At 41.5% G+C, this 112,988-nt stretch overlaps 8 protein-coding genes, 1 long non-coding RNA gene and 3 pseudogenes across 13 annotated transcripts; 6 read left to right on the top strand and 6 right to left on the bottom strand.

Moving 5' to 3' along the window:
* Nucleotides 1-267: 267 nt before the first annotated feature.
* Nucleotides 268-12,769, top strand: saga (S-antigen; retina and pineal gland (arrestin) a). The gene is made up of 16 exons (XM_084912253.1): nucleotides 268-451; nucleotides 2,876-2,958; nucleotides 4,854-4,914; nucleotides 5,309-5,353; nucleotides 5,647-5,846; nucleotides 6,404-6,463; nucleotides 6,548-6,615; nucleotides 6,719-6,854; nucleotides 7,059-7,143; nucleotides 7,251-7,323; nucleotides 7,805-7,942; nucleotides 8,025-8,102; nucleotides 8,483-8,497; nucleotides 8,668-8,720; nucleotides 9,282-9,291; nucleotides 11,807-12,769. The coding sequence occupies exons 2-16, from the start codon at nucleotides 2,911-2,913 to the stop codon at nucleotides 11,931-11,933; spliced, it is 1,197 nt and encodes a 398-aa protein (XP_084768379.1). The 5' UTR covers nucleotides 268-451; nucleotides 2,876-2,910; the 3' UTR covers nucleotides 11,934-12,769.
* Nucleotides 12,770-14,859: 2,090 nt separating this feature from the next.
* LOC146368570 (uncharacterized) lies at nucleotides 14,860-19,936 on the bottom strand. The gene is made up of 5 exons (XM_084912221.1): nucleotides 19,822-19,936; nucleotides 18,156-18,627; nucleotides 17,672-17,752; nucleotides 17,119-17,199; nucleotides 14,860-16,751 (listed from the first exon to the last, which is right to left on the bottom strand). Exons 1-5 carry the CDS (start codon nucleotides 19,843-19,845, stop codon nucleotides 15,838-15,840), a joined length of 1,572 nt encoding a protein of 523 aa, XP_084768347.1. The 5' UTR covers nucleotides 19,846-19,936; the 3' UTR covers nucleotides 14,860-15,837.
* Nucleotides 19,937-24,403: 4,467 nt separating this feature from the next.
* Nucleotides 24,404-31,140, top strand: proca (protein C (inactivator of coagulation factors Va and VIIIa), a). Of its 2 annotated transcripts, none has more exons than XM_084912245.1 (10): nucleotides 24,404-24,517; nucleotides 24,752-24,815; nucleotides 24,896-24,979; nucleotides 26,057-26,214; nucleotides 26,425-26,449; nucleotides 26,824-26,934; nucleotides 27,300-27,440; nucleotides 28,318-28,433; nucleotides 28,797-28,914; nucleotides 30,461-31,140. In XM_084912245.1, the coding sequence occupies exons 3-10, from the start codon at nucleotides 24,910-24,912 to the stop codon at nucleotides 31,048-31,050; spliced, it is 1,329 nt and encodes a 442-aa protein (XP_084768371.1). In that variant the 5' UTR covers nucleotides 24,404-24,517; nucleotides 24,752-24,815; nucleotides 24,896-24,909; the 3' UTR covers nucleotides 31,051-31,140. The 2 variants fall into 2 exon arrangements, with proteins under 2 accessions (XP_084768371.1, XP_084768372.1); XM_084912246.1 differs by having other exon boundaries at nucleotides 24,448-24,517; nucleotides 24,780-24,815.
* Nucleotides 31,141-34,957: 3,817 nt separating this feature from the next.
* Nucleotides 34,958-39,681, bottom strand: dusp28 (dual specificity phosphatase 28). Of its 2 annotated transcripts, none has more exons than XM_084912341.1 (3): nucleotides 38,859-39,681; nucleotides 37,508-37,927; nucleotides 34,958-35,993 (listed from the first exon to the last, which is right to left on the bottom strand). In XM_084912341.1, the coding sequence occupies exons 2-3, from the start codon at nucleotides 37,850-37,852 to the stop codon at nucleotides 35,892-35,894; spliced, it is 447 nt and encodes a 148-aa protein (XP_084768467.1). In that variant the 5' UTR covers nucleotides 37,853-37,927; nucleotides 38,859-39,681; the 3' UTR covers nucleotides 34,958-35,891. The 2 variants fall into 2 exon arrangements, with proteins under 2 accessions (XP_084768467.1, XP_084768466.1); XM_084912340.1 differs by having other exon boundaries at nucleotides 38,917-39,680.
* Nucleotides 39,682-40,385: 704 nt separating this feature from the next.
* LOC146368573 (uncharacterized) lies at nucleotides 40,386-43,490 on the top strand (annotated as a pseudogene). The gene is made up of 2 exons (XR_014797579.1): nucleotides 40,386-40,645; nucleotides 41,711-43,490. The product of XR_014797579.1 is annotated as an uncharacterized LOC146368573 (transcript).
* Nucleotides 43,491-45,384: 1,894 nt separating this feature from the next.
* Nucleotides 45,385-50,284, bottom strand: LOC146368574 (uncharacterized). The gene is made up of 2 exons (XM_084912267.1): nucleotides 50,062-50,284; nucleotides 45,385-47,712 (listed from the first exon to the last, which is right to left on the bottom strand). The coding sequence occupies exons 1-2, from the start codon at nucleotides 50,189-50,191 to the stop codon at nucleotides 46,709-46,711; spliced, it is 1,134 nt and encodes a 377-aa protein (XP_084768393.1). The 5' UTR covers nucleotides 50,192-50,284; the 3' UTR covers nucleotides 45,385-46,708.
* Nucleotides 50,285-51,242: 958 nt separating this feature from the next.
* Nucleotides 51,243-59,399, bottom strand: LOC146368575 (uncharacterized; annotated as a pseudogene). Its single transcript, XR_014797574.1, has 2 exons — nucleotides 58,990-59,399; nucleotides 51,243-56,669 (listed from the first exon to the last, which is right to left on the bottom strand). The product of XR_014797574.1 is annotated as an uncharacterized LOC146368575 (transcript).
* Nucleotides 59,400-61,071: 1,672 nt separating this feature from the next.
* vcpip1 (valosin containing protein (p97)/p47 complex interacting protein 1) lies at nucleotides 61,072-76,875 on the bottom strand. The gene is made up of 3 exons (XM_084912160.1): nucleotides 73,905-76,875; nucleotides 69,227-69,313; nucleotides 61,072-67,699 (listed from the first exon to the last, which is right to left on the bottom strand). The coding sequence occupies exons 1-3, from the start codon at nucleotides 76,552-76,554 to the stop codon at nucleotides 66,909-66,911; spliced, it is 3,528 nt and encodes a 1,175-aa protein (XP_084768286.1). The 5' UTR covers nucleotides 76,555-76,875; the 3' UTR covers nucleotides 61,072-66,908.
* Nucleotides 76,876-80,001: 3,126 nt separating this feature from the next.
* LOC146368577 (uncharacterized) lies at nucleotides 80,002-83,563 on the top strand. The gene is made up of 3 exons (XR_014797590.1): nucleotides 80,002-80,887; nucleotides 80,980-82,911; nucleotides 83,004-83,563. It is a non-coding gene; the product is annotated as an uncharacterized LOC146368577 (long non-coding RNA).
* A 345-nt stretch (nucleotides 83,564-83,908) lies between these two features.
* Nucleotides 83,909-93,857, top strand: LOC146368578 (uncharacterized). Its single transcript, XM_084913568.1, has 5 exons — nucleotides 83,909-84,104; nucleotides 84,197-84,532; nucleotides 90,579-90,719; nucleotides 92,568-92,873; nucleotides 92,974-93,857. The coding sequence occupies exons 1-5, from the start codon at nucleotides 84,062-84,064 to the stop codon at nucleotides 93,147-93,149; spliced, it is 1,002 nt and encodes a 333-aa protein (XP_084769694.1). The 5' UTR covers nucleotides 83,909-84,061; the 3' UTR covers nucleotides 93,150-93,857.
* Nucleotides 87,433-90,296, top strand: LOC146368579 (protocadherin-18 pseudogene; annotated as a pseudogene).
* Nucleotides 93,858-97,074: 3,217 nt separating the features above from the next.
* LOC146368580 (uncharacterized) lies at nucleotides 97,075-98,606 on the bottom strand. The gene is made up of 3 exons (XM_084912327.1): nucleotides 98,045-98,606; nucleotides 97,838-97,912; nucleotides 97,075-97,478 (listed from the first exon to the last, which is right to left on the bottom strand). Exons 1-3 carry the CDS (start codon nucleotides 98,394-98,396, stop codon nucleotides 97,330-97,332), a joined length of 576 nt encoding a protein of 191 aa, XP_084768453.1. The 5' UTR covers nucleotides 98,397-98,606; the 3' UTR covers nucleotides 97,075-97,329.
* Between the last annotated feature and the right edge of the window lie 14,382 nt (nucleotides 98,607-112,988).

Genomic DNA, 112,988 nt, shown 5'->3' on the forward strand with positions numbered 1-112,988 from the left:
CGCTGCATGAACTGAACTGCATAAATACATTTGCCCTGACAGAAATAATTCAGCACCTTAAATGTGTAAACCTGATGAAAGCTGAATGGGTTAAAAGAGATAACGTGAGGTAAAACACAGGCTGAAAGCACGTTTTGTTCCCTGCACCTCCTCACTCTGTCACGTCTGTCGGTCTAATCCAGCCTCGTTGTGCTGACTGAGGATAACCAGCTTCAATCCTCTCAGTCAGCTCATTCACTGAAGTCTGTCTCTGTCTGTCTGTCCATCTGTCTGCGCGTGGAGGTTTGTAGGTGAAGAAAGTGGGAGGGAGGTCCTGAGGGCTGGTCAAAGTTCACCGCTGGGTCACCTGATTGGCTGAGAGAAGCTGTGAAGGACAGCAGGCATTTACATATAGAGCCTCGGGGACAGACTCCTGTCTCTGATCCAGCCTCGGCACACCTGCGCACCACAGGTGAGTCCTCTGACACATCCAAGGTGTTCCTGTTTTTATATTTACATTTGTAGATCCTGGAGGGTCTTTCAGATTAAACCTGTCGAGGTACCTGTCAGTACAAAAGGAACTGTTATTAAACTGAGCTGCTAAAGTTTCCTCCAGGAACCCTGAAAAGGAGCAAAAGCCTGTGACTCCAACAAAGACAGAGAGAGAGAGACAGAGAGAGCTCTGAAATGACCACAGAAACTTTAAAGACCAAACCAAAACAACAAAAAGTGACACTTTATTTAATATCCTCAAAATTTCCCCCTGTGGGACTAATAAAGGTATCTTATCTATCTTATCTTAAAACAAAATAATTCTTCTGCCTCTGTTTTATTATTCAGTTTCAAACTAAAATAGACACAATTATCTTCAAAGTTCAGGATCAAAGGTTTCATGTTCAAGCTTAGAAATAAATGTGAAAATATTAAAATACATAATTAAAACTCACTTTATCTGATTATTTGTTTGTCACTTGGTTTTTTGTCACTTAATTTAAGACAAAGACTTAAATTAAAAAAATTTTTTCCCTGAGTTTAAAAACTAAATGTTTATTCTTCATATTGTAGGATAAATAAAACTAAAATTAAATAAAACTAACTGGGCTACACATGTGACATGTTTTATTTCTAAGCAAAAAATGATTTCTGGGACTTCAGACACATTTATGACTGAGCTTAAGAAACTACAGATTTCTCAAATTGTGGATTTTTTTTTTTTTTTGTTGATTAGTTTTGATGTCATGAGAAATTATTTTGCATTAAAAAATCATCTTATTTCAGTCAGATTTTGGAATACAAATGAGTAGCACTGACACGTGCTCTTTATTCAGTTGTTGCTATTATTGGAAGTACGAAGTTTCTTTGTGGATGCAGACTTCCTCACGTTGTCCCAAAGCGATTTTGAAGATGTTAGCAGGTGTAGCTTTCACTGAGACGAGGTCACAGACTTCTGAGAAGGTTTTAACAGGATTAACTGAGTTAAGTCTGATCAAACCTCTCGGTTATCTCAGGGTAATTAAATCAGCAAGGAGGAATCGTTTATCCGTGTGAATGGACAAACAAACAAAGAAATAGATAAATAACACATCGTTAGTGAAAATGTGTCTTTTTGTACATATAATTCCATCCATCCAACCATCCATCCATCCAACCACCCGTCCATCCGTCCATCCATCCAACCATCCATCCATCCATCCGTCCATCCAACCACCCGTCCATCCGTCCATCCATCCAACCATCCATCCATCCATCCATCCATCCATCCAACCATCCATCCAGCCATCCATCCACCCGTCCATCCGTCCATCCATCCAACCATCCATCCATCCATCCGTCCATCCAACCACCCGTCCATCCGTCCATCCATCCAACCATCCATCCATCCATCCATCCATCCATCCATCCATCCATCCATCCGTCCATCCAACCATCCATCCAGCCATCCATCCACCCGTCCATCCGTCCATCCATCCAACCATCCATCCATCCATCCGTCCATCCAACCACCCGTCCATCCGTCCATCCATCCAACCATCCATCCATCCATCCATCCATCCATCCATCCATCCATCCATCCATCCAACCATCCATCCAGCCATCCATCCACCCGTCCATCCGTCCATCCATCCATCCATCCATCCATCCATCCGTCCATCCAACCACCCGTCCATCCGTCCATCCATCCAACCATCCATCCATCCGTCCATCCATCCATCCATCCATCCATCCGTCCATCCATCCAACCATCCATCCGTCCATCCGTCCGTCCATCCGTCCGTCCATCCGTCCATCCGTCCGTCCATCTGTCCATCCGTCCAACCATCCGTCCATCCGTCCATCCATCCATCCTCTTCCGCTTTCAGTTCAGGGTGATAGGTGGGGTACACCCTGGTGTCTATCGCAGGGCTTGTATAAGAATAAATATGTACCTGAATGAACTTACAGTCCACACGTACATTGTGACAAACTGACTCATATTTCTCCCTGATTAACTTCCTGTTTTCTTCATCTTTGGTGTCCAAATCTCTCTCCTGGTTACTTTGAATCATCAGCAAAACACGTTTCTAGCAGTGTCACAGGAACTACTGACTACTTCTATTTTCAATTAGTGAAAATGTTTCTCACTGGCGATTTTTATGGAAACTGGCTTTTTTTTAGTGAAAGATATAACCGAGGTGTGTTTGTAGCTCACACGTGGAGGACAAAGACAATATTTGGTTGGCAAGAAAAGGTTTTAATCCTCAGTCCAGATTTTTAGTTCACCATCAACTTGACATTTTGTTATTTTGTTGAGTAAATCAAGAATTAGACAGAATTTATTTTCAAACATTCTGAGTTTTTAGACGTTGCTGTGATGTCGCAGGCTTTGTCAGTCAAGTTATTCCTTTCTTTCTGTCAGGCACCGCGGACCAGCCTCCTTCAGTCTGAACCAAGATGAGCCCCAAAAATGTGATTTTCAAGAAGGTTTGCAAGGACAAGTCGGTGAGCTGACAAATCCTGGTTGAGTTTTCTCAGTAAAATTAGAACCGTGAGTGTTTTCCCGAAAGGTTTTTCCAGACTGAAAGGAGCTGACAGTCATTTTTATTCATGACTGTCAGCTGAAATGTTGTCATACAACTAAACTGCATTCTCTGATATTTATCAATGAAAAGCTTCATTTTCAAGGCTTCTTCTTTTCTTTTTCTTCTGCTTCTTCCTCGTCCTTTTCTTTTCAACTCTGTACATCTACACTTTTGTTTTTGTTTTAGCCACATGACAAAGAGACACATTTACAGAAGCCAGAATCGTCTCATACGCTTGTTTTTGCCATTATAGAATTTCTGTTAAGAGATTTTTAATTTGGGAATTCCAAACAGGTGGAGGTGAACCTGAATCATTTAAAGGTTGCCTTGTTGCCTCTCTGTGAGATCTATCATCAAAGGTTCTCTGAGCCTTAAACCTGTCTGAATGTGTCGTATTGTCAGTGTTAGGCTCGTCACCGGTGACGACCTCAGAGCAGTAATCCAAACCACGATGTTGCAATAAGCCCAACCCTAATAGCTGAGATTGTTAAATCTAACAAAGCAAACAGTTAAAACAAAACTTCAAATGTATAAATAGTAACAAGTCTCAGCTTTGAGGTGAGCGATGGAAGTGGCAAGCAAAGAATTCTTTTTATTGGCTGAAGCCTGGAACCAATCATCAGCAACAAAAGACAAGTGATGTCATTTGTTGTGATTGTCACGGCTTTATGGTTAAATTGTGGCACAGGCCTAAATCTAACTGCCACAGTGGCATTCTACCACCAGCAGTAATATCCTGTGTAATCACACTACACTGACCAGCACAACGAGGATGTCCCAGTGAAGAAACAGGCTGTGGTTGGAGTGTAAATATAACTCTTCTGTATATAGAAGACATCATTTCCGACGCCCTTCTCTCTCCAGCGCTTCAATGAAAGTAACTTTAATTCTGTGAAGCAGCTCAGCTCACTGATCCTCTGAAGGTCGACACGACAACGTGAGCTGATTTATGATGGCTTTATTGCAGCGAGGGCTTCGCTCTGCTGCTGAGTGCTCTGTTTATCGAGCACATGTCTCACCTCAGTACAGTCTGTGCTGAGCTATAACATGAGGCCTTCTCCCACAGGCTGGGAACACCTGGATAACAAAAACATCATGCCTGTCGGAAATGCTAACGCTCAGGTGTGACACTGCTGGAGAGCGCTTTGTCTTTTATGAATTATTAGAAAAGATATGAATCTGAATAAATAATAACAAACAATGAATTATTCATTATATGTAAACTTCATATTTACCAAAATGCTTCCATCGCTTTAGCTTTTGCAGTTTGTCTGTTTCACATCAGTCTGAATATTATTGAGTTTTTAATGTAAACATGTTTTTCTAAATTTTTTTCATTATTTTAATTTTTTAAAACAATATTCTTGTTCAGTTATTCTAAATAAACAACAACAAAACACCAGAAATAATGAATATGTCATCAGCTGGTCAGTCTCATCACACAGTTTCTGCTGAAAGGCTGAATTCACTTTAGAATTATCAGCTGAAAGTTTCTTGACTGATATGTTTCCTCTGACCTCACCTCTAACTTCTTTCGAGTGTGTGGGAGTCCCTCCAACCAGCCCACGTGTACTTTCTGCATTCGTTTGTTCTTCAGGAGGATCAGATATCAGACCTGTTGTGATGCTGACTCGGATTTATTAGTTGAGCTATGTCCCACCTGAGCTGCAGGTGTCTGGACTCAGATCACGGTCATTGTAAACCTCGGTCATTAAGGAAATTGGAGCAGACAAACTGGACAAACTGAGGTGTGTTTAGCATCAGCGGGTGATGCTTCCTGGATGTGGTGTTTCAAGTCTTTCTTTCCTCCTTCAGGTTGGAGTCTACATGGGGAAAAGAGACTTTGTGGACCGTGTTGATTCTGTGGAACCACTGGGTGAGTCTGTTGGTTAAATGGGGGAAAAACCTCAACATTGCCTGTGATGTAGCGCGGACCCCAGCACTGATGGTGCACAGCCTTTGGCTTGTTTGGGGGTTTTTTTTCAGTTGAATTTTCTGTGTAATTTACTGAACTCAAAGTTGAGAATAGAAACATGACAGCTGGACTTCTGGTAAATCAAACTAATAATCAAAGTAAATAACCAGCACAAATTAAAATAAATGGCATTTATAATGTCCAGCTATATTAGCATATGAATTGAGACTTTATTGCATCGATTTATGTGTTTACGTTGCTGTTTAAATATTTTGATCATTCTTTTGCATGAAAGCGTAAATTTGTTTTATTGAAAATCTAATTTTTACCACTTTACTGTTTTTATTACCACTAGATGGCGTCATCCTCGTTGACCCGGAGGCCCTGCAGGGGAGGAAAGGTCTGTACAAAATACCAGAGCTCATTTTATTGGACAGTTTCTTTTGCAAATATGTCCATGGCCACAGCCACACTGGATTAAAAGAGTTACATTTAGATTCATTATTTTAGCTACAGTTTCCTGATACTCAGCCTGACGGGTCTTTGAAAAGTTGCTTCTCGTTGTTTTTTGGTTAAATATGAAAATAACGAAATTGCTGCCTACCTGACTGTTTGAACTCGGATTCAAAGAGATTCCAGTCATATAAATATAAAGGAGATTTTTGAACTGAGTTTATCTCTTCTGCCCTCTAGTGTTCGTCACGCTGTCGTGCACCTTCCGCTACGGCAGAGATGACATGGATGTGATAGGAATCGCCTTCCGCAGGGAGCTGTACCTGGCCACCCGGCAGGTGTACCCGCCCCTGCAGGACCGCGAGAAGGGTATCCACACCAGAGTCCAGGCCAAGCTCCTGCGCAAGCTGGGAAACAACTCATACCCGTTCTTCTTCGAGGTGACACTTCAGCGGCACTGCACTTCAAATAGAAATAAACTGAAAACAGCCAAAGTCCTGAGTTTAAATCTGCTGAAGTAAGCAGGGAAAAGTACTCAGAGATGGATGAGATGAAGACAAAAAAAATCACTTTAAGCACACAGTGCAACACGGACAGGAACTACAGCCTTAGGAGAAAATCAGATAGACATTCAGGTGCATGCATGTTGGGTTAAAGTCATGTTTTTGTCAAATCTCAGGTGTGTGGTGAGATTTTGTGGCAGAAAGAATAAGAATAACTGAGACAGCTCGACGTTCTGCTACCTGAGCTGGTCTGAAAGTTAAGGCCCAGTGTGGTGACATCATCACTGTAACCGTTAAGGACAAGTGACTGGTTCATGGATCACAGACAGGCGTTAACATGCTGGCACATAAGAGGAAATGAATGGTTCTGTCTCAGTCTCCATACAGTCCATATGTTTGTAGAACAAGCTGTTTGTGAAGGAGCTTTATTTCACTTTATTTGATCTGAGAACTGTCTGCATTCAGTGGATGACGTTTGTTTTTCTTCTTTGCAGTTCCCCGATAACCTGCCGTGCTCAGTGGCCCTCCAGCCAGCACCCAGTGATGTCGGAAAGGTAAGATTCAAACTCATGAGTCAGCAGTGATGACACGAATGCCTCACAGGCTGGTGAAGCATTCTCGTCTCTCCTCTTCTGCAGCAATGTGCTGTGGAGTTTGAGATTAAGGCGTTCAGCGCTGAGAGCCAGGACGCCAAAGTACGCAAACGGTGAGTGTCAGCGGGTCTGATCGGACGGTAGGAGCCGGGAACACAGCTGGAAGTGAACAATATTAGTCTAATGTGGATGATTTTGTCCTCTTTGGTACAACAGGAGCACAGTGAAGCTGATGCTCAGGAAGGTGCAGTACGCTCCGGAGGGCGAGGGGATAGCGCCCTCTGTCGAGACCACCAGGGACTTTGTCATGTCGGACAAACCGCTGCACGTCAAGGCCAGTTTGGACAAAGAGGTGGGTCCAAAGTCTGAAGCTTCAGCTGATCAGATACTTCATAGCTTTGGCGTGTTTTTATCTGCTACTCGAACATGAAGGGTTTGGCAGGTTTTCATTGTTGGTTTCTGTGACTTTTTTTCCCTTTTCAACTAGTTTTTGATCAGTTTCAGGGAATAATCCTGACACATGCTCACGTCCTCCGACCCTGTGTCCTGTTTTCAGATTTACTATCACGGTGAGTCCATCAAAGTTCACGTTAGCGTCACAAACAACTCCAGCAAGAACATCAAGAACATCATCCTCTCCGGTAAACGCGACACTTAAGAGCTCATTTTATTTCGCAGAGGTTCATGTGGAAACACATAAGAGTTGATGTCTTAAATATCATGTCTTTTTGTGTCTTGTCTTTCCCAGTTGACCAGATTGCCAACGTGGTTTTGTACTCCAATGACAGCTATGTCAAATGCGTGGATATCGAGGATTCTGGGTAAAAGTCAGGACACACTGAACTCATCATCTTACCTGTATCGTGCAGTTTATCTTTTTCTCCCAAAAAGAAAAACTGACTTCCACACGAGCAGGTTAATCATTAGATATTGAAATATTATTTTTATCCTTTTATCCTTTTTAGGATCTCTAAATTTGAACAAAGTGAACAGAAAATACAGACGCTTCCTTTAATTGTTTGATCTGAACCATTGCCATCCACTTTTAATCAGAATCGATTCGAATCAACAAGGATCAAATTGTTTATTGCGCTTTTCATCATTTCAATTCAATTCAGTTGCTTTTCATCATATTGTTAGACACCTTCAGGTTCATTGTACCTTATAGTTCTGATCTTTTAACGTAAATTAACAGGACTTCTCAGAATTTTGTAAAAAATGTAACATTAAATTTTGCTGATATTTTAACTTTTTGATTATTTTGTGTGTTTCCTTTAAAGCTTATCTGTTCTTTCTTGTCAGGGACTCGGTGACTCCTGGAGCGACGCTGCAGAAAGTCTACACGATGCTGCCTCTGCTGGCCAACAACAGGGAGAGGAGGGGCATCGCTCTGGATGGCAAACTGAAGCATGAAGACACCAACCTGGCCTCCTCGAGCATGTGAGCAGTCAGTCAGCTCCAAACGTTGATGCTCAGTTAGAATTTAAAAAAAAGAAGCTTTCAATCGTTTTTTCCGTTTCAGTGTCAAAGACGGCGTGCTGAAGGAGGTTCTGGGGATCATGGTCTCGTACAGAGTCATGGTGAAGCTCATCGTTGGAGGGTCAGTCTCTCCTCTTCGTGTGTTTGAAATGTGGCTTCATTTCTTTTAGTATCCTGAAAAATCTTTTGCATTTCTTTCTGAGGATGAGATAAAAAGCAGGCAGATGATGAGCGGGCAGGGCCAGTGTTGCTCTCATCGTCTATTTGCTTTGATTTTCTTTGATTCGTTGTGGTGCTCACTGCTGCTTAAGAGCTCCAATTTTCTTCATGTTACTCTCATACACCTGAGCCAACCTGTGACCCGAGTATCCTAAAAATGTGCGTAGAGGAATGAAAAGCACTGAAACTGAATGTACTCGTGTTCAAACGTCCTGTCCTTGTTGTCACTGCATGTAAACGTGTTTCTACTTGTTCTGATCTTTGTCTCCAACACGCTCACAGGATGATGGGGTCGAGGTGAGTTCATGTGTCCTTGTTTTCACTGATAGTTACTACAATGTTCAGTTTCTAGGATCAGCAATATTGCTCAACATGAGCTGAAGACACTCAGCAAACTGCTGCAGGATGAATCAGACATTAAATGATGGAACTGAGACAGAAATGTTTGTTCTGGTTTTACTCTGCAGCGAGGTCGGTCTGGAAGTTCCCTTCAAACTGATGCATGCCAAACCAGATGCAGGTAAAACTGCAAATGTCCTCATGTTTACAGCAGCTGTGCACATCTGTACCACTGCAGGTTCTTTACTTCAAAAGTCAAACCAGATTATTATATAGACAATATTATATCAGTATAACACATATGCTTATATACAGTTTTATATATGTATTAAAAGAAATTAAGTTGCAAAAAAAAAACAGTTAAAGAAATGTAAAATTTTCCAGAGTGAGTAACTCAGCATGAAAGGAAAAGATTTCCTGAATCCTCAGTGGTTCTCAAAGTGGGAGTTAACGCCCTCTGTTGGGTCTTAAAAGAACTGCAGTTTATTTTCATAGTAAACCGATTTTAAGTGAAAACAGATCAAATAAATTAGTCAAGTCTTAAATGTCAACATTAAAGATTTGACTAAGGTGGCTATCAGATAACAAAGGGTTTAAATTTAAGGTTTGGTTGGGCCAGAGAAGATCTGAAATTGGTCCGTGTGAAGTTTAGGAGAGACGCTCTGAGAAAACAAAGTTGTGTTCATTTTGTAGAAATTTGTTCAAACTTCTTTGTTTGTTTTTTCTTTATTGCTGCCATCAGTGAAGGAGAGGTAAATATGCCAAATAATTTCTGTTTATCTGGTCTTGTGTAACTTTGAAACATATTTTCCATCGACACAGCACTGGTGCGTATTCCACAACATGTCGATAGCTCTGCTGGAAACACTTGCATGAATACCTACTGCAAGAATATTAACAACTGAAAAATAATTAAATTAAATAAAAAAAGAATACAAACAATGATTTTATCCCCATGGAAGACACCCTGAATTGTTCTAGTGATTATGCGCCGTGTTGGTTGGAAGAGACTGAAGCAGTGAACATGATCGAGTCAGAGGCAGCAGATTAGCTGAGGATGAACATCGTCGTGTTTATTGTGCCCGATGTTGCTTTTGTTCCTTTTATCCAGGGGCAGGATTGAGTTTCACGATCTTTATCTCTTCATCAGCATTTTTAAGGGCTTCCTCTCTGCCAGCTCCTGTCCTCATCAGCAGTATCAGCTTCCCTTTGTTTGTTCTTCAGTGTTCAGTGTCTTTGTGTCCTCTTTCCTCCGCAGTGTGAGAAATGGCTGAGAGGTCAATCCAGTCTTTTTATTTCCATTTTTTCCTTCACATCAGTCGATCAGATTACCAGAGTTACAGAGCAGATTAAAACCGAAGAAAAGTCCAGCTAAGAAAAAGTCCATCCGATTAGAAACAAAAATGGAAAATAATGAGGACTCCTAGTCGAAGACAGCTAACTGAACATCCTCTCTGAGAGAATCTTTTCAATCTCATAATGAGGCAGTCACGTCATTTAAGACAAACGGGGCCTCGTTTATCTTCGGTCACGTGATGTTCCGAAGCACGATACGGGCCTCGACACAGGCTTCGTTTGGACACGCACCTTTGCTTGACAACGACTTCGGGGCTTCAGTGTCAGACGTAACATCACGCTTTGAAACAAAAAGCTAACACAGCTTGTTGGAAGCTCTGTGTGGCCTCCCTGACACGTTTTCTGATTTATTCATGTGAAGAAACTGAAAATACCACCTTAAAGCTCTGTCAGGATGGCAGTAATCTAATACTTTTTACAGTATGTGGTTGGAGACGGACAAAAAACGCCAAACAAACACTAAAAAGTATTTTGTTTTACTGTTAATGTAAAAAAAAAGGTTTATGGTTTTTAAGTTTCCTCCATTGTCACAGCAAACCAGTGATAAAATGTGGACAAGTTTAAAACTGAAAACAAGATGAAAGTTAGAAAGTTGTACCCACCGAAACTGCCAGACACGCCCTTCACGTTCACGTTCTCCAAGCTTTTTAACTTTTTTCCTGAAATAATTTCTAATTCTTCTGATTCCCTCAGTGCTGAAGAGATGAAGAACCAGGAAAAAATGACTTACTGCTAAAAACCATCTCTTTCTCCTTTTTAGGATGAATCTCAGCATGTTTCATTATTGTGGATGAATGGGTCACAGCGTAAAGTGGGAGAAAAATCTCCTTCACACAGTCTAGTATATGTGACTAGATGGTAAAGACAGTAAAGGTTTACTAAGAGTCGTGCTGATGTGGTCTGAGGTCAGACACATCTGGGCTGCGTCAGTTCAGTTGCAGTACTAGCAGATGTTGTGTGGGCTGTTTGTGGGTCAGATGCCACCTCAAACCTGACATATAGCAATTGTGAGGTGGACCTGGGCTCCATCGGTTAACACAAGGCCAAAAGTGACAAAGAAGAAACGTGAAATACATCAAAGTGTTGCTCTGTGGATGCTCAGCTGAAGTCTTAGGCTACGTTCACACTGCAGGCAATTTTTTTGACCCTATGTGACCCATATCCCATCATGGTGTGACAGTGTGAACGGCACAAATCCGATATTTTCAAATCCTATCTGGGTCACTTTCGTATGTGGTACTGAATCCGATACATATCTGATGTTTTAGAAAGCGACTGCTGTTTGATGGTCATGTTGCATTAAATCCGTCTTTTACGTCACTGACACAAGACAAAAGCTAATTATCAGCCCCGGAGAAGACAAACGAGAAAGCATGGCAGCGTGTTTGCTTGTTCCGACTCCGTGTCCATATATTCCTCTGCACGGAGGCAGCAGCCACTGCTCCAAACACGGCCATTGTTAAAGCACAGGCGCTCTGTTTTTCTGTGTCCTTCTTTCTCTAATGAATCTGTCAAAATTCTGTCGGTTACGATTGTGCAGAAATTGACAAACTGCTGCAACAACACCTACTAACTCTGTAGCCGGTATTTTTACTTCTGTAAACAGAGCGCATTGAGTATGATGTCTTCTTTTGCGTATGCGGGCCGCTTTGAGGGCCGTGAACCGTTCACACTAGAGTGCGTTTGTTGTCACATTTTATTTGTAGTGTAATAAACCAGACAAAAAAATTGGATTTAATCAAAAAATCGGAATTGAGCATCAGGACCTGCAGCGTGAACGTAGACTGTAGTTTGTGCTGTCTCGTTTCCCAGCTGTCCCCATCCTGCTCTGTGTCCCTGCATGTGATAACTGTAGGGCTGATGTGCTGCTTTAAACACTAACTTTCTCTGAAACGCTGCTGCTGTCTGTAGTGAGCAGGAGGAGGAGATTGTGTTCGAGGAATTCAAGCGCTCCTACCTGAAGGGGATCATCGGCGATGATGACGACGAGGAAGGCAACGTTTCGGGGGGTGACGACATGGCGCCCAAAGAGAAATAGAGGAGAGAGAGCGAAAGATGGTGAAACAAAGAATGCTGGGAGTTTGAGTTTGTGCTAGAAAAAGATTTAAAGGAGCATACCTGTGGTTGTGCATGTTTAACCGTCAGGTGTATTTTACATCACTGCAGGATGTTTTCATCCATCCATCTCTATTTAATCTTCTGCTCGGTCTCCTTCAGCTCCTGAGGAAACAAATATCTGTTTAGGTTCCAGATTTTGTACTTTTGTTCATCAGGGCGTAGCTGAAAAAACAAACCGGTGACCTAAAGCGAGATAAATGCTGCACAAACCTGCAGTGGTGCAGAATCACTTTGAGTTATTACCTTTGTAACTGCTTGTAAACACGTGGTTTCAGCCAGATTCAGAAATAAATAAATCCAACGTCTAAACCAATAGTCAGAGTTTTTAGACACCAGTGGACTTCAGATGTTAACATCAGATCTGAGGACAGAATAAAGACTTGGTGACAAATAATTTGAAGCTAGCATCCTGTTAAAATGCAGAACCACAGAAATGATCCTTATATTAAAAGTAAAAAAAAAATCCCTTTAACATTATTTAAAGGTTTGTTGTGTAGTGCTTTTGTTTTTTGGCTCCACTCTTCATGTTCAGATTTAAAGTCATTTATGTGTCTTTTGAAAACTGCTGCAGACAGTTTCTGTTTTAATGAGGCTGAAACTGATTATAAAGGTGTTTCTGACTTTGACTGATGAGTTCAAATTTACTGTAGAGACACTGATGTAGAAGGATCAATTCAATCTGGCCCTCAAACGAGACGTGTTTGTGCGACAGTGCACTTTTAAATCTGACAATAAAGCGAATTTATTCATTTCTTTGCTTCTTTGCTCATTTTCTGGTTTAAAGTTCTGAATGACTGAAATGTGGGCGGGGCAGGAGCCGACGGCTGGATCCAGCTGTTGTATTACTGAGTCTTTATCTTACAATATAAAGTGCCGTGAGGCGACTGTTGTTGTGATTTGGTGCGATAAATAATAAAACTAAATTGAATGAAATGTTAAATAGATGAAGGATGTGGAAAATATGGATTCAGTCTCAGTCTTTCTCACAACTGTACAATAAATATTAAACCTGTTAATTTGTTAGTGTATTTAATCAATGTGTATTTACCTTCATATTAATTTAGCTCAATTATTCAGCTTTTGGATTTTTACTTCCTGGTTCTTATGTGTGACGGTCATGTGAGATACAGAGGACTAATGTGGCATTCTTTAAAAAAGTGCTTTGATATTTTTATTCTGCAGTTTCATCATCGTTTATTTATATAGCGCTTTAAAAACACACCAAAGTGCTGAACAATAGAAACGTAATAGATACCATAAGAATAATAAATACGATAAAATAATAAACATAGCGAAAACAATAAAATATAAGTAAATACAAGTCAGTCAACCACTGAGTCAAAAGCCAGTGAATAAAAATGCGTTTTCAATCTGGATTTAAAAACCAGCAGTGATGTGAAGATTCAGTTTAATATGAATTGTTTTTAAAGCCTTGGAGACCCTTCGTTTATTGTGTCGTTCTCCAAGCCCCTCGATTCTGCTGAAGACGAGTCTTTGCAGATGCATGTTCTAACAACAAATCCTGGTCATCAAATTGAACTAGTGCAGCATTAATTATTACACAATAAAATTCAACGTGGACATTTTACACCCCTGCTGATCCAGTTACACAGGCTCCAAATGAACATTAAAATATTAGAAATTAAAACTCTTCGTAATCTTTGCCCTCAGTGATTTCCTTCCAGCTCAGACTCTTCATCGGCAGATCTACATCAGCTCACACTGTGCACTGGACTCTTAACAGCATTCAAAACAAAACTTTTGTTATTGTGTGAGGTGAGTGTGAGTGTCATGAAATGCACAGCTAAACAAAATGTTGTATTCTTTTTTTAACAATCCATATTTAACAATCACCTTAAGTGAAAAATGATCATCGTTGGAGATTGTTTATTAGCAGATGAATTAGCAGTAAGTGCTGAATCAGAATAAACTGCAGTGTGTTAAAGTTTAGAGTTTGTTGGGAGCAGCCGGGCTCAATGTCTGGTTTTGCTCTGCACACGAGATTCATTGGCAAGAACGATCTTCATGTCACAAGTTAATTTTTGGACTTTCAAATGAACCAGGGGACCCCGAAAATGTGCTGCTGCTGAAAATAACTCAAACACAAAGTTTAGGTGAAAGTTTTTAATTTCAAACAAAACCCACGATGCACAGATCGCAACAACCTGAAGCACAAACAGGCGACACGGTGTGGTCGCTGAAAACACCTCAGAGAAGGTGAACGATGCTTTAACCTGTTACACATGCAACACACTCTGTTTACCGTCTGAATCCAAACACACGTCCAACATCACCTGATGGTGTTGCAGGTTTTACAGATTATACATTTTATAAAGTGGAAGTTTAATGTTGTGAGACATCAGGCAGTGATAGTTTCACAGGTAGCTTCATTGTACAACCTTTGTTTTAAATCATATAATAAAAAAATAAAACCTTAAAAATAGCGAGAAAAGCCTTTAATCAGTTATCCTACATTCAAAATTTGATTTTCTTCAAAATTAAGAAAACATTAAGAAAATAATGGCACTTGTTCTCACTCTTTATATCTTTTAAAATATTTATGTACCCAGTGTACTGTGGAGATCTGTGGAGATTATGATTCTTTTACTTGATGAACCTGAAGAGAATTTCACTGATTTTGTGGAGAATTTGCCGGCACATGTCTCATTGCCATGTCTTCAGCCTTCTTCATTTCTCGACGTCTCGTTTGCGTCGCAGCTCTGTTCCCGCTCCTTCACTGTAAACTTTTTAAACCTCCATCTCAACAGACCTGTGGTGATGTTATTCCATCACCTGCAGCTGATTCACATACTTACATTTTCTATCAAAAATATTAAAACCTCTGCTGCTAAATGAGCTTTCTGATAAAAGGGCGCTCTAACAGTTGATTAGTGCATGATCAAATGCTGGCATACAAGCCGAGATGCATTTTCATATGAGTGTTGAATCATAGCCACATTTAAAAGGAGGGTATTATGGCTGTTCAATTTTCTTTCTTTTTTCCAATTCCGTGTCAGCTGATCCCAGCAGTCACTGGGTGTGAGGCAGGATACATCCTGGACAGGCCTCCAATCTGTCACAGGGAATACATATCCTGTCTTTAAACTGTTGCAAGAAGACAGATAACTGAGAGGTTCGTCAAAGTCAGTAAGCACAAATCATTCAAATAGTGATTGAAGATATTTTAGTCGGAACCAGTACTTGAAGCCACTAGCATTACCAGTAAAACAGGACTTGATTTTAGGGGGAGTTTATTTTTGTCTCATCTAAGTGTGACATAAGAGACGAGAAATGTTTGCAGTCAAGAGAATGTTTGTTAGACATGTGACTTCCAGGTGAAAACGTTTTTAAATTAGTATTCTGCAACATTGTAACGCTTTTTTATTTCATTTTCCAGTTTTTATTGTCCCAGGAACAGTTGGAATTAAGGTTCATTTAGACAACGTTCGACAATAATTGCCTGAATATGCTAACATGCTAAGTGTTGACAAATACTTCAAGAAGGATTTTGGTGACGGTGTGTTTATTGTTTGGGTTTTTTTGCTGGCCTTTCCTTTTATGTGATACCAGCTTCAACAACCAAACAGAATTAGATTTACCCAAGAAATAAAACCTGATTGCTTTTTTAATTGAGTAGTAACTACAGTGTGGTACAATGGTCCTACAGTAGAACTTGTATAACTGTGGTAGAAAAACCTATTTTAACAATTGTCATTGCTTCATTGCTAGAATACCCCTCCTTTAAAACTTGCAGTTATAAAATCACTGAGAATTTGATTGGATGCTTGTTGTGCCTCATCTATAACTGTGCAACTGAAAAGAAACTAATTTGGTGGAGTGGTGGTAGGGTCGGGACCATCCCAGGTGTAGCGTCCATGATGTGGCTGTGGGAAGTAGTGATTTCTGCCCAGAGGAAATTCGCAGGAGTCGGGGTGCAGCAGATACCCAGAGAACGTGCTAATGCTTTCATTATCAGTGTACATGCCATTGGTGGTGGGGTCCTTCACCTGCAGCCAAACCTGGTCTCCCATGTAGAGGTGGAGGACCACCGTGTGGCTTGTGGTGGATGGGACGGTTCCTTCTGTTATTTTAGCTACAGGGTAGAAATTGCGGAACAGGCCGACTTTAAGCGGTTTCACAGCAACTGACAGGTGAAAGGAGAAGACATAGGTGCCGTTGACGGGGGCTGTGTAGATGCCGTTTTGGTTAAGGTGGTTTTGCTGGTTGGTAAGGATGTGTGGGAAAGGAATGGGAAAATTGTGAGCTGGAAATGACTCGTTGATACAGGCGGAGAATGCTGACTGGATGGCTGGAGAGCAGGGCCCAGGTGGCCCCATGAGACCCATATCACCCTGGTTGCCTTTTAACCCCATGGTGCCCTGTATACCCTGGGAACCAATATCACCCTTGTCCCCTTTGTCTCCCTTTTGCCCTGGTTTGCCATCAGCACCATTCGTTCCATTTGTGCACTTACACACCCCCTGCTCACCTCGATCACCCTTCTCACCATCGCTGCCAGGGTTTCCAGGCAAACCCATGTCACCCCTATCACCTTTTATGCCCTTGGGTCCATCAGGACCCTGCACCCCTGGCAGGCCACGGGCTCCAGCTGGTCCAGGTGGTCCTTGGGTACCAGGTGCACCTGGCACACTCTCGCAGGTGGCAGGGCATATACCAGATTCCCCCTGAGGGCCCGATGCACCAGGGGGTCCCATTGATCCTTGGTCCCCTTTGTCCCCTGGAAACAGCCACAGCATACATCAAGAATACGATCAAGTTTAACACTTGAACTGAACAATTTCCAACAGTATTTACTCAGGTGGGTTAAATCCTAAAGAATCCCCACATTTCTCTCCATTTCCTGTATGTAGACTGATGAAGCTGGCCAATTTGCCCAGACTCCATCTGGATCTTTCCAATCATCTCATTTTTATGCCTGAACCCAAACCTTACCCACCCTGTACTAATGTTAAATCATTAAACCATCATAAAATTACATTCACACAAAGCACTGACAGGTATTATTTCCTGCTTTAATAATATCCATGTATTACCAATCACGCTTTAAATAGGGTGACCTTCTCCATCATGCCATCTAGACCCACCTTTAAATCCTCGATCTCCCTTTGTGCCAGTGAAACCTTCTGCACCTTGCATTCCCTTTTCCCCCACTTCTCCCTTCTGGCCTGTAAACAGAGAAGACAAAGGAAACAAAAAATGGTGGTGAGGTGATATTTTATTGAGTGAAAAACCAACAATTCTAAGTTTAAGCTTATTAGCGTTTTTGAAAGATACATTTAAAGATGACAACAGGTTAGAGTAACAAAAAAGAAAAAAAATGAGAATCGGTTTGTGGTGTTTTAAGGTGGATTTCATTCAGTATCGATAGAAAAGTACGTGAGGAGAAGAAGCATAAATTCAATTCACAGGAAGTCAGTGTCTCATTTTCTTCCCCCCTTAATTTCAGCGTTGCTTTGTGTTGCAACTCGGTTTGATTAGTTCAGTTTGGAAAGTAAAAAAAACACTTTTATGTTAAAGACCCTGACCCAAAATAAAGTCGATAACAATCAATTTTAGCAACAGCTATTGTCTCTGAATGGAAAGACCCTGACTATTGTAAATGTGCTTCTTCACACACCCCTCTGGTGTGTAACTCACCTTTTATCCCCTGAGAGCCTGTAAACCCTCTGGGACCTGGAAACCCCATCAATCCTCTTCTTCCAGCGCTCCCGGGAGGACCTGATCAAAAGTTAACGACAGGTTACTTTCAATATAATCAGATATTTGAATTTGAATTAAATCACTAATAATAATAATAATAATAATGGACTGGATTTATATAGTGCTTTTCAAGGCACCCAAAGCGCTTTACAATGCCACTATTCATTCACTCTCGCATTCACACACTGGTGGAGGCAGCTACGGTTGTAGCCACAGCTGCCCTGGGGCAGACTGACAGAAGCGAGGCTGCCATATCGCACCATCGGCCCCTCTGACCCCACTAAAGAGGAATCATCCTCCAAACCTTGCTGTCTGCCTTGCTTCAAACTTTAAATCCTTGACATTTGTTCAGACAATGATTTTCAAGCCTTACATTTTAATCATTGTTTTTAGTTTGAGGTGCTTTAAGTGATCAGGTTACCTGGAAGACCTCGGTCTCCGCGGTCTCCTTTGGGTCCTACGGTTCCTTTGCAGTATTTACAGATGCAAAAAAATGGAATCTGGTCGGCGGGCGGGGGTACCGGTGCATTTAGCAGCACGTCACAGATTGTTGTGTCAGGCATGGGTGGAAAAGGTGGGTTACTGACCCCAAACATCCTGGGCATGTTGGGACCTTCAGAGTTGTTGCCATAGTGTGGAAATGGGGGTCCTGTTGGAGGCATCATAAGAGGCCCGCTGCGTGCCTCGGGTGGCCACGATGGGATTCCCTTTGGGTGATCAGTCTTCTTAGAAGTCTCATTAAACTGCCTGTCAACTGATTCAGGCCAGTGGTGGGTGTTGGGATCATATGTGGAGCCTTCCTCTTCACTAATGTATTGTCTGGTGTAGTTTTGCACCCACATGGCTGAGCAGAGGGAGGACAGGACAAGCAGTCCGAGCAACCTCGTCAGCATCTGGAGAAGGAAGAAGATCAAGAAGAGCCCCGGAGGAAAGAAGTTAACTCAACTCCATCTGAATGTCTGTAACATTTGTCAAATGTCTTTTATTTTTTGACTCCCCAACTCGCATAAGATACGTGTTGAAACAATTATTGATGATAGTTACATGATACAATACTCAAAGACACTTAGAAAAGTTCTGACTCAGCAAAGGTGATACATGGGCAACTCTGCCCTGGAATATGCAAAAGAGCTCTGCACAAAGAAATCCACGTCTGTGTGATGCATTTGGTACTTAGAGGTCAGAAATGTAAAATCTGTTGTCAAACATCCTGGGAGTGTAAAGATCCTAAAACAGGACTGATGTGATCGCATCTCTCGAGCTCTGTACTGTGTTCAGTGGATTTCATGTTCAGTAGTAAACAGGCCGTTAAAGTAATTCAGACCCGATGAGATAAAAGTGCACAAAATAGTCTTGTTTTCAAAAAAATATTAAATAAGATTTGCTTCTGAAACTATTTAAACACGACTGCATTAGATTTGAGCTGCGCTGTTCAAAATGCAAGAAATAAATATTCAAGAAATGGAAAACTCTTTGCAAAAGACTTGATAATGAAGAGAACCAGCTGATTGTTAACAGTTGAATAACAGTTTCACAATTGATGATTTCTGTTTTTAGATCAACTAAATATAATGATGCTGTTGTAAAAAGGCAGCTATTAAGAGAAGTCAACATTCCAGTGTTGGAGTGTTTAGGTACACGCATGTGTCATCAGCACAGAAAAGCTAAGAGACGCTGTGTCTGTGACAGACGAGAAGAGCATGAAATCGATCCCAGAGCTGGCCCCTGTGGCACACCACACAGATATAAAAGCATTTACTAAATAAGTGTCCTATGTGACAAACACTAACAAAAAACTGTGGACACTCAACACGATGCCCTCACGGACACATCCTTGTCTGTTTCATAAAATCAATTTTAAATAATCATTCAAGTCCGACAAAAGATTTGTAAACTAAAAACATTAAAATGTTTTAAAAACACAATTTTTACTGTCACTTGTATAAAAAGTTTTCAGTCTGGATGAAACATGCAGTTGAATTTCGAAACAGTTTTAGTCTTTTTTTGATGCATACATTTAAAAAAATAACCGAAATTTCTCTCAGACTTGAAAATAAAATCCTCTGAGATGCTTTGGAGAGACTCACCGCCACATCCGAGCTGTGCTGCATCTTCTGGAGAAGCAGATTTGGGAAGATGAGCTAGCTGGAAGAGGCTTTGATGCATTTATAAGCCTCGGCCAAAACAAAACATCTTTCAGGTTCAGTCTCACCTGCAGACAAAGGCTGGAAACACGGGGAGGAGGGCAGCTACAGCAGGGATGTCTATTGTGAAGAAGAACTGGGCGTTCTGCCTGCGACATGATACAGAAAGAAGAGATGATTCTCTGTTTATCGTGCCATCTTTCTCCACCCTCCATTTTCTCTCATCCTTTAAAAAATACATTTAATATTTAATATTTCCTTTCCACACCTCTAGCTGAAGCAATCACACCAATAGTGACATAAAAAACTAAAGAACATGAAAGACTAAAGAAAACGAGTCTGTTTAGTTTTCTTAGAATCAAACCATTGATGTGTAACTGTGCAACTCATGTTTGAATGAGTGAGGAACAAGTCAGGAGCAAAATTGTGTTGTCATATTGATGCAACAGCAGGTGCTTTATCGTTTTCCTGTGACCACCTGGCAGTGGTTTGATCCACTCTTTACCATTATTAGATTATTGACTAGATTAGTCGTTCATGCTTCAATGTTGCTGGGCAGGCACGCACCTCCAGGTTCAGGTTTATGGAAGCAGGAGGTCTGGCCACTGTTGTTCCTTTGGATTTTATATAATTTTCTATTAGATCCACAAAGGTTTTCTCATTTTTCTGATTTCTCAGAACACCCATCGTCTAGTTTTTGCCACCTCTTTAAAAAAGAATCCTGTAAACTTTGTGTGTGATTGTAAACCAAAAGCTGGGTGGCACAAATGAATTATGTATCTATTATTTCTGACTAACCTCTATTTTATCATTAGGTTCAAATGATTAGGTACAAACAAGTACCGCAGTCGCCACATAATGATGAAGTTGTAATAATTTACTCAGCATGATGTTCAACAATGCAGTAATCTAACACTGAGGAGGCAGCCAGGCTTCACAAAGGGCAGCCTACTTTTTATTAGCACATTTTACTGCACAACAATGATTTTATTCTATGAAAACATCTCATGAGACTGTCTCCATACACAATATTACAAAAACTAATTATACGCCTGGGAAGAAAAACAACTTGTAGCTGAAATTTAAAACTGGCCTAATTTTAAGAGCAATGACCCAATGAACATAAAGTTTAAGCTGCAGGTATTTATTTAAGTATTGAGTCTGTACTTTTACTTGAATCGAACCTCAGATGCTCCGGTTTATTGCTGCACCGAAGTATTTGAGTACTCTCTGTCCTTTGTACCACGCTCTCCTTGTTTCTTTCTTTTTTTTTAGCATCGATGTGTGAAGTTCAGATCGCCATGATTTTCTCAGTAAAATGCTTTTTATTCTATGCTATTAACACTCAGACAAGTCCATCAGGGCAATTCGAGGTTGAGTACTTTGACCACTTAGACATGTGGAAGACAACAGGTCTAATTTAATTTCCTGTTGGTGGAGAACCCTTACAACATGTGGCTTTTATTTATTTTTAGTAAAACCAAACTTTTATTTGATTTGCTTTTTTTTATGGCAGCTTCAAGAGGGCAATGTAGCTGTCAAATGGGCTGCTGCGTCCCTGGAACTAGTTATTTTGAAGTAATGTATTAATAAAATACTAGAATTTTGTATATTTAGCACAGTTTTACCTCCAGGCCTGGCGGGTATCCACCTCAAAGCACCCCAACATTACAGTTCAGCAGAACTGGATTAGTCGAGTTCGCTAAAAACTCGCCTAGTTGGGTAAAATTAGCTATAGAGACCAAAACCATCTTTAGTAGCCTGTAGCCTGTAAACATGTTTATTTCTGCTCTGAACTGGAGTTTTTTAACATGTGAGTTTATTGGGACTGAGTCACTTTGGAGCCAGCCTCAAGTGGCCACTATAGGAACTGCAGCTTCTGGTTGGCAGTTCTGTACTGGTTTTACTGGGGGTAGGTAAACCTCCAGGGCAGTGGTTCTTAACCTGGGTGCAATCGAACCCTAGGGGTTCGGTGAGTCGGTCTCAGGGGTTCGGCAGAGCCTCTGCCGTGACATGCTCGGCTCATTTTGTACACCAGTAAAAAACATATGTATGTCTTGAATTTGAAAAAATTGAAGAGGGGTTCAGTGAATATGAAACTGGTGGGCTTCAGTACCTCCAAAGAGGTTAAGAACCACTGCTCCAGGGTTAAACCGGTGTTGCTAAAATCAGAGTCTTTAGTCTTTTGCTAATCTTTCTTTGCTTTGCTATTAAGTAGATTTACCATCAATGATAAACTATGTGCAGTCTGATCATAAAGTAAAGATATACAATGCAGCAGCCAGGTCTCTCACCAGCGCAGGAAGGCCACACCCACCCACATCACTTTCAAAATCACTTCATCACTAAAATCACCTGTGGAACCAGAGATGGCTCCTTTATGTCCCGAGGACAGCTTTTATTCAGAAAAAATAAAAACAGCTGAGGACACACGAGTAAACCAAGCTGAGGGAATGAGGCTGAGGCACAAAGGAGGACATGGAGATGAATGGTTAACCTTAATAAGTGTCCTGGTTTCCACAGCAGGCGGTGCTCAGAGACACCGTGGATGCTGGCCTGGGTTCACGCCTGTAACCGCTCGCTCTCTGGGTGTTTCCGGCAGCTGACAACGAGACCGGCTCTTTACTTCAGAAGCTTTTATGGATTTCTCCTCCGAAAAACAAACACAAAAGCTATTTTAACTCAGACATGTCATGTTTTTAGAGGGTCATGTGACAGCTTCTTTTCATGGAGTCTCTCATCCAATTATGGTCGTTTCTGGCTTTGAGAAAACAAAAATGAACAAAAACTAATGTCAAGGCTGAGGGTTCAGAAAAGTGCTCACAAAGTCATCTAATACCAAAATCTTACAGCTTTTCTTTCAGGTACTCTGTCCTGATATATGTTCATTCTTGTGGTTTAATTAAAACAGTGTCAAATACTTGAGTGAATGAATTTATCTATAAATCCTGATATGAACTGTTTCCTGGGGGAAACATGAGCCCCTAAAACCTTTTGGCTTTGGCTCAAATCATTACAATCAGCTGATTCCTGTTGAGTGCCGGCTCTGCTTGGAAACCAGCATTTAGGGATAAGACTGTTCTATGACCAGAATAAAGTTCTGGACACTGGATCTCCAGGAGATAAATGTCAGTCAGTGCTCTGTCCTCTTTAAGAGACAAAAAAGCTTTTCTTCCTTATTCTTTCTTGTTAGAAACTGTTCTCCTCCTTCTATTTGGATTTTGATATCTTTCCAATCAGAGGATTATTAGTTATATGATGCCAGTCTCTTTATACCCTTTCTGTGCTTGTTCCATAATTTTAATTGAAAAAGGTCTGCTAAAGTCCTGCTTTTCCTGCTAACTAAGCCAATGCGTCACATTTGTGTAAAACAGGACTCGTGCCTTCTTCCTTGTCTGGGTTTTTCTTAACAATATTCTATTTAAAAAAATATTAAAGATCAATAAAATGTTTTTAAAAATTAAAAATTACATTGAAAATAAACTAATATTACACTGAAACAAAATAGCTGCATGTAAATGTGTTGAGGATGGCCACAGACTGAAGCTGATACTGAAGTGTAAAACTGCAGCCCAGAATGACCTCTCCACCATGTTTGTGCTGTTGGTGACTGTTGGAGCCTCCAGCAGGTCTGTGCTCCAGCTTTTTGCGTGTGTGACTCAGTGATGTGCTGGTTAGTGCTGCCTGTCGGGACCTTCCTGTGTTCTCTCATCTCCAGAGTCCAAAGACACAAATGTTGGTTAATCAGTGATTGCAAATCGGCTCCAGGTGTGAGTGTGTCCTGCCGCTCACGCTGTGGCAGCTGGGAAAGGCTCCCGCCTGGTTCCTCTGCAGGGACTTTACATTACCCAAGCATGGTTTCTTCCTGTTAAAGGGGGAGTTTTTCCTTCCCACTTTTTGTGATTTGGTCTTGTATAAATAAAATTGAATTGAATTGAAAACCAGATGGTGAACTTTAAAGGAAAGGATACCAGGCTGAAAACGCTACGCCCAGGTGAACAGAATCCACTTTTTGGGATTTCCTTACCTGGATGATTGAGGATGCATCCAGGAATACTTGGCTGTGGTGTCTCCAGCTGTTTGTGCCCACAACCAAGTATGATGAAGGTTATAACCAACATGTCTGTCTCTCAATGCATCTCACAGACTGAGCTTGCTAGCGTTAGATGATAACTTAGCACTCCAAACAGCCAACATTATCTTAGCTTTTAGTCATACCAAGGTCTAGTCTGGTTCACAGGCTTTGGGCTTTGTTCAGTATCTTTACAGATATCTTGTAGGGTCATAGGTGTTCGTGCTTCCAAAGACAGTGATTTAAATGATAGAGACGTGAAGACTTCATCCACGTCCATGTTTGTGGTGGATAACCACAGATCTATTGTGTGGTGGGTACACAATGAAAAGTCCCACACTATCGTCGTCCTGCTAGTGTCTGAAGGTTTGTAACATTTTGTGAAAATGGGGTCTGATGTGTCGCAGAGCAGAGTGGGTGGAGGATAAAGGGGAGGTTTGTGTTGACAGTGTTGGTGGACAGCGATCAGCTGCAGACTGTGGACTCTCAGTAAACACTGGGAGTTAGTTATTAACACAGCAGAAACAGCGAAGCATCGTCTCTGTCCACGGCTTCCATTCTTCACATGTAAGTACCAAAACTCTCCTGAAAGCCTCTCGTTTCTCCGTGACTCTGTTTCATGTCCTGTGAACGTTTTAGGATGTTGTCTCTGTGACCCTGTTGTTAGCTCACAAGGTCAAAGGTCGTAGAGGTTCACACGGTGATCGTGCCCTGCTGTGCGCCTCTGACTGGAGGCCTCTGTGTTCCCTGCTGATCAATATTGTAGAAATATTCCACTGAGGGATTTTTTTTAACTCACAGTGAGGACTCGGTTTTGTCTCGTCTGCAGCTCCTCCAGAACTCAACTTTTCAACCCCTTAAATCTGTAAGTGTCATTATGCTGGATATTAATGCTAACTGGATAAACACAGTAAAGACATAACTGCTTCGTCTGATTTCCTGCAGGAGTGATCGAGGTCATGTCCCGCCTCGCCCTCTGTCTGTGTGTCGTCGTTGCTCTGTGGTCGGCGTCAGTCATCAGTCTGTCAGGTGGGTGTGATCAAAAACGAACGGGATAAGTAAACATCAATACGTCTGTAAAAGAAAGAAGAGACACGGAGGTTAGGTAGCCACCGATTTTATGTTACACGGGTGTCTTGGAGTCTCACTGAATTACATAAACCTGACAAACTTTTCCAGATTTGTGGGGAAATAATGTGAAAGCTTCACTGTCAGCAGGTCAGCCGTGGAATACGTTTTAGCAACAAAGCATTCATCTGCCAAAAAAGTGAACCTATTGTGCTTTTACCTGTTCCTCAACTGGGCGCTCATATGAAACATGGACAAAGTTTCAGGTAATGAGGTCAGCGTGCACACCTACCTGATCCTGAGCCAATCAGAAGAAAGCTGGCTCCAGTGGACGGTGACCTTAAAGGGAGCCAAAACAGCTCCACACAAAACATGAAGTGAGGGGACCCAAAATAAATAATATAGTTTAGAAAGATGAATCATGCAAACTGGTGTAGAAAAGTCCAAGAATTGATTACAGTTTCAGAATAAATGCCTGTTCAGTTCTTACAGTTTGCAGACTGTATAATATAATATAATATAATATAATATAATATAATATAATATAATATAATATAATATAATATAATATAATATAATATAATATAATTCTCTCTCCTCTGGGAGATGCTTCAGTCTATCGAACACCTCAGACTGTCCAGATGCTCGCTGATGTCCTGGTCCAGATCTCTCCATTTGTCGTCTCATTAGAAGCATTCTCCAGGCATGCATACAACACACGGGAATCACATGAATTACTGAGCACTATTCTGCATCGTTTTACATTCTGCCATCTCTAGATTGATGATTTCATTCCTAACACATTACCCTGCACATATCAGAGTTATTTTTTCTATTAAGATCAGATGAGGTTTTTAAAGTGTTCCTTTAAAATTCTGAGTGGATTGAATGAGAATGAATTCACAGAATCCCAAAGATTTAAGTCCAAATGACAACAAAGTGCTTTCCAAAAACGTGATGTTGGGGGAAAAAACAGTTAAAGAAGCCGTTGTCTTAGCATTGGTCTGCATCACTGTTTCACTCTTTCTGTGTGCTCAGTATTCTCAGACCCGCGACGGGCTCACATGCTGCTTCGCTCTCGTCGGGCGAACTCCTTCCTGGAGGAGCTGAAACCAGGAAACCTGGAGCGAGAATGTAATGAGGAGAAATGCAGCTTTGAAGAGGCCAGAGAGATTTTCCAGACCAGAGAAGCTACGGTAAGATGTCTCTTTAACACACTGTAGTTCAAAATAAGCAAAAATATCTGGCTTTTTGATTTATGGCTGATGAGAGCATGACACAGTAGTGTCGACGTGACAAATACCCACAGGAGGTGTGTGTGTGTGTGTGTGTGTGTGTGTGTGTGTTGTTCTGCAGCGATGACCAGATGAGTGCGATTGGTGATGTTTGTTTCTGTGTCTTTACAGCTGGAGTTTTGGACAGTTTACTTAGGTAAGACAAGTTTGTTCAGTTTGACAGTGAAAACATACTAAATATCAGCTTTAAAAATAATACCATGTATAAATTATTAAATATTATTTTAATATTTCTGATGATTGGAATGTGAATGATGTGTAGACTGAGGAGAATTCAGGACAAGGTTCTTCTGAGGCTGCATCGCTTATTTTTTTGGGATGGGGTGTGATATGCTTGCCTGATTACCCAAAAGCACAAGATTACAGTACATTTACAACAATACGACATCAAATAAGATTTAGCCTGTTTCTGTCTTCCTCCCAAAGCGTCACTAAGGCGAGGCTTTTGACATCTTCTTTCTTTGCAGATAGTCATGGGAAAAATACTCACGTTATCTGACTGTATTTCAGATGGGAACCAGTGTGAGTCCAACAAGTGCAGTCATGGAGACTGTGTGGATATGCTCCGAGCCTACGCTTGCCGCTGTCACTCTGGATATGAGGGCAAATACTGTGAATATCGTGAGTCAGAGTGTCTTTGGTTACCTAGGAGCATTTCTAACGTTATATTAAAAAAAAGACTGTACAAAAGTTAAGCAAGGTGTGTTCAATATAATGAAACTGCATCAAGCAACAAACCACATGTTTAATTAAACCTTGAGAATCAACAAAAAGAATACAAATTACCCACAGCGCACACAAACGAACCTAAGCAACAAAGTATTTACGAGGGTTATTTTTTTGCTAAAGCTTGTTAGTGAGACTTTGTCTGGCAGCTGGACGTAGCTGCTGTTTGATTTCTTTTACAGGCTGAGTCACATCAATGTAACATTCACTAAAACTTAATGTGAAACCTGAAAAGTTCCCTGTTCCCCATCTCCATCTAGCTATAACAGCCACTAACTGCTCCGTGGATAATGGCGGCTGTGACCACGATTGTACGGACAGCAGTGATGGCCTGTCGAGGACTTGCAGCTGTGTGAATGGATACAAACCGACTAATGACTCCAGGAAATGTGTTCCCAAAAGTAAGAGCAGTTCTAGTCTGACTTCACTTGCTGGCCGTAAACAAAATGTTTATTAGCAAGCAAAAATTAAATTCTCTCATCACTTTATATAGACTTGTTATTCAATAAATCTTTATGGATTACGATTTTCTGGATAATCCTTTCGATAATGAAGAGCTGACGAGTTGGACAGCACATGCCCTGACATGATTCACACCTACTGGCTAAAGAAGCTAACTGCACTCCTTGAGTACCTGGAAGCATAAATGAACCACCACATGATTCTTAAGGATTAATCCCATCCAACTACCGACCAATAATATGTCTCATCACCACATGGATGCTCCTGTCAGGCATCATGGGAGCTAGCATGAACAGGCACATGGCTCGGTACATGAATGGAGCCCAGAAAGGAACTGGCAGAAACACTAGAGCTGCAAGACACAGACCTACTAGTAGACAGAGCAGTTGCTCGAGACTATAAGATCAGATGGACCAACCTGTTGCCTGTTTTGGCTACATGACAGCCATGTACTCAATGTCTCAGACATGGATGCTAGAACAGGACCCTGAGAGCCTTCATCAACTTAATGGGGATGTGGTGACACCATTAGACACTTCAAGCCAGTTGCACAAGTCAAGTCATCAAGTGAAACTCACTGATGCTGGTTTACTTGCTAATGGTAGCTGTGTTTCCATATGAACCACAGTTAGTAACTGATCTCAGAACAGTGAACGCAGACTAGTGGCAGTTTGCTTCACGCACTGCTCATCCACAACAGGCATGCACAAACCACAGACACAAGCTGCTGGCCTCTCAGCTTGAATGAGATGAAAAGAGAGAGATTATTTTATGTTTCTCTTAATATTTTGTAGCCTTAATACAGTGTTTTTACAGGTCGATCATCCTGTGGACAGCTGCTAGCCAGCACATCATACAGCCCACCACCGAAAGGCCTCCGTCCCTGGATGGTGGGGGGCCAGGTGGGCAAGAAAGGGGAGAGTCCATGGCAGGTACTACAAAAAAAACTCACCTACAATACACACTGGGTGTGTCATGCTGGCAACTTTAGCTTGTTAGATTTGTATCCTTACAGCAGCCTGCAGTCTGAAATCAAAGTGCTGTAATGGTGTTGTGGTACTATAAGGTTATTAAGACCTTAAGACTCCAACATCAGATGTTGGCAACGCCCTCTTTTTATGTTATATACATTTGAATTTGGTAAGAAATCTGCTCATTTGTGTTTAAATCTGTTCTGTTTTTTTTCAAAGATTGAACTAATATGTGAAACAAAGCTGTTTCACAATGTCAAGATGTTATCTTGTCAGCAGAATCCAAGTTGGAGCATTAATACCTGATAGTGTGTTTATCTGTAGGTCCTGGTAATGGATTACAGGAGTCGATTTCACTGTGGGGGTGTCCTCATCGATGAGAGCTGGGTTCTGACAGCTGCTCACTGTCTTGAAAACAGCTTAACGTTCAGTGTACGACTCGGTGAGTTTCCATTGCAGATGACAGACACTAATTATAATTAAATGAAAAATAATCCTAAACTAGATATAGTGGGTCACACCTCAGCCCATAGCCATGGGCTCTAAAACCCAAATCCAGGTTTGGGACTGGACTCTTTCTATTTCTGGACTTACCCAAGGAAAGAGGTGCCAGGTGGGTGAAGTGTACTCATGTCCCTGGCCTTTGGGGTTTTTCCAGAGTATAAGGGCGCAACTCTATGCAACTACAAGTCATGGAGGATATGGTTCTGAGTGTGCTTTTATGCTCAGTACTTCAAAATACCTGGCCTTCTTGGGTCTATATGTGAAATTATTGAAGGGGTTTCACTTGTGAGCTCTCAGGAGACTTTACCTCTCATGTGGGCAGTTGTAAAGAACCCTGGACCAGCTGATAAACTGCCCAGAGTTTTGTTTTTGATGAATAGACGTAAATTAGCCCAGACAAACACCATGTTCATGCTCATAAGTGTAGTTATTAAAAAAGAAACACAGGCTAAAAGGTTTACAAACTGCTAGGCATGCATAACTGGTGGAGTCACGTCAGTCTATGTTTGATATTTGGGTGAAGAGAACAGCATAGCTGTCAACTGATCACCAGTATTAATTTGTATTAGATGGCAGGAAGATGCCATGGGACTGATCTGTAAACCTAAACAGGTAGTGAGAGTGAGACTCCATGGCAGAGGCAGCTGGTAGGTCAGAAGGTTGTCACTGCCCATTGTGGTGACAATCCTAAGGACTCCATACATGAACATTAATTCAACAGTGACAAATAAAGCTGGAATACTACTAATAATAATGGATTACATTTATATAGCGCTTTTCGAGACCCTCAAAGTGCTTTACAATTCTCACATTCACACACTGGTGGAGGCTACAGTTGTAGCCACAGCTGCCCTGGGGCAGACTGACAGAAGCGAGGCTGCCATATCGCACCATCGGCCCCTCTGGCCAACACCAGTAGGCGGTAGGTGAAGAGTCTTGCCCAAGAACACAACGACCAAGACAGAGTTGGGGATCGAACCTGCAACCTTCCGGTTACAAGAAGGTCACCCATGGGGCGACCGTGGTTCAGGGGGGTGGGAATTAAGTACATTGAGAAAACTCAATGTACTTAAATTTTCCAGTTTTTAGTTTTTATTCAACTGTATATACAATTATTTGAAGTAATTTGCTATTTTGCCATTAAGCAGTAAAACTTTACAAAACCAAGGTTGCTAATAGGTCACATTGTAGTCCAGGGGTCTCGACATCCAGGCTCCGAGGGCCAGTGTCCTGCAGGTTTTAGATATCTCCCTGGGTCAACACCCCTGATTTAAATGATAAGTTAATTACCAGGCCTCTGGAGAATTTCAAGACATGTTGAGGAGGTAATTTAGCCATTTAAATCAGCTGTGTTGGATCACGGACACATCTAAAACCTGGAAGACACCGGCCTTCGAGGCCTGGAGTTCGAGATCCCTGTTGTAGTCAGAGTGAAAACACACATCAGCTTTCATTAACCATGAGTCCACGCCCTGTGTCTTTAGGTGACTATGAGCGTCTTAAACAAGAAGGCACTGAGGTCATCCTGGATGTTGTCCAAGGTTTCAAACACCCGAACTACAACAGCAAGACCATGGACAATGATATTGCCCTGCTGCGCCTACAGACCCCTGCTCCCACGACTGAGTACATCATCCCCATTTGTCTGCCAGGACGCGAGATGGCCGAGCGGGTGCTCCACCTGAACGGCACTAAGACTGTTGTCTCTGGCTGGGGCAAAGAGGACATGAACAGCACTAAGCACAGCTCAACGCTCAATGTTATTGAAATCCCATTGGTCAGCCACAGCATCTGTACTCAGCAGATGTTCCCCCACACGATCTCCAACAACGTCCTCTGTGCCGGTATCCTTGGACAGAGGAAGGATGCCTGTGAGGGTGACAGTGGGGGCCCGATGGTCACTCTGTACCGGGACACCTGGTTCCTGGTTGGCCTGGTTTCCTGGGGTGAGGGCTGTGGACAGCTGGACAAACTGGGAATCTACACAAAAGTGTCCAACTACAATAATTGGATCAATAGTGTGCGTGAAGAATGGGACAGAGGCCATCGCCCGGAAGGACGCCCAGGCTTCTGAACCAATTTATCCACAACAGCTGTTTCGGGCTCTGTTCTGTTGAACCCACATAAAAATGTAACACACTTTGTTAAATAAAATGATTTACCATGAAGACGCAGCTGTTTGCTTTTTTAAAACCAGTGATTTCCAGTAGTTCGAGACAATTTAAATTCCCTCTGACCTGTAGTGCTACGTATCTGTTTAAAATAATGTGAAATACTCAATTAATCAATGGAAAAATGTCTGCCTATAACAAAACCAAATGGTGTTTGCCTTTAGATGCTCTAAGTGCCAAAAATATATTTGTATCAGCTGACTCTTTCCAGAAATTACTGATGAATTACTCAAAAAGAAAATCTTTGATGAAAAATGTAGGACTTTGTATCAAATTACATCCATCAAATAAAGGAAAACATGCAGCTAGAAAACATTACAGCTCAGCTGCTCTCAGTGTTTCAAGCCTCTCACCACACAGGTCACAGCCATAGTTTGGTAAGATATCATAGTTTCCTTGAACAGACAGAGATTTGATCGTGGGCTAGGGTGGAGTCCTGTATCCATGAAGTGTACCTGCTAATTAGTACAGAATATGTCTTTGATTGGCTACACCACAGAGACTCTGTTAGTTTGATTCTTGGGTATTGAATATAGCTCCTGGGACATGGAACGTTACATCTCTGGTGGGGAAGAAGTCAGAACTAGTTGGTTCGAATTGTTGCCACTACGTTGGACATGTTTCTGGTGAGCCTTGGATCTGTTCGTAGTTTTTTATGGACAAAATATCTAGCTGTAGTATCTCCACTTTGGCTTCAGGTTTTTATCTTTGGATTTTGTGGGATTTTCTTTGATGTGGTTCTGTGGCTTCATCGATTGGGGACCTTCAGCTTGCCCTGGAGCAGTTTGAGGCCGAGTGCGAAGGAATCAGGATTAGCATCTCCAAGTCCAAGACGACTGTTCTCAACCAGAAAAGGGTGGAGTGCTCATTCCACGTCAGGGACGAGCAGTAGCGGTTTTTGATACGGGCGACACGGGCGGTTGCCCGGAGAGGCATCGCCGCCCCCCACCACGAAAAAAAATAAATAAAAAAATTGCTCGTACTCATGCTGCCCCGACATCAGCCAGCGCATATTGGGAATGGTACAGGCACCGATCGGTTTTCTATCGCCCATTTGCTGGGAGTAAGGGCGCCCTCCGTCTGCAAGGTGCGCCTGCTGCTTGCAGCTCAGGGAGGAGAGGGGGGGGGGCGGCGGGGGATTCCCTGACCGGCTGGAGCAGCATCTAATAACCAACTCGCAAAATAAAAACAAACCAACAAACACGAAAACACCAGACATCATGACACAGACTTATAATCTGCACTGATGTTTTTTCGAAATTCTATACGCGAAAAGTGAGCGTGAGAGCCCTCGGTGCGCCTGCTCGCTGCTGAAGTCAAAGTAAACTTTATTGTCATCTCCGCTACAGTCCAGTATATAGAGAGACGAGACAACGAGGCTCCAGTATATACAATATATATAGGAAGAGTAAGAAAATAAATATACACTTTAGGACCAGGGGTAAAGGGATCAATAACAATTTATAATTTATAATTTACAGTTTGATGATTTAAAGTCTCACAAACAGGCTAGGACCGCCACTGGGGACGAGTTACTACCCAAGGTGTAGGAGTTCAAGTATTTTAGCATCTTGCTCACGAGTGAGTGCCGAGTGGGACGCACGATTGACAGTTGGGCTGGCGGGACATTCACAGTCATGCGGCTGCTGTACCAATCTGCTGTGGTAAAGAGAGAGCGGAATGAGAAAGCCAATTTGTTATTTCACTGGTTCATCTCTGTATGTTTATTCCTGCGGTAGAGCTCGATATTTTAACACGGGGATCTATAGGGATGACTTTTGGAGCTTGTCTCATTTGTGCCTTTTGCATGCTGCTTTTCTACACTCCTTGTAAACTCTCTCACGACCATCATGTAATTATTTTGATTTTGTTTTAATTCAGATGTACAGAAAAGACAAAGAATAATAAACTGAGTTATAATTTGTACAATAGGGTGATTTCACATATAAGCAGCTACAGATATTATGATAATATTTGACATTTATTTACATGTTTATTTAATTTTTACCACAATAATTTATCTAATAACAATGGATTGAATTTATATAGCGCTTTTCGAGACCCTCAAAGTGCTTTTCAATTCCACTATTCATTCACTGGTTGAGGCAAGCTACAGTTGTAGCCACAGCAGCCTGACAGAAGCAAGGCTGCCATATCACACCATCGGCCCCTCTGGCCAACACCAGTAGGTGAAGTGTCTTGCCCAAGGACACAACAACCGAGACTGTCCGAGCCGGGGCTCGAACCGGCAACCTTCTGATTACAAGACGAACACCCAACTCTTGAGCCACGATCACTAGACTGACAGGAATAAAACATGAAGTTAAACCTCTTAGGCCAACATATTGTAGACAATGACCACAGAGCTCATTTTTGAGTGATCAACATTTAACTTTATTTTTATTTTCTCACAAACGATTGTTTACAGCAGCCTGGTCTTAAAGAGGCAGGGCAGGATTATTTCTTTAAGCGCCTGTTATGGTAACACCTTTTAGCTAACACAGACATCTGTTTGCTTTTATAATTATAGACTCATTACAATAAAAACTGAGGTCACAGGTGGTTTAAATAATATCTGTGCAAATAAAAGCATTGCTTTTAGATTCAAATGGCAGCATCAAAAGGAGGACACACCTGAGATCAACAGTAAGACTCTGCAGACACCAAAGATTTTCACAAGGTTTTTTGTTTTGTTTATTAAAAGATAATTATTAACCAGAAGCAGCATTAAAACTCACAGAACACATTTAACATATAAAACTGCTGAATTTCACAGACTTACATGTTTTACATGACGAGATCGTTCAGACTTAATAAGCTGCCAAAATGTTAAAAATTCAGACCGTTTCCCACATATGTACTTGAATATGTTTGTTTCTTTTCTACTATTTTAACCTGAGTATTTAATATGTTGTATATTTACAGAGCTTTAAGACATTTGATGGAGCATTAAAAAAACTGACAATTAATAATTCAGTGGCTCTTTAAGGCAAAACATTTTTGTTTGTTTGTGTTCTTTTGTTTTTATGCCCAGTTTCAAGATTTTGTGCTTTTTTAGATTAATAATTAATCTTCTTTCTTTCTTTTTGTTTTTTTGTTTAATTAAACATAAAAGACCATGAACATGTTGCTTTCCTGTTCATGTCCAGGAAAATGTTTTTCTCGTGTATCATTCAGAGGCTGATTCATAGAATATTAATATAAACTGTTACTTGATCTCGACATTATTATCAGTTTTATAAGGTGATTTAAACAAAAACGCTTTCAAATCTCTAACTTGTAACAACCTTTGACTTTACTATGACAACATAAAAAGTTTAAAGATTTCTGTTCTGGAAAATTTTAGCTTTTCACTTATTTAAATGAACAATTCCACGTTGGCATATGTTAACCTAAGTTCAAATTAAATCTCAGGTGAAGTTAAATTGGAGCCTCCTGGGAAATAATTCTTTGACAAATAATAAATGTAAAGGTTTTGTGTGAATTTAACAAGTTTTAACAGGAGAGGCTTAAGCACCTGGAAAGCTCCATATTATCGCATCTTAACTGAAACTCTCAGTGTAACATCATCCATGCTCTACAGTGAAACTGACCTAGGATCAGTGAGATAGCCTCCTAAGGTTACATCCTGTCAGAATAAAATCCAGGTGAGTTCTCACCTGAGTTCTTTGATGAAGATCGAAATCTCACGTCACGGTTTATTATCATCCCTGAGCTTCTTTGTGGATTTTTTTTAATGTTTCAGATCAAATTAAAGAGGAGCCTGACTCGTCACGTGTTCACGGGTCTGCATTATTGTCTGTGTAAGTGATTCCACCTAGAGGTAAAAGGTGGAACTGCAGCCACGTGTGCTCAGACTTGGACAAGAAAAGAAAACTGAGCGTTTAGACAGAAAATAATCATTCTTTTATGATTTTCTTATGATTAGTGAACCACTGAGAGGACAAACATAAAAATAATCCGTTTTTATACTATTTTGTTGCCAATTATGATTTAAAGTATTTTATTTTAATTTAAATAGAAGTATTGGCTGCAAAGTAATCAATAGTGAAACCAACGGTGAGCTGCAACCTGATAGATCACAACTGATAACTGGATAATAAATATACTTCTTAGTTCATATTTTGAACTTTTAGATATAAACCACATTTTCGCTCTTTTTGATGTCTTCATCTTTTATTTTCCACAAACTTGGTACAAATGTTGTCCTGTCTGTTTTTTCTTTAAGTGCTTTGTAACAAAGTAAAGGTTTATAAAAGAACTAATGTTATTGTGATTACGTACAGTAAATGAGCCTCTTTTTCTGTAGATGAACATCGTGTAGAGTGTATATTCAGTAGATTTAGGAGGTAACAGTTCCACCTTCACTTCAGCTTAGTTCAAATTTTATAGTTAATTTGTCTTCTTATGTTATTTGATTGATTTTTAATTTCTTTTTTAAAAATTTCTATACTTTTTCTCATCAGCTCCACTTGTTCAGTTTTTGTAATAAAAACTTTCCTTAAATATTGTTTTTATCAGGTCACATTTTAAGACACTCAGTATCCTAACATTAAAATAAGTTCAATACATATTTGTTGGGACTTCTTGTTAAAAACAGGCCGTAATCTAGAGGTTAATTCATTCATCTAAGCCTTAATTAAAGTGACGGCGTGTAAAATCCTGCAGAAGAGGAGGACGGAGGTGAAGAAGCTTCAGCACCGCTTCTGTTTTCAGCTGAGAACTCTGAGTTTTGTAAGAAGGATCAGGACTTTCCTCGTCTCCGCTTCAGCTCCTCTTCGTATCTCTGCAGCTGAGACATGAAGCCGGGGTTCGGGTCGATCACGTGACGAGCCGTCTTGACTTTCTGGGAAAAGGGAAATGAACAGTGACGAGCTCTGGTTGTTTCTAAGGACTGTGGTTGCTCTGCATGATTTGTATTTCTGTGCTTTACAATTTATTTTAATATTTTCTAAATATTTTTGTATTTCATAATTTTTTTCCTGTTTTCTGTTATTTGTTTTATGGACATATTTTTTTCCATTACCTGTCATAACGTTTGCAAAACTTCAGTCCTTCATTTCTGTCAAATCATAAAACTCATTTAATGTTTGAAGTTATCGGAGAAACTGTGGGAAAATATTTTAGTGAACAATATAACATCTGATTTAAACTCTAAATACAAATTAATAATAAAAAGAAATGATGATTAACAAATAGATCATGCATAAATTCAGTTTCTTCTCAACACAACAAGATGTGGAAGATTTTTTAAAGTATTTATGCTGTTTTTCAACAATTTTTTCCAAAAAATTGTAATTTTACGGTACAAAAAGCAAAAAAGACATTAAACAAAGATGTGTTTCTGTTGTTGGGGTTAAACAGATAGTTAATGTTATGAATATAGGTCAGTAAATATAATTAATTAAAATAACATTTTTTCTTTTTCATTTGAGCCAAATCTGCAGCACAAAACAGGATCAGGGGTGTCAGCCTTCAGAGAATGATTTGTTGTATTTGTCCCTTCTGAGCATGAATATAGCAACGCTCAGTGTGCAGCTCATCTTTCAGTGTTGTGTTCAAGGGCACTTTGGATAATAAAAGCTTCAGTGTCAGAAAACAAACCTCTCAGCTGCAGGTTGAGCTCAGTCCTCCACATTTTTGACCTTCATGCAGCAGGATTGGGCTGATTTAGACGGCTCAAAGCACAGTGAGACTTATACATAGGATGATTGGTATTTTAAAATCTGCAAAATAATACTTATTAAATGATAAACAAAAACTGTATGAGTGAATAACTCTGAAGCACTTTTTCTGTGACTTGTGTTCACTCTATTACTCTTTCAGTCCTCAGACCTTCATTTGAAGACTTGATCATTATTTATCAACACGTTCTCCCAAAGCGTAATGCTAGGTGACAAATCGTCAACATAGGTTAGGAAAAGGTTATGGTTAGACTTAGGGAGAAGGTTAGGTTTAGGGCTGGAATACATGGCTGGAACGTCTATTACCGCGGGAGCGTCATTCCACTGGATTTCATCCATAACCCGGTGCGGACCATAAGAACGCGGAAGGTCACCTTTCGCGTTCTTATGGTCCGCTGCGGGACGTGACAAAACGTCGAGATGTTACGTCTTGGGAGTGAGAACAGTATTTATGGAACCTAACAGCTCTTCTAAGAGTGAACAAACTCAGCAGTTTGTTTAATCAATGTCCAGTTTATTTTCCAATAAACAAAGTGTCACATTTATAATCTGCCTCACAGTCAGCAGGAGGAGTTCGGGGGCTGTGGAGGGTGGACAAAGTTCATCACTAACACCAGATGCCAAAGTTGTAACCTGTACAAAAAGTAAAGTAGAGCAGGGTGGGATAGATCCTCACCTGTAAGGCGTCTGTCAGGGACAGTTTGCGGTGCTTCATCAGGTAGGCGATGCAGATCGTGGCCGAGCGGCTGCGTCCGTTCTTACAGTAGACGACGCTGCGTCCGCCGCGGTTCGCCTCCTTCTGGATGGCGTCGGCACAGCGGTCAAAGTGGCTGTACAGGTCCTCGTTGGGGTCGTCGTAGACGGGTATCTGCAGCTTGGTGATGCTGCTGGAGGGAAACGGCTGCTGCTTGGACACGTTGATGCAAAGCGTCACCGCCTCCTGCTGGATGAGCTCGTCGCTGCAGGCTGAGCGGGCGTTACTGATGAACAGAGCGTTGGTGACTTTACACAGCTGCAACATCCTGGCCAGGCTGTGGAAGAACTGACCCTCGTGGGCTTCCTTACACTGTCAGTGAGGCTCACAGGTAACTAGTGCCTGGAGAGAGAGCGGTGTCGGGTTCAGCAGTCTATTTAACACTGAGAAAATGATTAGTTAGTCTCTGACTCTGTCACAGAGTTCAAGGCTACACCCGTCCATCCACTCTGACTTTCTCCTAAAAGTAAAACTAAAAGGAACAACATTTTCATTCTTTACTTTTAGTTATTATTTAAATGAATATCTTTTCTGCTTGCTGAAGTAGAAGTGTGAAGGTAGAGCCTCGAGTAACTTCTGATGCGCGTTTGTCAGCTTCTTTTTTTAACTGTACAGTGTTTCACTTGCTACATATTGAGCTGAATGTTTTACAGATATTACAGATTTTTGATTTTTGATTTTTTTAAAGAAAAAAATAACCTTCTCTTTACATACCAAGTCTTGAATAATCTGGTCGTCTCATATCTTAAAACTCTATCATGTTACTCCATCAGTCATTAACTTTTGTCTTCTCTCTCCTACAGTTTATTTTTTCTCATTGTTCTTCATGTGTTTCTCACAGAGGATTGTTTGATTACCTCTAATATTGTATTGTACAGCTTCTGCTGTTACCATATAAAGCGCTTTGTAGTGGTAGTGGTATCAATAATAACACATTTAATGTATTGAGGAAAATATATTTGCAAGATAAATCAGGACCTTATTCACTGGATCACATATGAGATTTCTTTGCTTTTCCTTGTCTGACATTTCTGTAAATAAAAGCTGGATAAAGTACACGGCAGGATATCAGCTCGCGCTACAGGATTTTTAATCACTTTGTTCAAATAAAATAAATGTAATCATTTAACCTATTGATGATTCACAAAGAAAATAAATCTTAGTTAAAGCATTTTACTTGGCATATGTCATCTCAATAATATAATAAAGGTACAGACATTAAATATTCTTTGTGGCCCCAGTGACAGAGATTTAAGATCTTCAGTTAACCTACAGAAACAGCAGGCGGTGAATGCCTCACACTCGCTGAACACAAGGACGCCGTGACTCACGTGCGGCTGATCTTCAGGCTCCTTCACGCTCAGTTTGTGCTTTAAAGACGCGCCATGTTCGCTTCGTGCTGACAGGAGAGCTCAGACTGCTCCGGTCTGTTCAGGCCTCCTCATGATGACCCGGAGCTGTTCTGACCCGCACACCGACACCACACACAGAACAGCGCACACACCACAATGCTGCTATATTTACCGCTTCTGACAGCTGCTCTGCTCTGGGTCTTAAAGCTGCTCAGATCCATGACTGTACTCTGACACTAAAATAGATGAATATTTGATTTTCATTTTATTTTATTATTATTGTTTTTATTTGTTTTTGGAACTGGGTTTGTGTGTACAAAGATTGAAATGATAATTTCAATTGAATTCAATTATAATTACAAATAAATTACATATAAAAAATAAGCATCTGTATTGTATAAATATTGCAATAATGCCATAAATAATTATGTAATTCTTTTTTGTTTGGATTTGTACTTTTAAATTTATATTAACTTCTGTCAGCCTTCATGCACTAGTACTTACTTTACTTTAAAAAAAAAACTTAAAATGAATGAAACAATGACTTCACCTCATCATATTTTTATTTATTTATCATCTTAATATACTACAATGCCAACAAAATAAAATAAAATAAATAATATTCAGTCAATTTCATCTGCTTACTTTGCTTTATTTTTTCCTTATTGTTTGTTTTTGATCCCCTTTTCAGAAAATGATCCCAAAAACAAATTATGTGCATGAAAAGAGTCTGTAACCAAAATAAATACATTAAGCGATGCGAGCAGGTAGAGTCATCGTTTCATTGTTCTTAATTTTTTATTTATTTATTTGTATTTTTTTTTTTTTTGGGGGGGGGGGAATTAATTAATTTATTAAAGAAATTAATGATTAAACTGTTATTGTTGTATATGTATTAGTGACATTTTAAGAAGAGAGCAGGCAGAGTGGAGTGGGTGGATGATTTGTGACTGAAGGAATGCATCACGACTGAAGGAGAAGGTTTACACGATGGTAGTAAGAGCTGCTGTGATGGCTGCTCAGGTGACATGACACGTGACACATACATGATAAGCTGTAAATCTTATAAATGTTGCAGTGATGATTTTTAGTAAGTCTTTAAAAGACAAGTGATATGACACCGTGACAGCGACATCAAACAAGTAAACACGCTGTTAGATTATGGTATAAGACCATTCCAATATTATACAGTGAAAATGGAAATGATGGCGGCCTGCGATTACTTACTTTCAATAACTGTGCCAATACAAAAAAACAAACAAACAAAAAACAATAATAAATTAATTAAAAAACAACAACAACAACAAAACAACAACAACAACAACAATAATAATAATAATAATTATTATTATTATTATTATTATTATTATTATTATGTAACAAAGAAAGTTTGGCAGTAATTTACCGAGAGCGGAACTTTATAAAACGTCTCAGCTTCATTCAGAAACTTTAATGGTGCAGCACACAGCGGAAGCAGATTCAGGAGAATCCGGAACTGTAGAAGGACTTGTGCTGATTGTTTAATCGAAAGTAAAAATGTCCACAGTGGAGTTTCTGATCAACTTTGTCAACGAGCGGCTGTCTGCTGCCGTGGATGAAATTTTCACGGTGTTTGAAAACACGATCGTCAAATACGAGCAGGACATCGAGCGGCAGCGCAGGCTGCTGGAGAGCTTCTGGAAGCCGGAGATCAAGCTTCAGAGGATCGGTAGGCTAACCGGGATGAATGAGTGTGAGCCTGCGGGAGCTCCGAGCTCTTTATGTCAGCCTCGCAGACCAAAGTAACAATAGTAATAGTAATAATAATAATAATAATAATAATAATAATAATAATAATAATAATAATATGAGAAATGTGGAGTTAAAAGCAGACACCTTCAGCTTTTAGAAAGATCAGACTGAGGTCAGAGCAGCAGAGACGCTGACGGCTCAGCATGCCCACAGGGAGGTAACGTGGCTCCGGCTGGTTAGCGGTAGCGGGCTCCTCAGGTCTGTACACTTGTAGAAATCACCATAACTCACTGAGTCTGTCACAGCTTCTAACGCCAGACTTGTAGTTATGATACAGCACAGCTGGGTGGTGTAGCTCAGCAGCTCACCTGCTAATCAGAAGGTTGGGGGTTCCCTCTGGCTGCTCCGGAGTGTCTGTGGGCAGGATACTGAACCTGAGCTGCTGACTGTTGGATAGGTGCAGAAAAGTGTGTGTGACAGAATGGGTGAATGAGACATGTTGTAGAGTAGAAAAGTGCCATTAGGACTTTTTTTGTGTGTTTGGTTTGTGAAATTGGATCAGAAGGAAACTAGTACCTGCACTTAGCTGATCTGTACTTGTACTCTGTACTGTATTAAATCTACTCTGCAGGTACGTTATAACCAGATCTCTCTGAAACCCAAGTCACATCAGTTCCTCCTGTGCACTTCCAGCTACTTTTTCAACAAAGGTTTTGAATTAATCAGAAAATAATCACTATCATCTCAAAATAAAGACTCCCTGAAGCTCCTGGAGGGAGCTTGTCTGTTGGAATGGACGCAAGAGCATTTACAAAGATGTGGAAGAATATGTCAAATATGTTTACCTCTTAAAATTTCCCCAGCAGAGTAGGGAGGCAGAATAATGCCCTGGCATCTGACGGCTGGCACAGCTTATATGCCACACCGAGACGCGACCACAAGGTCTCAAACACCAACACAGAAGTTTAAATCACCTGTTAGGTCAGGATTGTACTCTGTGGTTATTTATGGACTGTTACTAACATTTATCTTGTCCCTGCAGACCACCCACAGCTCCACGTCACTGCAGCAGAGAAGGTTCTTCCTAAAAAGCGTCTCTGTAACCAGGAGAGGAACTGCAGCCTGAACCAGGAGGAACCAGGGCCTCCTCGTGTTAAACAAAAACATAAGAAACTGTTCAATCAGGAAGAACCAAAGCGTCCACAGATCAAAGAACAGCACAAACTCAGGAGGGAGGGAGTGCAGTCGGCACTGAAGCGTCACACCGAGAGCTTTGTGGTGACTCCTGTTTATGAGGAACATAGAGAACAGGAACCAAACGATGGCCAGATTCTCTTCCACAGCTCCCCAAACTGGAGTCTGATAGGAAGCAAGCACGTGAGGTCAGGATCAGCCGCAAACATGGACGAGAAACAAAGAAGGAAGCGCAGAAGAAAGGCCAATGAAAGAAACTGTAGAAAACTCTCACACATCCAAGAGTCAGCATAAAAAAGTCTGCAAAATGTGAAGTGGGTAAAATAACTTTATGAAAAAGTCCCAAATGCTGAAGCTTCCCAGGATCCGCACACGTGAAGCTGCACACGTGTGACACATAGTTGTAGGTTGTAAATTGTCACTCCACACAAGAAGTTGTGTTCAAGCAAGATTTGCACTAAATGTCACAGAAATACAGCAAACGTGTATTTCAGGCTGCAAGAAAGCTGCACGAATACAACACCTGCTGGAAAACAAGGCGACCTGACAGCGTGAAACAAGCGTTTGGAAGCCCACAGAGATCACAGTGGGTTTAGCTGCATGCTGGAAAAGGCTCAGTGTCCACATTAGAACCCACAGAGGCTGTGCTTTCTCAGGCCTGCGAGAAACGATTTAAACGTGAGCTGCCTTACCCCGTCACACCTGTGGGGAAGGATTTATCATCATATAAATATCTTTGGGGAAAAATATGTTTCGAAGTCAGTCACAAGCATTTCACAAGTTTCAAAGATTTTTATTTGCAAATAAACTGCTGAACGAGTCGGTGTTTGCAGAGGCAACGTGTGCTGGATCTCAGCTTCTGGGTCAAATCCTGATTGTTGCTGATCCGTTCCTGCTTTATCGCAGCTCCAGGATCAGTTTGTGAGCTTCTGCTCTTCCACCTGCTTTTTAAGGTATGACCAAACTAACTGTCAGTACGATGACCAGCTGAACGTTTTCCAGCATATCGTTATACAAGAAAGTGATACCAAGCCGCTCGGAGGAGAATCAAATGAACATTTTGGATCTGTGACCAGGAAACTCCTGGGATTTACATACATTTGATTTATTTGGCAATAAAATTCTTTTAAAAGTGTGAAATGTTCCCTATGGTTCTCGAATACATCATAAAATCATGTAAAACGGCAAATTTGTGCCAGTAAAAAAAACCTTTTGACCAAGTCTATAAATGCAGATTAACAGAGCGTGCTGTGAGGTCATCTTTGAGTTTCTTTGAGGTCCTGGAGGAAACGCTTACACGTTTGCACCACGTGTGTAGTTCCTGATGTCAGTATTAGAAACAAATTAGAAACAAATTGTAAATATTCCGTTCTTTTTTCTTTTGTTTTAATAAATGAGGTGAATTAAAGACCGAAGCTCTAAATTCTAAATAATGAGTTTGTTACTGAGTAACTGTGCATGTCCTTTCAGCTTTGTTTATTTTATTAATCATGTAAAAATGCATTAGTTGTACATAGATTGATACGTCTGATGTTTTGAAGATGTTTTGTCATCTTTTCATTGTTCAGGTTTTTTAAAGTGACACTCGAGTTCTGGACGTTTTCTTTAATAAATGATTCACAAAGCAACAGTCGGCTCTCTGGGATCCTTCATCGCACTCGCGAGCGCTTAAGTCAAACATGGCGTCTCCTGCTGTTTCATCACTAAGCCCACACGTTTACAGATGTTTTGCTGTGGCCTCCATGTGAGAAACAGCTCATCGTTCGTTGGGCACTCAGCAGCTTTATTCTTGCGAAGCTCAGATTGAAATGTTGTTTTGACTAATAGACAGCAGGGGGCGCCTCCTCACATGCAAAAGGAAGCAAGAAAATGAGCCCGCTCTTCTCTTGACCTCTGACCTCAGTAAATAATTTCCTGATGAGTTTGTCACAGAAACTGCTCCTGTGAATTCTGTGGGAAGGGTTTCAGTCAGAACAGCGATTTAACGGCTCGCCTGAGGATCCACACCGGTGTGAAGCTGTATACTTGCAAAACATGCAGGAAGTGTCTCCAAAATCACTCGAGCTTAGCGAGCCACGTGAGAATCTACATGTGGGAGAAACTGTGCATCTGAAAAAAAAAAATCTATAGAGGTTCAGCTTCATGACACCATTCGAGAGGATCATGAGAGTCCACGCAGAGGAGAAGCTGTATTCTTGTTAACTGTGCGGGAAACGGTTCACTCAGAGCGGCAGCTTGAAGGTCCACATGAGGACTCGCATGGGCAGGAAGCCGTATTCCTGCGGGATGTGTGGGAAAAGTTTCAGAAGCAGCAGCAACCTGCCGGTCGACACGAGAACCACAGAGTGGAGAACGGGGAAGCTTCCAGGCGGGACGCCACAGAGCTGAAACATCAAATCACAGATGATGGAGAAATCATCTGTGATTGAAATGTCCATCACCCAGAGTCAGAGCGCTGTTAGAGGAGTTATGAATGCACCAACCCAGTATTTGGACTGGATATTAGTCTGATGACAGAAACCGGGTCAAGGGTCCTGACAACAGCTCAGTCTGTGGGCTGATCTAGTTTTTTTTAGCTCTGAGCTGTTCTGTGTTTCACAAGATGACTGCAAAGAAATAAAGTCCTGTTTTCATTTATTGTTTTACTTACTTTGAACATAAAAGAATGATTCAGTTTCTTCCTCATAGTGATGAATAAATCATTTCATAGGTGCTGATGTCAATACTGGAAAAGTTCAGTCAGTGTATCTCTGTGAAAATACTGTCTTCAGTTTTTAGAAAATATCTAAAATACATTTAAACATCATGCTGTTAACTTTTCTAATATTTAAAATGTCAGCAGCTCAAATTCTTGGTATAAAAATGAGACGTGACAACAAAATGAACCAGGAACTGAGACCGTCGCTTATTGAAAAAGAAATCGGCGCCTTTTTTTAGATTCACGCACCCTGTTTGACACATGTGAAGAACTGGTGATATTCTTCCTGCCTTACAATGTGTAAGATTCATGAAACAAGGTTTGTGTGTGTGATTCAACCCACAACCCGCCGTTTTCATTATATTTATGCTCATTATAAAAATGTCTTTTTCGTCACAGAGACCTTTCGTATTTCAGAACTGTCTCATGCACAGAGACCAAGCTGAACTTGAACTTACACGGCCGGCCTGAGGGCGCCTTGGTGTTCCCCGAGACGAGCTGGAGGAGGTGGTGGTGGAGAGCGTGGTCTGGGCTTCTCTGCTGAGGCTGAGCCGGCCCCGGATAAGCAGAAGCGAATGAATGGATGGACATTTGACATGTTTTCTATGTTCTATTGTAATGTGACCTGTTTTTACATTTTACAGCCCATCCAGACTTTTAGGAATTGGTTTTAGTTTTATGACTCACACGATTTTCACTTACATTTAATCTTTTTGATCCGATTCTTCTGGCAGCAGAAAACCTTCGCACCAGTCAGACTTCATGTTTCTGTCATTAAAAATATTTACAGTCATTTCAGGGTAATAAAAAGACAGCTCTAAAGGTGTTTTCATATTTGTTTAATGCTGGTTTAAAATGCAGGCTGATGCTAATAATGCACAGCATCTTTCATTCTTTTTATTACTTTTAAATGTAATTTTGGGCTTTGACCAGCAGGGGGAACTAAACTGAACCCTGATAAAACAAACAGACAGGCTGACTACAATGTGCAAATTTTAATCAGGTGCCTCAGATGGAAACATAACGTAAAACCAAACAACATCATTTATATTTCATATAAAATCTGGAAAATTTCACACTTGACTCATAATTAGACGGTTTTTCTGTACAATAGCTCAGTATGTTTAAATAAACCATGCAACACTCGTACTTTAAATATTTTCAGAGTTACAGGCCCTCTAAGTACACAGAGGTGGGGTAAACCGTGGTCCTTATCAGTTCACCGTGTTCTTCCAGCAGGTTCAGGAGAGAGAAACATTAACAGAGGTTTTCAAGTCCTTAATTTCAGATGAAACATTAACACCTCACACATTTAACAAGATCTTCTTCATTTTGACCCCCTTCACTCCTGTTGTGTAGCTTCAGTTACCCTTGCAATACAACAAAGTTATACAATTACTACTATTATGACACCAGGTGATACTTGGAGTATAAATTACTGTTAGGTGAATGAACCTGAGTAACTGGTGCTAAAAGAATGATTGTTATCCAATGTCTACATCTAATATTGCCTCAGCTGCATGTCCCAATCACAAACACTGCACACAGGAACAAGCTGAGACAACGTGCTCTGTAAAGACATAAAACTATTTGAAACAGGAGCGATGTAACACAGAATGCAGTCATCTGAAAATCATTTGAACGTTATATCTGCCTGCAGAAAGCACACTGACAACATTTCAAATGTTGTACAGGCCTCAGAGTACAACCCACTGAATCCATGACATCATCATACTCCCTTACAAACATCCACATGTTTCAATAAGACCCATTCAATAAAAACTGAAATGCACTTATTACAGATTCACCACATCTACTGGACAATTTGACGAAGATTGATTGTGCAGTCTGACACGCTGATCCAGGCCCAGGCAGCTTCATCGAACACAGCCTGCTATACATTTCTGAAAAATCGCTTAAAAGCTGAAAGCTCTACTTAACGACTTCTGTTCCCAGACGTATTTTCCACTCAGACATTACAGGCCTGACTTTCCTCCTGAGAGTCTGTGGGCTGTTAAACTAACACTGAGTGAAACTCTTCCCACATGTCTGGCAGGACTTCTTCTCCTGCACGTTTATATTCTCATGTGTGCAGACACGTTACGACGATTGATGAAGCTTTTCCCACACTTTGCAAGAGTATGGTCTCTATCTATTGTGAATCCTCATGTGGACGTTCAAACCGCCGCTTTGAGTGAAACTTTTGCCACATATTGTACAAGAGTAGTCCTTCTGGCCTGTGTGGATCTTCATGTGTCGCAGCAAATGGCCACTCTGCCTGAAGCTGTTTCCACACAGTTTACAGGAATACGGTTTCTCGCCCGTGTGGATCGCCGTGTGCCGTTTGAACGCTGAAGCGTCAGAGAACTTTCTCCCACAGCTCTTACAGATGTGCGGTTTGTCACCCGTGTGGATTCTGCTGTGGACGGTCAAATCACTACTCTGACAGAAGGTTTTCCCACATATTTTGCAGGAATACGGCTTCTCTCCCGAGTGAATTAACGCATGCCGTTTCAACGCCGATGACTGAGAAAAGCTTTTCCCACAGGCATTACAAAGGTAGGGCTTCTCGCCTGTATGGATTCTCATGTGAATCAACATTTTATCTCGAGCTCGGAAACCTCTCCCGCATGTTTCACAAGAAAACGGCTTCTCCTCTGCGATGCCACTTTGGTGATACTTCATTATATAAAGCTGATAGAACTCTTTCTCGCAGGTGCTGCAAGCGTACGGCTTCTCTGAGGTTCTGTGTTGGTTCCCGTCATCCTGAAAGTCCTTCCCACAAACGTCACATTTACTGACAGAGTCACTGTTTCTGTGACGGCTCTGCTTTGGTTTCAGCTCTTCATTTCTAGTTGATCCTGAGGCTACATCAAAGCTTCCTTCGTTCAAGCTCTCAGTTTCAGGAGAGCTGGGAGAGCGAAGCTGATCACAGTTTGATTCTGACTCGCTGAGGTCACTGTCCTCATAAGCAGGAGTCACCATAAAAGTATCGATCTCCTCCTTTAGTAGGAGCTGCTTTCCCCCCTGACTGATGAAGAGTTCTTCCTCTTCCTCTTTGATTTGTGGAGGTTCTGGATCCTCCTGGTCCAGACTGGAGTTTCTCTCCTGGTTACAGAGCTCGTCCTCATTCTGACTGACACACAGAAGATCTGAGGGGACAAACGGACACATGAAAAGTTCCTAGTGTGACGATTACGTTCTGGGGAATGTAACCACATTTTTTAAACCAGCAGGGACAGTGTTTTTACCTTAGAGAGTTTTGAAAAGTGTTCTGCTGCTCTTAATTTGAATATTTCTTTTTAATTCTACTCACTTCCTCACAAGGATTTGCCCTTTGCTCAGCCTGCAGTGTGAGTAAGATTGTTGTTAATAACTTACCTGGTTAAATAAGGGTTACCCTTAGTATAAATTGGCATTACATGAAAGTACTGCATGTCCCCATTTTAAGTTCAGTTGGTCTCTCTTCCATACAAAACACAGATGTTTAGGATGTGAAGTCATAGCTTTTTATATATATATATATATATATATATATATATATATATATATATATATATATATATATATATATATATATACACATACACACACACACACACACACCCTGCCTCATTTTGGTTTTTAACAACTTTTAAACACAGAAATTTACGAGAAAAAAAAAATCACTTTTAGTTTAAACAAATGATTTGTGTCGACAGACTTCAGGCCAAACATGCACCAAATGGGCAATACTACAGGACCACACCTGCTAATCTTTAAACTCAGGTGTTTACAGTCCTGCTGCCACAGCTGTAGAGATATCAAGCATCTAGCCAAGCAGCCCTCAAACCAAACAACAGAATGTTTGGTTTGAAAGAGCTCACTGAATTTGAGCGTGGTGTTGTAAGAGGATGCCATCATTGCAACACGTCAGTTTGTGAAGTTTCGTCCTTCCTGGTTATTCAACAATCAACTGTTGATCAGATTACATAACACATAAGTCACCGATACTATTGCCTCAGTAAATGCAGAGCTCCAAACCAATTTCTTCATATTTAGATAGGAAATAGAAGGTGGGTACTGTGATCAGTAGAAACATGTGCAAACATATGTGGAACTAAAGTAAATAAGGCAGAAACAGAGTTTGCACAACACACGACTAAAGCAAAGATTCTGCACCGTATTAAATCAAAGTGTAATAAAAAATAAATTAATGCAGCATCTAATGATAATAGTAAAGTACGTAAGTATAAAGCAGCTCTTTGGAGGGGCTCCTTTTTTGCAACGCTACCTAAACCTTGTGCTAAAGTAATGTAATAATAAAATAATATCAATCAATGAGAATATGTAAACTTAAAATTTTAACTAAAGTTAACTTAATAAATGTGCTCTGCTTAAATCACTCAAGTAGAAAATGAGCAGAGAAAAAGAAGGAAAATTTCCTTTGCCTACATAGTAAGGGGTGACAGGAAAATGAGTACAGTCGGAGGTTAAAGTGGATTTAAGCAGGCTGTGAAAGCCTAAAATTGGTTGTAGTGGCTCAGCTCAGGGAAAAAGTCACCACTGCTGTTGAGTGCTCCAGTAGAATTTCTTTGTGAACAGGCTGTGATCAGCTGATCCAAGGTTTACTGCTTTTTGTGGATTTACACAACTGAATTTAACAAGCAGATGTTTCATGACTTGTCCTGCTCCATCCTTTTGCTCGTCATGGTTGTTGGAACGACTGCAGCACGGTTTAGAATCAGCTTGCTAAATTCACAAGACCTTCCCAAAAACAAAGGCCATCTGGATGAGAGCAAATTCCCTCATCCATTCTCTGCTGCTCATCTGTATATACACCTTTCAGCAGTGATGGATTCTTTCCAGATGTGGATGCTGCCAGTTCCACAAGCACTGATTCACCTCCCTCCATACATCAGAGAGGCAAGCTTTTGAACTGAACACTGGTGGTCATTCTCATCTTTAGTCTAGAGGACGATTGTGTTCAATTTAAATTACCATTCGACCAAAATGGTTTTCATTCTCCCTCGGTCCATTTTAAATGAGCTTTGGCAGCATTTCTGGATCACGGTACAGCAAACTGTTCACAGACATGATTTCTGGACGTTTTCCTGAGACCATGCTGTGATTTCCATGACAGCATCATTTCTGACCTGCTGCCAATTAAGCTAATTAGATACAAAATGTTCCTCCATCTGTTTCTTCTTAGTATCACCTCCATTTTCCAGCCTTTTCTTTCTCCCTTCCCAACTTTTCTTTGAGCTGTCAAAAATGATTTTGTCTTAAAATTGTCCATTTCTCAGTTTAAAGACTTGATGTGTTCTTTGTGAATAAAATATGGGTTTATGGGATGTGTAGACTATTGCATTCTGGTTTTATTTACATTTTTCACAGCAGCCAGCTATTTGGGATTTGGGTTGTATGTAATTTGGCGTTTCTCTCTCTTTTTTTTTCTCTTTGGGAAATACCTGCAGCTCTCTGCTACCCCTAAAACCCTGCAACATGTCATCGTTTCTTACCGATTCTGTGTAACTTTATCTCAGGCTTCCAGCTGATGTCCAGCAGCTCCTCCTGACAGCGGACGAAGGTTCGCTCCACATCCGTCTGACAGAGTTCATGAGCCGGAGGAAAACACTGAGCTGAAGACATCCTGCCTCCAGCTGCTAACGCTGCTAGCGCCTGCGCCGCTGCTGTTTACGACCCGAGTGTCACACTGTCGAGTTCCGGCAGAAGAGAAGGGAGTGAACTGTAGTTCCGCCCGTGCCCGTGTTTTATTGGAGCTCCACGCTGAGCTCCCACTTTTTAAAGGGATTCGGCCGTGAAAGTACATTTTATATTTCAGAAAATCAAGAAGTTTAAGATTTAGAAAGAGCCAGCCAGCTGCGCCCATAAGAAAACATTTAATTAAAAATAATAAGTAACTAAATAAATAAACAAACAAAAATAAAGGAAAGGAGAAACATTTGCGATCGTTTAACAGTGAGCTACTCATCTCATAATGCACTGCACATTAGTGTGCCGATGTTCCTCTTTTATAGAAAACTATATTTAAGAGCCTGCAGGTCTAAAAAGACTCCCGTGTGATATTATACAAAGTTTGTTTCAGTATTGATGCACTGACTGTGCAGTATTATTTCTACAATGTTCCTAGAAAACCTAAATGTGTTACTTTATCTCATCTTTAATCTTCTTTTTAAATTTACAGTATTACCTTTTGTGCCAGTGACAGAGTTGCACTATATTTTGTTGTATAGAATAACATAATAGGCGAGCACACTGGTGTGGTGGTTAGCTCTGGTGGCTCACAAACTAACCACCACACTCCTGCACCTGGCCAGGTTCTTCCTGTTTGTGTGGATTGTCTCCAGCTTCCTCCCACACTCCAAAGACATGGGGTTAGGTTAATTTAGGTTCATTGGTGATTTTAAATTACCCATAGGTGTGAATGTGAGTGCTAATGGTTATCTGTCGCCCCACAACCCTGAAAAGGATAAATGATAACAGTAATAGAACGACAACAATGCTATTCTGTTGTAATGATTTCAGCCTCATGTCAACACTAATGATGGTGAGTCGTCTCCTGGAACTCTTCATCCTGTCATCTTAAAAGTTTTCCACTTTCAGACTTTATTGAAACACCCAGATTAATCACCTGGGTAGACTTTCCCATCTAACAAGAAACAGTCCACCAGCAGCCAAATCAAAGTTTCGACATGTTTATTTTTTAAATATAAAAGATTGCTGTTATATCAAATATGATACAATATATGAATTTAGTTGTTTATGATGCTTTGGAAAAACAAAGAAACACCTGAAACACAGCTCGTTAGTCGGCTCAGATATGATGTTACTGTACAATAAACCTTTGTTTTAAACTTAGATAAAATAAATCACCACAATGCATAATGGATTTTTACAAGATGGACAGGATTACATAGAACTTCAAATGAATGACATTTTTCAAAATACTTCTGAGAAAAAAAAGGATTACATTGATATTAAAGGTTATTTGTCAGCAAAACTCAAGCACAGAAGTTAAACCTCATAATTAGCAGACGTCTTCATTCGTTTGTGATTCTGTAACAGTCGTTAAGGATAAATTATTTGACACCTTAAAATTCGCACACTTTGTTCTGCCTGACACAGATTTACACTTCATTCAACCCGTCTCACACAACAAACTCTTAAACATCATCACTGTTAAAGTCAGAAGGCACTTGGAGTCTGAAAGCTCTGCTGTGAATTGTGCACACTCAGAAATATTTGATGAAAGGGATGTTTTTTTGAAAATGTAGCTAAAGAGACGCTCCTCTGACCCGACAGAATTACTCACAAGTTATTCCAGAAGATTATCCGACCCTGCTGAACTCGGCCCGGGGTTTAGTGTTGGCTAACCCACCATACTAACAGGATGGTCGTGATTTTTTAAGATCCCAAAGTCATTAAATTTTAAAGAACTGAAGTGTTTATGTGGCTCTTTTTGGTCTTGAACTACAAACCTGATAGGATGTACTGTTACAAGCAGACTGCTGTTTGCTGATCAACAGCAGACGTGTTTCTAAGTCCCAGGTGTCAGACCGGTAAAGTATGTGTGGAGCTGTGAGATGAGACGCTGCTGTAAAACCAGGAGAGCCACAGACGACTAACTCAGACACCTCTGTGTGAAGTTAATTAAAATAAATAAAAATGAGGTGCAGTGCAAACCGCTGGGGAACAGCCAGAACATCACAGGTCTGTCATTAACTGTTAAAGTCTGTGTGGGAACGGCTTCTGCTTGAAAAACAAATATTGACCGACTGAGTACAAAGTGTAGCTGCATTAGTCAGATAAACAGATTAGATAGCCTGGTCACAGCACAGTGGTACAGTGGTTAGCCTGGTCACCTCACAGAGAGAAGGTTTTGGGTTCAAACCATCATAAACAGTCTCATCTCTTCTTGTGTCAAAGGCTGGCTCCTCTAAATTGGATGGCACAGCAAAGAAGAGCTGAGTGTAACAAAAGGCCTTCATGGGGGTAAAAACAGCAAAATTATAAATCTTATTAACTGTTTATATTGGTACTGGGACATACACAAGCTCTAATTTCATAACTGGATGTGAATGTTTCAAATACTGCCAAGCAGCTTTCATCTCTGATACTACTGTCCACTAGGGCTGCCACACACGATTATTTTGATAGTCGACTAGTCACCGATTATTTTTTGCGATTAGTCGACTAATCAGATCATCATCCATTGGACGTAAAACCTACAGCTTATTGCACCAGCAGCATCTGCTCTTATATAACTATCATTAGCTTACAGCTTGAAGTGTTTAAGGTATGTGCTAACTAAAAATAAAGACAAGATGATAGTTTATTAAATTTTAATGAAATTTGCAGATTGTTTGGTGAAGTTTAATAAACTCCTTGCTATCTAAAATATAACAGGACACCGGAGTATATTCTCCAGCATCTCACACTTCTGATAATCAGCTGTCTGCTTGACGTTTATTCAGCTGTGTAAAAACTATAACTTTAATCTCAGCCAAACCGATTTACTCAGGAACAAATAAAATACTAAAAAAGGCAAAACAATAACATTTTTAAGTTATCTAAGTGACTTATATATCATGTTTAACCTGAGTAGCGAAAGACGGCGGTGGGTTTGAAAACGATCTGCCGGGAGTCCGGTGTTCTCACGGGCTCTAGTGAGCCTTGCCCCCGGCGTCGGAGCGCTTTTGAAAATATGTGTCTTGATAAACTGAGCAGATATTTGAGGTTTACACAGTTACATTCTCGCCTGAACATATGTTAAACATTTATTTTGTGACCCAGAAAGAATAATAAGAGTAATATTAAAAGCAGTGCAGTGCTGCCATCTTCTGTTTCAGTCCGTTATTACACTCTTAAATCCTACTACTCATTCCTGCGTCTTTGGGATCTTATAAAGCTTCAAACGACGCGTCGACTATTAAATCAGTCGTCGACGATTTTGATAGTTGACGTCATCGTGACTAGTCGACTAATCATGGCAGCCCTACTGTCCACCAGTGTTGGTCAAGTTACTTGAAAAAAGTAATCAGTAACTAATTACCGATTACTCCCCCAAAAAAGTAATCATGTTACTTTACTGATTACTTATTTTCAAAAGTAATTAATTACTTAGTTACTTATTAAAAACACGATTTACAACCTGAATAGGTGATAGAGCGATAGATCTTTCAGCCCAATTCTACTTTTTCTGCATAATCCATCATACAAAATGTAATCAAATGGAAAAGTCTCTTTTTAAAACTTGTTTTATTAGTTTTAACCTTTTAACTTTATGCATCAAGCAAAAATGTAATTATCTGCAACATTCTCTGACTTGAATAAATTAGTTTAACATTTAAACCTATTTTCTGCACATTCCAGCACATAAAATAATTTTTTTTGTGTGTTTACACTCACTCTTTCAAATAGATGCAAGTAAAACACAGCAGAAAATAAATAACATCAAAGACTAGCAGTCCTGTTGATCTATTTTCAACTGTAAAGCAGGAGTTGGGTAGGCGGAGGTTTACCCTGGTGCAGGTGTGCCGCGGCGGTCAGTGGAAGAATCCGCGAGTTTCTCTGTGAGTTTCCCATTACGTGGTAGCGCACTCGGTGCTTGCTTGGAAGTTTAGGGGGTTTATTCGCTTTAAAAAGAAGTTTTCTTCCCACGCACAACGGACACTAATGTTTTTGTCACTTTTTATGGAATCAAACTCAAAATAAGGTCAGTACTTCCACGCTTTAGACGCTGCACGCTCATACTCTCTGCCGCACTCGATATATGATGAACTGTTGATCTGCACACAGCTGTTGTCACGAACGTCGCACTCGCTTACGTCACTGTCATGAGACATTCTTGCAAAAAAATCACGGTTTTAGTAACGCAGTAACGGAGCGTTCCTACAGGAAAGTAACGGTAATCTAATTACCGTTTTTGCAATAGTAATCCCTTACTTTACTCGTTACCTGAAAAAAGTAATCAGATTACAGTAACGCGTCCACTATAAAACACTGAACCGTGTTCTGAGGAGGGGCTGATATTAACCATTCAGTCGGAATGATGCCGACAGGAAACAATCAATAAGCCACAACGGACTGACTTCAACACCGCAAATGTGACATAAAGTCACATCACATGCGGCATAACGTGCTGCCTTCAGGAGCAGCAAATGCAGAAGAAGGAGGATAATGAAGAAAGTGCAGATGTGCACCTAGAGAGCAGCTGTTGGACCTTCACTGAGGGCCATCTGAAGCTCCGCCCACACACGATGGCATTGATTATTCAAGGCTAACAGGTGTTTTTACCTGGACACACAAAACATTGTAGCACAGAGTTTGAAAGTAGAAGTCTGAGAGGAGTTTGTCTCACAGCTGCACTTCATTAACACAAATGAGCCAGATGTTGACTGATTCAGAACAGCAGCATGAAAACATGACATCACAGCTAACCACAACATAACAAGCATGTTTAGGACTGATTCTGCATCCCTGTGCCGAACACATGATAGCAGAGCATAAGAACAACTTATTCCAAGTGTTTTGTCTTTGTGTTTTCTCTTCTATGAGGACATTGAAATACTTTATATTTTACATCTTTCTGGCTTAATCAGATTAATTATCTGGTGTTAAAATGTTAAAAACATGCTCTGGCATTTTAAAGTTGTTAATTAAACTTCCTGAAAGTCAAAAATATAGAAACTGAGCTAGTCTTTGACATTCTGCAGTAAAATAGATGGAACTGATGCCATGACTTAAATAAAGTATTTATAAGGAGTCACTACTACCTCCTTAAATAAAGGTTACGCTGACTTGTTGCACCATCTTGTGGTACAAAGTGGTATTGCATGAAAGCACATCCCAGCCTTATTGCGCTCTAGTTGATATCTCTTCAGCACAACACACAGATGTTGTGAACATAAAATCACAGCAGTTTTTGTGACTTTAAATTACCACAAGCATATTCATAATATTTTTCCCGACAGGTGTTTCAGGACCCTGACATCTCACCTGTATGGGTTCCCGTAGCGACCAGATTGTTATCACTCCCCCTTGGTGCCTTTCCCACATTTTTTGCAAGCGTGCGACGTCTCCGCTGCGTGCGTTCCCATGTGGTTCTTTAGCGTTGCGGCGTATTTAAATCGTTCCCCACAGGTGTTGCAGTGGTAAGGCTTCTCACCTGTGTGCGTTCTCATGTGAACAGTTAAATTGCTACTTCGACTGAAACTTTTGCCACACGTTTCACAGGAGTACCATTTTTCACCTGTGTGCGTTCTCATGTGAACTGTCAGATTCCCGCTCTGAGTGAAACTTTTCCCACAGATTTTACAGGAATACGGTTTCTCACCTGTGTGGATTGCAGCGTGTTTTTTAAATGCGGATAAGTTGGTGAATCTTTTCCCACAGGTGTTGCAAGCGTACGGCTTCTCACCTGTGTGGGTTCTCATGTGAACCAACAGAGTCGCACTGTGCCTGAAACATTTCCCGCACGTTTCGCAGGAATACGGCTTCTCGCCTGTGTGGATCGATGTATGCCTTTTAAGTGCCGATAGGTCAGTGAATCTTTTCCCACAGGTGATGCACAGGTGTGACTTCTCACCTGTATGATTTCTTTCGTGATATTTCATGAAATAAATCTGATAGAATCTTTTTCCACAAGTGCTGCAGGCGTACGGCTTCTCGCCTGTGTGGATTCTGTAATGTTTCTTCATTTGGAAATTATACTTGAAGGTTTTTCCACAAACGTCACATTTTACAGACTTTTTCCCCACGTCAGGTTTACGCTGACTCTGTGATGTGACAGCTTTCGCGGTGCTTCTGGTACGCTGATGTAGCTCCTCTGGCTGTGGCTCTGCATTTGTCGTAGATCCAGAGTCCACATACTTGTGCTGAGGTTCACTGAGGTCACTTTCATCATAAGTAAGAGTCACCATAATTGTCTCGCTCTCCTCCTTCAGGATTATCTGCTCTCCCTCCTGACCGGTGTAGAACTCCTCCTCTTCCTCTTTAATCTGTACCGGTTCTGGTTTCTCCTGGTCCACAGCAGAGGCCTCTTTCTGCTTACAGAGCTCGATGGAAACCTTCTCCTCCTCTTTGCAGTCATCTTCCTGTGGAAGGTCTGCAGAGATAAAAGGGAGAAAGAATTAGTTCATACTGTGATACGACAAGGTTTGTTCTGATGGACGATGACGTCTCGGATTGATGAGGGTCAAAGTGACTGACGATACCTCAACAATTAGCACGATTTTTATGCAATTTCCCCGATTGCTCATTATGAAAATATCATGTTTATTCTGATATTCATAACAAATGAAATCTGCTTTGGCTTCATGTCGCTCCTCCACACGTAACCAACACCTGCAACACAAATGTTTCTGAGCATGTTTGGGCACAAGTTCACGCCCAGACCTCTGCTCAAGTTAAGTCGTGTGTGGAGTGGCAGGTGACGATCCATCATCATCAATTGAGAGATAACAGGAAGATATTTTTGACAGCTGGACCTTTTTTTTATTGTTTTTTTTCCCGAGCATCTTGTGACCACATTTACTCAACTCTTTAACTCTGAAAAACCTAAAATCTGAAAATCTACCTGTCTGATTGTGACCACTCACATCGGGGCTCTTGTCTTTGATCCCACTGAGTTCTAAAGTTGCAGAAACAGAGAGAGGCATCTGCAGAGTCAACGGCCGAGTGCTCATTCCTGTTACACGTCTTTGAAGAAGAACTTCCTCTGGGTGTCCCTGCCTGCAGCACATGTGCAGCTGATGCACCGTAAGGTTAATTCTCCACAGATGAGTTTGCACAGTGATGAAAAACAGGCATATAAAACCAACCGAGTGTTTTCTTCATTTATTTTATCCCAGATGTTTCCACAGACTAAAGTTTTCTTTTGTTTCAAGAACAAATGAGAGGTTTGTGTTATTGTAGTTTAGTGACTGGGAGTCAGTCTCTGCGCTGATCTTCCTTCATCCTCGGGTGCTTTTAAAGCCTTACACTCGTGTATAGACGCAGCTGCCACCTCAGTGAAGGTTAAAGAGTTACCGACATAAATGAGTATCCTCACAGAGTGTGACCATCAACGATCTGCTGGCTCCTTAAACTGGTACTCACACATCAGCACTTTCAGGTCCTCTGCTCCAAGCAGTACTTTCATACTTTTAGTTAAGTCATTTGTTTGAAACACTAAACTCTTAAACTTGCAGCCACTGTTCATGCAACCCAAGAGTGTACAGGGCTGTGAGCCTGAAAATCATCATCGTTGGTTCCTAGTCCAGTTTTATCCACAGCATCAAGGTCATGGGCAGGTCTTCTATGGGCAGTTCAGACCATCCAGAAAGGTCTCTGTGCCCCCTCTACATATTACTACTACTGCATATTCTACTGAAATACTTCTACAACTAGAAGTAAACTGAAGTGATAGTGTTTGGTAATGACAGAGTTAAACATCGTCAGAGTAAGATCAAGCTAAACCTCATTCATCTGTAAAAGTCTTTAAAGCCTGAACAAAAGGAAACGAGCAGAGATGAGACACTTACACAGTCTCAGTGTAAGCGTCTCTGGCTCTGTCCACCATCCAGGGGAAGAAACCTTTTGCGCTTGTGCAGTTTCTGGCTGTATTTCTCTCTCAGTGCACTGAGACAGAGAGCGCAGGGTCACGACATGTCCAGTGTTATTGAATTACCCAGGATTACCCGAGTGCAGTGACAGCATCAGCCGTTTGCCTCTCTGCCATTAAGGGCTCGGTGCCTTTCTATTAGAACAGATACTGTTACTCAGCGGTACTTTTATTGTTTCGATACTTAACTTTGTCTAAAATAATAAAATGAAAGTTGTGTTATTTGTAACATAAAATAAAGGAATCATCAATAACTGCACATAAAAAAATGTTAGGGCAATATTTCTGTTTCATGTGTTTGAAAGAAAAAAATTAAAATAAATTCTAATCAGACTTTGAAAAATCCAATAATATCAGTAATAATCTTGTTCTCGTGAGAACTCTGTAGTACTGGCTGAGTGTCACATTAGGTGACAGTAATCTCTCCAGTAAAACCTGTTAAAGTTTGTCCAGATCTTTGAAACTCTCTGGTTAGTTACACATGAGCAGTTACTGTCACTGGTTTCTGGTGTTTTCCAATAAAACCAGAGTGAATTCATACTGGAATGATACAGCACGGTCTCTGGCATTTTCCTGCGGCTGCTGGCTGGGTTTTACGTGTGCACCGAACCACAAATGTCAGATTTAAAATATATTTTCATTTTAAATTGGAGAAACTAGTCAAAGTCACCACATTCCCGCTTCAGCGGCTCCTTTGTCAGCGGCTCCTCCGCGCTCTCCGCCCCGGGCTGGACTCACTCTGTGACGGCTAAGCTAACAGCGTCCGCCCGGCCTGAGAGCGCAGCGCTGGTCCTTCTCCTCCCAGGCCTGCTGCCCCACGTACCTGCAGAGTCTGCAGTCCAGCTCAGGGCCCCGTGCTGCTGCTGGAGCTGCTCCTCGTACTGCAGGACGGTTTTCTCAAACTCCCTGAAGATTTCCTCCGCTGCGGCGCTCAGACGCTCCTTCACGAACAGCCTCAGATGCTGAAGAGCGGACATGGTTCCTCCAGCAGCTCCACCGAGCCTCAGCGATACAAAACACCGTCAACCTCCAGCTTCCGACGCCCACACAGCCGTGAAGTTTCAGTCCACTTCCGCCGGAAGCTGCTTTTCCTCTAAAAAACAAAACGCGCTCTACGGAAGCTTAATGCATTCACTGGCCAAGAAATACAAATTAAATTTATAAACATTTATAACAGAGTTTTTATGAAAGTGCTTTTGTCTTCTTCTGGCCGCTTCCTCATCATACACAGCAGTAAATCCTCGCTCTTTCTCGCCCTATCCTTGGCATCCTCCTCTGAGCTCCTCCTTTCCGCCTGCCTGTCAGCTCCATCTCCGGGATCCTTTGGTCCTTCCAAACCAGCTCAGCCTTGCCTCAGTAACTTCATCTTCAAACTGCTCCCCCTGAGCTCCCCCTCTGATATACTCATTTCTGACCACAGGTATTTAAACCCATCCACCTTCAATGCCTCTGGGCTCATCATTGCTTACTAAAATCCCCAGATGCTCTTTGGGATTTTAAGATATGTTATTAATTTGGAAAAAAGGGACATGATTCTTTTTTAAATCAAGCGAACGGATCACTTCTGTCTTGTGAAATCAGGAAACTTTCTAAAATAAAATAAAATAACAAAACAAGTGCTTGAAAATGTTTCCTCTATAGTGACTTTAATAAGCACAGGCCTACAGTATGTGGTGGAGGCACTGACGCTTAAAAGTAGAAGAAAGCAGCAGTCACGCATCCTGTGGATGGTTTGTGAAGTTGTCTCCAAAAGTTGATTCTGTTCATCTGGACGTAGCGTTTTCATGGGAGAAACGTTTCGTCGCTCATCCAAGTGACGTCTTCAGTCTCTGACTGCAGGTTTCCCCAAATCTTATAAACAGGACATTTGTATAATGACTGAAACCAGCCCACTGAGGGAACAATGGGCTGGGAGGTCAGTTCATCATGATTATGCAAATTCTCAGGACCATTGATCAGTGGTTGTTGATCAATGGTCATGAGTCCCATTCACAGAGAGTTGGGGAATGGCTGCAATCACAGGATTGTATGATGGCGAAAGATGTACCCTTAGGCCCCCTCCTCGATTCAGAGATGGTCTTTCCTTTTTCACGTAAACGGCCTCCTTTTCTCCCACTGAAAACGCTACGTCCAGATGAGCAGAATCAACTTTTGGAGATTTACTTACCTGGATGTTTGATCATGCATCAAGACGTTTGTGAAGTTGTGTTTGTCCTGTGGACCAAACCACTGAGAACGACATGAGGGGAGTTTATGTTTCCGAACTAAAAATGTATTTTTCCCCTCTATAATTAAATCAACAGCTTTCACTGCATGTACACTGATGCACTGAGGAGGGCGCCGTCCTTATCCCTCTTTCATTTCCACCATGTACAGTTGCATTATTACATGCACATTATAGGTTACAGATGTTCTATAAAAGCCCTCAAATGTGGAGCTTTTGGAACTAAACAACTTTAATTTATTCAGATCTAGAAAAACTTTCACTCTTCGTGTTCCCTCCTGTTAGTGTCTCCTCAGCATTGGACTGGAGATATTAATGATGTCAGTGTGATTTTTCAACACTTTCCAAATGTATCCAGAGGTGTGATTGGACCGTTTCATTGGCTGAATCTGGCCATGTGTCTGACACCCCAGACAGTGAGCTTTGAGTGACTGAAAGAAATGTTAAAGGTGTTCTCATCAAAATCACAAAAGTTTAATTAAAAAAGACATACGATAAAAGAGATAACATGATCTTTAGCATCTTTGAGGCTCTTGCCAGCTCTACTCTTGCTTTTCTCTACAAACTGTTTCATGTTGACTGGACAACAGAGAAAAATGATTTCTGCACCATAAACAAACACCTTTTTTTAAAACAGACAAACAGAAAAGTGTGTGAGTGACGACAAAATACAGAAACATGTGAAGGAAGTGATTTTATTGTCGGGGTTGGAAATTTATCACACATGCAAACAGCGATGTCGAAGCCGTGTATCATCAATATTTTATTAGCAAACCAGAGAGAAGTTAACAAAAGAAATCATTACTGCAGGAACTGAACATCTGTGTTTCTGTACAGATCCAAATATACTACAATATATACTATTATACAGGTGGATTACAATTCATGTCATTAGTACAGCAGTCACAAAGAAAAACTTCAAGTCTGTTACAGCAGTGTCGTCTGATCTGAGCAAACTCTCCTCCTGATTCGTGCTGCCGACCTGCTTCCTCTCTGACTGATGATGATGATGATTCGGCTAATATGGGCATGCTATGCTAACATTCCCTGTTTTCCTCAAAGTGCTAAAAATTCATCTGAACGGCAAAAACAGAAGGACCGTGATTCTGAAACAGACTTTTTTTTGCTAAACCAGAAAACAAAAAGGCCAAAAAAGTGAAAATACAAAGACTCCAGTTCAAATTAAAAACAGTCGAGATAAAAGAGACGCAGGCTGAAGCAGAACCTAAGTGTAAAACATTTTATGCACAGTTTAAGGCCTGATGATTCATTACAAAAGTAACATGGAGAGGTGGAGCAACATCTGTGTTGGCGGAAACTGCCATCCATGTTTGTGATGAAGCAGAGATCGGTGCCACTCGCAGGTGTCCTGTTTTACATTTCACACGGATTTAACAAACGCGATACAGCGTCAGTGAGATTTAGAGTTCAGAGTCATTTCCTTTGTTAATGCTAAACTAACCAGCTGCTCCAGAACACAATGAAAAACATCTGCACATTTCTACAAAAGCATCGAATCAGAGGACTGTGAGCAGAAATGACCCAGTTTGTTCCTGTAAAAATCAGATGGATGTTTGAGACCTCTGCTTTGATGAATCATGAAAAGAAACTGCTGTTTTTCTCAAGAAGTCCCTGAAAAATCAATATGCAAAATAAAAGTACACAAACACACACACCAAAACACTGTACACACCAGTGTACATTTCCTGTTAGAAAACACAGGAAACTCTAAACTGCTGCTGATGCAACAGTTTAGAGTTCATACTGAACGTGGACGTCTCGTCAAACAGTGAAGACGAACCTGGTGAAAACTGTGACATCAGAGAGGATTTCAGGCAGCAGCGCCTCTGAATAAAAGTCCTAATTTTTAAACAAATCTTCAGCCAATCACGTTTTTACAAATATTTCAGTACTACTAACCAAGAAAAGACTGAACCTCTGATGAAGATCAAAGCTGTACAAAGGTTATGAAAACACCTCGAGTGTGTGGCAGATGTTTGTTCATATCTAAGAGCCCAGAAATGATCTTGAACTTCTTGTTTTGGTGCCGAGCAGCACAAACTTTGCCACAGCTAACCTTGTTAGTTAGCTCTGTTAGCTAGCTGCATGAAGAAACACATACACGTGAAGCCTCCCTTATAGAGCCTGTCCATATGTGACAGTGGCAGCATTTGCATTAACGTGCTCCTCTGGCTATAGTCTGCCTGCCAGATGCTGAAGAGTGAGCTCTAACATCTGGATCTGTTTCACTGTTTCATGCTGAAAGAGGGAAAAGTTTCCTCTGCAGCAGGAAGAGCAGACACTGACTGAACGTAAAAACCAGAAGCCTGGAGGCCAACTTAGAGTTGTAAAACCCTTTCTGCAGTGTGTGGTGAACAGCTCTGAACGAGCTCCTCATGAACTAAAACTAAGATCTGCATGTATAGTTGACAATAGCTGCTAGTAATTCACAACTAAGACGTCCATCTTCAGTGAAACCAAACACTCTGTGTGAACAATGAAAACATTTAAAAATGTCCAAAATCATCTTCATCAGAAACCTGTGACCCTGCTTCTGTGAGCTTATTCAGCAGCTGCATAAAGAGCTGTATGTGATAATGCTTTCATTTAGCGGTTTTCAAACTGTGACGAGCGCTGGGCCTCATTAATGGCGTCACTGCAGGTGGAGCGTGGAGGATGAAAATAGGCTCAATGAGATTATGCTTTAATAGAAATCCAGCTTAATTCTTTTGACACTAACTGATAAAAATTGGCTTCTGAAGTGGACGTGGCCAGAAAACAAGGAACAGGTCAGCGATGATGATACTTTTGGACATCTAGTGATGGGCTGAACGTCTCTGAGGATTTGTCTTCAAACACACATTTACTTTCAGGTAATTCTGACAAAAACAGCAGCTTCTTTATGATTCATATAGAACGAGCAGACATGTGGACAACAGTGTGAAAGACACATGAAAAATGAGAAGAGTCACATGCTGCGACTCTAACCTGCCTGATGTTCCAGACGTAGAAAACACAATCCACAAAAGCTGATTTGACACATCTAAAAATGCTTTTTCTTCCTGCAGCGTTACAGGAATAAAGGAGCGGTTAAAGCCTCGGGGAAATAAAAATAATAAACTCTTGTTCTCTAATCTGGTGTCGCCACACTGAGAGAAGATTTAATTAAATCTCTCAGTTCCTGTTTGTGGTTTGGTTTTTACAGACAAGAGATGCTCTGATTTACTGCATGAACATAAAAACTAGCTGATGATCGATTGATGGTCACTTTGTGTCCCATCGATCCTCAATTTGTACAAGTGAATTCTTTCTCATTCAGAGAGTGAAAAACTGTAATATATGATTCCCAAAAGCTGTTATGTTTTAAAAACAATATTTTACTTTTTAAATGATTTCCACAATCAGTGCGTCTCTATGAGACGCCTTCACTGACAGCAGGGCCACCTGGTGGTGAGTCTGGGAGGTTCAGCTGAAATGTGTAGGTGGTGTTTAGACCTGGAAGTTCAGTTAAGATGTTTGCATAGGACAGAAGCACAGAGGCCCAGCGAGGACTTCCTCCAACCAAAACTTAGATCAATCACAAGAATTTAAACTCCAGTGAAAACTTGAACCTGGTTTTTCTTTGGCTGTGTTCTGCTTTTGAAAAGAGAAAAAATGAAGCGAGAACCAAACCTTAAATGTTAGGAAGGAGCAGAAGGTTCATCTTCAGAGCAAAGAAGAAGAAAGCCTCCTGAGGCCACACCAAAGCACCACTGAGACATGAATCCCACCTGAATGGAGCTTTAGGCTTTTTACTTTGATATTTGGGCCTTTTATGAAGTAACCTGATCTTCATAAAAAACCATGTTTAACTTTTGGGATGTGAAGATCAACTTGTTCACAAAGTATTTTCAGAATATCTCCACAAGGAGGAGCCGTTCGCTTTAACCTGCACAAACCTTCGCAGCTCATTAAGCTCATTTTGGATTTTCTATAAATTCTACAAGCTAAACGCTTTTTGATTTCGCTGACATCGACTCCCATAATACTTTAACTGTGCTCCTGTGGCTAAGACTCATGGGAAAGGTAGTTGTTGAGCATAAGATAACAGTCCAGTGCAGAGTTATTTTACAGTGTTTTCAGGTAAACCGAGAAGCTTCGACCTCCAGGAAGTTCATAACTGCTGCACATTCAACACGGCGCCACCTGCAGGCAATAAATACAATTTCTCTTCGTTGCACTGCACTCAAGTTCATATTCATGCTCACATCTCAAGGCATTTCATCTTTAGCTTCTAAAGCACCAGATATTTGCTTCATGTTTATGTCCCTCTAAACCTCACACAAAAGTCTTTTCAGGTACTGATTTTAAGAGTTTTAATAACAAACACAAAACAGTCCAGAGCAGAGTGGATTGTAACATTTATGTTCAAACACGTCGTGTCGAGGAGGTCTTGGGAATTTTATAGTAAAAAAATCATAAGTGACTCTTGTTGACTAAATGTGCATCTCTAACACATCTTTGGCATTTTATTGCTACATTTACACAGATTCTCATGAATCTGCAGTGTTTGGAGATCAGATGAAACTTAAATTTAGGTGTTAAAAATTTAAAATATTTAACCTGGGATACATAAGGTGAATAAAAATACAGCTGGAACAAATATGTGAGAAATAAATTAGTTCTTGTTTTTAACACGTAACACTTTTTGTCAAACCCACATTTACACACGAGGTGTCCACTGGCAGTGAAGTGGGATACACAGGAGCCCAAACTAAGATCTTTTAAGAAGCCCGACCAACCAGAAACATCCATTAATGAAGCTAATGGCCACTCGAGCTTAGCCTTTGCAGACCCGCAAGTAAAAATATTAAAAATTTGATGAACTGTAAACAATGTTAATCGTATTTAACTTATTCATTTGGACACTGATAAGGCTTAAAGTTTGCATTAACGGGGGCGTGGCCCTGACAGGTGGGTGGTGACACAGGCAGGTGTAGCTGTTAGGCTTCAGCTAATCAGTCACTGAACTGGACCTCTCGACTGTGTTTGTGCTGTTGGAGCATTCTGGAGAATTTTTTAATGACGTTTAAAATTGTGACGAGCGACCCAAACCATCAGCTAAGCGACCGTTCCAGTATTTTATTCGTCTGTTGATTAGCATTAATTACCAGACATCTGTGCCTGTGTGCAGCTTATGGATGCAGCTTTCTGCTCAAACCATCTACTGTTAGGTGGTAACTGAGCAATAAAACTTCTCATTTAAATATGGTTACAGTCATCTGATGCTCAAAAAGCCATAAAAAGAGCACAAATACAACAAGGCCGTCTTTTCCATACAATCAACCTAAAAAGCAAATCAAATGTCAAGTAAACAACAAACAAAACAGAAGAAAAAATTAAAAGTGCAAAACACAACGGTCCGAATGGGACGCGGACCACCAAACAACTTGTACTAACAAACCAGCTTATGTGGACTTTGTAGGTCTCGCACAGCACATGTTCAATACTGCTACAGGCACAGATATCAACAGACGCCTTATTACTGATGTTGAGGCGCAGGTGGCATCACACAAAACTGCAATATGTCACACGTGGAGATGAGAGCGTGCTGTTAAATTTTAGATACAACAAATAGAAACTGCAGTTAGTTCTCTGCTTGGAGGTTGTGAGGGGCTTCATTCTGATTTTTCTAGAATAGAAACCATTAAACTGGTGATGGTTAGAGGGGCAAAAAGGTAAAGTAAAAATATAAAGTCATCAAGGAGGATTCAGACAATCAAGCAAACACAGATCAGAGTTCTCCCTGCAGAGCTCAGACAAACGGAGGGTGGAAAGCAGATTCTGAAGGCGTTGATGCGTACGGAGGCCGGTGCACTTTTCAGAGCGTGCACTTTGACGGAAGCATGTTTGCAGGACGCGACGCTGGCGGCGGCCAGCAACTCTCCTTCCTGGTGGCAGATTAAGACTTCTTCTATCTACAGGAATGCGTCTCACCGGATTTTCCTCCTCGGAGATCCGTAAGTGTTCACAGCGAGAGGATTAGACGTCTGCAGGTGGGAACCGCAGGCCTAACGACAGAATCCCGTCACTTTATGGACGACTCTGCGATATACTGTGAGACAGTTGTTCACGATACATCAGCAACTTATGAGAAAAACTTATTTTGAATCAATGTGGGGATCACATTGTTGTATTTATTCATTAATTACTGTGTTAAATTTTCATAGAGCGGTGCTGACAGACGAGCTACAGTGGATACAGTGTAAACACACATGGCAACGGCTTCTGCAACACATCTGTGAAATGGGTGAATCGATGACATATCGCAGACACCGCGTCACAATATATCGCTTCATCGACGGCTGTCCCACCTGGAGTTCGCAGCGGCGAGGACAGTCGGCCCGCTCTTAGTCATGCAGTAAAGACAACGCAACACGATGAAGACCAAAGCTTGAGGATCCGACCTGAGGTGTTATGACCCACAGATGCCGGTCAGGCGGGTGCGGGGGTGGGGCGGTGCTGGGGCTCAGGCGTGATCAGGAGTGATCCATGGGTTCGGTGGCGTTACTCTGCCCGGCGTCCTGGCTGTCCATCTCCTCCGGTTCCTCCACCTTCTGCTCAGGTTTGATGGCTGCCGTTGTCGACACTGCAGCTGGCGGTTTGTGGTCGGCCGTGGACACCGACTGGTCCTCACCCGCCTGGCTTCCGGCCGTCGGCTCCTGGGCAGCCCTACCCCCGGAGGCGGTGCTCTGCTGCTCTTTCAGGTGCCGCTCCATGGAGGCCTGGATGGAGGACACCATTTCCTGCAGCTTCCTTCGCTGCTGCTCCATCAGGCTGGGGTCGAGTCCACGGCCGTCCTTCATGGTGACGAAGCCCGGAGCCATGCGGACCAGCTCCCTGGTGGTGTCCTCGGGGATGTCCGACAGGTCCGGGGGTCCTCGGGACACGCTGGCACTCAGGTCCACGCCACTGCTGTGCTGTCGTGTGATAGGGCGGTGTTCTGGTGGTGAGGAGCCTCCGGCGCTGCCCAGAGAGTGGCCTTTTCCCTGAAAGGCTGTGACACTCTGCAGCTGCTCCTTTTTACGAACAACGCCACCGCTGCCCAGCCGCAGCACGCCATGAGAGGGACTACCCTCTCTACTGCCCCTACTGGATGCCTCAGAGCGTAGCTGCACCAGGGCCTCCTTCACCAGTTCCTCTACATCAGGCCCAACAGGGAAGTGACCGGCAGCGTCCACACAGAGCTCCAAACGCTCCTCTGCTGCATTATAAACAAAGGTTTTTCCTGTGAGGTGAGGCAGCGTGCAGTGCTTCCCGTCCATCAGGCCTGAACGAGAGAGAGAGAGAGAGAGAGAGATGATTCACAGTCTAAAATAATCCTTATTAATCTCATCCTGGGCCTTGGTCTGAAACAAGCCTTCAGCTCTGCCAACTCTGATTGGCTGCCCCTCACAAGAAAAGGTTTAAATCAGTAGGCAAGAAACTTTTATTCTCACATTCAGACACAATTTATATATATATAAAAAAAAAAAATCTGAACAGCAATTTATGGGAGACTTCTCAAATACTACAGATGGCCAGTGTCCTCCGCCTTCCCCCAAAGAGCCAATCAAGTTGAAACAGGAAACATATTCGTGTTATTGCATTGATGCCTGTGTATAAGCTCACAAACATTTCAGCAGCTGTAATGTTGTGAAACTGTGTGCAGTGCAGTGGGAGTAGAGCATGTGAGGGTTGTCAAACATTGGAAGTATTGTTTTAGATTTAACTTGTAATTTTGTTTTGCTTTAAGCTCTCTTATTATCACACTAAGCTCATGCTTTTAGTTACGTGCTCTGAAACACCTGCAAAGATTCAAATGACCATATTAGCGATATCCCCTCTTAGCGCCGTCACACAGATCCAAGAGTAGAAAAACAGTGTTTGGAGAACTCGGAGTGTTTGGCTCACAGTGAGTTCGCGGCTGACTTGACCATCCACCATTGTAACAATATATCTATGACAGGTAAACAAATAAAAGAACAATAGGTCACCTTTAATAACACAGCTGGGATGTACCAAATATATTGACAAAGGTTCAAGGGTTTGCTTTCATTTATGCTCCGGTTAGCTTCAGAGCATCAGATAGAAACACAGCAACAGTCTGACAATCTGATAACAGGAAATAAGAAGTCGCCATAAAGGATCCTGTGTTATTAGTTTTTGGTTTGCAATAACTTATAATAAAGAATATGATAGATAAAAACAAACTGATCCTTTAATCACACCAATCTGCTTTCAGACATGTCTGAAGAGTCACGTGCATGTGACAAGAATCGATATATTTCAATCAAACTTCATCTGACTGTAAAATCTGACATATATTCCTCTGTGCTGCAGAGGACCAGAGCTCAGCACGCATCAGTGAGCCACTCCACGTTCCTTTATTTACCAAAAATCTGGGCACTATCATCTAATCGAAATCCTCTCCACATGTTTACAACAGACCCCGTTTTCTTCTCTGGGAAGGAGTTCCTGTAAGGTGCGTGCTGGGAAGCCGGAATATGGCACAAAATGTGGACCACTGGGAGAGCGCATTGATCATCAGGTCTGGGAAGAAACATTTCATTTCCTGTAGCCTCGTGAATTTTATTCACTGAACTTTTCTGCTCTCAGGTGTCACCTGATCAGTCGCATGTGTTTCTGCTACATTTCTGCACATGTTTAAAATCTGTCTAATAATTAGTTAGCAAAGAAGCCTTTTAAAAAAGTAGCTCACGTATGATAAGCTCCGGTTCACAGTGATGCAGACACACAAACGCACATGTATAAATGCAAACAGCAGCACCTGCTCTGTAACACAGAGCCTGCTTACCCATGTCTTTCTTAACGATGTTGTAGAAGACGCCGCCCTGCTGGAATAAGTGTGGCAGCTTCTTTGCGTACGACCAAACATCCTCACCTGAAACAAAGACAAACATTTTAAAAGGATCCAACGAACGAGACGAGGTCCTAAACACAACACAAGGTTAAAATGTGTCTGTGTGAGCAGGACGCTACACAGGACAGCACAATGTAGGACCACAGAAGTCCTCGGTGTCAGAGTGCAGAGGCCACAGCTTTGGCAGGAACGTGAGCGGTCAGAGCAGCACAAAAATAAACAGAGACCGAAACCACAAATTTGAATGTAAGACACAAGAGTGGAAATACAGTTGATACTCTGACCTCTCCATTGTTTGGCTTACAGTGAAGCCGCTGATATGTAAAAAATATATTTAAAACTGAAAGCAGTGGTGGACAAACCTACCAAATGTTTCTTGATAAAGGTGTGACATCACATTTATTTCTACATGATGAATATGAAGCTACAAGCAGCAGCTATCGTCAGTCATTTATAGATACGAAACCTCTGTGGTTCCAGTATGTTTGCTTTCACACTCAGTGAAGCTCACACCAGATAAAACTTTACAACATCTACAGCTTTGATGCTGATGGTAAAGCCGGGCTAGCGATTCCCCCTCGTTTTAACCTCGCACTGCTACTCATGCTGCTGCTACTCTGTAGGAACATTCACATTTTTATATTCTACATTTTATCTACATTTACTGTCTCTTGTTTTAGAGGTCCTCTAATAAATGCCATTGTCCTTTAGCTGCTTCATATTTAGTCTCAACAACCTCGACAGAAAATATCAATCCACTTGTACTCTCCTGTTGTGATTAAAATGATCCATCTCATCTGAGATATAAACTAGGGCTGCCACAAACGATTATTTTGATAGTCGACTAGTCACCGATTATTTTTGCGATTAGTCGTAAAACGTACAGTTTATTGCACCAGCAGCATCTGCTCTTATATAATCATCACTAGCTTACAGCTTGAAGTGTTTAAGGTATGTGCTAACTAAAAATAAAGACAAGATGGTAGTTTATTAAATTTTAATTAAATGTGCAGATTATTTCGGTGAAGTTTAATAAACTCAGCCGATTTACTCAGGAACTAATAAAATACTGAAAAAAGCCAAACAATAACATTTTTAAGTTATCTAAGTGACTTATACATCATGTTTAACCTGAGTAGCGAAAGACGGCGGTGGGTTTGAAAACGATCTGCCGGGAGTCCGGTGTTCTCACGGCTCTAGTGAGCCTTGCCCCCGGCTAACTATCGAGCTAGTGGGTAACAGACGTCTCTGACAACGTCGGAGCGCTTTTGAAAATATGTGGTGTCTTGATAAACTGAGCAGATATTTGAAGTTTAAATAGCTACATTCTCACCTGAAAACACGTTAAACGTTTATTTTGTGACCCAGAAAGAATAATAAGAATAATATTAAAACTAACTAGCTGCCGCCATTATTGGAAACTGAGCTGGGCCGCGCTATGAATTCTGGGACACAGCTTCTTCTTCTTCGGGGTTTAACAGCAGCTGGCATCCTTGTACATGCAGTGCTGCCATCTTCTGTTTCAGTCCGTTATTACACTCTTAAATCCTACTACTTATTCCTGCGTCTTTTGGGATCTTACAAAGCTTCAAACGACAAGTCAACTATTAAATTAGTCGTCGACGATTTTGATAGTCGACGTAATCGTGACTAGTCGACTAATCGTGGCAGCCCTAATATAAACCCTTTTTTATTGCAATAACAGCCATCTAAGCCAATAAATAAATGTCCAGTCTGTCACTGATCATTGTCTCCATTAATTCCCAAATCTAAAATTTAAAGTGGAATGTGTCGATGTGGGTTTTTCTGCTGAGAAAACCTAAAATGGTTCATTAATGACTCAGTTTCAGGCAAAGCTATTATAGTGAACCACGAATAAATTGGTTACAGTAAAAATAAAAACTAGACTTTGCAATAAAGCTACTGTAAACAATATTTTTTCACTTTATTTTTCAACACAACCAGCCTGAGGAACATTTGGTGCATCTGTTTAATGAGTCTGGGACTTGAATGTGTATGAAGTGAGTTAACTTTTAAAATTTTGCACCTGACAAAACCTCCAAATATATAAGAACAAAACTAAAACTACCACCAAAACTCATGAAAAGTAAACTGAAACTCATCATTTCCAGACAATGAAAATTGAAAGTGAAATGAGCAAACTCACTTCTGTGGGACTGAACTAAAAAAACAACAACTTAAGCTGAAATGAAATAAAATCTGGTTTAAGGTTAAATTTTATTTGGTCTACAAAACACACCACTGTCAATAAATAAAGGCGATAAAACCATATTCAGGTGTTTATTTAGCTTCAAATATCCTGTCAGTAAAACAGGGACTTCAACACTGCACTCCCTGATGCACTGAGTCCATTTTAAAGTGCATGACGGTGCATTTCCTTTTGTTTGTGTGTTTATATGTAATGCATGTCGCACATATTCAGCTACAGGTCTGCTACACTCAGTGATGAGCACACACATTCAGCTGTGTGAACTCTGAGCTCTGGGTTGGAGACACTGTCTGGTGAGCGGATGCTTTGTTTCACCCTGGCCGGGGCCGGGCGGGGGGATTATTGAACACGAGCTCGGAGCTGACAGGAAGTGCAGCGTCAGGCCTGCGGAGCGCTCGGAGCGCAGTCGAAACCTTCCTGAATATCGACAGACGCTCTGTGTGTGTCACGCGGCCCGATCTGTTTATCCTAACGCAGTTGTGACCTTTGACCTGATTGGCAGGTGAGACGGGGAGGGAGCGAGTTGCCCGAGTCAGCAGATTCTCACACTCACGCACACAAAACAAGTCTCTTGTTTGCTCATGGCAGCTGATCAGAAACCTGGGAGCTCAATCAGCTGCTGAGAGCAAACGGCTGCACCAGCCAATCAGAAACCAGCAGGCATGTGCGCTGCACACCTGGAGCTGTTCTCTTTATTCACACACAGACACACACAAACACACTCCAGCTTACTGTGCAGTCTTAAGCAAGCAGCAGCATCATTGCAAGAAGACAATAAATTAAACACGACGATGATCCATCATCATCACATCACATTCGATAATATGAGTGAACACAGAAAACAAAGACATCCCCATGCTGGAGAAACTGGAACAGGAGACTTTAGATGTTTCCTGTACAAATCGTTATCATTCTGACTGATTATTAATCAATAAAATAAAGTGCTGTATGATATTAACCTGACAGTACTCTCTATAAACACACCGTCAGCCCCAGCACAGTTGTTTTGTATCATCAGGAGCTCAACCTGTGAACAAGCATTGAATATAGAGATGCTAATTATAATGAAGATATAAACAAGAGGTCAAATTAATGAAAGGGCAGACAGCAGAACGAGTTCAATCGTTATCTTTGAATGATTAATGATCAAAAGTTGAACTTTAAAGCAAACTGAAGCACCAGCACATCTGTCATGTTTGAGGAAATGTTATTTTTTCCATACCAGGGTTTTCTCTGCATGTACTAAAAAAACATTTGACACCAATCGAAGCTGGCTTTCAACCAAAGGAAAATCACTGCGACAGAAGATATTAAAACATACGTCGGGTTTAATTTTACTCAAGGTTGAAGACATCTTTGCTAATAAAATGGCCAAAAAGACTTAAAGTCAGTCGACACATTCTTTGCCTCAACTACAGTCATGGATATTTGCATTTTCACCCCCAGAAGCCAGGACATATTTTATTATATTTTATCCTGCTTTTATTAAGTCTAATTGAACCTTTGTGCTTCTTTGTATATTTACCTGTAAATAACTCACTGGTAAGTCACAGATTAACTCTGTACAGTAACAAGCAACAGCAGACCCAAGAGAAAGCCGGACTGAATGACTGATTCAAGTTATTATAACTGAAATACACGTTTCCTTATGCAAGCATAGGAAAAAGAGGACTGTTTTCCTTTAGCTTTGCAGATAGGAATGTTTCTAAAATCAAACTAAGAAGTTAATTATTAAAATAAGAAAGTAGCAGCAGTCACTTGGCTCTGTTAAACCTGACGAGCGGGTTTTAGCTCCTGAAGTGCAGAACAACACAGGAGAAAAATAGTTTTCTCCTGGCAGCCTTCAATCAGACCAACAAGCTTTTATATCTTAGATCAAATGTGACAAAATCAAAGCCTGAGGATCAAATCTGGCCCTTTGCAAAATTTAATCCAGCATGGATTTCATTTAATAAGGCAGACGATTTCAAGACGGGCCCACTATCTGCTGAAAACGGAGACGATCACTGATTTCAAAGAACGTAATTAGTGTCTCGGCTGTGATATTCGAATCCACACATCAGCAAAGAATTCAGGATTCACAGCATCTTGAAAGTGAAAAGAAGCTGCAGCTACAGCACAATAACTTTCCTCTAGTGACATCTCAAAGTGACACAGCTTGTTTTTATGTGCAGCCAGTTTCGCTTCAGAAGGCCGTATGGTACAGGTAAGCTGTGCGATCAAAGATCTTTTGCTCTGCTTTATATCAGGATGGATCTTATTCTCTGAAATATCCTAAACTTACACTTCCTGTCACATTCAGTCTTGTGGCACAGGTTGCTGTGATAATACATTACTTTGCTTCACTCACTAACTTACTTGGTACCCTACATGTAACCTTACCCATCAACGTTGCTAGGAGACAGAGGGAGGACATCTCAAGGTCGATGCTGTCCTGGAGTTCCCGGCTGCTCATTCTTCCGGGCGTCACGGCGTCCTCGCTCTTCACTGAATGCAGGGCGGAGTGCGAGCTGGAGGCTCGGGGAATGGAGGCCGCAGGGCTCTTGTCCTCTGGGCCTTTAAGGATCTCCACAGTCACCCTGTCACCATGCTGCAGCGCCACTGGCTCGTTTTCCTCACCATCTTTTGGTGGGACCAACTCCTTAGGTGGGAAACCGTAGCGGATGCATTGCTGCGCCGGCGGCACGCTGAACTGGTTGCTGATGCTCCTCTGCAGCTCAGAGAAGGTCGTGTGGGCCTGCAGAGTCAGCATGGCCTGTCTGCCGTCGCTCGTAGTCACACGAATCTTTTTCTCCTTACTGGACGAAGACGGGGAGGAGGACTTGGTGGGTGTGGCTGGAGCTGAAGAGGAGGAGGTTTCTGGAGAGCCTCCGGGTGAAGAAGTCCGGCCCTGGCCTTTCTGCTCCTGCTTCAGTTTGTCAGTCCGACGCTTCTGGGTGACGAAGGCCTGCTCGCTGATGCTCTGTTGGATGCTGCGCTCTGCTCGGCTCATCGTTAGCTCCTCCTTGTGCAACGTCTTCGCTTTCTGTCCCGTCAGGATGATCTTTGTGGGCGGCTGGGGGTCCGCCGGCTGCTGAGACTCGGAGGCATCAGTGAGGCGCTGGACATGAGCCCCGTCGATGGACACGGGGTTGTATTCGTCCGGGTTCTTCTTGGCCGTGTGATGGAGGATAGTGTTGACCACTTTCTGCACCAGGATCTCACTGCCAAACTCGCCCGGGAAGTGCTTTGTGACGAGCTTCATGGCCACGTCGTACACGTTGCTGTTCAATGAAGAGTCAGTCTCATACTGGAACCAGTACACTGTCTCTCGCACCACCCGACCCCCCCACTCCAACGTGATGGGGAAGGCCTCGGGGAGGTTGTCATACTCCTTCCCCTCCCAGTAGTGTTTGAAGCCACACCCACACTTCCCTCCCTGGGAGCGGGTGTTGGTTCTGTCCCCATCCAGATAAACCACCGAGCCGTTTCCACGGATATGGCGGACTGACGTGCCGTGACACCAGTTGCAGGTGTTGAGGGAGCTCAGTTTGTAGTCTGGGAGGAGAACATCCCTTTGGGGGTCGTAAGAGCAGACCACATTGTTGAGGGGGAAACTGTAGTTCTTATCCGGCCGCAGCTGGCCGTGTGTGGATTTGGCTAAGTTGTAGAGCTTACCGCCGGGAATCAGCCACTCCGGTGGGATGTGGAGCTCAGAAAGGGCGCCACAGATCAGACAGCGATGCAGCCGATTTTCCATCACTGACTTCTTTGCCGCCTCTGTGACCTCCTCTGGATGGATGCCAATCACGCCAGTCCTCCTGTAGACGTACTGGTGCACGTCAGCCACCAGCGACGGGTGGATGCTGTGCTTCTCCATAAATACCTCCTCCATGGCGTTAACTAGCCTCATCAGATATTTATCCTGCAGGCTGCGATCTCCGCCAATCACGCAGCTCCCATCCGCTTCTAACTTGATGTACTTCTTGATGAGCTCCTGAGGGACGCCCCAGGCCTTTGGCAGCAGACGGGGTGGCAGCTTTGGCAGCACCGTGTTCTTGATTCCCACCAGAGGGATGTAGTGGTTCCTGCTGGAGCTGCTCCAGGCGATACAGATGGGTTTGTTCAGCTTCCCATCTTTCCCCTTGCACTGCTCCTCCGGCACCAGTCCAGGCAGGAAGGTGGCAGAATAGTCCCCGGAGCTCCTCATCCCACTCAGGGAGTCCAGGAGAATTATGGGTCGGTGGAGGACGTTGGCTAAGCCAAATATGTGGATGTTGCGTAGTCCAAGGGGTACGCCTTCTGGTGGGATGAAAAGAGGGTCGCACTCGTTGATGATGTCCTCCCACTCTGCAGCATCTATAAAGTCCTGAAAAAGTGCCTTGTAGCGTTCCAGATTCTGCTTGAAGTTCTGTTTGAGGTTTTCACGGAGGGCATGCCAGAACAGTTCTCTCCCCACCAGAGCTCTGGACACAGCGTGGACCAGGCAGTGCCCGTCTCCGTCCACATGCACCGGGATGAGACACTCTCTGTTGCCGTTGGCTTTCTTCACCTCCTCCAGAGTGTCGTGGAGGTATATAAGGCTCCCTGACCTATCTTTGCCATAGCCTATGGTGGAAACATGGTCCGGCTCAATGAGAAAAGCTCTGTCTCCCAGGATGGAACAGTCAAACATCTCCCCTTGGTTCATCTCCCTCAGAAGCTTGGCTTTGCCGGTTTGTTTGTCCATGCCATACCTGGTGAGCACGGGCGACAACAGCTTGCAGTGGTAGTTAGAAAGCCCCATCACTTTCACCAGCTCGGTCCCCTTCTTCGGGGCCCCGGTGACGCCGAGCAGGGCGTTTCTGAGCAGATTGTGAAGCACGACATCGGGGTCGGTGACTTCCTCAACGTTCTGCAGGTTCTTCTGCTCGTGGCGCTGACCACACTCGGTACACTCGATGCTAACGGAGCCGTAAGCAGGAAAGAAAAGCCTCGCCTGACATTTCGGGTCTGGGCAGGTACCAGACAAAATACGCTTGTCTTTTTTCTTTGAGCTCTGCAGCAGCGACATTTTGGCTGAAAAAAGGCTGACGCTGTGTGTCAGCTTCACAAAACCATGATATTCACACTCCGGCGAGGCTGTCAGGCGAGCTTTGACTCCGCTAACGACAGTTATTTCACAAAATAACACAAGAACAACACGGAAGCGGCTGTTTTTTCCTTTAGCTGTTCGCCGTTGCTAGACGTACATACGTAATGACGTCAGTTACTGGGATTTGTAGTTTTTTTCTCTTTAACTATGTTTAAACAATTACGCACCAGCATCAAAATGACTGCATTTTTATATTTTCCCTGTTCGAACATCAGCTGGAAACGCGAGAAACTCAAACAGTAAAACGCGTATGTCGGGTTAAGTCATGTACATTTACAACTTTAAACCTAGGTTAACTGCGTTTACCAGAATGCAACGCGTCACAGTGACGTGTGTTGTGTAAGGAAGTCAATTCGGCAGAATCATGTCAATTTGGACCGACTGGGTTTGCTTTTCTTCTTCTAACGTATAGTTTTGGTCCCCCAAAATCCAGTGAAATACAGTTTTCACTTACGCTGTTTATAGACTTTTATTGTGCCCTGTGGTTTGCACGATCTGGGGTACAAAACCAACAGAGTTTGGATTAAAGACACTGACAACACGAGTTTACCGGTTAGCTTAGCCGTTAGCCATCTGGGATAATTAGCAGGGTGCCGAGCAGGGCTCGCATTGAATATTTATCATTCCATTTAAATGTCGTTGCTGTAACCAGCGGTAACTGGATGTGGGACGTTTAGAGAAACCAACCGTCGCCGAACTCCATTTAGAAATATGTGGATTTAAGTTTCCTTGTGCGCCGGTCAATACACTGAATTCACAGAGCTATATTAAAAGCTTTGTACACATTTTAAGCTAGTTGTGATCAATGCGTCTTAAATGCGATGCATCAAAATGCACTTTATTTCAGGGCGAACCAACACAGGCTTGATGCTGCCGCCTGGTGCGACTCCCTGGCAGGTGACTCGGGGAACAATGACATAATGGTTTTGGAGCAGTGACCAAGCAAAACAGGACCCTCTGAACACTGAAAGGACAGAAACACAGTTCATCTTCTGAATGCTAACTGTAATGTTTAATAAGACTTAAATAAGATTGTCTCAGTGTCACGTTAAGCACAAATGATTAAAATGATCGTAGATGTTTACAAAATCACCAGTAGAGATGATGCATTACAGTGTAGCCCTACAAGGCAAGGAGCTTTGCATTGTAAATGAGTTGTAAAGTATGTTTAACTCAAGTATTCCAGAGTCTAGCTCAACCCCCTAAATAAAAAACAATGTTGAGCTTTGGAGCTCTGAGATGCCTGTTTTCTAAATAAGGTTGCATGAACTCCTGCACTCCTCTAAATGAATCTATTAAACCAAAGAGTGACTGTGAGATTGGACCCAGGGACATGGTTAGAAGGGACTGGGAACGGCTTTGCAGGTGAACCACAGTTGGACAAATTGCTGTCACTGAAGGGAAGCAAATACTAATATAGCGTACTAATAAAGAAAAATTCTATATGTCCAATTTGAAGGCACATCTCAAGGTGGCTTATGAAAAACCAGACCTGTGATCCCGTTTAAGCCAGTGTGACATATTTTTATTTGTCTTTCCTGTGTGCGTTTTGTTGTGCTTTTCCTTACAACACAAAGCACCTTGAGGTGACTGTTGGTGTCAGTTGGTGCTATATCAATAAAACTGAATTGAATTGTGCTGTATCTATCAATGTGACCTGCCCAGAGGCGTCTAATGTAAATAGCAGTTTACTTAAATTTTTTATATTGAGGTCCAGTAGGTACCGTTCTTGTTAAATAAACAACCAGAACCAGTGCAAACACTCGTCCACCCTTTGTAAAGCAAATAAAACAGAAGCTTTGCAATTTGTTGTAGTACCTGCGATACTATTTGCAGTATTACATTCTACTATATCTGTATTACTACTCTCTCCCACAATCTTGCACAGTCTAATTTTTTCACTCTTCTTTAGCACAGAGTATGATGAAAGATCTCTTACCTGAGTGGGTGCCGTGTACACATTCAGAGAAGTGGGCCAGTGTGAATGCTTTTGTGTGACATCAGGAGAAAATATCCAGCGTGAAACTTGCCTTGAACAGGTTCATCTGTTTTCAGTTTACAGTAGATTGTGGGCCATGTAAGAGCTTGAGTAGCTTCTGCAACAAAAAGTGAGAGAAAGGTCATTTTGACTTATACTAATTTTATAAAGTGTGATTTTGGTGCTAAAGAGAAGGCGTCTCTTTGTGATCATCTGCACACCAAAAACCTCTGAAATACAATTTTCACACCATCTTTTGGCAGTAAATTATTCTTTGCTTTAAAAATGCTGCAGAAACAGTTTTATTTTTGCGAATTCGCAGAGGCACTGCCCCTGGGACTGTATCAGCATGAGCGCCCAATTCTGTGGTGACCCCTTGTGGCAAGAGCTGAGAGTAGCTTCTTTTTTATTGCATGGTTGAATAGGGTTTTGTTTTTCTGCTTTTACTGTCAGACGTAACAGAAACCTGACACCATTTTCTGTGTTGCTGCTGTCCGGCCTGGCTTTGGATCTGGATTTAAGACTGCTAAATGCATTTTTCTGAGAAACAGAATACTGACAAGTGTCAGTATTTATTTATTTATCTCATTCAGTAACAAACAAACAAAAACACACAGATATGTTTGAAATTCTGTGAGATCCTCTACATGCCAAATAACTTTGTCAAATGAGAAGTGTTCATGTTTATGTAAAACATTTGTACATGATAATAAATGTTATATATGAGTAAAGATAAATAAGTTCTCTACGTACAAAGAAACAGAACAAGACCAAATCTTTTTTCTTTGGTTTCAACAGTTCTGACCACAGACGACTGAATCTTTTTAAAATGCTAAAAATCCAGCTTTGGCAAAGAAATGTCACCTTACTAATTACTGTAAACTACTCCCCCCCAAAAAGACCAACACAGAGCACCATTATACGATTATATAATTCACCTTTGTTCTTCATAGGAATGCCCTTTGATTTTGAACTACTTAGTTCTTTTGAATAACCACATGATGGCAGTCTTATCCTTTTCGTTTTTAATCTCAGCACGAGCAGCAAACTCAAATCCACAAAACTTGTCATCATATGTTTGTTTCAAACGAACCACAGAGACCTTATTGAAACTTTTATTTACTGTGGTAAGAAAGAAGGGAAACAAACTGCCAGACAAATGTGGAAATCCAGCATCACCTTCAGAGACGTTACTTAAGTTTAAAGCAAAAAAGGAGACACTGAGGTTTTAAAATCTTTAGTTGTTAATATTTTCACAAGGTAAAGAGTCACGAAGACACTTTGCAAATGTAACATAATTGTGAAATTGACCAAACTATTAATTAAAACATTAAAATATTAACAAAGTTATCAGTAAGCTTTAAATGAGCCCATAATCTGCTGTGTTTATGTTTTGAATTAACAAAACTAAAAGGGGCCAATAAAAATATTGTTTTAGATGATAAAAGCATTTACCAAAGGAAATGAATAAACTTCAGCCCAAACATTCAGACTGCACAACAAGATTTTAAGATTTTTTTGAGTGTTACGAGTTTAACAACACCCCGTCTACTCACCTGTAGTCACACAGAAGCCTCTTCTGTGAAAGCCCATTTGAAATGGTGCTTATAATTAGCAAATACACTAAAGTGTGCTCAAGTGCACAATTACCTCTCTGGCTTTGCAACAACATCACTGATCTCTTTATAACTTTTATTTTATTTTGGAAGCACAGTGTGGATGTCCAAAAGATCGGCTGCTTTGGCTTCAAAATAAAAGTAATAAATCAAATTGTACGTGGACTGTAAGGGCTGTTGGGAACTTTAAGGATATGTTAGAAATCACGTGGCCCTCAAAATATATAACACTGTCCAGTCATTTTTAGGATTTTCATGGGTTTACAGCTTAGCACCTTTAAACGTGTTAACAGAAGAACTTTCAGGTCAAACATTCAACAGAACACTGAAGTGTTTCAAAATACTTCATCCTCTAGCTGGGTTTGAAAAAACAAAAAACAGACAACTGATCAAAATATTGCAGCAAAAATAATAAAACAACATAATAAATGAAATTGTACGAAAGGCTTTTTAAATGTGTCTAATGTGCCAACTGCAGGGGCTGATGGGAGCTTTGAGGACCTGTTAGAAACCACGTGGCCCTCGTCTGATCTCACAGCTCGTCCTTGTTTGGCCTCAGCTGCATCAGAGCGCCACTTCTCCCCAGGTTCACCAGAGGAAACACCACTGCACAAAATGCTTTTCCTCCCAGCTGCTGCTCTGTGCTGTCTGTGTTCAGGTGAGTGTTTCCAGCCAATCAGGAGCCAACAAAGTCAACCTGTAACAAACACTGTCACACTAACCTTCATCTATCTGTCTGTGTCTCTACAGCACTGGTTACCATGGCAGCAGAAATGCTGATTCAGGACCAGAAATCAAAGACCAGGAGAGCTGATGAAACAGTGTCCTTAGCGTGTACAGGCATTAACCAGTGTGACACCAATTTTGTGTACTGGTACATGAGAAAAGATCAGGGAACATTAATAGCGATTCTACGTTTTGATCGTAGTGGTGAAAAAAAGCCCACAGCTTTCAGTCATCCTCTAAAAGACACATTTTCAGCTATGAGGAAAGAAAATAGTGGTGAGCTGGTGATCAGCAGATGTACGTTTGATCATTCAGCCACTTACTACTGTGCCTGTTATAAAGGAGGTGCCCACAGTGAGAAATGATCTGTGCAGCTTGAACAAAAACCATCAGAAGAACAGATGTCAAACAGTGTTTATAGCGGGAAGAGAGCAGTAAACCACAGCCCAGGCTTCACCTCCATCACAGACGGAGTAATAAAGATGAAGAAATAAGAAAGTCGAGGTTTACTCACAGAGCAAGTCAGACTAATATTATCACATAACTTATAATATTAATCATTTTTAATAATAATGGATTGCATTTATATAGCGCTTTTCTAGACACTCGAAGCACTTTACAATTCCACTATTCATTCACACACTGGTGGAGGCAGCTACGGTTGTAGCCACAGCTGCCCTGGGGCAGACTGACAGAAGCGAGGCTGCCATATCGCGCCATCGGCCCCTCTGGCCAACACCAGCAGGCGGTAGGTGAAGTGTCTTGCCCAAGGACACAACGACCAAGAGTCAGAGTCTGAACCGGCAACCTTCTGGTTACAAGACGAGCTTCCTAAACCCCTGAACCACGGTGTAAGACTGCTGCTGCATAAATGTGATATTCTACGCTGGTTACAATTTTTTATATACATACTAAAATCAGCGGGGCATGTCACTCGAAAACCTAAAGCAAATTACAGAAAAAAAAGCAGTTTGAAATCCTGTTTACAGACGAGATGCTGTGATAAGGTTTCATTAATTTTATTTTTACATTTTTGTATTCACATTATTTCATTTTATTGTACTGAAAAACAGAATATTGGCTGCATACTTACATTTATTCACTTAGCTATGTGGCAAATTTAATCACATGGAAGCTCAGCTGTTATTTGGAATCTAACCAAAAACTGATCATGAATGATTGAAGATTGTTGTAAAGTTTGAATGATATGTGTAAGTTTTGTTTGGCTGGAGCAAACATCATATGATGCCATTACAAGTTCGATAAAGTAAAAGTCACTGTTACACTGAGCATTAAAACATTGGGAACCGTGTAAGTACACACGCCAATAGATATATGACAATAAATAAGATGTTTTTAGATTTGTTAACTGGACATGTCGTATATTATACTTTTAAAAGTATCTCCTGCGTTGGCAGGTGAAGGTTTGGAACAAAACGGGTTCAGGGCTGATAATAATTTTGGTATCTTTTCGCAATTTTGCATTTTCCAGTTATCAGCCACGGACTCAGTTTCTGTACATCCACAGAAACGGCAAAATAAGGTCATTTAAGAATAAAAATGAAAATAACTGCTCAAAGGACAAAAAGGAAATACAATAATAAAAACAACAAATCTATAGCTTTAAAAAAAGTGACTCTTTTACTGAGTTTAAAACCATGTTATAACAAAAAGTGTCCATATTAGTGCAGACTGTATGAAGTTCAACTGTAGAAGCAGGCATAGACATAAAGGCGCAATAGTTTCCTTTAAAGGTGTCACATCTGTCCACTGCAGGGGCTGATGGGAGCTTTGAGGACCTGTTAGAAACCACGTGGCCCTCGTCTGATCTCACAGCTCGTCCTTGTTTGGCCTCAGCTGCATCAGAGCGCCACTTCTCCCCAGGTTCACCAGAGGAAACACCACTGCACAAAATGCTTTTCCTCCCAGCTGCTGCTCTGTGCTGTCTGTGTTCAGGTGAGTGTTTCCAGCCAATCAGGAGCCAACAAAGTCAACCTGTAACAAACACTGTCACACTAACCTTCATCTATCTGTCTGTGTCTCTACAGCACTGGTTACCATGGCAGCACAGCTTATTCAGAACGATTTGACATCTACAAAGAAAGCTGGTGAAGCAGCATCCCTAAAGTGCACAGGGTTCGACCAATGTGACAATAATTATATGTACTGGTACATGAAAAAAGATCCAGGAGCATTCACAGTGATTGTGCGTTTTGACCGCATTGAAAAAAAAATTTCAAAGTTCACTCATCATCTAAAAGAGTCATTTTCAGCTATGAGTGACAAGGATGATATTGTACTGTTGATCAACAAATGCAGTCTTGAACATTCAGCCACCTACTACTGTGTCTGTCACAAAGAAGTTCCCCACAGTGAGAAACGATCCCTGCAGCCTGAACAAAAACCAACAGATGAGTCTGTGACAGGAAGAGAGCAGTAAACCACAGAAACATCCTAATCCATTCATACGTGCTGCAAATTTTATCTATGTTATACGTTTATTTCTTCATTGTGTTCTACATTATTGCAAAATACACTCTGTAACAAACGCTTGTTTTTCTAATCAAAGATATTTAAGGTATTATCTTTCGTCATCTTTTGCAATCATTCCCTGATGAGCCTGATATCAGTGCAAAATTACAAATAAAATAACAATCAGACATTAAATATGTAAGCGAGACATTGTTGCCTGTCATCTCAAAAAATCTGATTGGATTTTTACTACTTGTTTGAGATCTCTTACACTGTATGTGAAACTATACTTATTTATATATTAATTTATACAACACTAAAAATCTTCTCCTAATCGTGTCAAGTTTCTCTGAGCTCTTTTGAAAATATGAGTCTTGGACAAAGCTTTTAACCTTTGAAAAGTTTAAAGAAGGAAAAGAGAAGATTCTCAATGTTTTATGGAGGATTTAAAATGCAGATTTATTTAAAATCTAATATTATTAATCTACGCACTGCAGGGGCTGATGGGAGCTTTGAGGACCTGTTAGAAACCACGTGGCCCTCGTCTGATCTCACAGCTCGTCCTTGTTTGGCCTCAGCTGCATCAGAGCGCCACTTCTCCCCAGGTTCACCAGAGGAAACACCACTGCACAAAATGCTTTTCCTCCCAGCTGCTGCTCTGTGCTGTCTGTGTTCAGGTGAGTGTTTCCAGCCAATCAGGAGCCAACAAAGTCAACCTGTAACAAACACTGTCACACTAACCTTCATCTATCTGTCTGTGTCTCTACAGCACTGGTTACCATGGCCGCAGAACAGCTGATTCAGGAGCAGTTATCGCAGACCAGGAGAGCTGGTGAATCAGTCTCCATCAGCTGTGCAGGAACTGAGTTGTGTAGCAAAAATACTGTGTACTGGTACCAGAAGAAAGAGAGAGAAAAGCTCACAGTGATTCTGACTGTTAACAGGAATAATGGTTATGTTTATTCAGATTTCAACCATCCACAGAAAAATGATTTCTCAGCTGTAAGAAAACAGAATGGCTGTGAGTTGGTAGTTGCAAGAATTAGCTCTGCTCATTCAGCCACCTATTATTGCTCCTGTTTGAAGTCGAGTACCCACAGTGAATAATGATCTCTGCAGTCTGAACAAAAACCAACAGACTAGCAGAAATCAGACACCTGAGCACTTTCCTCATTTCTTTTTCCTTTGAGGTTTTAGAAATTCATCTTTCATCTTTTCACTGTAAACAAATACAGGTTTGTGCCAGCTTAATCCTTATTTTCCTTAATTATCCTTATTTTTTATTTAAACACATCTTTTTTATTATGTCATTAATAAATATTGTATACATGTATATTTGCTGTATGTACATTTTGCTCTTTATTACCGTGTGGTCTTTCCCTTACCATATGAAGTGCCTTGAGGTGAAAGTTGTAGTGATTCAGAAGTGTATAGATATAATTTAACTGAATAATATAAAGATATTTGCATTTTTGTTGATATTGCAAAATAAAACTAAACTTTATATAATCACCCTTTTCCAACAAAAAACATTTATTAGTAATCCTATCTTATTATTAAAAATTTTGTTTAAATGTATTTAAGTGTAAATGCAAAAAGTCAGAGCACTGTTGAGCCAACCATTCCTTTAACATTAAGTAGTCTGAGGAGCTTGGAAAGAAAAGCGTCTGGACTTCTTTAAGTTGCTTGAAGACGTTTCACCTCTCATCCGAGAAGCTTCTTCAGTTCTAAGGTCAAATGGTGGAGAGTCCCAGATTTAAACCCAGTGGGAGTTTCCCCCCAAAGAGGGACAAAAGGACCCCCTGATGATCCTCTACCTAATCACACGAGTCAAGGTGTGAAAACGGGTGTGGGTCCCAATCAGCCAGGGTTTCAGGTGAGCTCATTGTGAAGATGGTTTGAAAGAGGAGTGAAAGAAGCCATCTATGTCCACTGTGAGCGACCATCTTTGAACAGAGGCGGGGCTTACGACACCAACTGTCTGCCATCTATAATCCAGTTTTGAGTTCCCTCCCCAGACGCCTTAACGCCCACTCACATCCTGGGCTATCTGACCTCAGGAAATCACATGATAGAGTGGCGCCAGGTTTCACAATGAGCTCACCCGAAACCCTGGCTGATCGTGACCCACACCCGTTTTCACACCTTGGCTCAGGCGATTAGAGGATCATCAGGGGGTCCTTTTGTCCCTCCGTGGGGGGAAACTCCCACTGGGTTTAAATCTGGGACTCCCCACCATTTGACCTTAGAACTGAAGAAGCTTCTCGGATGAGAGGTGAAACGTCTTCAAGCAACTTAAAGAAGTCCAGACGCTTTTCTTTGCAAGCTCCTTTGACTATGATGACCTGGATGACTGAGAACCTTCACAGACAACAGAATAGAATAGCAAATGCATTGGTCATCCATACAGTATAACCATCCCAGAGTTAAAATGACACTTTGTACTGGTCTTGCTGAGGAAAGGTATGAATAATTTATACACCTTTCCTACCGCACAAGTCAGTAAAGTCGGTAAAAAAGTAGGGGAGGGGGGCTCTGATGAATAACAATCATTGCCCTTATGGGGGTGGTTGTGTATGTATGTGTGTGTTTATGTGAGTGTGTGTATGTGTGCAGGGGGAGGTATCAACTTCTCCCTCCCTCCCTCCGTAGTGAAAACAAATTCCCAACCTTTTTGTGGTCCTACTCCTCCCCTCCGGAATGGAATCCACCAAATCGCTGCTAACTGAATAATGTGACAAAGAACGGGCAGACGAGGCGACAGATGCTCGCGTGCCTTTACAACCAAACCACCACAATCACTGCTCACTTGCGCGCGCGCGCACACACAACCACATGCATTCCTCTTGACTCCAATCTGAAGCGACCGGGGTCCAGACGCAGATTTCTAAGGCCGCTCCACCTGCTGCGCCTGTTGACTTCGAGGGAGGGGGATATGGCAGTGGATTGTCAGTAATGTTGGCGGCAGACGTTTAATTCACACTATTACTTTATGACTACAAGGCCCGAACACACAGAGGCAATTGTTAGGCAAGCATAATGAAGAGAGCTGCACACTGGAGCTATTTGTTTGTTTGTGCTGATCGCATGCATTTGTGGAGACTGATCTGGGCTTTAGAACAATCCATGGATCAATAAAATTATCTTTGGGGACGGGAGCTGAAGAAGTTAAACAAAACCAAAATCCAAGAGACATGGCATCTTTGCACCTGCTGTAAAGAATGAATATTTGCAGCTCAATGGGTGTCCTTAAGCACTATAGATCATGTTTGCTCGGCTCTTCGGGTTATACAGCGCAGCTAAATGTATTAAGCCTCCATCTGCTTTTTACTTAGATTATATCCCCTCTATATATTAATTGTTTTTAGTCTGCGCAGTGTTTAAGACCCCGCGCACCCGCACCCCCTCCGCCACTTTCTCTTTCTTTTGCTCCCTTCTTCCATAAACTCCAGAGATGACTTTGTTCTCCAAATGTGATTAGCTTCTCCGGGACTTTTCTCAGTCTTTTTTGACGTACACACAAGAAACACGCACAAGCACGCGAGCGAACACGCGAGTACAGCTCTGGAAAAGCTGCTTGGTACTCTACAATCCCCCATGACAACTCATTTCCTCACAGTTGTGTGGGGTTCGTGGCTCCGCTGGAGTCTTGTTTGGTCGGCTGTAATCGCTGGGTCCCGGTGCCAAACAAACCGCGCCAGATTGTCTCCAGAATGCACATCCCAGTTGTGCACATTGTAAACCTTGGATCTCTCTCTCCCTTTCTCTTTGTGCTTTTATTCATTTCTCGTCAATCATTCAGCAGGAGTGTGTGTGGTGACAACTGGTTATAGCTCGACTAGGTGTGTCTATCAGTGATTCAAGTATAGGGACTTACAAAGCTAAAGATGAATGTGACTGTATATCTTTCTTGTTTAATGATAATTTAGACCCTTTGTGTCTCCGCGCTGTCTGGAGAGAACAGACCCGAAGCGAGAAACTCGTAAACCTTCCCGGTGTTTTATAGCAACAGGGGAAGCAATTTCAGTATGCTCCTTTTTAGTTTATCCCACTTTATCCCTTTCCTCCCTCTTGCGCCTCCCCTTTCCTCTCTTTTCGGAGTTTGAGTGGCTACCAGCCAGCTTTTGATTTAAGGATCGTTTGTCTTTCCTGGGATGTGAATAAAGGGTTGTGGCTGATCTACAACTAGTTCATTTGGGGCGGTAATTTTGGGCAACTCTGTGTGCAGAGGCACCTCAAATAGAGAGAGGGAGCGAAAGAGAGCGCACGGCGCACAGACCAGAGGCAGGGAGGAGAGATTTCAGTGGAACTCCGCTGGTTCCCCCGCACACTGGATGCCTGCAACAGATCTGTATGACAACGGAGAACAGACAGAAAACATTCGGATGGTTTTATGGAAATTAGAGCAACTTAAGCAAGCTTACATTTAACAATCGGGTGTTTTTCCCCTTGCCCAGTGGAGAAAGCAATGCAGCTACTGAATCAGCGAGCTCAGCATTTAATAAGTTGAAACTGGAACAGATCTCCACTGCATTTTGCAGCAATTTTTTTGGACTTATTTCGGAGTTCAGCAAAATACAAAGGAGACCAAAATGAAGGGGCTCCTTCTACCAAGAATGTGGAAAGTTCTGGCGGTTTTGGCACTGGCGACGCAGCACATCACTGGCAAGACACTGAAATATCAGATTTATGAGGAGCAGAAGGTTGGCACTGTCATTGCCCGCTTGAAAGAAGACGCCGCGGATGTCCTGGCTAAACTTCCGAGCTCGGTGCCGCTCCGCTTTAGAGCTATGCAACGAGGAAGCTCGTCTTTCTTCAATGTGAGCGAGCAGGACGGAGAAATCAGCATCAAGACCAAAATTGATCGCGAGAAACTCTGCGAAAAGAATCTGAATTGCTCCATTCAGTTCGATGTGCTACCACTCCCCACTGAGCACCTCCAACGGTTTCTCATCGAGGTGGAGGTGTTGGACATTAACGACAACGCACCTCAGTTCGCTCGCGCAGTCATCCCAATTGAGATTTCCGAAAGCACAGCCGTGGGAACGGGCATTCCCCTGGACAGCGCCACAGACCCCGATGTCGGGGAGAATTCACTGTACTCGTATGCCTTAGAACCAAACAACTTCTTTAAGCTTGTCATTCAGTCAAGGACTGATGGGGTTAAATATGCTGTGCTGGTTTTGCTAAGGGCGCTCGATCGGGAGTGGCACTCTGGTTACGAACTTCAATACACGGCCTCTGACAGGGGCGTTCCCCCGAGAACGGGTTCGACCCTCCTTAAAATCAGTGTTACTGACTCAAACGATAACAGTCCAGTTTTTGACCGGTCGTTATATTTCATCAATCTGCCAGAAAATTCACCTGTTGGCACTCTGGTCATTCACGTAAAAGCAACGGACATGGATGAGGGCACAAACGGAAAAATAGTCTACTCATTTAGCAGTTATAACTCTCCGAAAATAATGGAGACATTCAAAATTAACCCCGACAGCGGTCACCTGACTCTTATCAGGCTCGTGGATCACGAGACTGCTAATTCTTATAATATCGATGTGCAAGCACAGGACATGGGTCCAAACCCCTATCCCGGTTACTGCAAAATCCTGGTCAAAGTGGTAGACGTCAACGACAACAAACCTGACATCAGCATCACTCTCGGGTCTTCCCAGGGGAATGGAGATGCAGCTTATGTATCTGAAGCTTCGCCTTTGGACACATTTGTTGCTTTGGTCAGGGTAGAGGACTTGGACTCTGGACTGAATGGGGAGGTGGAGTGCAAGCTTCGTGGTCAAGGCTACTTCAAATTGCAGAAAACTCATGAGAACAACTACATGATTTTGACCAATGTGTCTCTAGACAGAGAGAAGAGGTCAGAGTTCAGCCTGACTGTGGTGGCAGAGGATCGAGGGACTCCAAGTCTTTCTACTGTCAAACATTTCACTGTGCATGTAACTGATGAAAATGACAACCCACCACGTTTTGAGAAGGGGCAATATGAGATCTTTAAATCAGAGAACAATGCCCCTGGAGCATATATGACGTCCATCTTGGCCACTGACCCTGACCTGGATTCTAATGGGCAGGTGAGCTACTCCGTCTTGGAGAACGCTGTTCACGGCAGTTCTATCTCCACCTATGTCACCATTGACCCCTCTAATGGCGCTATCTATGCACTGTGCACATTTGATCGAGAGAATGTTAGCCGTATAGCCTTTATTGTGCAAGCAGAGGATGCAGGAAAACCAGCACTGCTCAGCAATGCCACAGTTATTCTGAACATTCTGGATGAAAATGACAACCCTCCAGTCATTGTGGTCCCTCAGCTGTGTAACTTCACTGCAGATGTGAATGCTTCAAAGTTTACAGAGGCTGGACACTTAATAACTGTGGTTAGGGCAACTGATAGAGATACAGGAGTCAATGCTGAGCTCATTTGCTCTATAGTCAGTGGCAACGAAGAAGGATTCTTCTTGATTGAGCCAAGAACATGTGAGATTCATGCCAACGCTAGTCTGGATAATGTCCCCCATGACCATGCAGAGCTGACTGTTGTGGTCAGAGATCAAGGAAGTGAGAGTCTCAGTGCTAAGGCCGTTCTGAAAATCACTCTCCATGAGACCACTGAGAACCACGGGTCAGTAACGGACCAAGGAGAGCCTTCACTTGATGTATCTCTGATTATCATCAACTCCTTGAGAGCCATCTGCGTCGCACTCATGTTTATCATGGGGGTGTTTGCTTCTCGCTGGACACCAGGCACTCCTATAACTGCCGGGTAGCAGAATCCACCCACCAGCACCACCCAAAGAAGCCCTCACGCCAAATACACACACACACACACACACACACACACACACACACACACACACACACACACACACACACACACACACACACATTTAGTGATTTTCCAATAAATGAAATCCCAGAGATCATCCATATTGTTATTTTTCAGGATTTGAGGAAATTGGTGATGATAAATAATAATAACCCACTAATCTGTAATTTTTTAAAAAACTTTTATGATTCAGAAAAAGGTAAAGAAACAAAATATAAAAAGTTACTTGTAGTTTATCCAAGAGAAGCACAGTTTCAAGGCAGTTAGCAGCCAAAATGATAAACTCCATGTGACCTTTCCTGGAAGTGAAATATGATACTTTACGCTCATTCAGCTGACAAACTCAACGGCAGAAAGGTTTTTGTATCAGTGTGTTTCAGTGTGGGAGGATCCGGTGCTGAGTCCAACAGCTATCTCATCTTTGGCTCTGGAACAAAGCTCTATGTAACAGGTAAGGCTTAAAATGTATTTCACCTACTTGATTTTACTGTTTTTATATTCTGTGCCTTTAAATGTTTTAAATGTTTGTAAAATAGTTTAAAAAAGCAGTGCACTTAGTCTAACTTTAAAACTACAATCTAAAAGGTGTCAGAAATGTATTTAAGCTTTTTTTATGTAGTGTGCTTTCCATCTTAAAACCCTGCAGACATTTAAAGAAGTGTACGAAATAATTTAGTAACTTGTTCTCTGGTCTCAAACAGCTGAGCTCTAATGAGACGTAAGACTCTGCTTTCTCTGTCTTTCTCTTGGCAAAAGAAAATTAGATTCATAAGGACTGTGGGAGATTTTCTTTCTCTCTTCTTTATCTTAATTTTGCACAATGTCTAATGTTAATTAAATCAAATTTAAGATATGATAGGAAGTTTGGAAATTATGACAGATTAGAAGCATATCTGATCACAAATCTGTGTCACCGGATGTTTCTTAATTGTTATTTGTCTCTGTGTTGTGTATCTATCTATATATCATTGAGTAGTTGAATTGTTACATCTAAACCTGAAAGTTATGCAGTGCACCGCAAAATACAAATAGGTTTTTAAAAATGTTTCTATTTTTTATCATTTTGCATTTAAAGGTTTTGCTGATGGAACGATGAGCCATATTTAAGCAGCTTGTTTAAAAAAATAATCAAACTGTGAAGAATCCTGTGATTAGAAGGTGGTGTAGTAACATCTGTAAAATGATGTGGCACAAACATATTCCACACATACATATAATTACATTTTGGTTCATGGTGTTAATATATTTCTTCAATTTTATATGTTTAACATGACCAAATAAAATAACTGTATGAAGGATGCGACAATTAGGAAGAGACCTGCTGCCGGTACCATACCTCAGCCTTCATTAGAGAAGGTTTAAATGATTTATTACTAAATATTAGACTTAACAGTTAAAGTGAGTTAAGTGCTAGAAAACATCTCTTGGTAGTTGTTGTGTATTGTTTCAATGATTTTTCATCAAAACAGCGCAAATGTGAAATTTGCTATTTAGAATGAGAGGAAGTTATCCTTGAAGATATTTGATAAGTGATTGTGCAACTATGACAAACATGAAGCAAATATATTCAAAGATAGCAGAGACAGCTGGTTTGCTGAACAGTTGTTTTAAAAAAGTAGATAAAGAAATAAAAATAATAAATAGTGAGCCGGTGAGCAGTAAAACATACACATGAGCAGAAATTACTTTGCACTTCTAAAGGTGCAGCAGAGCAAGTCAAACATTGTCTTGTGGATTTAAGAGACGTTTCCTTTATCTTTGACGACAAGGCTTCATGACCTCACCTGCAGGGGATTCAGATAAAACCCACAAACTAGTCTGATCTGGAAAAAACAGGCCAGTGATTTCCCAAGATACACATATAAACTAATATGTATCTTTATGTCATTGTAGACTAGTAATGCATTTGTGTCATATACTTAGTATTGTGGATTCTTTAGCCATAATTCATAGCAATATTTCACTGTAGCTATTATACCAACATAATCTGTATATTTCCATTTATTCACAGGGAATTTTGGATAATAATGATTATGAATGACATAATTTTAATTTTCTGTATACATAGATAAAAATTAAATTCTGTTATTAAGATGCACATATAAAACTGCAGAAGATTTGTGATAAATCATGGTACATATGTGCAGTACATAAGTGGGTGAACATACTGTGTATGTGTATATGAGTGGTTAATGATTATGGTCCATGTAGTTTCCAGGATTGGACTGAAAGCCGTGCTGGAAGCTGCTGCTGACGGTGTGAATGTGTGTCTGTGCTGCTTGTTGCTGTTAAACTTTAGATAAGCCAACAGTGAAGCCCGAGGTGACCGCTTACAAAGCAGCAAACAGTACCAGCCTCGGGGGGAGGAGCGCCCTGGTGTGTCAGGCCTCAGGAATGATTCCTCCTCTGGTCCAGTTCTCCTGGAAAAGAGAGAAGAACGGCCGGCTGGAGGATCTGCCCCCAGCTGAGGTGGAGCAGCTGGAAATCAAAGAGCCAGGACGCATCACTTCCATCACGGTGCTCGATCAGGGTGATATCTACTCATATAGATACCTCTGTGAAGTCAACCATGAGAAAGGCAAAGTGACCGGCCAAAACAAAATAGGTAATTAACACTTCATGACTGAGTGATTCAACATTCAGAGAATATTCAGAAGAGAAGGTCATTGACATGACTTTGTTAATTCTTTCCTTTTCTTTTACAGAGATTAGAGGACCTTCTCCTCCCCCACCGCCTCCCCCACGCTGGTTTAAAGAGAGGCTGCTGTGTCTGATGTACACAGTGCTGATAGCGAAGAGTCTGGCGTACTTCTGTGGACTCTCTCTGCTCGGGATCACGAGAAAGAAGGGACGTTCAACCAACAGCACACCTGCTAACTGACTGTCTTTAAACAGCTTTTATGTCTCAATTACATCTGTTAAAACTATATATACATGATGAATTTATGCTACTGACAGACTTGAAATGTTCACTGTCAGCAATACTTTGCATTTGAGTGACATATTCCTTCAAAATGAATGTGATTTATTGTAGATAATTAGAGTTTTGTACACAGTTGTCCTCATGAGAAAACTTCCTGTCATCTATCGCACACATGAAACAGAAGCTGTTGTTAATTTGTAAAAACAAAAATACTTTGCTTATGTTTGCAGTTCAAACGCTTGTTGTGTTTTATAGACAGCAGCAAACTGTGCCAAGGAAAACACATTGGTACAAAATGATTATTCGATACATACATACATGAAGCTTTTGGAAAAGAACACAAAATCATAACGTCAAAATAAAAGAGAACCCCATGAGTATCTCACGCAGAGATAACACCTGTTATATCACCATTTTTTAAGAAACATTTTTTTAAAGCCTAAAATGTGTATAATTTATCAAAAACATGTGGGAGAACAGTTCTCACAAAAGAAGCTTTTAGTAATTTTATGTAATTCATATTTTAAATATTGTTTTATTAATAATACTTTTTTGTCACTGTAAGAAAAAACATCTTTTTTATTCTTTTCAGCTTTTAGCTGTTACAGATTTACTTCTGTCCGTTTGACTTATTCTTTTATAGTGTCAAATTTTAATAAATCTATTTCTGCACGAGACTTTCTTCAAGAAAAAATTATTTGAAATATCGTTTTTCATTTTTTATGTCTTCTGTAGCAAAGTAAGCTTACAAAAATAATTATTGTGGAGTAATTCCCTATGAAAAATATATGAAAAGCTAGTTTGTTGTAAACACCAGTAAAATATTTCTTTAGAATCAGATTTTGATACTTTTGACTTAACCGAATATAATAACTGATTCATAGAGAAATAAAATGGCCAAAAATTAATAGGAAGCTCAAAAAAATTGAGCCTGTAATACTTGTTAATGAAGTTTTTCATATACGGTTTATTTTTGATTCCTATGCAGTTTCTCTGAGTTTGCTTTAATGTGGCAGAAACATTACAACACATTTAAAACATCAGTAACAGTGAACAGAAAATTATTAAACCACATCTAACAAAAACAGTTCTGTAAGTACAAAAATATTTTATTTACTGTAAAACAAAAGCAAATTGAGAACTCACTTAAGTTTTTTTTTAAGAAAGTTACTGAGTCTTTTCAATTAGATTAACCTTTAGACCAAGGGTGTCAAACATGAGGCCCGGGGGCCAGAATTGGACTTATTTAGACTGACCAGAAAAACATTTTAAATTTTTCCTCTAAAATTTAAATTTACAATTTTAAGTTAAGAAATAAACACACTTTCAAGTAGTGAAAATAGTATACAGAAAATATACCGTCCAAATCTGTAATCTGGTTCAAATAATAAATAATAAATCTTCAAGCATGAATTTATAAACAGATTTTACAGACTTAATGTGAACTGTTCAAATAAGTTTATTTATGCAACGCCGTTTCACAGCAGTGGTCTCGAGACAAAAGGCTGCTGGAGGGAGAAGTCATGACAGAGCACAACACATCCTGAGTCAACAAACCATAAATATGACAGGTATCTTAATTTATTTCATGATAATTTAACTTCTAGGTAATTCATATTCTCAGTATTCAACTATATTCAGATCATAGCCATCTAGTATGTACGGCGGGCTTGTTGGTTTCGTATCACTTGGTCAAAAACAGCTGAAAGTGGGTCATTAATATTGTTTGTTTGAGTGTAACTCTGAGTGGGTGGAGGGGGCTCAGTGGAAAAAAGAGCTCTTGCATGTGAATCTTATCTCAGTGCGTCAGCACTTCCTTCCTCGTGCAGCAGATGGGCTGCGTGGGTTTCGACGCTGCAGCCGCCACACCGTTAGCTGCGGTTTTTCACTTTAATGATATGTTGACAGTTACACGCACTGGTTAAAGAACGATTCCAGGAAGTCGGTCTGATTTCAGCTGCGTCTGCAATGATCAGTGTTTTTAATCTGTGAGAGAAACAACTCACAGATGAGTTCAAAACAACTGTGATGAAATAAAAGAAGAGGTGAAAAACCCCACTCAAGAGTTCGTTGGTGACCATTTACAATGAAAAAAAGTGACACATTAAAAAAACCTTGCACAATAATAACCATTGTGCACATATGCAGCTACGTATAACAATCAACACATGTCACAATTTATGCAAGATATCACATTTGTCCAACCTTTGTTTTTTAAACTAGTGCAGTCGTTTGTGTTCTTGTTTATTTAATTTAATTAATTAATAGATTTTTGTGTTATTATCTTCATATGGGAGGGTTTACAAAAATGCCTCCTGTACATCTGTTCCTGTTATCAGATCAACAGAACATGAAACCACCGATACAGAATCACAAAAGTCCCGTTGTTGCCTCATTCTTAGAAAAACAGAGACTTCTTAAAGCTGAAGAAAACCTTTGTGCGTATTCACCAACAGTCTCTTTGTTTCAGTTCATAAATATTTAAAAACATCTTTTGCACCTTATTTACTGAAACATATTTACTTCTTCTAACATGAAGTGTCGTTAATATGACACATGCAGACAGATACAGGAAATCCTTTATTATTATTATTATGATTATTATGATTATTATTATTATTATTATTATTATTATTAGTGTTAAGGACAATGTGTTTTTGGTAGCACGTGTGTGTGTGTGTGTGTGTGTGTGTGCTTAAAAATTTTTGAATAAAATCTGATAAAACTTATTTTTCAGCTTTGTAGAGTAAAGTCATGTTCAAGGTCAGCTTAATGATTTATAAAATACATAAATAAATAAATAAAAATATTTACATAAAACCTCATAACCTACAAGAAACACAAGTGCCGTGTCAGCTTAGAGAAAGTAAAGTGTAAAGGTTTAAAATGTCATGTCATATTTGACCTCTGACCTTCAAAGTCAATAGATTGATCTGAAGGTCAAAGTTATGATAATGGTATGTAAAGTTATTTAAAACTATGTCTCTTAATGCCATTTTTTGCACTGACAGCATATAGAGAATATATATACATATATATATATATATATATATATATATATATATGGAGATTACTTTATTCCTCTGAGCTCTTCTTCAAGGTCAAATAATGTCAAACTTTCATAAAATGTCTTTCAGCTCTAGGATTAAAGCTTAAAATGCTGCTGCCTTTGTGCGTATTGGCAACATTTAGGAAGTAATACGAGGATTCTGCACCTCACATGTGGCCTGCATCCAAATGTCATGTCACATTTGACCTCTGACCTCACGTTTACACATCACATCTGCCAGTTATGTCAACCATTTTAATATATACCAACAGCACTAAAAACCTCTTAAAGTACTTTTAAAAAGAGCAAATAAAACAAAATGAATATCTGCTGAATACTTTTACCTCAAAAGTAAATGTTGAGTGTGAGGTGTTGTGATCATAATTATTTCATTATTGTTTTAAAATATTTTCAAAATTGTATTTTGAAAAAAGTATCACTAAGTATTAATGAAGCACAGGTCTGGTGTTCTCTGACACACAAAACAACTCCAGGTGTCGCTGTTGACGAACTTTTCATCCACACAATGTAAAAACCTATTGAGTCACAGTTCAGATGATTTAGGTTAAAAGTTGTGTTTAAATATTTTACATGTTTTAGTACATTTGGATCATTCATTTGACTTTTGTCTTCTTCTGATGCAGGAGTTCTGTTTGGAAATGGATATAATTTAAAACTAAAGATGTAAATGTGACAAACAAGTGTTAACATGGTTTCATAAATCACAGATTCTTTGAAGTTTTTTGAATGCATGAAAAAACTCACTCTGGACAATAATATAACTATAACAATGAGAAAATATGAAGCTTTATTTTTTTGTTTTAGAATACATGACCAAATTAAAAATCAAAATAAACTAGACAATAAAAATCACATTTATTTTGATCAGTGATCAGTTTATTATAGGAATTTCCATTTGATCCATAACTGTCCATATATACATTACTTTAGAATAGAGTGTGCATAAAAATGCAATATAAAAGCAGAATAGAAGAGGAATGAACTACATCATCAACACAATACTGATCAAAGTGATGAATGAGATGAATTGATGAGATCTGATGGTGAGAAAAGGCGAGCAGGAAACAGTCAGTCAGCATGTGTGCAGTTGGTGGACGGTCCCTTGTTTGTGAGCATCATCAGCAGAGAGAGTCCACAGCAGTACACCAGACTCTTCACTATCAGCACTGTGTACAGCAGGCAGAGCAGCTTCACCCTGCACTGAGACTGGAAGGACACTGAAGGACAGACAGACACAAAGAGACAGACAGACAGTCGGGTTATTCCTCTCAGATCAAGGAGAAAAAGTCCAAATAGAAACAGTCACAGCTTCTTCTTCAAGTGGATGAATTGATGTAGTGTTTGTGTCCACTTGGGGGCAGAAGAACTCCACAAGCAGCTAACAAACTGATCTCTGACATATTATGGTCTGTCTGCTGTTTGGTGCTGAGCAGCTAGTGTACAGTGGCTTTATCAGAGCTTGTTGGATGAAGATTTGATCAATTAGTGCAACTTTAAGACTGAGTCCCTAAACTTGTTCCAGCTCCCTCATTGGACATTGGAGCTGTCCATGCAGAGAGGCAGCAGGTGATCTTACAGTCAGCTGGCTGCAGAGCTGGCAGGTCTGCTGGCTCTCTCTCTGGAGGACAGGAGGCTGCTGGAGCTGGAAGCTCTGAAACAGAAAAGGAGTCAAATGTTTGGAGCTGCAGTGAGAAATGTCAGTCCTCTGCTGCTCTGCTCTCTTTGACAGCATCTCCACATGAAGCTGAATCACTGCTGAACACAGTCACCAAGCCTTCATTACCTTGTTGTGTTTGGGCCTCCACTGTGCCCCCCTCGTGCTTCACCCAGCAGCTGTATTTATATGTGTTGGTGTCCTGCTCCTGGATCAGTAAGATGGAGGCGCTTTGTCCCGACTCTCTGAGCTCCAGCTGCTCTCCCTCAGCAGGGGGCAGCTCCTCCGGTTCTCCGCCGTTCTTCTTCTGTCTTTTCCAGGAGAACTGGACCAGAGGAGGAAACATGGCTGAGGCCACACACAGCAGGGAGCTGTTCCCCTCCAGGTGGGCTCTGGATGCTGCTGGGTACACGCTCACCACGGGCTTCACTACCTGCTCATCTGAAGTTTGACAGCAGCAACAAGCAGCACAGACACACATTCACACAGTCAGCAGCAGCTTCCAGCACTGCACTGCATTCAGTCTGATCCTGGAAACTACATGGACTCTGATCACTAAACTACTCATCAATACAGCACAAAGTTCACTACATACACTGGATTCAGCTTCATATCAAACACAGTCATCACCTCATGTCATCATGGCTCACATGAGGAACACTCAGCATGATTTTACATCATGAAATAAAATATTTATTTTGCTTCCTAAAAAATACAACTCAACATAATTCAACATGATTTAATTCCAGCAATGAAATTTCCACTTTTGTATCAGTTTTTAAACAGGTGTTTCATTCATGTTTTAATCAATACTATACTTCTTTCACAGACTTCACAATCCTTAAAAATGTCATTGGAATAATTTGAAGGGCACTACATCTATTATTTAGTTTTATTATTATTTTTTTTTGTTTTGATTATATACGGTGTATGTTTGAATTAATGCAGAAATTAAATGTAATTAAGCTGCAATTTGAATGAGAATTAAATACCTTTTTTCAACAGTATAAATTAATTCATCATTATTTATAATATAAAATCTAAAGAATCTGAAACATCATGAAAATTATTTTTCTGAAGAAATATTTACTGAAATATGAACATTGTGAAATTTTTTCTTCATTTCTAATTTAGACTGACAAATCAAACAAGCAAGAAACACAAACATGACTTTAACAATTTCATATTTTGTTGTTTGATCTATATTATTTATTATTTATATTTTTTCTTCACTGTTTAAAGACTTTGTGTCCCTAATCAGTATCCATGTCAATTTATATATTAATATATTTAAAAAAAAAATCACCAATAGAATCTATTTTTGAATATTTAAAACATGTTTACATTTTCATTTATACTTACAAATGTACTACTGTATTATTTTTAACATCAAATATGATCTTGTGTTAAAAACCAGCAGATGGTGCAGAATCACTGAGAGGATCAAATCTAATCTGACAGCAATGAGTCTTTGTCCTTTTAATAACTATTAATTTATTAGATTTATATTTCCTGGGGTGTTATTCCCAGGAAATGTTATCATCTCAGCATCTCTGACTTTGTTTTTGATGAACTCATTTCTAATCCTGTCTGTTCTGCTCGCTGCCAATGAAAGTCACTGTCATGGTCTGGAGTCTACTGACTCTGTGTTTTTGTTAATGATTATTAATATTCATCGTTTTTATTATTTTCTGGTTATTTGTTGATGATTTCTAGTGTTTTGATGTTACTGTGCCTCCCTTGTGTTCCTTGTGTCCCCTCTTGTCATCCTTGTCTCTATTTTCATGTATTTCCTGTTTTACTTTTGTGTCCAGTGCCAGTGTGTTCTGTTTTGCTTCCTCCTGTGTCTCGTCAGGTCTAATTACGTTCATTTGTGTCTGTGAAGGTTCTTAGTCATCCAGGTCATCGTAGTCAAAGGAGCTTGCAAAGAAAAGCATCTGGACTTCTTTAAGTTACTTGAAGACGTTTCACCTCTCATCTGAGAAGCTTCTTCAGTTCTAAGGTCAAATAGTGGGGAGTCCCAGATTTAAACCCAGTGGGAGTTTCCCCCCACAGAGGGACAAAGGACCCCCTAATGATCCTCTAATCGCCTGAGCCAAGGTGTGAAAACGGGTGTGGGTCCCAATCAGCCAGAGTTTCAGGTGAGCTCATTGTGAAACCTGGCCCCACCTTATCATATGAATTCCTGAGGTCAGATGGCCCAGGATGTGAGTGGGCGTTAAGGCGTCTGGGGAGGGAACTCAAAACTGGATTATAGATGGCAGACAGTTGGAGTCGTAAACCACCGCCTCTGTTCAAAGAAGGTCGCTCACAGTGGACATAGATGCTTCTTTCACTCCTCTTTCAAACCATCTGTCCTCTCTGTCCAAAATGGGAACATTGGCATCCTCGAAAGAGTGACCTTTGACCTTTAGATACAGATGGACTGCTGAGTCTGGTCCTGTGGAGGTGGCTCTTCTATGTTGTGCCATGCGCTTGTGAAGTGGCTGTTTGGTCTCTCCAATGTAGAGGTCTGGGCATTCCTCGCTGCACTGTACAGCACACACCACATTGTTAAGTCTGTGTTTTGGAGTTTTGTCTTTCAGGTGAACCAGTTTTTGTCTGAGCGTGTTGCTGGGTCTGAAATGCACCGGGATGTCATGCTTGGAGAAAACTCTCCTGAGTTTTTCTGATACACCGACTACATAGGGGATGACAATGTTGTTGCGTCTGTCCTTCTTATCCTCCCTCGCTGGTGTCTGATCTTCTTTTCTGTGCCTCTTTGCTGACTTTATAAACGCCCATTTAGGATAGCCGCACGTTTTGAGTGCTTCCTTTACATGTGTGTGTTCCTTCTTTTTCCCTTCAGGCTTAGAGGGAACATGTTCTGCCCGGTGGTGTAGGGTCCTAATTACTCCAAGTTTGTGTTCCAGAGGGTGATGGGAGTCAAAGAGGAGGTACTGGACTCCCCACCATTTGACCTTAGAACTGAAGAAGCTTCTCAGATGAGAGGTGAAACGTCTTCAAGCAACTTAAAGAAGTCCAGACGCTTTTCTTTGCAAGCTCCTTTGACTACGTTCATTTGTGTCTCCCTCTTGTTGTGCTTTTCCCTCGTTCCCCTCTGTGTATTTATTGTGTGTGTTTGCCTTTGTTCCTCGTTGAATTGTCTGCGTTTCCTCCACTCATCTTCTCCTGTGGTTTTTGAAAACATTTCATCCGAGAAGCTTCTTAAGTTCTGAGAGCAAATGATGGAGAGTCCCAGATTTTTAAGCCCTGTTGAGAGTGGGACTCTCCACCATTTGACCCTAGAACTGAAGAAGCTTCTTGGATGAGAGGTGAAACATCTTCAAGAAACTTATAGATGTCCAGATGCTTTTTTTCAAGTGTCTTAGAGTATGATGACCTGAATGCAGAGGTGGAAAGTAACAAATTACATTTACTTGCGTTACTGTAATTGAGTAGTTTTTTTTGTGTATTTGTACTTTTTAAGGTAATTTTTCAAGTCTGTAATTTTACTTTTACTTAAGTATATTTTTTAAAAAGTATTGTAGTTCGCTACGTTTTCAATCACACCCGTTACTGAGTAAATTAAAAAAAAAACAAAAAAACATTGCGCTTCGGAAATACTGCAGGGAAAAATGGGTAGTAGAACAAATTGGCGCCAAGGTCACGTTAAAGATGGAGTCTGACATCGGTGTTACGGATCCAGTGAAAAAAGAAGCCCCGTCGAATTCTGCTGACCCTGAACTCGAAGAAACGGATGTGAACCCCTGGCCGTATTTAAGGGACCATTTCGGCTTCAAGTGCAAGAAAGGCAACAGCTTTATTATGCAGTGTAAGCTGTGTTTGCCCAGAGAGACCGAGTTAGCAGCTTTTAAAAATTCCACATCAAACCTGCGCAAGCATGTAGAGGTAAGTTAAATACAACTCGTACCGTTATGGTAGCAAAAAGGCTGTGTTCAAATTAATCACATTTCGTTAAGACATCTGTGAAGAACACAGATAACGTTGGTTGGTACTAGCAACTTGCTGTAATCGGGCACGTTGTTGTCCACGCAACTTACATTTTTTTTACTGGGTTGGTAAATTGCCAAAAGAAAATGTGTTTACCTACGTTTTTCCTGTTTGTTAATAATAATAATTTATTTTAAAAAATAGTTAAATTAAAGACAGAAGCGGCTACTTTCTTACTTAACCCACATATGTTCACACTGCAGGCAAAAGAATAACAGAGCGCTCACTTACCTTAGATTAGTCAAAGACAGCTGACTTCTGTTACTTGTTAATTAGCACTTGCAACCTCCCGTTAACTAGCCTGTTACTGTCCAATAAAAAAAAAAACATGAGGTATATTGGTATAATTTACCAGCGGTAGCTATGTAATGCATTGATGTCTTATTAGGGACGTCAAAAAACTTTCTCTCAAACTTAACACTGGCCTGCCTGCCTCAGCTGCCAGCGAGCGTCTCTTTAGCTGTGCTGGACTACTGTTCACTGCAAAGTGAGCAAGGATGAACTCTACTAACTTTGAAAATCAACTGCTCCTCAAAATTAACAGGAGGTTCAGAGAGTAACACTCTAGGATGGATACAAAGGAACTTTAATCTAGAGGTACAGTAGGGCAGGGCCAAGTTTAAAAAATTAAAAAACAGTTTTAAAGCAGCTGCCGTTCAGTTCAGTACTTGTTCTCTTATTTGACAGTTTAGAACACATTCTCATGTGAAAGAATGATATGGTTTTGTATTGAAAACACTGTGATACCTGACAGTTTGGTTGATTGGTTTGGTGACCATTATCCATTTTCATGTATAGACTTGCAGTTTAACTGCCACTGCACTTTAATTTGTAAAGTTTTTCTTTTCACTAAAAAAGAACTACTTTGAGATTTATATCCCACTGTCTTTTTTTGCACTACTCAGAAGCGGCTGTCCTCCTGCTGACAGAAAAGTAACTATGTAACTTTTACTCTGAGTACATTTTAAATGAGCTACTTTTTACTTTTACTTGAGTACATTTTTAGACAGGTAATTTTACTTGTACTTGAGTAAAATTTCAGCAAAGTAATAGTACTTTTACTTGAGTAAAATATTTTAGTACTCTTTCCACCTCTGCCTGAATGACAGAGAACCTTCACAGACATATTGGCGAGAAAGGGCCCCGCCCAGGCCACAGACATGTTGGACATCCTCATGTCTGTGTTCTGTGCTGAGTGGAAATCCAGGTCTTCTTGATATTTTGCCCTAACATGGCAAAAAATTACAAAACCAGTTTGCAGGTTCGCATGTTGGTCTGCGATGAATCATCTCTGCTGGAATCTGAGGCTCTGAGCCTAAACATTTTACTGCTGGTAGTGATGTGTTGTTGTTACCTGTTTGTGACAAATAAAAAACTTGAATCCTCTCCTACTGGACGTTACATCTTCACATTTTGTCCATCCAATTAAGCTGTTGATGTGATGAACACAAATGTGCTACCACATTTTGGTAAATTTTATTATTTTTAAGAAAAATATATGCCAGCAATTAAGACAATTATTATTTTACATTCATTACGTGTAGTCCATAACAATTGGGGAGAGTAAAAGTGAGAAATAATAAGCGGAACTGTTGACACTGTAGTCGTTCGCCCGCGGTTGCCTAGAGCGGACCTACTTCCTGTCCTCTCAGACGCAATTCGGGAAAAGATACGAGTGCTCCTGTGATTCTTTCTCTGAGACTCTACCTTTATTTTTACAGATTTGTATTCTTTTTGTTATTGTGGTCTTCACACCTGGGACCCGTAACAAACTGTGGGGGCTCGTCCGGGATCTCTCCTCTACAGTCGTGGAGGGCAGATCCAGTGATACCAGAACCACGACACAATCGTGACAAGGCCGCTACTCCAGCCAAGCCAGCGAGTAGGTGTCCAGGTAGTGCGGCGAAAAGGGGACCTTTGCCTCGACGTGGAACCATACTGAAGTGAGGGGAGTGTAACGCATCCTAGTCACTATCGAGCTGAAGAATAATCAGAAATACATACAACATGTCGACCGAGAGAAAGGAACTCACCTGGAATATCAGGAGACGCTTGTTTTCACTCCAAGGTCAAGACCTCTTCGAACTCGTTAAGAGCCTCGCATCAGAAAACAAAAACACTACGCAGCTCAGTCAGGATGATAAAGAAGGTTGTATGGACTATATCACCTCCTACATGCAGTCAAATACACTATTGCAACTCGAAGATGAGGGCATGAGTCATTTGTTGACGCTGAATGATTTGATTAATCTAGTCATCCAGGGAAGTAATCCTGCCGTGCAAACAGCTGGTGAGAATGAAGTACATGCCATGCAAAGTCCACAACCATCCAATACCGTGCTAGACCCACAACCGCCGGAAGATCCACCAGATATATCACCAAACCCCTATGCAAACACAGAAACACAAAAGTTAGAGGAGTTGAGGAAAGCGTATGAGACACTGGGTGAGAGGCTAAGACTATGTGGAACTGTAAGGGCCCAGTCACCTGCTGTAGCACGCCAGCAGAGCAATTTGCAACCACGCCCAATCATACAGATTAGCCCTAAGCAGTCAGTCACTGTAAGAGACCTTTCATACTTGCCACGCAGAGAATTCAAAGTGTTTGGAGGACAGATTGGAGACAACAGTTCCGAAATCAGCTACAACAGTCTCACCAAGCAGATTAATGAAGGAGTTAAAGAAGGATTTGTGGAGGCTGAAATTGTTCGAGGTGTGTTGAGAATTGTGAAGCCTGGCACCTTCTGGGACATGTTAATGCTCAAAGATGACCTGTCTCTCCATGAACTTCAGGGCTTTCTGAGGTCTCATCTCGGAGAAAAAGCGACAACTGAAATGCTCCAGGAGTTAATGTGTGCTAGACAAAGTGAACAAGAGACGCCCCAGCAGTTTCTGTATCGCATGATTGGACTTAAACAGAAGCTTCTTTTTCGGTCAAAGCAGGCCAACACTGAGATCTCCTATGACCCGAGGACCGTCCAGGAAGTTTTCCTTCACACAATCTATCAAGGCCTGGGAGCTAAGAATGCAGACTTGCAACAAAGACTAAGACCTCTCACCTCAAACAACAATGTCACTGACGAAGAGATTCTTAGTGAGGTCACAAAGATTATCAGTGATGAAAATGAACACCAGCGAAGGTTAGGCCAAGTCACCTGCCAAAGGAGTGCACAAGCCCAAAGTGCTGGGATCGAAGCAAACGACAAGATAGCCAAAGAACAATCCTCACCAACAATCAAACAACTTGCCGCCCAAGTAGAGACTCTAACTAACATGGTCGCCAGCCTAATTAAACAACAGGAGGCAAAGCCTTGCCAGCTGTCCCCACAACCACCTCCCAACACGCTTTTCCAAACCCCAGCCAACCCCAACAGACCTCCTCAAAAGAAAGGGTTCCTTTGTCCAAAGTGTACTGAGCAGAACTTGCAGGACTGTAGTCATTGCTTTGTATGCTGCGAGTCAGGACACCGAGCAGTGGGATATTTAAAGCGGACCAAAACTCAGGGAAACTGGAATCGGTCTCTGCCGAGGAACAGCCAGAGGCCGGCGCAGAGTCCCAGTCCCAGCCAGTAAGGTCCTCCTCTGCACAGCTTACTACTGAGTGTGCAAGACGTCGCAGTAAGCTAAAAAGAAAGCAGCCAAAGCGAGACCAGAGGAAGGAACAGGTAACCTCTTGCCAAAGTTTAGGCAAAGTCCCCCTAGTTGGAAAGAAAAGCCTTCTCAAGAGTTTGATTGGTGGCTATCCAGTGACAGTGTTATTTGATTCTGGCTCACAAGTGAGTTTAGTGGACAGACAGTGGGTTCAGCGGTTTATTCCTAACTATCTGGTGCGACCCCTCCAAGAGCTTTTAAATGATGGACTTGAAGTTTATGCGGTTAACAGACAAGCAGTTCCTTATGATGGGTGGGTCGAACTTTCAGTCACTCTCGCTGGTCACAAAGATCCCAATCTTACTGTGCAAGCCCCTTTCCTTGTCAGTAAGCTGTCACTCCCACAGCCCCTCCTGGGAGCGAATGTGCTTGGCGCCATTATCCAAGCACAAGAGTCAGACCGAGAGGCCAGTGCTTTATTGTATAGTCTCCTACGCAAAGCTTTTGGTACAGATGAAGAGCAAGTGATGGCTATGGTAAACTTCATACAAGTACCACAAAGAGCAGGATGTGACCCAGCCACAGTGAGAATTGGGAAGAGCAATGTGACCATTGCTGCTGGAAAAGCAGTCCAAGTGTGGTGCAGAGTACCCCAAAGTTTTGACATTTGTGACCCCCTGGTGCTGTACGAACCCGATGAGAACACTGCCTTGAGACACCTGAGTGTTGGGGAAGGGCTCCTTGAGATCAACAACCCTAAAAGGCCATTTGTTAATGTCCCCATCTCTAACCACTCCAAACACAAAATAATTCTACCGAAGAGAACAGCCCTGGGTAATTCAATTCAATTCAATTCAATTTTATTTATATAGCGCCAAATCACAACAAAAGTCGCCTCAAGGCGCTTCATAGATACAGAGAAAAACCCAACAATCATATGACCCCCTATGAGCAAGCACTTTGGCGACAGTGGGAAGGAAAAACTCCCTTTTAACAGGAAGAAACCTCCGGCAGAACCAGGCTCAGGGAGGGGCGGCCATCTGCTGCGACCGGTTGGGGTGAGAGAAGGAAGACAGGATAAAAGACATGCTGTGGAAGAGAGACAGAGGTTAATAACAGATATGATTCAATGCAGAGGTCTATTAATACATAGTGAGTGAGAAAGGTGACTGGAAAGGAAAAACTCAATGCATCATGGGAATCCCCCGGCAGCCTACGTCTATTGCAGCATAACTAAGGGAGGATTCAGGGTCACCTGGTCCAGCCCTAACTATATGCTTTAGCAAAAAGGAAAGTTTTAAGCCTAATCTTAAAAGTAGAGATAGTTTCTGTCTCCCGAATCCAAACTGGAAGCTGGTTCCACAGAAGAGGGGCCTGAAAACTGAAGGCTCTGCCTCCCATTCTACTTTTAAATACTCTAGGAACAACAAGTAGGCCTGCAGAGCGAGAGCGAAGTGCTCTAATAGGGTGATATGGTACTACAAGGTCATTAAGATAAGATGGGGCCTGATTATTTAAGACCTTGTATGTGAGGAGCAGGATTTTGAATTCAATTCTGGACTTAACAGGAAGCCAATGAAGGGAAGCCAAAACAGGAGAAATATGCTCTCTCCTTCTAGTCCCTGTCAGTACTCTTGCTGCAGCATTTTGGATTAGCTGAAGGCTTTTCAGTGAGTTTTTTGGACATCCTGATAATAATGAATTACAGTAGTCCAGCCTGGAAGTAATAAATGCATGAACTAGTTTTTCAGCGTCACTCTGAGACAGGATATTTCTAATTTTAGAGATGTTGCGCAAATGGAAGAAAGCAGTCTTACATATTTGTTTAATATGTGCGTTGAAGGACAACTGGGTACTATTCAACATGTCGCTAAAGTTATTGAGACAGACCGACCCACAAACACATCAGAGCTGACTCAACCCACACAGAGCCCCATCACCACAGCTGAGGTAAGCGCAGCCACCTCTGTTTCTGAACTGTCCACTGAGTCACGGCTGCCCCCAGTTGATCTTAGCCACCTGAGTCCGGACCAACAGGAGTCAGTTGAAAAGGTGCTAAGGGAAGAGTGTGAGGCGTTCTCTCGTAGCAGCACAGACATAGGCTGTATCCCTTCACTACAAATGGAAATCAGGCTCAAAGATGATACACCCGTCCAGAGGGCCTATGCTTCTATCCCTAAACCCCTCTACAGGGAAGTGAAGGAGTATATTCAAGAGCTGATTGTCAAGGGATGGGTAGTGAAGTCACAGTCACCGTATGCTGCTCCAGTCATTTGCGTAAGGAAGAAGGATGGGTCTTTACGTTTGTGCATCGATTATCGTCTCTTAAACAACAAGACTGTGCCAGACAGACACCCACTCCCTCGGATCCAGGATCTCACAGACTCGCTAGGTGGTTACAGCTGGTTCTTGATCCTGGATCAGGGTAAAGCTTATCATCAAGGTTTCATCGCAGAAGGCTCAAGGTACCTGACAGCATTCACTACCCCGTGGGGCCTCTACGAATGGGTGAGGATACCCTTTGGACTGTAGAATGCCCCAGCAGCATTCCAACGGAGCATGGAAGAAATGCTTGACACCCTTCGAGACGAGTGCTGTATCCCTTACCTTGACGACGTGCTTTGTTTTTCCAAGTCGTTCAATGAACATGTCCAAGTGCTACAGAAAGTCCTCCAAGCCCTACAACGGCATGGTGTAAAGCTAAAACCCGAGAAGCGTGAGCTGTCCGTAAAGAGGTTCGCTATGTCGGCCGATTGGTATCTGCAGATGGAGTAAAGGTGGACCCCAAAGATACTGAGGCAGTACAGGCACTCAAACACAAAAGGCCACAGACCGTCGGAGAAGTCAGGCAGCTTTTGGGATTCCTAAGCTATTATCGGACATATGTGCAGGACTTCTCACGCATAGCCAAACCGTTGTATGACTTGCTCCAAGTCCCGTCCAACACACTGCCACCAAAGTCAAAAAGAGGCAGAGCAAAACACACTCAGCAGCCTTCTCGAGCCCTGATACAGTGGAACAAAGAACACCAAGAAATCCTCGAGCGCTTGATCGACATGCTCACTCAGCCACCAGTGTTAGCGTACCCTGACTTCACCCGCCCTTTTATATTGCACACGGACGCATCCCAGAGAGGCCTTGGTGCCGTCCTAGATCAGAACCAACAAGACAAGATGAGAGTGATTGGGTACGGGTCTCGCACGCTCACACCTGCTGAACAAAACTACCACTTGCACAGCGGAAAACTAGAGTTTCTCGCCCTCAAGTGGGCAGTTTGTGACAAGTTTAAGGATTACCTCTACTATGCTCCACATTTCACCATTTTTACAGATAACAATCCCTTGACATATGTCCTCAGCACAGCAAAGCTCAACGCAGTCGGACACCGTTGGGTCGGACAATTGGCAGATTTCCACTTCGACATCAAATACCGGCCAGGAAAAGTAAACATTGATGCAGATGTGCTGTCACGTTGACATTGACAGGTTCATGGAAGAGTGCTCAGAGGAACTGTCGGAGGAAGCCGTATGTGCAGTTTGGGAAGGGAGCAGAAGAGCGGAGCAAGGAGACGTAGCATGGATTGCAGCCCTTAACCTCACCGCACCAAACCTACCCGTCAAAGAACCCCTACAGTCAATCAGTCATGACCAACTTGTACAATCGCAGAGAGCAGATCCAGCAATCGGAAAAGTCATTGACATGGTAGAGAAGGACATAAGACCAACAGAAGATGACAAGGCTGACACTAACACAAAGAGACTGTTGAGAGAGTGGAGTCGGCTACACATGGAGAATGACCTTCTCTATAGAAAGACTGCAGGACGCAAGCAACTGGTCCTACCTACTCTCTACAGACAGGTCGCTCTCACACACCTCCACAACAACATGGGCCATGTCGGCGTGGAGAAAGTCTTGAACCTGGCTCGAGAGCGGTTCTATTGGCCTTTCATGAAGAGAGAAATTGAAGAGTACATCACAAGGAAGTGTCAGTGCATCAAGCAGAAGAAGCCAACGACACACGAGAGAGCACCCATGAGTAGCATAACATCCAGCTCCCCTCTTGAGCTCGTTTGCATTGACTTCCTGCACTTAGAGTCTTGTAAAGGTGGGTTCAAATATATACTGGTTGTTGTGGACCATTTTACCAGGTTCGCACAAGCGTATCCCACCAAGAATAAGGCCGCAAAGACCGCGGCAGACTGCCTCTTCAATGACTACATTCCCAAATTTGGCTACTGCTCCAAGCTCCACCACGACCAGGGTCACGAGTTCGAGAATGAGTTATTCAAGTCCCCAAGAGAACTCGCAGGCATTGGTCACTCAAGGACATCCCCCTACCATCCCCAATGCAACCCTACTGAAAGACTGAATCGCACCCTGTTACAGATGCTGCGTACACTGGGAGAAAAGGAGAAACAAAATTGGAAGGAACATCTACCCCATGTTATCCATGCTTACAACTGTACCAAGCATGAATCGACTGGCTTCTCTCCGTACTACCTCTTGTATGGTCGATACCCTCGTCTTCCAGTGGACCTTCTCTTTGGTCTCATGGCAGAAAACAACACTGAGACACCACATGGGTATGCAGAAAGATGGAAAGGGAAGATGACAGAAGCATACCGCATTGCAAATGCAAACAGTCAACAGTCAAGTTCCAAAGGCAAAGCAAGCTATGACAAAAGGTGCAAAGGAGTAATGCTACAGACAGGAGACCGAGTACTGGTACGAAACCTGAGTGAAAGGGGTGGCCCTGGCAAACTGAAACCCTACTGGGAGCAAACGGTCTACATTGTGAGGGAGCAAGTGGGCGACAACCTCGTCTACAAAGTGAGTCCAGAGGCGGGAGGCCGTCCTGTTCGCACCTTGCACAGGAACTTGTTGTTACAAGTAAACGACTTGCCAGTGGACATTATCCAAAGTCAGGCTACAAGACCACCCAAGAGAAACAAGAAGTCCACCGGAAGCCCAATGACACCAGAGCCGAACCCTGACGCAACTGACTCGGAAGAGGGTGAGCCATTCTACTGGCTTGGTGTACCCAGATATCCTTGAGGGGGCCATTCTCCAGTCACACCAGTTCCAAGTGGAGCGCAACGGAGCTCCGGTCCAAGTGAACTAGGACAAGTCTTAAGGGCTCGTGTCCAACCTAGAAAAAAAAGTGGCATGGTTCCGGAAGAGGATCTAATCGTGTTAAGAGACTCAGACCTAACTCAGCTAAGTGACGATCAGGAGATGCCTCAGGTTCAAGAAGAAGTTGACGTCACTGAGTCCAGTCCTGATCCAGTAGAGGTTCCTGACCCAGAGCACGAACCCAGGGTGGAGCCAGGGGATGACATCCATCCAAAGCCACCGCCTCATCTTAGGCAGTCCAGCAGGCAGAGACGTCCCACCACATTCTTCACCTACCCGTCCTGGGGTCAACCAGCCTATCAGGCTCATCCTGTGGTGAACACCATCAACGTCCAGCATTCGCCATATCCTTCCCTGTACTACCCTCTTCTCTACTCCCAGCCCCCCTGCCCCTCTCCCCTTACCCTTAGCCCTTACTTACCTGTTTCATATGTTGTTCCTTGCTATTGAATCGAACAGAAATCTCAGGAAGAAGGATGCCTGAATTCTAAGGACACCTGGGCAAGAGGAATATTCCAGGGACTTCTGTAAAGAGACTTTGTTAGTTTAAAGTTTTTTTTTATAATTCAAGTTAAGTGTCAGGAGCCACTTTTGCTGTTGGGGAGCGTGTGATGAACACAAATGTGCTACCACATTTTGGTAAATTTTATTATTTTTAAGAAAAATATATGCCAGCAATTAAGACAATTATTATTTTACATTCATTACGTGTAGTCCATAACAATTGAGGAGAGTAAAAGTGAGAAATAATAAGTGGAACTGTTGACACTGTAGTCGTTCGCCCGCGGTTGCCTAGAGCGGACCTACTTCCTGTCCTCTCAGACGCAATTCAGGAAAAGATATGAGTGCTCCTGTGATTCTTTCTCTGAGACTCTACCTTTATTTTTACAGGTCAGTATCGTCTTAAAAAAACAGGGTTTTGTGCCTCGTTCTACTTCGGTGTTTACTGAGAGTTATGTTAACACCGCCAATGTAACCTTAAGTGGGGTTTAGTTGAAAGTTACTGAAGCGCGGCACCGCAGCGGTGGTAAAGCCGAGCCGCGCAGCCCCAAGTCTCGCGAGAGTTACCGCGAGTTATCGCGAGAGTTACCACGAGAGTTCGCCTGCCCGCGGGATGTATTTAAACTTGGTAAGCTCCATTTAACAATCAAATATGTGTGTGTGGTGCTTCAATTTAACTGTAAAGGCCCTGGCATCAGATTATTCGAGTTTACAATATCTCATATACACTTTATGGTTCAAGTGATGTGGAAATGACACAGGGGAGAGTAAAACTAATCACATGAACACAGAACATAAGATCCTTTTCAAAATAAAATAGAGAACATGAAGACTTAGATACAACAACAAAAGCTTAACAGACCTAAAACACATGACAGACTGGACAAGGAACCAAAAACAGAAACCATGGAGTTAGATGATATATAATCACTAACCTAAACCTCCACTAAACCCGAAATAAGAATAAACACACAAACTTATATTCACCAAACTAACATGAAAACGTCAAACCTACAAAATAAAACTCAAAACACTGGGTCAGAGACCGAGCCTGTGACACCTTCATTACATTTTCTTCATTTCTGTAATATTCTTAACACAGAAAATTCTATGAAAATGAAAATATATAATATAATATATATACACATGAAAATATGCTTCACATCTTGTTTTATGCGATTTATGCAACCTTACTTCCATCAGGACATTTTCACAAGAACATTAATTTTGGCATTGTCCTTTTTTAATCCAGTTATACACAAACACATTCTTTTACTGTTTATCAACCACAGTTCACTCAATATGAATTTCTTTTAAATAAATCATATACAGTGGAACCCCGACTTACGAAGTTAATTCGTTCCAGAGGGTCTTTTGTAGGTCAAATTTTTCGTAAGTCGAAGCACCTTTTTCCATCGCCTTTTGAGTGAGGCGGTGCTGGCTGCAGACGAAGTTCTTGGTGGAGGAGGAGGTGGCGGAGGTTGAAGAAAGCATACGTATGCATGCATACATACGTACGTGTACATAACATTATGGAATTTAATTTTTTTTTTTTTTTAATTTTAACTATTTCGTTACGTGGGCATTTTGCCATACCACAGGCAGAAATATTGTGCCTTCGTAACTTGAATTTTTCATTAAATGGGGTCTTCGTAAGCCACTATTATAAAAGTCAGAGATTAAGAAACCGGTGGCCTGTGTGTCGCACAACACACACACACACACACACACACACACAGGAAAAACTCTCAGAGGCTTAATTTTCAGGATCATAATACTGGTTAACTTAAACATATTTATATTTAATATTCTGATCTGTATGGTGCAATTATGCATAATTAATCTTCAGTAAGAT

The sequence above is a fragment of the Perissodus microlepis genome, chromosome 18 (assembly GCF_051167445.1).
Source record: "Perissodus microlepis isolate ML-2025 ecotype Zambia chromosome 18, ASM5116744v1, whole genome shotgun sequence".
Lineage (NCBI taxonomy): Eukaryota > Metazoa > Chordata > Actinopteri > Cichliformes > Cichlidae > Perissodus > Perissodus microlepis.

Bases quoted from the DNA above. Each gene is read 5' to 3' on its own strand.
- saga (XM_084912253.1), top strand. From the start codon at position 2,911: ATGAGCCCCAAAAATGTGATTTTCAAGAAGGTTTGCAAGGACAAGTCG. The intron at 4,915-5,308 runs GTGAGTCTGTTG...TATTACCACTAG, and splicing joins TGATTCTGTGGAACCACTGG to ATGGCGTCATCCTCGTTGAC. The intron at 7,324-7,804 runs GTAAAAGTCAGG...CTTTCTTGTCAG, and splicing joins GTGGATATCGAGGATTCTGG to GGACTCGGTGACTCCTGGAG.
- LOC146368570 (XM_084912221.1), bottom strand. From the start codon at position 19,845: ATGCAGCACAGCTCGGATGTGGCG. The intron at 17,753-18,155 runs GTAACCTGATCA...ACTTTTGATCAG, and splicing joins CGGAGACCGAGGTCTTCCAG to GTCCTCCCGGGAGCGCTGGA. The intron at 16,752-17,118 runs GTGGGTCTAGAT...GGCTGTTTCCAG, and splicing joins GGGAGATCGAGGATTTAAAG to GGGACAAAGGGGACCAAGGA.
- proca (XM_084912245.1), top strand. From the start codon at position 24,910: ATGTCCCGCCTCGCCCTCTGTCTGTGTGTCGTCGTTGCTCTGTGGTCG. The intron at 26,215-26,424 runs GTAAGATGTCTC...GTGTCTTTACAG, and splicing joins TCCAGACCAGAGAAGCTACG to CTGGAGTTTTGGACAGTTTA. The intron at 28,434-28,796 runs GTACTACAAAAA...GTTTATCTGTAG, and splicing joins AAGGGGAGAGTCCATGGCAG to GTCCTGGTAATGGATTACAG.
- dusp28 (XM_084912341.1), bottom strand. From the start codon at position 37,852: ATGTTGCAGCTGTGTAAAGTCACCAACGCTCTGTTCATCAGTAACGCC. The intron at 35,994-37,507 runs GTGAGGATCTAT...CCCTTTTCCCAG, and splicing joins CCCTGACAGACGCCTTACAG to AAAGTCAAGACGGCTCGTCA.
- LOC146368574 (XM_084912267.1), bottom strand. From the start codon at position 50,191: ATGTCTTCAGCTCAGTGTTTTCCTCCGGCTCATGAACTCTGTCAGACG. The intron at 47,713-50,061 runs GTAAGAAACGAT...TTGTCCCCTCAG, and splicing joins GATAAAGTTACACAGAATCG to ATCTTCTGTGTGTCAGTCAG.
- vcpip1 (XM_084912160.1), bottom strand. From the start codon at position 76,554: ATGTCGCTGCTGCAGAGCTCAAAGAAAAAAGACAAGCGTATTTTGTCT. The intron at 69,314-73,904 runs GTAAGGTTACAT...TCTTTGTTTCAG, and splicing joins TCTCCTAGCAACGTTGATGG to GTGAGGATGTTTGGTCGTAC. The intron at 67,700-69,226 runs GTAAGCAGGCTC...TCTCTCGTTCAG, and splicing joins CATCGTTAAGAAAGACATGG to GCCTGATGGACGGGAAGCAC.
- LOC146368578 (XM_084913568.1), top strand. From the start codon at position 84,062: ATGCTTTTCCTCCCAGCTGCTGCTCTGTGCTGTCTGTGTTCAG. The intron at 90,720-92,567 runs GTAAGGCTTAAA...GTTAAACTTTAG, and splicing joins AACAAAGCTCTATGTAACAG to ATAAGCCAACAGTGAAGCCC. The intron at 92,874-92,973 runs GTAATTAACACT...TTTCTTTTACAG, and splicing joins GACCGGCCAAAACAAAATAG to AGATTAGAGGACCTTCTCCT.
- LOC146368580 (XM_084912327.1), bottom strand. From the start codon at position 98,396: ATGTGTGTCTGTGCTGCTTGTTGCTGCTGTCAAACTTCAGATGAGCAG. The intron at 97,913-98,044 runs GTAATGAAGGCT...TTTCTGTTTCAG, and splicing joins GGAGGCCCAAACACAACAAG to AGCTTCCAGCTCCAGCAGCC. The intron at 97,479-97,837 runs GTAAGATCACCT...TCTGTCCTTCAG, and splicing joins AGCTCTGCAGCCAGCTGACT to TGTCCTTCCAGTCTCAGTGC.